This window comes from Buteo buteo, chromosome 6, assembly GCF_964188355.1.
Source record: "Buteo buteo chromosome 6, bButBut1.hap1.1, whole genome shotgun sequence".
In the NCBI taxonomy this organism is placed as follows: domain Eukaryota; kingdom Metazoa; phylum Chordata; class Aves; order Accipitriformes; family Accipitridae; genus Buteo; species Buteo buteo.
The window spans coordinates 35388411-35497858 of record NC_134176.1 but is presented as its reverse complement, the minus strand read 5'-3'; the positions used below and the strand labels follow the sequence as shown (position 1 = coordinate 35497858).

General features: G+C 38.1%; 2 protein-coding genes across 2 annotated transcripts; one reads left to right on the top strand and one right to left on the bottom strand.

Moving 5' to 3' along the window:
- The first annotated feature begins 44356 nt into the window (after positions 1-44356).
- RASGRP1 (RAS guanyl releasing protein 1) lies at positions 44357-89408 on the top strand. Its single transcript, XM_075030382.1, has 17 exons — positions 44357-44905; positions 47420-47589; positions 63889-63994; positions 66082-66144; positions 67990-68121; positions 69215-69368; positions 72590-72763; positions 73501-73617; positions 75959-76234; positions 78502-78582; positions 79200-79304; positions 80336-80445; positions 80866-81010; positions 81735-81771; positions 82382-82528; positions 84349-84722; positions 86175-89408. The coding sequence occupies exons 1-17, from the start codon at positions 44874-44876 to the stop codon at positions 86307-86309; spliced, it is 2358 nt and encodes a 785-aa protein (XP_074886483.1). The 5' UTR covers positions 44357-44873; the 3' UTR covers positions 86310-89408.
- A 962-nt stretch (positions 89409-90370) lies between these two features.
- On the bottom strand, positions 90371-108214 carry FAM98B (family with sequence similarity 98 member B). Its single transcript, XM_075030381.1, has 8 exons — positions 107900-108214; positions 107004-107152; positions 106051-106185; positions 105164-105342; positions 98253-98333; positions 97745-97861; positions 95171-95338; positions 90371-93665 (listed from the first exon to the last, which is right to left on the bottom strand). Exons 1-8 carry the CDS (start codon positions 107962-107964, stop codon positions 93303-93305), a joined length of 1257 nt encoding a protein of 418 aa, XP_074886482.1. The 5' UTR covers positions 107965-108214; the 3' UTR covers positions 90371-93302.
- Positions 108215-109448: the final 1234 nt, after the last annotated feature.

The following is a 109448-nucleotide window of genomic DNA, read 5'->3' as shown; positions in this document are numbered from 1 at the left end:
TTCTTTGAAAATAAATTTCAATTTGAAATAGTAAACCACCGCAGTTTTGTGAATAAACTGAATTTTTCAAGGAGGAATGAATATGCAATGTCAGCCTTACTTGATTGTAACGGTGGTGTATGTTGGGATAGAAGAAAGATTAAGGATCTTTGCATCTGCTTCAGTCAGTGGTGTTACTTTCTCCTGCATTAGCTTTGATCTGTGCAGATCCATCTAAGATGATTCAACATTTTCTGTGGACAAAACCACAATTTGCAATTTAAGTGGCAGTTAAACCATTAGCACCAGGTTTGTTTGTACTTTCTCAATTTGGGTTTGCTCACCTATTCCATGCTATCTTCTCATATACCTTTTCCAGGAGGGTCATTTGGGGGTTTGCAGTATGTTGTTATAGGAAGAACTGCCTTTTTTTTTTTTTTTTTTTTTTTTTTAGTTTCTACTCCAAAGGTAACTCTTCAAGTGTTAATAACAGTCAAATTAATGAAATGCAGTGTTAAATAAGCTTCCCAGCTTTTCCTTTATACATATCCTGGTACTAGTTCTAAAGTGAGTCTTACTTCACTGAGAGAAAGAGAATACCACAAAGCTTAGACACAGAATGATAATAACCACGTCATGGTGCTCTGAACACCTATGGACACAAAAACTAGAGAATAAAACAAAAAGAGAATAGCTAGAGTTTTTCCAAAAGTCATCAAAAGATAAACAGAAAAAAATCCTAGAAAGTTATGTGAAAGAAAGACCTAGCAGCAATAATAAATAGCAGATTAGACATAAATTTTCTTAAGTAGAACCCCAGGATTTTGATTATGGACATCAAAATCATGTCATTGAGCAAAAGTAATATTCCTCTAAATGTAGTTTTAGTGCAGCCTTACTGTAAGTATTATTATCTGTCCTGGCACTGAAATTACATGACAATACAAAATTTCAAAACCTAAAATATCACTGATGAGAAAAGCAAAAGTAAAGAAATGAAATAAATAGGTATCATAGAATTTAGTTTAAGCAATCTCTATCCAACTTAGTTTTCTGTAGTAACGGTGAATTACACAAGAGGGAGCTATGATCTGATAAATACATCAAAACTTTTCATGTCCGGTATTTTCCATTCAGTATTCACATAAGAAAAATCACGATGGTAGCATGTGCTGTATTTTTTTCCCCAAAAAGCGATGGAGGTAATCTTTTTACATTTTGCAGAAGATATTTAAAGCCACAGTGTTACCTAGTAATTTTGTCAAAAATATTTGTTAAATATTTTAATATCCTTTGGGTGACTATTTTAACATATTTCTGCTTTATTTACAGGTAGAGACTGGAGCAGAAAAATCACTTTGCAAATAAGAACTAGGCACCTAATTTTGGAACCAGTTGTAGCATCCCAACTGAAATCTATTACACTCTTTCAAAATCAAATTAGAAAAAATAAACAGTTATTTGGCTACTTCCCCCCCACCCCGAATTGTCTAAGAATTGACATGCCAAGCTTCTGGCATTTTAAATAATTCTAATTTTGAGAGGCTATGGGTAAAATCCTGTCCTGAATGAAGTAAATGGCATAACTGTCTTTTTATCATCAGGAGGGCCAGGCTTACACTCCTTTTTGCATCCAGCATGTAATACACAAATGTATTTGTACACACACACACAGAGACACTCTTTTGCACTATCCATATATATGTATATGTTTACATTTTGGGAGAAAAAAAAGCCACACGAGCACCTACATTTAGCATGGCGTTCTGTGAATTTTGGAAGCTACTCCAGAAATGAGAGCTTTAAAAAAGAAGTCAAATGTTTACTGATTGTCTCATTTCAGCAATGACTCACAGCACTCAGTGGTCAAACCAACCAGAAACTCAGCCAGAGGAAGCAGAAACAAGCTACTTCAACAAGCAAAGTAACATCATGAGGAGTATGGAAAACAGACCTTACTCTGAAGTACCCCTCCCTGAAAAAACTCAGAATTTGGTGGGAAAGAGTGTAAGTATCCCACATTCTGGCAATACAAGGGCTGGTTTTGCCTTACTTCTTCAACCAAACAAGCTGAGAGCACGAAGATCATAAAGGCAGATCATGAAAAAGAAAGATCACGAGGGCAGAAAGCCAGACCGTACCATCCAGGAGAAACTGTGAAAAGTAGCTGCACAAGGGACATTTATGCATTGATGTCCTCAGAGTCTGACTGACTACTAGTACAGTTTATTCTGAACATCCTTACTCATTCTTGTCTCTTCCTGGCTTTCTCTCTTAATGAGGAATTATATACTCCAGTTCCCAGTTGTCATCTCTCTGTGCTGTTCAGCCTGCGTTTACGTTATTTATGTCCCTTTTCCATCTCCCACTCCCTTTGCTGCTTTGTCTTGTCTTCAGTAAACAATTTTGCCCAGGACTGAAAGTGTTGTGGGGGATCAGTCTCATGCAGTCGTGTCCCTACTTGCAACCTTTCAGAATTATGTCAGAAGCAAAACAACCTGGATACTCTGAATACCTTCGACATTTAAGGGTAACTATATCCCCTACCTCTTAGACTAGCTTGATGAAAACTAATTGCAGATCAAGAAAGTAGTAAAGAAGAGGATTTAAAGTGTATTCAAAGTAAGAAAATATGGTTAGAAAGAGTGTCTTCCAAACTGACATGCAACATGAATTTCCTCTGAACCATGGTTTGAGGATAGAATAATTCCATTTAACCCATGTTTCATTTGGATTACAAATTTGGTCTCAACTTACCACCTTGTCACTTCAGGTTTCTGAAGGGCTATTGCAGAAAATTAGATATGACAATCTTAAAACCTTAATATCAATTGTATAAATTGTTAACTTTATATCTGAGGTCGCTCCATATACAGATTTTGTGGGGACAGATTATCAAAGCTAACTCATTCAAGTTTGAATATTCCATACTAAGAATCATCAGTATTTTGTCAGAAATATTCTAAAACTTGATTTCGTGAAAAGTAGTAATTGAATTTGTTTTTTACATTCACTAGTGCTGTAGTCAAATAAGTTTTTCTAATGAAATTTTGGGACAGCTCTTGGAGAACAGCAGTATACAGCATACCTTTCCTCCATTTACTCTGCAAGACCACATGTTTGAAGGAACAGAGGAATCACCATGTGAGGGAAAAGATACCTGCATCTCTAATTTACGTAGGTGAAACTTTGGAAAAGTCTGAAGATTTCATAGGCAGATTCTAGCATATATAATGCTAGTATCTTGAGTCAGTGACTAAACTTCCATGCTTATTGCACTGAGGAAGCATTTTACCTATTTTCCTTTGGGGCTGGAGAAAGTACTTCTAATACCTTCAGATGCTAATTAGAATAAATCAATCAACAGTGAGCAGGTTTCAAGTTCACCACATCATCTGAAACTCTGCTAGAAAATAAAGAATCAAAAAATGACTGAAAGTAACAACAAGATTTGTTGTTTGATTCTGTCTTGGAAACCAGCATGTGAAATTTAAAGAGTGCTTCTGATTCAAAGTGGCTTAGCTACTGATGATACCACACTGGTCAACTCAACTCAATGTAGACACTTTCTGTTGTAAGTGCTTGATGTTTTCAAGCATGGCTGAAGCTAAGAGTTTATACTTGACACTGTGCATGACATTTTGCACTTATAATACATTTCATTTTATCTTAAACAACACTAGTAGGAAGACTGTTCTCTCCTTTCTGGTTTTCTCTCACTTCCAGTACTTGTGCTTGAGTGGTTGAAAGGTCTGAAACCAGCAATTTACCTGGGATAGAATGATTTAATAACTAGATGTGCAATCTTCACCTGTGCTTTTCAACCCTAAAGCACAGAATTTAAAATAAAAGGTGTTAAGATACCTCTAACAAGGACAATGTTTTAAGCTGTTACTCAGTGCAGAATATTCTCCAGTAAAACCAAAACATTGATCTGTACATCAAGCTGCAAGATGTGCCTTTAAAATAAAAGCAGAGTTGAATAAGCCATCTAACAGACACAGACTTTCACATCTGCTGCTTAAACCACAGCTGACTTCATGAGTTACAATATAGATTGATACAGCCATAACATACTTAGAATAGGGATAAGATTTATATTTTATTGACAACATAGACAGTGGGACAACTTAAGCAACATGTAAGCAAGGCAGAGCAACTGATGGTCTGCTCAAGATGGAAATAATAAATGCAGACTAGTAACATTCACCTCAGTAGCTTGCAAATACTGCATTAGAAGTTAAAAGATATAATAAGCAATTGGTTTGCTTCCTACCTTAGTAGTAACATTAAAAAAAACAGAGGTACCCAGAAAGAAAAGAGTCAAAATGGAAAGGCAGAAGTTGCATTCTCCAGTTTAAGTAAGGTTTATTTAACAGAAATCGGAAAGGTAAAAGGAGGCTAAAGCTAACACAGAAGTTGATGATGCATATTTCCACCTTAATATACGTGTATGATAACTGGGAATCCGGGGGAGGACCCAAGTACCTACATACATCCAAAAGCCCAGGAAAGATTTCCCAGAATTCAAGCCACTGTCCTGGAAAGCATGCTTTTGTTTAACAATACTTGAAAAAAAACTTAGACGTTTCAGTAGTTCTATGAATAGTAGCCTATAGTAGATAGAAAAAAACATTCAGTGCTTTGTTGATGTCCTAGGCAGTATTAATAATTCAGGATAAGTAGTCGCAGGGTGGATAATCTTTTACCCCCATTCAATTTTCCTAGAGTGCTCCATTTCTCAGCAAAGGTACACATAGCAATCTTTTGTTTCTGTTCAGAATAGCAATTCTGTGTTTAGGTTTTTACGTTCAAGATACACAAAGCAAAACCAGTTTGAAATCCTGGCATGACAGATTTATTTAATAACAATTTAAAATAGATTCTAACATTTGTCTTGGATGTTTTTTTGTTTGTTTGTTTTGGGGTTTTTTTTGTTTGTTTGTTTGGATTGTTGGGTTTTTTTGCAGGGGGAGGGCTGGGTGGGGTGCGGGAAGTGGGGTAGCTTTTATATCCAGTATTTTTATTTTAGACTTGAAAAAGAGCCGAAGTGCTTCAAGGCTTATCTGTTTTCTTCCCACCTATACAAGCTCGTCTTACAAGAGCTATTATCTACAAACCTGGTCTAGGGATATAAGTAGGATAATGACAGTTACCTTGCCACTGATGTATAGAAATGTGTTTGTTTGTTTATATCTTGCAGAGATACAAGTTTATTTGGGAATCTGGGTCTTAGCTGCTGCTGCACCGCTTCCCACATCAGCAAAGATTGCAGACTTCCTCAGCAAGTTCTCAAGGCATCTATTGCAAGTCTGCTTGTTCTCTAAATGCAGGGGCAACAATAGCTTATTCAGTCTCAAGCAAGGTCTTAAGGGCAGAGCAAAATGGTAATTACTTCCCTTTCAAAGGGGGGAAAAAAAAAGCAAAAAGGGAAGAAGGATGCAGTACCATAGATTTAATGCTGCTATCAGACAAAAAACCCCCAAACCATAATAGTTTCCTCTAACCAAGTCTGAATCAAGGGTCTATAGTGGCACTCAGAAGAAAAAACATCTCTTCCTCTCACTTCTCACCCTCCATTTTCTTTTTAAATTCTACTTAATATGAGCTCTTTTTTTCAGCACATCCCTTTCATAAACTTCCTGGTAGGTAAAGGAGAACTTTATTTTTTTCATCAGCTGACTCCCCCTAATATCTTGTGAATCCTAGAACTTAAGGGTAATACTCAGGTAATAGGAATTTTAATTTCCTTTTCTCAACTCTAGGTAAGTAGAGATTGCATTTAGAGGATCATGGAATGTTTCTGGTAGGATATTTTAATTTTGAAATAATAAATAGTTAATTGATTGAAGGGTCAGAAATTTTATATTCAAGGCAAAATCGGGGTTTTTAAAAACTCTGTGTCAAGAATTCAGTTTATTTGGGTAAACACTATTTTAGAATACAATTGCATGAAACTGGCTTGAGCTGTAAGGGAAGCAGATGCTAGGCTCTATGAAGTTATTAATGGAGTTGAGTCACTGAACAATTTTGTCAGTATTTGCTATGTGGAGAAATGATTTCCCATCCGCTCTCAGCAAAGAGTGATGGGTTGTGTGTTTTTCTGCTTTTGCATAAGACTTTCAAGTGTCCTATGTCAGTTATATGTGCACCATAGCTCAAGAGACGTCTCTTCCGAGTTCCCAGTTCAGTTAGAAAGGTACAGATGCATCGCCTAGTTAGCTTGAAAAATGAAGCAAAGGCAGTATGGTTTTGTGGTGGATTGACGCTGGCTGGACACCAGGTGCCCACCAAAGCCGCTCTATCACTCCCCACCTTAGCTTAGGACAGGGGAGAGAAAATATAACGAAAAGGGTCATGGGTCGAGATAAGGACAGGGAGAGATCACTCAGCAATTACCGTCATGGGCAAAACAGACTTGACCTGGGGAAATTAGTTTAATTTATTTCCAATCAAATCAGAGTAGGGTAATAAGAAATAAAACAAAATCTTAAAACACATTGCCCTCAACCCTCCCTTCTTCCCGGGCTTAACTTTACTCCTGATTTTCTCTACCTCCTCCCCCCCAGCAGCACATGGGGACGGGGAATGGGGGTTGCGGTCAGTTCATCACACGTTGTCTCTGCTGCTCCTTCCTCCTCAGGGGCAGGACTCCTCACTCTTCCCCTGCTCCAGTGTGGGCCCCTTCCACCGGCTGCAGTCCTGCAGGCACAGACTGCTCCAGTGTGGGTCACCCATGGGGTCACAAGTCCTGCCAGAAAACCTGCTCCTGCTGCTGCTCCAGTGTGGGCTCCTCTCTCCACGGGGCCACGGGTCCTGCCAGGAGCCTGCTCCAGCGCGGGCTTCCCACAGGGTCACAGCCTCCTTTGGGTGCACCCACCTGCCCTGGTGTGGGGTCCTCCACGGGCTTCAGGTGGATATCTGCTCCACCGTGGACCTCCCTGGGCTGCAGGGGGACAGCCTGCCTCACCGTGGTCTTCCCCACGGGCTGCAGGGGAACCTCTGATCCGGCACCTGGACCATCTCCTCTCCCTCCTTCTTCACTGACCTGGGTGTCTGCAGGGTTGTTTCTCTCACATATTCTCACTCCTCTCAGCTGGCTGCCATTTCTGTGCCCCAGCAACTTTTTTTCCCTTCTTAAATATGTTATCACAGAGGTGCTACCACTGTTACTGATGGGCTCAGCCTTGGCCAGCGGTGGGTCCGTCTTAGAGCCGGCTGGCATTGGCTCTGTCAGACATGGGGGAAGCTTCTAGCAGCTTCTCACAGAAGCCACATCTGTAGCTCCCCCGGCTACCAAAACCTTGCCATGCAAACCCAATACCGTTTTTTTCTCTGAAGAGATATGCTTTTGAGCCACTGAAGTAATCGTGCTGAGAATGCATGACTGAGACAATGCATTCATTCTGAAGTCCTATGTTTCTAGAGTTTAACTGTTAATAAAACTTCCTGGGGAGGAAATAAAAGCTTCAGAGTCGTATAATTCTGGACATGGAAAGGAAATTAAGATTCCTCTTATATTACTCCACATCTACAGAATACTTGAGATTAGAAGTGCTTCAGAAACTACTTATAGGACTCAGCTCACCTTCTGAAATCCTCAGTCAGTTGAAAGTACAAAGGCATTGACTTGGGCAGACCCCAAGGCAAAAGTTAGATGGGACACTAAGCATCATGTCTTGTGCCACAGAACTTGTCACAAATATTCCAGAAGGACAAGATTTTAGTTTTTCATTGTTGCCTTAGCAAACTGTTATCATGTTGTGAAAGTAGTGACTCAAAGGTAAAATGCCTTATTTATTTATGGCCACACATCAGTTTTCATAGATTATCATAGAGTTTAAAGCCAGAAATGACTCTTAGATTGTCTGGTCTGAGCTCTTGTATACCATAATCCAGTAAGTTATGTACTAAAGGGAACAACTGATAGTTAGACAGTTTTCTAATGGGAGAATGATGTGTGTTTTACTCTCTTGGGCACAAAAAAGTGAAAATTGCATTCCTTGGCAAATGCTGTACCTGTTATGAAATTGTATAAAAGATGGGTATAAACCTCTCCTCCAGCTACACTGATAATAAAGCAAGAATCTGAAACTCCATTTTATAGTCTACCCAGTCCTACAGGCCTATTTTGAAGAAGCCTGCCAGATCATTACTGGAGGAAGGTTTAGACTAAACAACTAATTTCTAGATTTCAGACAACCTTTGATAGGAGGTAAAGTAGAAGGGAAAAAAAATGCCCCTTCTTCTGGTGGATCTAGGCAGGTTCATATTCTAGATGCCTTGAGAATATGAAAATCAAAGAGCAGGAAGTTTAGGTACTTCTAGTCCTGGGTGGAAGCTGAGTGGGGGTTTTAAAGTTGCTATTTTGGACTTGTGCCTGCAGTGGGATCTCAGGTGGAATGCAGCTGCCCAAGTCTTATATGAGGCACCCAAGGCTTTAGTCAGATCTGCCATAGCATGTCTGAAGTAGAAGCTGTTCTGAAATCTTTAGAAGTTTAACTCCAGACCTAAATCTTGATGTTTTCTCTCCTGACTTTTGATCTCTCCCTTTCAGTTGGTGTGGGAAGGAGAGACAGTAAAGCAAGCTGTGTATGGGAAATTAAACTGAGAACAAAAGCCTGTCCAAATTATGCAACAATGATCATTATGCTATAAAATTGCTCTTCAAATGTGGCTGTCATTGAAAGATATTAAGATTTCAACAGTTATTTTCTTGATGAAGACTTAATTTCTTGCATAAAAAGGTTTTTAAGCTTAAAGCGATGCCTACACAATTAGTGTCCTTTGGTTTTTGGAATGTTTGAAGGGTGCTAAAGGATTTAAATGTTATAGAAGTATTTTTTTGTCACTACAGATCAGTAGTCTCAAACTGCTTTCACAATAGCTTTATAATTTAAACAATTTACAAATGTAATGTGTCACTAGATACAATGATCACTAGATCATTTTGCAATGGAATGTATGTAGTTTTAGGAACTCAGTGCAGGCTTTGAAGGCTGTGGTGCTGTATCTAGGGCTAGAGTTGGGATTGGACAAAACAAGCAATAACTGAATTTCATCTGCCAGTTCAAAGGATAACTTCACTGGAATACAGCAGAGAACAGAATCCACAGATTCCCTCTTTTAACCCATTCTCTGTTTCTCTTACAGAATGGGGTTTTCCTGTGTGCAGTGAGGCAGAAGTAAGGTGTCTTAACATACCAACAGTGAGAGTGTTCAAAGAAATAAAATCTGTAGATAATATTCATGATGGCGTTGTTGTTTAGTTTCACAGAGTGCATAGTGATGTACATATCACTGGAGGGCTCTGCTGTGCCTATCTGTAATCAAAGTGCACTCTGTGGCCTAGGAACAACAACCTGATGTGTGGTTTTAAGCAAACTTATTTTGAAGAGCATGCACAGGCTTTCCTTCCTCAGTTTTCCCCCTAGTCATCCTATATGCATCAGTTACATAGTGGGTTGTAGGGTTGTTATGACACCCCAGTGCTTGGGATGGGAAATCTGGCCCCTGTTTCTAACTCTGTTTTTCTCCTGCTTTGTGGTCCAGGGCTCCTTTAAAACCTTCAACTGTAAAAGGCTCTCTGTCTACTGAATGTTTAAAGGACAGTAGAAAATGATTTTGTGGGTTTATTTATTTAATATATTCCCCCAATTCGTTTTTACATTCTTTCCATCTTTGGAGTTGCTTTAATCTATTTTCTTTATACAATTTTTTTTTTTTTTCCTCCAGTAGAAAAGATAATTGTATATGAACAAGAATATTCACTGTTATTTTTGTTACTTCTTTTTTTCCCTTTCCTTTTCTTTTTACACATTTATATTACAGATGTGCCTGCTGGACTTAGCTAGCATTTTAGCCTCCCTATGCTAGATACTATGTAAATCCAGTAAGAGACAGGACCTATTAGGAAAAGCTTGGACTCCAAATAAACAAGGCAGCATGTATTATTAGGTAGAATAGGCACAGATCAGTGATACAGCTTGTCTAGGAAGGTCAATGGCTAAGCTAAATATAGAATCCAGGTCTCTTGAAATGCAGTCCCACTAACCACCCACTGACACATGCAACCTCTTTTTTCTTAAAGCATCAGTAATTCTAACTGGGTAGAAACAGTGGCACTGTGTGACTTACTTAGACATGCATTTCTCCCATGCGGCCCGATCCTGTTACCTTTGTAATAATACGAAGACTTCTAATGGCTATTGAGTCCAGCTCATATTGAAGAGCAACTCGCTAAAGGGAGCATACCATCAAATAGGCTTACGCAAGCAGTTCAACCAACGCACCAAGTACATTTTCAAAAGTCGGGACTGGTTAGTAAATATGATGGAGAAAAAAACCAAACAGAGCTCGATTTAGACAACTTCTTTATCATACATTTTTGGATCTGAATAGTCTACTGACAAACTTTTAGAGAAAACGAGACACAAACATGCAGCATTATTGTAGGTGGCAGTAGTAAGGTCACATTTATTACTCCTATTTTCATTATAGTTACTTTTACAAATAGCACTGACATCTCACTGTCAAAAGGTTTACATGTGAATGTAGTTAGAAACAGTCTTGTTATCTACAAAGCCACAATCCTGAAACCTCTTACACATATAGATACCTTTCTATTATTTGTGGGTGGATCTTAATCCATTTCACAGACTCGGCACGTTGCGAGTGCAGAGAAGCTCAGTTCAGGTTTCCGTGTGTGACTACAGGAACTGGATCTCTGCAGTGTAGGTATGTCTGGTGCGGTCATATGTGACCCAGCCTCGGGGGACGGGGTTTGTCATTTGGGAGTGGCACCACACCACCACAACAAGCTCTGCAGCTTCCCTTGCTGATAAAAATGTATGTGACATGCCTCATTGCGTGAGCTAGCAGACTTTTGAAATTGTCTGCACTTCACAGCTAAGCATTGTTCAATGGTTAATCTTTTCTTTATTACATCTCATTGTATATTCTTCTAGCTTTATTACCTAAGTATTGTCTTATGTATGTTTTAACTGTGTTATCTCATTCCTCATCACATTAGATAAATGAAAACTGACCATATTTACTGTCAACGTCATCAGGATTCCTATTAAAATAAACTTGAAGTTTCATGTAGTAAACCTGTTTATTTTACAGGATTAGAATTAAGTGTCTGCTCATCTATTATTTTCAATTATTTTAGAAGAAAACATAAAAGATGACTGAAAGAGACTAAATACATGGAGAATGACGACTTAAGAGAAGGCAGCAACTCAGAAGACAAAAGAACAGAAAAGTTGTTTGAGACAGTTAATGAAAGAGGCAAATAAGAACCGACTGCTGTATACTTAAATTTCCTCTGTTCTTTATGATCTCTGGAGTTTTGCACTGTTTTTAGCATGATTTTCCAGCTTGCCATATTGGACTCTTTCCACAACTTTACTCTACTAGGCAAGCTAGTTCTAACTATGTATATATAGCTATTTTTTACATATATGTTATTTATATGTTATTTTAAAATTTATTTTATTTTTAGCTAGTTGTTTTTGCTCCTAAAAATACACATAAGATCAGCATTCATCTAGGAAATGCAGAAGTTCTTCTGGGTTTTTTTTTGTCTCATGACTACCAATAAGTTTAGATACTTACTGCATCTGAAAAAAATTACCTGCCTTTCACTTGAAGGCATTCACACTGGTGTCAAGATATGTCAAGATCTTTTGCTGTGCCACCTCCAGTGAAAGGCTGTCAAGGTGAAAATGCTACATGTCATCCTAGCTTCCCACGCTAAATCCAATTTTAATTTCCTCTTAAATTGCCACAATATCTTGCGAGTACTGTATTCTATCATTATAATCCATGTTTCCTTCAAAAATAAAAAAATAAAGGAATACAGCAAAATAAAGAAATACTGCACTTTTCAGATTGTGGCATTTGTAGCTGTTTTTGGCAGAAAGGAAAAGTGAAAATGAGACATTTCCAACAGAAACAGACTATGAATTGCACATGCTTTTGGAGGAAATTTTGCCAGGAATGGAAGACTGGCATCCACCAGTTCCAGTGTCACAACAGTAGGACTGCTCTTCCCCTTTTCAGATTAGATAGTTTTCCCCTTACCAGTCAGGTACTTCTTTAAATAACCTACATCCTGTAATCCTCAAACAAGCAAAACTTCCCGTGTTCATGTTTTGGAGGAAACAAAGTTATTAGCATATTATTGCATAAGCATATAATTTCTTCCATTTGGTTTAATCTTTCATAAATATACAAGCTCTCAAGACAGATAAATGTAGAATAAAAAAGAATTATTGGAATGTGAAGAAATTCTAATTTCAGTAATTTCTATATCCATTTATTTATAGCTTTATGAGACATTATCAGGTAGCTACAGAGATACTTAACTCTCTCCGTTGACTCTGCACAAAACTATCCGTTTAAAAACCTGCAAAGATCAAACAATTCCTACATTGGTTATGTTAGCTGCAGAAAAACCACCACCCCTGAAGCTGATTTCCTGCTTGAGAAACCATAAGCTAATTGCAGAACAAAAGGTATGTTTTGAGAGGTCCTCGCTTTCAGCAGTTACTGCGTTAAAGCATATCTGATGCAGAGCAGCTTGTAAATGTTTTGCTTTGTAAATGTTCTGTGAAGAAGATATTCTGCTTGATGCATGCTGTTAATACTGCTGGATGTGATGATATAGCATGAAGAAAAGCAAGCTGCATCCTTTAGCATCAAAATCTTCAGTTTCAACTGCTCCAAAGAGCATGTATTTGGGTAAAGAGTAGGCGCTGCTTTTTTTTCAGTCAACTGTCATCTTTACCAAGTCATTTTCCACCTGCTGCTTTTTTGAAAAATTACAATCCTTCCCACTCTCTTCAAGTCAGTTACCAAGATTCAAACCCATGGTGCCAAGATAATGTCTGTTACATGACTGACAATGAAAAGAACAACATGAAGAGAGCAACAGGTAACTTGTGGTACTTGGCAGATTGGTTTTGTGTTTTTGTAAAAAATTATACTCGTTGATACTTATTACTGATTTATTGTCTGGTGATGATGACTCCTAGTCTTCTACTCATTTTTCAAAGCCAAATGTTCACCGTATTTAATGTCCAATTTAAACTCAAGTTTTTCCATAAGTAAAATTATTATGATTAATTAATGAAAACAGCTTAGACTTTAACGCCTTAAAAAATACATTTTCAGAAAACAGCTTCATTATCTTAGGTATTCAGCTTCTAAAAGTATTTAGGCAATACTGTGGTTGGTACTGCTAGGCCTGTGTGACGCTGATGAGAGTTTCATTTCTGAAAGACGATAGGATGCCCTCAACCCCAGACCTTCTAACCGTCTACATTAACGTCTCTTCATCTAATCCCCAGGAAGTTTGCTTCGTGCCAGGGCCTGAAGTCAGTCGCGCGGCTCTGCCAAGCTGCCCCTGTCTCCTCCCCACTGCGTGTTTGAAACCCGTCTGTGTGTGAAGGGCTCGAGCATAGGAAGCCAAGTCGAAGTAACTCCACAGCTTGCAGGCCCTGGCTTCCCATCCGTCGGCACTTCACTCGCTGCACCTACGAAATACCGTCCCGTGATGGAGGGACGTGACTGCTTCACGGGGCAGGGGTGGCATTATCGGCATTACGTGACCAGCCAAGGGACAGGGTACAAAGACAAGGCGTGCACTGGAGAGAAGAAAAAGTGTTACAGGGCTTCGGGTGCTGGAAATGATCTCACCTATCGTTAGCACAGTCAGTGTTACCGTTTAGCTTCTACCACTAAGACCTGGGGCCCTAAGTTAAACGGATTTCATAAAGTTGGCTGGAATAATACTTAATAATTAAAAGAAGGGCTGTAGGGTTTAGGAGCTGTTTGAATTTAAATGCCATTTTGACTGATTTTCTCAAAATATCTAGGACCTGATGCACAGCAATCGTCAGCACTAAGAATAGCTGGTGTCGTCACCAATGGGCACCCCCAGAGACCTGGATTTGCCAATCAACTGCAGAGAAAACTGAAATATCCAGAGTGACTGGCACTTTTGAAAACAAAGTCCAGATGTAGATTTAAGGTTTTAAATGCTATGATTTCATCCATTAAAAGACTTTCAAAACTTGTGGGTGTGGATATGAAAACGCTTCTCATACATTATTATCAGCACTCTCGTTTTTCCTGGTTCTTATTGATTATGAGCCTAATTAACTTGTAAATCAACAGCAACTCCATTAAAATCCTTCTGGCTTTGTAATGTTCTAAGTGGTCTAAGACAAAATAAATTACTGTCTAAATGTCTAAATTTATATAAATATATATTTTATATATAAGTCTTTCAATATAAGCATTTCATATAATAAGCATTTCAATTTAAGCTAAACAGAACTCATAAAATCTTGATGAAATAACTGTAGACTTCAATATTGTACAACCATGATTTTATAGAAGTTATAACACAACTTTTGATACCTATGTAACTTTTGCTATGGGACTAATACGGTTGTTCACATGCACCAACATTGGACACTTGCTATCAGTAAAGTCAAGTAAGTTGATTTATATTAACCAGGTAGTAGCAGAACTTCAGTATAGTGCTTATTGGCCTAGAAAAATATAACTTTTAGACAAAGTTCTCTGTCAAGTGATGTAAAATCTGCACATTGTACAGAGATAAATTAGGATCTTCATTCAGTGCTATTGCAAATGTTTTCTCATCATGGAGGTTACACTATAACAAGTAAATACCTTATACACTTTTTGTATAGTAGCTTTCCTTCTAAAAGCTCAAAATATCACACAAATGACATGTGCCACTCTTGTGAAAATCCATCCTTCTACAAAACTAAGGGTTAACACCAAGATTCGTGTAAATACTTTGTTGGGTTTTTTTTAGACAGACTATAAAAAAGCCTGGCTTCCCTTCGTATCCTTTGAATTTTGCTACCATTGGCAATTATTTATACTTGCCTCGCATAATGAAAGGAATAAAGCAAGGGGACGCTAAAAGAATTGGCTTTTGTGGAAAAAAAGAACAAATCCAATTGTCTAGAAAGGCATTAGAGAAACCCTTCAGAGAGAAAGTAAGATATTATTTAGATTAAAGCTAATGATAGTCAAGACACAAGTAGATATATGTGGTATGAAGACATTTAGAATGTAAATTAGAAGAAAATTTCCAACCATCAGGAAACTAAGGTTCCAAAATAGCCATACAATAGGAGTAATGGGGTAAATAAGCTCACTGGCTCTAGGATGGCACCTTATTACTTTACAAAAGAGATTTCATGGTTGCCTGTGAAAGGGAACTAGACTGAGTGACTCAAGAAGTCATTTCTAATCCTATGTTTCCAAATTCCACTTCTTTCTTTGGGTGGGGGTGGGGCAGAGAAGGGTTTATGTAGGAAAGTGAATCATTAATGTCATGTCAGATTTTAAAAGGAGAAATAAGGTAGTGTGTTTATATTCTCAGCCATCTAAACATAAATATGGAGGAGAGCAGTAAGAGAATGTGCAAGACTAGGTTCAATTGCAAATAAATACAGTAGAGTAAAAATGACGCAGTGGCTTTTATTATTTCGTGCCTGTGAAGTGCATACCTATACTTTTCATATTGGTCTTGTAGAAAGAAATTTTAATAGTACTGTCCAATTTATATGCAGGTACATTAAGTTTCTATACAGGTGAGCAGGCTTCCAAAATCCTATGTGTTAATAGGGAAAGATGGGAATCTTCTGTAAGGCAGTTCAGACCACCTAAATGGGGCAGCAATTTGACTTCTGACACAGATGGTCTGAATAGCCCCATAGAAACGCCTTCCTTCTGTAGAGCACTAATTTAGTCTTCCAAATTGGGGGCCTAAAATTGAGAATGGAAATAGTTCTTCTTCATTTTCCTAAATAAAATCTGTACAGACATGAATAAGGAAAGACCCTGCCCTGAGGACCTTATGATGAGAAGGCAGAGCATTTCAAACATTTTGCTACTTTATAGGAAGCTAGCCATTTCCAGTATGGCTCCAATTACTCTTTATCAAATCAATTAAACCTGTACAATATTATAATAAACAATATATTTTTGTGCAAGTATCTTTGTATCAATATCATTACCTGCGTACTTGTGATGGAGTGAAGATGTAGTTTTATTTATTTTTGAGGTAGAGATGTAGTTTTATGTACTCTAACAATTAACAATTTTGTATTTAGTCAAATAATGCAAATAAAGCAACTAATGCATGTTACTGTTACAGGACCAGTTTATTAGTTTTCTTTCCTCCTTCTTTGATTAAAAAAGATTTTTAAGCCCCATTTCCTAATAAATAGCATCCTATTAAATAGCATCCTAAAAATAGCATCCTATTAAAAACAGCTTGCAATTTAAATAGCTGCTTGTCTTTATGTTTAGCTAACTACCACTGAAAGAGTAAGGTGAAAAAGGTTTTCTTTGTTTTGCTATGTATTACTTGCTGAAAAATCAGATATATCAAGTGCTATCAGATATACTTTAGTCAAGTAGGTCCTACCAATGTTCTTGTACTTTACACAACAGAGGAGAAACAAACATTAAAATTACATGAGGTAAACCAACAGAGATAGCAGTAAAAGACAGGTAAGTCATCTAATTTTATTTCTAATTTGTTTTTCAAATTATCTAGATACTAACTCAATTGATTTCATTAAATATAGGTAAGTGTTTATGCAGAACTTGCTTATGTGCCTCTTCAGTAGCATTTCATGCCAAAGTTTACTTGGCAGATACTGTAAAATAACAAGTAACTGAAAGGAAAACAAATTTCACTCATTATCAGGAATGTCATTCACATCTGTATCTAGCTGTGTTGTCTGACACATGGGTGTTGTGTCTCTGCACAGAAATTTATTTTTCTTCTTCTTTCTTGTTCCCTAATGGCAAACGAGCCCCTAGGTCCAGACCTCAGGAGGGAATGGAATTTCCACTCTGTAGCATTTCTCTGAAACCACTCTCAGGCTGTGAATCTCTCCTTCTCTGCTGGTAATGGAATCCCACGCACAGCCAGTCCATACTAATGATTTTAGTTGCCTCCAGCACCACTTGTGACTAAGTGCAAAACCCTCTCTTCTACCTCACTATCCCTCCACCCTGCTGAACCACAAGTCTAACAAGATAACCAAGCCTTTTTCTTCTAAGGGCTTCTTCACAGTGGAGCTAATTATACACAACAACATGAACATTTCCTTTGAGAGTTAGCAATAAAGACACCATGGCCATCTGTGTGTTCAGGAACTAAAACTGCTGTACAAGTATGTGTATCTAAGTTAGCTGTGAGTTCCTCCCAGTATTTTTACAATCTGAGAGCTGGAAGGGCAGAAGATGATAAACTTTTAAAAATCTGTATACATATTCTATCACTTTATAATGTTACATATTGCACAATGCCACCCAGTGTTGTCAGAGTATGACAGTCTACTCTAAGAAATGTGTTCATTTCAGGTCACATCTGAGAAATTTACAGTACTAGAGTTCTTGTCGTGCAAACTGTTAACCAAGAAAGCTTACCTGTTTTTTTAGTTAAAAGTTAATCATTCTGTGTCAACACAGAGCAACCCCAGTTCTAGGCAAGGGATCATTCTGCTGTGGGTGTGTCACTCCTCACATACAAGAGCTTGGGAAGTTTTTAGGCATTTCTTCACCCCTCATGCATTGCACCAAGGATAAAGGGTGGGTTGCTTCTATAGAACTTCAGTTTTGGCATTATTGTGCTTTCCTAACTCGTGTAACTATACTTGGACTTTTTAGTTAGCTAGGCTAGTAAAGATAACTTTTCCTGATTTTTTCCCAAGTGATCTTCCTTGTAATTTCCCAAAAAGTATCCCTTAGATGTTTAGGATGTCTGGTTTCATCTATTACTTTGTGTGTGAGAGAAGCACGCAGTGAATGATGGGCATTCTGATTGCCTTGACTATCTGACAGACTCCTACATCATTGGAAATGCTCTACAAATCCTTTACTTGGCATGTTCTTAAGGGATGCAAAGCTGCACATACACTTCCTGAGAAATCCATAGGACTGGTCTTGGATGTAGCAGCACATTATTTTTCTGGATATTTCAGCAGGGAACCTAAGAATGTAAGTGCAGGTTTCCTGCACAAATCTTCACTTTCAGAACTGGAGTTAAAAAGGGAAGATAACCTCAACACATTCTCCCCATTTCTCTTCAGTAATGTCTCATAAAATGAGCACCAGAATCACCCTGTTGACACCACATTATTGTGTGACCAAGCACGCGTGGATATGCTGCAGGTAAAGAAGCATATACATATATTAGATCCTAGGGTGACTAGCAAGGTCTTCGTACTATTTTATGTAACACACATTGAGATAGTTAATGCAGGCTATGACAACAAACACTGTAGCTAGTTTTGTTTTAAACAAAAAGGCTAAAGCAAATTATTTCACATATCATGAATCAGCCAAGTTCTGAAAACATACATTGGTGTAAGATATATTGCTCCTGGGAGATGTACCATAAACTTAGCATAAGGCAATATAACCAGAAATTTCTCTTGAAATGAAAAATTGTCATGATTCACACAGGTGGTTTCCCAGAAAAACCTGTTTTCAGAGGAAAAAACCCCACAAAACAACAAAAAGCACCAAGTTTCTCTGGCTCCTGTGTGGTGTTGAACTCATTCCTAACTGATAACCTTTTGATCTTGTGGACACTGGTATTGATACACCTTTCTCTCTGATTCCTAGCCTTTTCTTCCAAGCCAAACAGGATTTTGCCAGTTTTGCTCAATGTAGCATGGCCAACGCAGTTGTGGCTTCTGGTTCCCACATTGCTTGTCAAACTTTGTTCCTTACTTTTTATCAAGGTGAAGATGAGATGAAGACATGATCTTCCAAAAGGACATGATATTCACTCTATCCAATGACTTGGATGAGTCTTGTGAAGAACAAAGCAGTCTTGCACTTCAACAGTCACATGTCGCCTGGACCAAAACCATGAAAATTTTGAAAAAAAGAATGAGATTAATTTCTTTGTGCAGGCCAGGTACTGTGCAAAATGTCAATTCTAATCCATCCAATGAGGTGCATATGCTTTACAGTATAATATGCATTCAAGTTACCATTGTAAATAGCTTGTGTCTTTCAGTAAAATATGAGTTATTGGTCACCTGGCAAATACACTGAACAGCCTTAAAGCAGGAATTCAAAACAAAAACCAGAACTGAGAAAAATAAATTAGGAACTTACTTCTTTGCGTTTGTATTTCTACACTCTTTGACATTGTGTATTAATTTTCATCTACAGACTCAATTACTCTGAAATAGTGATCATGAAAAAAAAGATACAAAAATAAAATGTGGCAATATCTAGGAATAACTTCAAAAACCAGCCTCAATTCTAAAAACCTTTTTTTGCTAGCAGTTAATTGATAATGTGTCTACTAACATTTGAGCTATTAATGTCCTGATTTACAACCAGACTTACTCTGGATTACACACTTCCGGAGTGCAGTATTTGAATTTATTCCTCAACTACTAATGCAATCAATTGTAGCTATACATTAGCCTATTTTTAACACATCAAGCTTATAGTATAGGAGATTAAGAACTAGATCAAAACCCAACAAATTATGGTATGCTATGTATAAAACATCATATGCCTGATTAGATATTCTTTGTAACCGAATTTTCTAAAGAGCCTATAGAAATGAAGAGCCTAATGGGCCCTTTACTTCCGTTTGAAATGTGCCTTGCTGTTTTACCCTTTGCATCATGCTAAGATTATTTCAGTTAAGAGGAACTGGCATGCCAAATTTTCTCTTACTATATTGCAATACGGGATGACTGGATAAAGTTGTGCTCTTGCTTGCTTACTAGAGAAAGCATTTCTAAAATGAAGTATGTGCGTCTCAAAATGAGTCTAGATTTCAAATAACATTGCAATTCGAAAGAGTTCAGAATCTAGGTTCAGAATGATACTTTGCATTTTAGGCCATTTTAATGTTTTCAATACTTAAAAATTTGCTATGTAGTCAGTATGTTCTCAGAGAGGCCATTTTTAGCATAAAGTAGAGATACAAGAATATATATATTGAAAGATTTAACTAGGTTCAATGGAGAAGAATACTGTTTAGCAACAACTTTAAGAAAAAATTTATCAATTAATCTCAGTGTTAAATGGTCTGAGTTATTAAATGTAAAATTACCTCATTAAAGTGATATGACTAAAAGTGGTCATTTTTGTGTCAACCAATGTTTCCATTTAACTAAAATGTTCTCTTATTTACTAAGCCACATGGAGTTTCTGGGGTTTTTATTCAAATGCATTAAAATGGTAGATCTGCTGAACTCTTTTTATGTACGTATTTTTTTCAGTCTAGAACAACCAGACATTATCTATATGCAATATATGAACAATAAATATTATTTTCCATTAAAAATAATAAATTAATTCAGAGAATTAATAAATGCTTATCCTTTGGTAAACTTTTAAAAAAATAGCTTTTAACTACAGAGAAAACACCTCACAGGCAAGTTTTATACGTTTTGAATGTTCTACTGCTTTCAAAATATAGTCAGTCAGTTCCATTTAATAGCTGAATATTATTCTTCTCTATGTAGCAGTGCTTGATCATTTTGCCATATGCTACTGTCTCCTTTTCAAAAGCTTTCTCTAATGGTCTTTGATGTTTCCTTACAGAACTTTTTGTTCTTTTCCTTTCCTTCCATATAAGTTCCAACACATACTCAGGCTGTAAAGGGAACATCTATTTAAGATATCTTCAGAACCTAAGGATATGGATTCTTCTTTAATCAACAATTACAAAGCTCAGAAACACTGCTGATAACATCTTAAACTTTATGTACTTATCTATAGTAATCTCTGCAAATTGCTTCTTCTAAATCATGACTCCTTTGCACTGCTGCTGAAAGGTATATAGTGGAGATTGTCTCTTGAATATGTAATTAAATATTGAATGCAAGGCAAATTAGGCTCTCACTAAAAGGGCTTTTTTCTGTGACAAATATATACATTACATTTTTCTTGTGAGGGTGAAAGTAGATCAAAATAGGAGGATGTATCATCTAGTATGTTCTTGTCTTAGTTTTTGACACCCTGCAGGAAAGCAATATTCAGGCTTGTGCTTTATCTCATGCACTCAGCATGAGATGTGCCTAATTGGTTATGTTGTCCGCCAAAGAGCAAGACAGAGGTCCACATCCCTGGTCTTTCATCTGAATGCTTGTGTATATATTGGTGTGGAAATCAGAATACAGATGATTACTCTAGACAGTAGGCTAGAGTTTAAGGCTGATTTTTTAATTGGAATTTTAAATTATAAGTGTTACTTATATGCTTCGGTGGCTAAGTTTAAAGTAATCAGTGAATCATGCAGATTACAAGATACAGAATTGTTTAGGCATAGACTTAGGGTAGGAAGGCTGCAGTTTCCCATTAAGCACACATGGCATACCACCTCAGCAGAAAGGCCATGTAGTTCCTTCCTCCTCCTCTACTGTGATGTTGTTTCCATCTATTCTTTAAAGAGTATATAATTTATCTTTTTATGTAACAAGGGACACATCTGTGACTTCTTAAAAGACAGCAAATAAATTACTACTCTGAGAGGAGAGAGAGCATGGAAGAGAAAGAAAAGAAGTGAAACCAAAGCAATATTTCTAATAGGATAAATTTTGCATTAGGTGAACCAATGCCTGGGAACTTCAATGAGAACTGTGGTTTTGTCTTCTCTACTCAGTGATGCACGCAGCACTGAACTTTACTCCCTTCTCTCCCTCAACTAATCTGTTCAATGAGTTAAATATAACTCTCAATTGTAGAATTTCTTTAAAAAATGTCTAGTTTTATTTGTCAGGCGTTACGTGCCATACAAACAGGAAGGTAGAATCTATCTGTTAAAGAAATGAAATTTTCCATAACACTTTTCTTACTGGATGAGGGTTTACTTCACAGGGAGCCTTGTCTGCACTTTCAGATAGAATGAGAGGAAAAGAAGAAGTTAAGTTTTCATCCCATGGATTTACTGTTTGAAATATAGGTGGTGTTCCCTTACACAAAAGCTTGGATTGAGAAAGGGACTTTGGCTGTTACTCATTTAGAATTCATGTTTCAGTATCTATTTGCTTTTATTTATTTATAAGTTTTCCTCATTTTCAAACCAGAAACAAGTGCTTTCTAAAGCACAAACCTAGGCTATAAATGAGTGACAGACTTCTAGATATCACAATGTTGTAGCATATAGCATTTACATTCAAGTTAGGTTAGTTTAGTTAACTAACTTGTTTGAAATCTGTCACATGTGCCTTTTTTAGACTCAATATAAGACCACAATTGAGTTAGCAAGAAAGTTGGTGAGCAAAATTTGAATAGACAAAATACAAAAAGATTGCAGCATGGATTAATCTTTAAGCAGTCATTCCCAGTTTCTACAATTAAAGTAACTTGAAGGGCTATCCTTCAATTTACCACTCACTGCTCAATACTAGGTAGAACGAAAACATGGGCACTTGCCTTATGTGATCCCTATGAGAAGCATATGCAAAAAGGAAGATAATTGTTTTACTATAATTAACTCATCTGTTAAAATTTCCAGCTTTTACCTTCTCTTTGAAAGGAATGGTATCAAAAGCAGAATGACGGCAGGTGAGCTTGGCAGAATACTCTAACATGAAGTCCATGAACATACAAATTCTGGCTTAAATTCAAGTCTTCAATAAACATCTGAGAGAAAACACTTCTCCAATGCACCTGTGCAATCTGCAGTACCTTATAGTGTGAGAAAACTTCAGGTCTGACTGTTCAGGAATTCTGACTAAATAGAAACTACTTGCACAACTGAGAAAGAAAGTTAAAGAAGAAACTGGTATCTGGTGATGAGATTAACACTCTCTTTTTTTGTCAGATTTTACAAAATCACTACCTGACAGGCACAAAGATTTCCCAGAAGCACACTTTAAAAACACCTATCATATCACGGTTTTTAGAAGTGCTCATACAGGCTGTGTCAAAATCAAAGCAGAGCATGTAAAGATAGAGTAAAACCACAGCTTAAAAACAACATTCCTGCCTTTTTTTTAAAGCAGGGCACTAAGTGCAATGCTTACGAGGTTAGCATTTTGTAAGAGTTACAATACTTATAATTTTTCATAATAAGAACTTACTTTTTCTTGCTTCTAACTAGCAAACTGCAACTATTTGGGCTGAAATTCTTCATGCCACTGTTTGCCACTAGCTGGGTATTTCTGTAAATTTCAGCTACCACAATGGAACCATCTTTGAGAGTAAAATCAAGAGAAAATATCTTGTATTGTCTGTGTTAAATTACATTCTAGACTTCTGTAGATTGAGAAGATTAAATTATAGGATCAATGTATGCACAGTACCAGTGGATATAATCAATCTTTTCACGCTTTGTTAAATTCACCAAGATGATGGTATGGATTTGCCCGCCCTGATTAAAACTCGTTTCATCTGATAATTTTCTAATGACTACAGGCACTTTTACCAAACAGAAATTCACAGTTGAACCGTTTTGTCTACCCAAGCAACGGTCACACATCTAGAGTCCAACACAGACATACCCAGAAATCATTTTTCTACAATACTATAGCTTGAGGAGCTATTCAGGTTGATTGTTCCTGGACTCATGCGGCAGTGCATATCCCCCTTCTAGGTTAAGCCAGAGCAACAGTTTGTGAGTCATTCTGTGAACTGGAGGACTTAACTGATTTATGTTAGAAAGAAAGAAAACGTGCACAAATAAGGCAGATCAGTTGGCTGACTTGGTTCACAACACAGTCCCACAGTCAGCTGTACAGATACGAAGCAGGGGACGTAAACTGCAGCCCTGGAGTAATGAATGTCCAGGTATGGGAAAGACAACAACGCCTTAGACTGGCATTACAACTGAAGCTCTGTATAGTGGAATTGGAGCCTGTGGGGGCTATCCTCTAAACCGAAACTCAGGGGGATAATAACAGTGACTGGTAGAGCAGCTAACAAATGATACTAATTCAACCATGTTGTCTAGTTAAGTCCTTTGCATAAATTGCGTATCAGCACCATTTCAGTTTCAACCCTTAATAGTCACCTTGAGATAAAACATTGCTACTTGCTAGGGACAAATCAGATGAAAAGAAATATGGTCTTTTGCTACAGCTTAAACTAGTGTTATAGAACTTAATGGAGGATTTTATATTAAATTGTCTTTTCCATACAGTTCCTCAATCTAAGTATCACTCAAGACACAGAAGGGGAAAAAAAAAAAAAAAAAAAGGCACCTGTGGTCTGACTTGCAGCAGAGCTGAGTCTCCTCAGCAGAAGTTAGTGATAAGTATGGTTTGAATATAAATTTCTAAATACTTGGAAAAATAGATTATAAAGATCTTAGATGGGACACCCAACATTACTTGGTTTAACTGTTTGGGTTTTACTCTCAGTACTTTGCTATTCCATATATAAACAACATAAGCAGTTTTTCTTTCAATCTTTACTAAAATAAATTAAGTAATAATAACAGAAATTTTTAAATGGAAGCTAATTATTCTGTTTTCAGTACAGACTGCAGTAAACTGTAAATACTTTGTAGGGTTTAGGGTTATTCCATGCGGGGTCCGGATGATAGAACACCAATATGATGATTAAAGTCACCAGTTTATTGAGCCTAGCTGATCATTCTTATACAATTCTCTAAGTTGTTTAGAAGCTTTGATTGGCTGCTACATGCAAGCATTTGGTGTCCATGCATACAAGCATAAACTGTGATTGGTTACATCGATATTGTCCACGCGTATAAACATAAGATACAGTTAGTTATACTCACTCTGTACACGTGCATACACACAGGATATAATTGGCTATGTTAGCTAGAGCATGTGAAACTTGTCTCAGTCCAATTGGTCAAGATAAGCCCCTGAATTGAGGTTGGTTGTGCCAAGTTCCCTTTATCGTGGAATGTGCACCTGTGTTTTTCTAATTGGGATCTTTCTTCTTCTATCTTCTTGTTTATTCTGTTCAAGGCCTTCTAAAGGTGTCTGGAACGCTCTTGCGACCATGAGCTACTTTCAGGCCCAGTAAGTAAGTTCCCTATAATTGAACCCTACAATACTTCATGCAGCAGTATACCGCAGAAAATAGCAAACTGTTCATAGCACCATACAACTATCAGACCTAAATTATGCTATGGGTCACTAAATCTAATTTCCTACAATTGCAACCAACCTCATAATCTAATCCTTTTCCTAAATGTTCCAAATTGATTTTAAGGATTATTGAATTGCTTGCTCATAATAGGAGAAGCCATAACCCAGCCATCTCTGGATTTTACTGACAGTTTTGTCAGAAACTTCTAATGCTCAATCTGAATTTATTCATGGGAAGTTTCTATCTGTTCTTGTGCTAATGTTTTCCTTTAGAATGAAATTTCATATATTCAGCTAAATGAACAAAGATTTTATGACAGATTGGAATATAGCAGAGAAATAGAGCCCCTCCTTCCATAACATTTCTTTCACTCTGAATTCATCTTTCTTAAGCTTGGATGCCAAGAACTATTGTCGATGAGATAGCTCCTGCACATCAAATAACACAGCTGCTTTCCAACACTACTGTAACCAATGTCATCTAGTACACTTGCCTATTCCACAGCCGTACCACACTGGTGACTAATAAATCATTCTGTGATCAACCACTCACTGCAGTTGTCCCGACCACAGCTGTTTCCAGTCAGTGAGCTCACAAATGAACAGAAATTCTCCGTATTAGTCCCTAAGAGTACTTGTACTTCATACTATTTAATTTCATCCCTTGTATATTATTCCAGTCCTTACAGTCATCCAAGTCTTCCTGGATATTGCAGCTGCCTTCTGTGTTAGTGACAGACATATTTTTTGCTATTGGCAAACTCAATTACCACGCTCTTGTACCTTCATACTAAGCTAATTAGTGAATTTATTAAACAAGAACTGTTTAAACACTGACCCTTGAAGAGTCCAGTAATCATTCTCTCCTAACAGCACTTTCACTTTCAATGCTACTTGTTATCTTCCTTTTAGCTAGCTTCCTCCCTTGCAATATAGTGCTTTCAATAATCAGTGAGCATTGATTATCATGAACACTGAATGCACAGTCATTAGGCAGGAGTCCTACAGAAATAATATGTTCTTATTTAGGTAAAGACTGTCTGATGATGCATGTTTACCTAGAGACTAAAGTAAGGATTTAGATAAATCTAGGGAATTTTTTTAATAATAAAAAATGTCATTTTCTACTGTACTAACACTATTTGCAAACACTAGTTGAATCTGATACATAATACTGAGAGGTATGTAATATTAAACTCTAGTTTTTTGCTATTATTAAGGGGAAACTTTTCATTTCATAAATGATGAAATATTTTTGATGTTTCATTTTGAAAAATCGTGCCTTGTTTCGTTACTGAGCTAAATTAAAAACAATTCAAAAGACCCAAATGTTATATGGAATAAATGAATAGAATTCTTAATGACTCACAATGAAGTCTTTTTCGTGAATCCAGACTAAGAAAAACATATTATAAAAAAAAAAAAAAAAAGTCTTTTGGACTGACATAAAATTAACATACTTCCTGATTGGTTTTTTTTTGCAACCAAACCGAAAAAAAATTATTTGTTTCACCCACTTCTATTTTTATAGGCAGCAGGAATTCTGGTCTCCTCATATGCCAACCCCATCACTTTGCAGGTTTAGTGTTCATTTAACATAGGTTTTTCAGGACACAATTTATAATTAAATAGCAGTGTGGCAGAGATGGCTCTGGTCTTAAAGCTCAGATTGTGTCACACTATCCACAAGCATAAATTCTGGCGGTAGTTGGACTAATGGAGGAGTGATAGTGCCTGCAAATTTTCCCAGTCTCTCCAAGAAAGCATTTCATGCAGGGACAGAGTGCCATGTGCATGAACAAGCCTGTAATTCTAACATGAAGACACAGAAGCATATGTCAAGCGCCATATGCACATTTGAGGTAATGTTTTTATACTGGTCCTCAGAAAAAAACTAGGAGAAGCTTGAAGCAAAGATAAAAACTGATTATAGGCAAGCAACAATGACAGAGTGGGCCTGTGGGGAAAAAAATAAGTCAAGGAAAACCACCCAGGAAACTATTGTATCACACGCATATGGCAGAAATAAAAAGTTGTTTACTGAAATGGAAAAAAAAATTGTCATACGTATCAGTTAGGGATTGTGTACAATACAACCCAATATTTATTTGAAGGCATAAAATGTCATCCTTTTTTGCATAATTAACTACTGGCAGAAACATTTATTGAATAAAAAACCCTACAGATTTGTTCATTATATACTTAAAAAACCCAACTATTTCTAACAGGTACTTTATATGTCAGAGTGATCACATGTACCCTAGCAACCAGGATGTTATTGAAATTCTACATAGAAGCGCATGAGTCATTTTAAGCGATGTAGTAAGTCTAATAATGAATGTTTAATGAATGGCAGAATCAGTAAGCTATGAGCTAGATTTTATAAATGTGCAAAGCTTGGTAAATTAATTTTGTTCATAAATGTGCTGATAAGAAAGGGTAAATATCTGTGCTATATTTTTTTTCAAAACAATGTTAAGTAATATTTTCTATCTTGTCAAGTTATTTCCCTTATCATCTGAAGCTTTTTACACAGCAACTTCACTTATGTCAGCTGTAAGGATTTGATCTAAAAGCATACCTCATATCTCTTTTATCCTGCCCCAAACTTGAGAAAGAGTCTTCTCTACTCCATGTATAGCTGTGTGAGTACAACTGTCATATATCTAAGTTACAGAAAACATCCATGTAGTGTATTTTATATGCCTTCCCTGGCACCAGTTTCCTGATGCTTCAGCTCTGATCTTTGATATAGAGGTATTACCCATTTTTTTGAAACAGTGTTTTGTAGTTACTGCACACAATTTGCACAATGTGCTACTTCAAAGATCATCACAAGGCATTTGGAAAAAAAAAAAGTAAATAGAATTAAGACCCCAAGTAAAATTTCTTTCCACCTAGGGGATCTGAAAAGGTCCTATTTCATGACAGTACTGTTGCATTGATTACAAGGTTGAACTCCAGCTACTTGGGATTCTTTCCTAAGCAGCAGTCTAAGTACAAAATAGTCTATTATAAAGTCTACAACAACACATGATGGAAATATTTGCTTAAGTAAAAAGTAAAAACGCACTTTTTTTTCAAGTCTTGCTTGAAGTACTTAGTGTATTATATAAATGCAAGGTTCAAGGTTGAAAGGAAAGAGCACTGATGCATTCTAGAAAGACAGTTCTCACATTCCTAGCACAGATAATAGATTTGCTTCTCCTTACTATTCCAACATCTATTCATCAGCTTAACTGTACTCATTGCTACTGTGTTTCATGCTAATTTGCATAGAGCATCAGTTAATGCTAGCTTAAAGGGTTGGTTTTTTTAGTACTTGGCTGTTAATTGATGCTGTGTATACTAGTCATATCTTGTTAAAGTTTTTTTTCTTAAAATTCTTTTTATGAATCAGGAACAAATTCTGATAAGTTATCAATCAGGTAGGAAAATTAATCAGAAGTTTCTGAAATTCTGATTGGAAATTCCCAGAATAGTGCATAAGAGAGAAATAGGCCTTTTTAAACACACTGTACATAAGAAGCAGGAGACCTAAAAGTAACTGGCAGAATGAGGTGGCTTTGTCAATACAAAACTTGTTACTGATTTAACATAAACTGAGAATGGTGGACACCTAATCCAAATTAAGCTTAAGTTTCACTGACTGCTCCTCATAATTTGCACAAGCTTTGTGGGATCACTGTTATATTACTCCAAAGCACAGCACACATTTGTCAGGCAAAATGAGACTACGTCCATTATGGTTAAGCCAAGGATGGCTTTTTAACAGTTCAGAACCCTTACTGTAGACATTAAACTTGAGGCACAAATCCATTATTTTAATTTGTGCTGAAAGAAAGCAGAGGAAAATAGCATCTCAGAGAGGCAGTGTGAATGAAAACCTGTCACTTTTTCTGATGTAACTGAATCTAGGGTGTGGTGTGTGCTTACTGTCTTATCGTAGAACCCATCCCTTGGTCTGTTTACAGTAAGGTACTGAGCAAGCCAGGCTTTTATAGCTCTTTAGAACTCACTTAAAAAATTCTACTGCAGTTATCAGCACTTGCATCACCAGCAACATCAAAACTAGACAGGATTTCTCAATGTAGTTTTCATTCTCAAATTAGAAAAAGGAGAAATAGTAAGACTGTAATTCGCTCTTAGGATCCTTGCGTTTTGTAAATAGCCAAAGAAATGAGTGCTTAAGAGATGAATCCTTCAGAAGAGTGTTTAAGAGTAGAAGAAACTAGTAGTTTGGATTAATTCTTCATAAGGAGTAATTTATTTGATTTTTTTTTTCTGCTTTTAAATGATCCAAAAAAAGATGTACCAGTTTAAAATTGTCCACAGAGTCAATAAACAAATCCCCTCTAATCTGCAGGAAGATTTCAAAAAGTTAGCTGTGAACAGCTCTATTTTCTGGTGTGTTGGTGACTGAAGTCCTCAGATGTTGTTTCTGTTCTTGTTAATTGTACAATAATCAACTAGAGGAATGCTGCACTATGTATTTGAATTGATTTTCAGAGTCTTTCATGGGCATCAGCATGCTAAGCACTGTGAAGACATGGATCAAGTGCTTGCTCCTGCCTAACCAAACTGTGTCTAAACAGGCAAAAGGGGAAATGGGAAATGAGAATTCGACCAAAATTATACAACTGCCTAATAGCAAACAAAGGAATCAAGATTTCCTGCATTTAAGCCTGATAAGCAGTGGGTCAGGCTGCTTTTTACCTTTAGAAATTACAGGGGAAATTAAATACTCAATTTTTTCACTTGCTAGAATGTGGATAGCATATTGGATTAGGAGACACAATTTTGAGTTCTCTGGTTTTGCCTCTTGTTTTCAGTCTGGTTTCCTAAGGAAACGAAACTTGTGCAATCACGGTGGGTGTGTATGGGTGCCTGCACATGTGTTCAAGTAGTAACTTTTGAACCTGTTGGCAAACTGTAGCAAAATTGGACACCAAATATTGGTCTCAAAAATAATGTTATTCAAAGGTATTGGTCTCAAAGGTAATGTTAAATATAAGTGTTGTGAAAATAGGGGAGCAACTGCAGATGCCAGACTGTAGCCTAAGAGCAAGAAAATTTATGTGATAGAAATCATACTACTTTAGTTTTGATGTTAACAGAAACACTCACTGACCTCTTCAGTCAGGTTTTCCTCTGTATTAAGAAATTTATTAATTAAAAACCCAACAACAAAATGGAATCTCATGAAACAATGCAACATTTAGAACTGGAGCTTAAAGGAAGAAAGCCAAATACAGTATTATTCATAATAAAATAATGAACTAGAATAACTGCTCATGCATGGATAGCAAGGATCTCTCCTTTCAGTCTGTGTGTATGATGTCTTTATGAACATTCACAAGACCTCTCAGATTTCCTCTGCGCTTCAGAGGATAAAACTGGTGGTAGCATAAAGCCCCGCTGCTGTATTTAAAGGAAGAAGGAGGAAACAGAGTTGAAAACTGGGGTGAAGCTATGATTCATGATTGAGAATATTTATGTTAGTGATCTCCGATGTTATAATTAGGCAAGGTCTACTCAAAAACATCTATGTAGACAAGGCCTCATTGAGGCTCAGGGAAGGCAATGATTCAACTTCTAACATTAGAATATGCAGTTTGAGCATCTGTCTCATGTTGGAACTTATTTGCTCCTTTACAAGCACTGCCCCTCTTCCTAGCTGGTGAGATACCCTGCCAAGAGTGTGCGGATGAAGCTGGAGAGGGCACATATGTTTCATTTGAGTACTGCTGAGCAGGCCAGAAATTTTCTTTCCCTTTTTAAAACAAGGGTTCAAGTATATTTCTGTTTTCCACCCTCACTAATGTGAGCAGCCTTCAACCAAACCAAAGCACACAATTTCCATTGTGTCACACACATTCACTCAGCATAAGCATAAAATGAGAGAAGCTGAAACTGTAAGACCTTTTTACATGGGATGGGCTAGGGAATGTTTTTATTCTGGTTGCTATAGTAATGAATACAGATAAAGTTGGTTGTGCAATCACTGCAATTACACATTTAAAGAGGGTGGTACTTTCAATCAGTAGCAATACAACTGCAACATGAGAAAGTGATGTAATCAAGGAAAGATGGAAGCATAAGTCAACAGCATGCTTATGACGTGTTTATTGGATTTGAGAGAGAAAGACTGGCTCTTGGTTAAGATGTTATCATCAGATTTTTTACATCTAAATTCAGTATTTTGCTCTTCCACAGCTTGCTTTTGTGACCTTGACCATGTCATGCAGTTCAGATCCAGTGAAACACAGTGTTGACTGAAAGTTATGAGCAGTAACAAGCCATTTTAGATGCTTGACCATGGAGCAGAATCCAGAACCTTAAGTTACTCAGATTGACTACAGGCTGCATTCTGAGGTGGGAACAGCTGAACATAGTTAATAGTAATTACTTCTGAGAGATCATATCTTAAATTACAACATCTGAGGTACATAAATCCTCTTTACTGAAAGGAGGCATTTCTTTTACTTGAGGTTCTAGAATCTCTCCTCAAGATAGATTCCCTTCAAAGGACAAGGAAGTCAATGCTCTGTTTTTGCAATGTATTTAAATTCAATGGCTTGGATGCTGGGAACCCTTGTAGAGATGATCTCACTCATAGAGAGTGCTCTAGCACTCATGATATCATTCTATGAGATGCCTAGGTTCAATTCCTTCTGCTGTCTGTGGAAATTCAAATCTTACCTTCCACGTCTCAGTGGAAAAATGTCTTAAATGCCAGGCTATAGGATATTTAAAAGGGAAGGGTGCTCTCGCTCTCTCCTATTCAATAATTAAAGAACCTTGTGTGCACAGAGAATGCACACAACAAATGTTAACACAACCAACTACCAGAACACCTTCTTGGGAAGGGGAGAAATTAGGTTCCATTTCTGTTATATTTAATATTAAGTAATCCTTGGTAGCTCTTCAAGCAACATAGCCAGAGGAGCAAAGAACCTATGGATTTTGATTTCTGGACAGGCTAGTAAGCCTGTCCAGAAACAGCACTTCAGGTGACACCAGAATGAGGAAGCAGTTATGTCAGGGTATTAAGAATTTTAACTTGGATCTAAAGAATTTGAAATACAGAATACTCCATGGACTGAGATGTCAATCTTGCTGAACAGATGCCATTAGTAAAATGACAATGTTGGTAGTTCCCTAGCTGCCCCAGGTTCTGTGTAATTAACTACATTAAAACTGTGAGAAAATCAGAAATCACCACCATATGGCCATGGAAGATAAAAATACAACTGACAAAGATTTAACAATGTTAAACATCTTCAAAATAAAAGATTCTTTTAAGCAATTTTTCAAAGTAGCAAAAAAATTAAAAGAATTAAGCTTGCAAAAAGCATAGTATTTAGTCAGTCAAAAGATAGCACAAGGACTTTGTATAGTGGGAAGTTTTTGTTGTTTTTCAAAACATATTCCATAAACAAACTGCAAAGCGCTTTGAATAATTGTCTTGTTAGATAATTTGCCTTGTGAGAGCCAAAGAGACAGATGAGACACAAAGAAATAAAAAAGGAAAAGGAGGTATTTGCACAACAGATAAATTTAAAAAAACCCCAACATATTCTAGTCTATACATAAATGGCAGACAAATGAAAGACAGAAGGTACATGATTGAGATAAGCTTGTTAAATAGCTGGGGTGACAACCTGAATTTCCTCTTATCTCTGATGTTTCCAAAAACACTGAGATTAGAATTCAAGGAACAGGAAAATGAGGTAAATGATGAAAGTAGTGCTGAGGGATACAAACAATGCTTGAAAAGGTAGCTGCATATTAACTTGAACTGTATATAAGTGAATACAGGCAGTTAAAATAAAACATGAAAACAAAAGAAAAAATCAATTAAATAACTCTTTCAGTCCTGTGTGGTATACCTAAGCATGTTCTGCAATCTACACAGCTCCAAGGGAACAACTTCTTATGGAAGCATGTCAAACACTAAAATTATATCTGTTTATCTGAGCATCATCACCACAACTATTAGCATAGCACAGTCTTGGAAATGTGTATGAAAATGAAATGGTCTAGCACATCTACATACTTGCCCAACTTCCTTAGGACAAGAGGAAATGGCCTCAAGTTGAGGCAAGGGACATTTAGGTTAGATATTAGGAAAAATTTTTTTACTGAGAGGGTTGTCAAACATTGGAATGGGCTGCCCAGTGAAGTGGTTGAGTCACCATCCCTGGAGATATTCAAAAAGAGAGTGGACAGGGTACTTCAGGACATGGTTTAGTGGGCATGGTTAATGGTTGGACTCAATGATCTTGAAGGTCTTTTCCAACTTAAATGATTCTATGATTCTATGATTCTATGATTCTAATGGTGATGAACAAATTTGTAAAGTCAGTGTGGCACATGAATGCTTCCCACTGGTGGATCAAACTGAATCCTCAGTAACTAGTGCATAAATACACTGTGTGTTAGAGAAATCATAAAAGCTATGTAAAAGAGGTATAAGGTTCTGAATCTCAATCAGCAATTACTCCTACAGGGTCTTACTACCTATTTTTTGCCACCTATTCTGCAAAAAAGCTGAGGGATCTGCAGATCTATTTTTTTTAAGAGTTGGAACTATTTTTTCATTGCCACAACCACAGACTGAGACAAAAGCACTTAAACAACCTTCCTGTCTGAATACAAATAGTTCGCACCTTGTAGAATAGTAATTTGGATATTGGTAGAATCTTACATGTCCATTTAAGCATGATTTTCCCTCCTTATTGTCATTTCTCTCTACTATGGAAACACACATTAAACTTTTTTGTCCACATTATTAAATAATATTCTGTAACTGATGCTGAGAATAATACTGTTTGGCATGTTCTTAAAAGCTATGTAAACCAATCGGCATTAAGAATACTAGTTCAGTTACTCTGACTCATTAGTCACACATATTATTGACAATGTTTTTCCCTCCTCCTCTTTGTCTTCTGACCTTTTGAAGATAGATACCACTAAGTTTAAACTCAAATTTTAAAATGTGCTTGTATTTGACAAAGAAATAGCACACAACATTTTATTTTTTTTAACCTGTGAGTCATCCTGAACAAACATTAACAACTCTTCCTCTCAAAATTCCAAGGAAGTGATAAAATAGGACAGGTAGATAGGAAGAGAGAAAACACACCCAAACAATCACTTTTCAGACAGAAATAGAAAGTCTAACTTTTACTACTGTATTGTTTTCAGGTTGCCATAAGACTTCACTGTTCATGTTTATACCAAGGACTTTAGAAGCTTTCAAAAGTGTTAAAGAAAGGTACTGTTAACTCTTTTTTACAGATGATCAAAGGGGCAAAATAGAAAGCTGCAAACTAACAATTTTGAAAAAAACTTCTAGTTCAGGCTACAAAAAGGTTTGGAAACTTTACCTAAGCCTCTTGTAGCCTGACCACCAGAACTCTTAGCACTGAAGGTGCTCAGCATGTCTTGACAATTGTGCATTGTTTTCTAAGTTAAATGTTCACAGAGCCACCTATAATTAGAGACCAAGTTCCTGAACCTAACAACGTACTTGGGCTAGGGCTTTACAAGAACCCCTTAATATTGCCCCTCAAGGATCTCCTAACAAATAAGGATTTCTTTTAAACCAGATTAATTTTCAGCATATGAATTTTCAGCCTGTCCCTGTTTGGCATTTTAAAATAAGAGTGGGTTTAAACGTGTTTGCTGAATTGGTGCCTTCAAATGATATGATTACTGATACAGGACCGAACACTGGGTTTGGCATATATTTGCAATTACATTCTGTTCAGTACTGCTATAGCTACTCTCCTGATTAAAACTGAAGCCAGCAGTAGATAATGCTTCTAATCCAGAAAAGTGACAGTAATGCTTGACAACATTGCTATTCTGAGTAGTCCTTTAAAACAGGAAACAATACGCATTGCTTTAAAGCTGGGAAGGTAAGGGGGTATAAAACTGGGAGATGGAAAAGATCTTAGGAGTTCAGGAAAATTTGCATCATTTTAGGTCTAAGTAATTGACATTTCCCCATATTCATTTTATACCTAGCCACAATGGACCACAAATGAAGGTGGTCCATTATCTCTCTGCTTACTCAAAATTTTCTTTATTGCATTCATCTGCCTGATCCTGTTCCCACCATCATTTATTGCAAAGTGTCTATTAAATCAAGCAAACTGAGGAACGGGTTTTACATTCCCTTCATGTAAGTAGAAGCCTGATGGTATCAACATACGAGTGTTAAATATTCTTCTATAAAGCGTCCGAGCGCAGTTTTGCTGCTATTTTGGTCACCCACCTCTTCAAGGTGTTTTCTCCATTCATTCTTAATAACCCTAAGAACTATGGAGACTGACCAGTGGATTGACCTATCCTGATGATATTCTTCAGGGACAAAGTAGAAATTCAACAAAGTACTGTTGTATGTAACAATTTTTGTAAACAGCTTTGAAAAAACCCAGGATTTTTTCTAACTAGCTCCAAATACTTTGTGAAATACCAGTTCTGTTCAACTGAAAAGGCGTCAAATAAATTCTTCAGTCAATCACCCTTCCTTCTGCCGTACATGTGGAGCAAACAGGCTCCAGATCAAGTCATATGTATACAGACTAACTGAGAACAAGAGAGCATGTGAAAGACAAATGGAGTCCTAGAAAGATTAATCTTCCGCTTCATGCACACATATGGCTGGTAAACTTACCATTTTCAGCCCCCTATTTTTTTCCTTTTATATAATGGTCAAGGTACTGTTAATTCTTGTATCAATAACAACCGAAGACAGAAAGCCATTGGCAGCCACTGCTATTACCTGCAGCTATACTGCCTTTGTTCTTAGCTCTGTTCTGCTTCCTTCTAATCCCCTAGCACCAAGGGCTCTGGTGAGCTGCTGGAATGGATTTGAGGGAAGATGCTCTTCCTCCCCTCTTCTCTCACTTCCTCTCTTCTCCAGCTGACTCACATACTGAGCATACTGAGAGAAACAGAGAGTCAAGCAAAACCTGGTGAGAAGGGAAAAGTGCATTTCCCTTAAAGTGATGCAAGAGGAAAGAGTTCCTCAGCAGAGGAGGAGTATGGGCCTTGTCTATGTGGTGTATGATGTCCACTTACATTTTCAGGACTCAGTCCCGTGTTCAGTTCAAATCAGCACAACCTTGCACTTCAGGGTGAAATCCCCTTGGAAAAGGTTCCTGCCTGGCAGATGAGATCAGAAAGGGCAGAGAAATGCCACTTCCTACACACGCACATCCTGTGAAACCCCTGTGATTACTTCTCATTTCTCCTTACCTCAACTGTGTCACTCCCGCTTCTTCACACAAAACCCACCACTGACTTTGTCACTGCAAATAACAAGGGCAAAATCATTAATGCTAGCCTTGAACACTGCAGCAGCAAAATTAAATTTTGCCCACTCAGTTTGGAAATTTTGAAGTAGCTCTGTCAGAAACAAACTATGTGGAAATCATGTCTACATTTCTTTCCAACTCAAAGGAGCACTGTAATTTTAGGTCCTATTTGCTAAACAGAAAAATTTTAAGTAAATACTACATAAAACAACAACCCCCCCACACTTCTGTGAGCCCAACTTTCATCCTGTGATACTTTCAAAGGGACTGTTATATCCACAACATTTTATCTGTGAAACCACTTAAAAAAGGTTAAAACAATACACTTAATATATTTCTAGTGAGTGTGTCTTGCCTCTTGCTGCTGACCAAGAGATATCCTGTAAAGGAAGTAGCTAATCACTGTCTCCTTGGAAAATGTTTACAAAGGGACGTTTGGGATGATGTTATCTACATCCTGTTTGAGTAGCTGTTTTGTTCTTTTTAAATCAGATGGTGAACCGAAAAGTAGCATTCTTAGCAGTATTGTTATGCTTTTCCTTTCTGTATCTTGAGTCTCACTGTTTCTGGACAGTAGTTATTTCAAGGGTACCAGCTGTTTTTCACCTTATCTCTCCATACTTTATAAATGTGCATTTTAAGAAAGAATGTGTTGCAGCATGGTTGGGGTTTTGGGGGGAGTGGGAGAAGGAAGGAGATTCAGTTTTGTGCAATTCTTATCAAAATCAATTGGTAAATTATACGTGCACATAAGCATCCTGACGACCTGAATCGAAACTAGTAAGGTACGTTAAATCTGAAAGACAATAAAGGAAAGAAAACTATTTTGCTATGGACTACTGGAGAGAAACAGAAGTTATGATGACAATGCTCTTGGACTTGGTTATAGTAAATAAAAGCTCTTATCTTTTCCTGATGTCAGAATTAAATGTGATTTTGGTTTTAATGATACAGAACACAGACTTCGGTTAGCAATACTATTACCTTTCACTGCATATTGCAGTATCATAATAGTCCCACTCTGTGCTAGTTCTGAAACAGCTGGGCATTAATGCAAGGTAGGCAGATGATCCTTATAGGTGAATGATCAGTGTTTACTGTATTTCAGCATTTTCCTAAATAGGAAAACATCAAAATCTTTAATCAGTAGAAAGGCTGAGGTATTACTTGTAGGACTGAGCCTCAAAGCCACACAAAACAGTGTGCTTCTACTCAGAAGAATGCCACCAGCTACTAACATTTTCTGACTTACCAGACTTGATGTTTTTATATGTTATCAAGATACATGTCCATTACTTTTCTTACTGGAACAATTAATTTTAGTCCACTGTTATTTAAAGTCTTCCAGATTAAAAACAAACAAACAAAATCTAACAGTTACACATAGCTGACAGTGCAAGACTGTTGCCAATCAGCAGCTTGCAAATTATCTGTACAAACAACTAATGATAAACTTAGGCATAGTTCTTAAAGTAAATTTTAGATTCTGATGACTTTCAAGTTATTTAGGGAATCCAAGGTAAAAATAGAAGGAGAAATTAAGAATAGAAAATAGAAGGAGAAGTAAGTTATTAAAAATTATGAAATACCTAAATTTTCCTGGACTGGTTCACTTCACCTTGTAAGATTTGTCTGAAAAGAAGAAAAAGGGAAGAGGAATTTGGCCATTTTGGGGGGATTTGTCCCTGCTTAAAATCCCAGTCAGGGTACTGATGAAACTCAGGTACTGGTGCACTGTATGCACTGCCTGATGCATATATCTATCTATCAGTGTCAAATTTGCTGGACTGAATGCAAACCCTCTAATTTGGGTTGTAAAATCATGCACTCACGTATACTGTGCATCACTGGAATATATAAGCACTTTCACAAGCATAAATGCAATTATTTTCAGAGTATTGCTAAGCAATTGGATCAGTTCTCACCAACATAGCTATAAGTCAAGAGAAGACTTTATCAATCATCTTTGTGAAGTACAGCGAGGTTGTTTTTCCCATTTGAAAAGGGGGAGCAGAGGCACAAGGGAAAGGCCACAGAAGTTGTGGCACTCGAAAAGAGACAATGAGGACCTTTTGTCCAAAAACCTAATTATCATTACTTAGTACTTTGCATGATCAAAGTACATGTTTTTTTTTAATTTCCACTAGTGAATGCTCAGATTTCTGCAGTTTCTGCAGGTAAAAGAATGCCCAGTCAGCATCTAAAACCTGAGGAATACAGTCAATAGATATGTAGAAAGCTCTTTTCAGCATCATTACTTGAAGGGCAAGGGACTCTAGGAGAGTCTGTAGAAGATGCACAAGCAGTTTTCAATTATCTTAGCCATCAGACCACAATTTTACTTCTACAATCCCTTCCCCTAGTGACTACAAGCTTTGGTTATCTTCTGTAACCAAAGTGGATGAAAATGACAACTCCCATCAGTATGCCTCCTTATTTGCCCCTACTACATATCCATACTATGATCTGAATGGAAGCAGAGGTGCTATAAAAAGAAATTGTATCTTGTTTTATAAAGGCAATATTGACATCCATACACGCAATAAGACATGAATCTCCTAATTTTGGAGTACACAATTTTTCAAGGGCATCTCTACATGGTAACACTGTGATAACTGCAATGGCCTAAAGACATAGTCAAGACAAGATCTATAGGTAGAGAAAATGCCTTTTATTAGACCAACTAGTATAATACAGGAAAAAGTAGACAGATTTCCAGATGTTGCTATTTTTTAAGTTTAGTAAAGCTTTCAACATCATTTCCTAAAGTATTCTTGTATTCAGTTTGGGACATTGAAGTCTGGGTGGGTGGACAACTAGATATCCACCTAGTAAAAAGCTGTTTGAATGGTTAGGCTCAGAGGGCATGGGTTGTATTCTAACTGGAGGCTGGCAGTGAGTAGCACAGGGGTCTATCCTGGGACCTGTTCATTTTAACAGTTATCAAGAGTCTGGGGGAGGCAATGCAGTGCACTCTCCTCAAGTTTGCAGGCAGCATCAAATCGGGATGACAATTCAGTACACTTGAGGGCACAGCTGCCATCCAGAGAGATCTAGAAAGGCTGGAGGAATGGACTGACAGCAACTTCTACGAAATGCAGCAAGGACAAATGAGTAGTTCTGCACCTGGGAAGGAAGAGACCCTTGCACCAACATAGGCTGGGGACTGACCAGCTGGGGAGCAGCACTGCTGAAAAGGAGGTGGAGGTCTTGCCAGGCAGCAAGCAGCACACAAGCCTGCTATGTGCCCTGACAGCAGGGAAGGCCAACAGCATCCTGGGCTGTATTCACAGGCATGGAGCCAGCAGATCGAGGGAAGTGGTTACACCACCTCTACTCAGCACTCTAGATGGAGTCCAGTTCTGGGCTCCCCAGTACAAGAAGGACATTGACAAACTGGAGTGAGTTCACCAGAGGGCCACTGAGATTTTTGGAGGCGGAGCACTTGCCCTGTGAGGAGATGCTAAGAGAACTGGGCCTTTTCAGCCTGGAGAAGAGATGGCCTCAGGGGTCATGTAATAGCAGACTGACTGTACTTCTGAGAAGGTTATTGAGAAGGAGCCAGGCTCTTCACAGCAGGGCATGGCAGGAGTATGAGAGACAACAAATAAACTGGAACAAGAGAAGATATTGTGGATATAAAGAAAAATCTTTTTTTTTTTTTTTTTTCAATCATGAGAGCAATCAAACATTGCAACAGGTTGCTCAGAGAAGCTGTGCAGTCTTCAGACCTGGATCCAACTGGATAAAGCCCTGAGCAACTAGTTCTAGTCCTACAGCTGGCTGTGCTTTGAGCAGGAGGCTGGACCTGAGGTCCCTTCCAAACTCAGTCATTTTGTGATTCCGTGATTCTCTGCAGAAACTCTCTTCAAGTCTACTCAAAATCTTGCCTTTTTCTAACTGTGCCAGTTGGTCTGATAAGAGATACTGCCTTTACCTACAAACTATGTCTTGCCTGTAATTTTCAAGAATAAAAACCACGATGTTCCATCAAGTGGCAGCATGTTTACGCCTACATGGATCATTATTAGGACTGGACTCATTCAATCCATCCCACAGACCTTTGGCATTTGAACTGACAAAATGACTCACAGTAGCTATAATGATCAACCTGAGTGTTCGCTGAGAGTGGTGGGGAATCCATGGCTGGCAAATAACCTAAGAAATGCTCTGACAAAATCCAAAACCAGTGAGGCCCGGGTATTCCATGCTCTACTCTAGGTTTTGACAATTTTCCTAAGCTTTTCTTTTTCGTCTTTCATGAATTCTAGTCTTGTCTCTTTTCTACCTTGTTCAGCTCAAGGCTGACTGCTGGACATTGAAAGGTTTAACAGAAGCAGCCTTTACAGAAGAAATGTCAGTATAGGGGTAAATTGGATAGGTAGATCTGTTAGTAGCATAGCCACTAACTTTGTAAGATGTCTTGCACATAATATACAGAAACCTATGGCCCTTAAACGTGAGGAGGCAACAGCTACTGGGTGCTCTCAATTCCTTCTATTCTTGCAGAAAAGCTGAAACCTCAGAGGTACCTTATTGACAACCCAAAGCACTCAAATAAGATTAGTCCAGTCTTCTTCAACCTGACTTAAAGATCATGTTTAAAAAGAGAATTCACTTTCTTCTTAATTTACTATTCATGCTCTCAATCCTACAGTCTTACACTTTCAGGTCCCATTCTGCAGTCATGAGTATGAGTTTTATTGCCTCCCACTTACAAATTAAAGCTGTATTTGTCCAAAATGTCATGCTAGAACATGCCCCATTGAAGGAAGATACTTGTGATAAAGTCACAAAAACTAACACTGTTATAGGTCACATTGCTTCAGAGAGTGGAACTTGCCATCCCTGGCCACTATGGCAAAGGTGCGTCAAGAGAAAAAATGGCAAGAGAATTACCATGATCTGATAACCTCAGTGTGGTTATCAGACCAAAACCTTCACTAACACTACAACTTTCTAAAAGTAGAAACGTTTTATAAATTAGTGAAAGCACCCAAAGCCTAGATCATCCTGATCAAAAGTTATGACCCAAGCTCGGAACAAGACATTAGAAAAGTTCTACTAGCTGTAACAGAAATCGACACTCACACCAACAGTAACTGTTCTAACAGCTACAAACTTTAATTGTAACAGGGAAGTACATTTAGATGATGCCTTAAATAGGGCTGCTATTCCTATCAGCTGATCATACAGGATAGCCACAATTTGGTGTATCACAGCTCAGATGAAAGAAGTTTTTTCATGTGCAATTGCTAGCAGGCCCTCACTGATGACAACCTGTTAAACCCAATGATTCTGATTACTACCTAGGTTGCATAACATATATTGACTTTTCTTACAGTCACTCTTCATAGCTTTCCATTTGCCGTCCTTCCTTCCAAATATGTTAACAAGCTTTTCTCCTTTTCTGGAATTGCTTCCTACGTTGGATCGTCTGGCCTGCCTTTCTAATGTTGTCTCCTGTGTCCGCCACCTAGCAGATGTTCTGGCAGTGCCAAGGAACCTTCTCATTCATGATCCCACAAGGACACCAAAAAGCTTTTGGAATCAGGCTGTGATTTTACAATGATCTATGTAAACTAGATCTAAGTGAAAGCTACTGGAAGAATGTGTGGTCTTGCTCTCTTGCCATTGTTCGCTTGTGGCAGCAGTTGAGCTAATGAGTGGGTGGTGAAATGAATTAAATAATTGATACTGTATGGCAGAACATGTATCATTTTTAGCTGGGTTGGGTTTTTTGCTTTAATTTTTATGTGCAACTCACTGCGTGGTTATACAAGCTCCACTAGTTGGCCCATCGGGAAGAGCAAGAATATGGACCCAGGAAAGATGGCAAATTAAAAGAGCTTAAAGTAGATAGGAAAGAACAGCTTAAGAAAATTATTTTCACTTCGCTTCAAGGACAAGCTAGTTTTGTGGACTTGCACTAACTTGGAGGGAGAAAGGCATATCCTGAAGTGCAACAGAACTTCAAAGATCCAGCTTGCTCTGAGGCGGTAAGCTGTTCCCTTCACTTGGTTCCAATGGTAAAATCCAATTTATAAGTTACTATTGTTGCAAGATCTTCCAGGAATCTGAGCACAACAGTATAAAAACGTCTGGCTGGTTGTGTTCCCTTGGGAGCAATATGGCCCAACCTAGCCATCATCATCTTGCAACTCTGTTAGCATGGCTCCTTTGGATCCTAAGTTATATTTTAAAGTAATCATCTACTGATTGAAGCTCTGAGAACAGAAGTATCTTGCCTTTCCACAGAGCAGATCTCTGATCCTCTGAGGACACAAAACAGGCATGAGTCTACTTTACAGACCATTTCTTCTGAAGAATGTCACATTCAAGGATCAGCATGTCAGACTGTTGGTGAGCATGTAGGTTACAACTGAATTTTTGTATGAGATTGTGTACTGTAAGATTTACATATGGATTACCTTCTGACCAAAAAGCTAGAGAGTATTCTTTCTGTTAAACCTCCATTTATTTGTGTGTGTACGCGTGCACATGAACTTCTCAAAGAAAATATGTTAAAGCAAAGGTAGCTGGGATGTAGCTCTCTGAAGCAGAATTCAGGCAGGAGATTGACTTAACAACATAATTGCTACAGATAATATCACAGACCACATGACCTGTGGTCTTGGGTATATATTAATATATTTGTGTTTCTTAAACCACAGTGACCTTCAAGCTCTATGCTAGGAATCAGCTTAAAACTTACTCAGAAGACTGTCACCTACTGAATCACTGATGTGATTTCCAGGAGTACGTAGGGTTTTTCCTTTTACCTGGAGGTCTTCAGCAAAGCAAAAGTCAGGTTTGCACAGCTCCTGTTGTGATAATGGTAGTTACCACTGTCTCTGAGAAAACGCCAGTGAGCTGCGTCCTTGGCAAAATTGATCATTTTGGAGATCTAGAGAGAGATGTGCCCTGGTTGTTGGCAGAGAATTACTCTGAATCCCTGAACCTTACCAGTTAGTCTTAAACAGTTTACAAAAACTGTCCGGATCTCAGTGTGAGGCACAATGGCATTATGATGCCTAAGTAATTTTTAAGAACGTAAACTGCGCTCTCAAAATAAGCTGTGGAGAATGCAGCAGCCGAAGCGCCCTGTGACCCAGAACTTTCGTGCAGCTCCACCGAGTGTATTTCTCAACCAAAGACCATTCGGTCAAACTGTAAGTCACGGGCTATGGGGCGAATTTGCCCTTTCAGATTTTCTGCCTGGTCCTTTCTCCTCAGAAGCGAAGGAGCCGTCAATGTTGAGTTGGAAGAGCTCTCAGAAACTCCTAATTACGATACGAGGACCGTGAAAACTACTGGGTCCTCTCTCCTTGCTCCGTGACCAGGCTGGAGGGACAGCGTCAGGTGCCAAATAAGCACTGAGCCTTTAAAACGATAATCGCCGGTGTGGGCATCTCAATTGTGTGCCCCCACCCCAGCATTGCGCAGATGCTTACGTCCAGCTGCGTGTGTGCTCCTGCCGACGCGGAGCCGAGCGACCTGGGCACCTTTCCCCTCAGCCGGCCCCTGGCCAGGCCCCCGCTGCGCGCCACCCGGGGGGCCCGTGCGGGGCGGGGGCCTTCGGATCCCTTCGCCAAGGCGAGCGCTGGCCCCGCCCCGCCTCTCGCCGCGGCCGGCGGCAGGTAGCGGCGCGGAGGGGCCCTCGCCCGACACCCCACCCCTCCGCCGGCCGTTGGCGAGCCGGCCAATCAGCGCGCGCGGGCTCAGGGGGCGCGTGGGGCCACCCCACCCGCAGTCACGTAACACCGGGGTGGCGCGACATGGCACGGAGCTGGGGGGGGGGGGGTATAGGGCCCCGCGGGCGGTGCTGTTGCAGGCGAGGTGCCGCCGCGCTTGGAGCGGCTGGGGTTTGGCCAAGAGCTTGTCCCCCGCGGCCCGGCCCGCCCCGCCCCACCCCGCCCCGGCACAGCCTTCCCAGGTGCCCCGGCAGCGGCTGCCCTCGGCCAGCGGGGGCCGCGGGCGGGCGCGCTGCGTTGGCGTGCCGGCGGCTGAGGCACGCGTGAGCCCCGGCGGCTCAGCCCGCCGTGGGGAGGGGGCTTGCCCAGAGGGGAGGGCCTGCCCTGCCGTGGCGAAGTGGTGCCGTGGAAAAAGTTGCGGCCGCTTTAGAGCCAGGTGGTGTGAGCAGGAGAGCGTGTTTGGGTACCTGGTAAATCCGGCGGCTTCAGAGAAGAGCAGCCCAGTAGCTGAGTACTTCCTTCTGCCGATAAGATCTTCGCCTGCGCTCGTCACGGGTGGCGGCCGCCGCCGCCGCCGCTGCCCCGCTTGAATTGGTTTCAGACTCCTCCCGAGGCGACACAGGGAGCGGGAGAGCGGCGAGGCGGGAGGAGGCGATGCGCGGGGCCGCGCTGCTCCCCCCGGCCTCCTCCGCCCCGCGCAGCCCCGCTCCCTGCGCTGCTGGCAGAGCCGGCCGGGCGGCGGAGCCGCGGCTGGCGCCGACATGGGAACCTTAGGGAAAAGGAGAGAAAACCAGTGAGTCCGCCGTCGCTGTTTCGGTCTCCCGCTCCCCGCGGCGGCGGGACGGTGCCCCGCCGCGGCGCAGGCTGCGGTCCTCCCGCGGGCGGCGGCGGCGGCGGCGGGCCTCGGGGTCGCACCGCCGCGGCGCCTGAGGGCGTGAGGTGCCCGTCCGGGGCGGTGGGGACGGGTGCGACGTGCTGCTGCGCTGCCCCCCGCGGCGGGGCTGGCGGGGGCTTCCGTGGGGCGCGGGGGCGGCAGTCCGGGCTCCGCGGAGGGGGGGACGGGGGGGCGGCCGAGGCCCTCCCGGGTGGGAAAGAGAGGGGGGAAAGCGGCGCGGGAGGGGGGGGTGTCTGGGAGGACTTTGTTTCACCCTTTCGAGTGCGAGTGTGCGCCGGCGGGTCGGTCAGCGCGGGCTGGGGAGAGCCTCACGTTCCGGTCCCAGCGTGACAGCTGAGCGGGAGGGGCGGCTCGGCCCTCGCCCGGGCTCCGGTTACCTGCGGCGGCGCCGCCGGCGGGCCGTCTGCCGGGGGGACGCCGAGCGAGGGGCCGGGGCCGCGGAGCAAGGCTGTCCCCTCCGCGGCGGGGGCGGCCACCTGCCCCGGGTGTCAGTCCGCGAGCTGGGTTTCAGTCGTTGGTGGTTTCTGCCCCACCGCCGAAGAGCGTTCAGTGGAAACGCGGGGTGCTCGTCGCCCCGCGTCGCCCCCCAGCACGGCTTTAATCTATTTTTCATGTCAAGTGACTGCTGCTGTAAGGGGATCCGTTCGGATGAATGGCTGGTTTCAGCCGTGTCACCGGCCGAGTTTTGCCTGTCCAGCGTTGACAGGTCGGCCACAGTGTTATTGTAAACTTTTTTGGGGTTGTGGACACTTCAGTTTTTCTGCTCTCTGTTGCCAAGACCTAAAGTATCTTCTGCCGTAACTCCTACTTCATTGCTACTGCATTTCTAGGATCCTCTGCCCTGTGTTGGAGAGGCACTGGAGCAAACTCAGGAGAGGGGTTTAAGCTTGTAAAAAGAAAACCCGGAATCAGGCCTTTGCTCTTTTCGTACAAGAACAGGAAGTCAGATCACAAAGCTAAGAGGGAAATTTAGAGAAAGGGGAAGGGAAGAGAACATTCTTTGCGTAGCCCCTGTCAGCTACGGGGGAGCCGGGTGATGGTCACTGCCTCTGCGGGGTCAGGCCTGTGTTTTCCTGACTTTGAAACGATGGAGGCCTGGGGTCAGTGTTGGGTTATAAGTGACATCATGTACAGTTTTGTGGCTTTCCCAGCATTCAAATGAGACAGAAATTTAAGATGAGGCTTGAAATTCACTGGGATGAGGTAGGGTCCAGTCTGTCTTCATAAGGCATGCATATTTCCAACTTCATCCAGGAGTGCCTATACGGAGATGTTTATGTCTTTTACCTTGCCTGTCTGTATGTAATATGCACACTGGATAAATTTCTATGCCTTTTCTTCCCAGGACTGTCAGTTTATTAATAACGTCTTGCATAGCGTTCCAAGAAAAGTTGTACGAAAACTTAAGATAGCATCTTAAAGATGCTGGAATCACTTGTTTAGAAAGACGGTGGAGTGTAAACTGCCCCTGAAATAGACCCAAGTTTTACTGAAACAGCAGTGGTTGTTGCCCTTTTGTGAACAGTGTGGTTATGCTCTCAAGTCAAATTTTGAAGTGGTTCCTGTTATTTGCAGGCAAAAATGTTTCAGCACTTTTCATCAATATAATAATGTGCCTATTTACTATTTCACATAGAATTATGACCTTATATGCAAACAATGAACAGCCTTTAATATTATCTGTAGACATACACATTCTTGAAATCTAAGATATTATATCATCAAAATACAAGCCTAAAACCAGATATGTGCTTTATTTTGGTCTCTTTTACCTTTATTATTAAAGACATTAATTTAGTCACATATGCGATTTTAAAACAACTTAGTAGGAAAAAGTAGTATAGAACAGATGCAAATTAATCTGGGTTTTTTGTTTGTTCTTTTTTTTTTTTTAATTGTGAAATACGCCACTGTGAAGTTGCACTGATATTTTGTTTACTTAATAGTGATTTTCCAAATGAAATTAATAAAGCTAGTCTGGCATTTTTGAATGCGTGTAATATTTGATTATAGTTATTTTTTTCTCCTTTACTTTTGGTGGGCACACAAATATGTGGTGGTAGATTACTGCATAACAGTGTTCCTGTTACATAGTTTGAGGGGGTTTATGCTTGTGCTGAAATCGTAATGTAAACATAACTCCCCAACAAAGAAACAAGACTTCTGGTAATCTTGACAGATCATTGAAGGAGCTCTATAACCATAGGCTCTACAATCCACATTTAACGGTGGGGGGGGGGGGGATTTACTGAGCAGTCTCTTTGGTGTACGTATTAAGTGGGAGGGTTATGTCTTTCAGCACCATAGCTACAGGGACTTAATTGTCCTTTAAATCTCTCCTCCTTTCCCATGTAGTGTAAAATTTACCACTCGATCTTCTTGTATTTACTTCACTATTGTGCTTTCTTTTAGGCAACCTGCCCAAGCATGCAGCACTGCCCCTGAATCAGCACTTGAGCTGAAGCAGATCAGTCATTGTCCCAGCGTCTCAAATCTTACCCAGGTCACAATGGTGCCGTTGGGGCACTTAGCCAAAGGGGCCACTTTGGAAGATCTTCTTGAAATCTGCATTCAGTCTTTTGGTGAGTGTCTGTACGTTTTTAGAATTGTATTAATTCATTTGTGTCCTGGCTATGTTTAGGTCACTTACTAGTGAATTGCATTGATTTATTAGTGGAGTAGAAAGATGTAACTGAGAATTTTCTATACCTAGGTGACTGCATATTTTTATAGGTTTCTGGATCTGTTTATGCATATGTGTGTAATATATGCTAAGAGGTTAGTGTGACTACTGCTTTTTCTTGAGAGAATAAGACAAACACCAGTCATCTATACTTCTATGTGTGGTTTTTTGTTGTTCCTTCAAGTACCAATTTGGTAAACTTCAGCAAGTAATCACTATATTTTGCATATTGCAGTAATATTCTCATCGTGTCTGTAAACAACATGTTTATATCAAACATTTTGAAATGACCAGGGCTATTTTTACACTAGGTGAAATAACATTGCGCTGCTTTCTGCATTATTAGTACAGATTTAAACTTGATTCTTTACAAAATAGAAAGAATCCAAACAAAAATCACAACTGTATACCTTTTTGAGGCTATCAGTTATCCATTTATCTTTTTTACAGTAAGAATTGTAATATATGGACAAGCCTGAATCTTGCCTGAGCCCTACGTCCCTAGTTTCCTTTCCCAACTTTTTCATTAGTACATAAGTTTATTTTTTATATTATTAAAATATGTTAGTACTGAAGGCACTCAAAATGATTCTGAATAATTTGCTTGATAAGTAGTGCATCTGTTCGTTAATGCTGTGTCTTTCAGTGCTGTGAGCTATTCCCAAAGCATATGTGGGAAAGTCTCAGTTGCAGAGTAGTCCTTAAAACAATAAATGTACTTGAACACCCACTAAGCTCTAAAATAATTAATCTATATAGTTAAATAGTAACACATAGTGCTGATTGAGTGATAAAGCACAAATACTGTATAAACAATCACTAATCTTTCATATTCATTGGAATTTTTTTTTTAAACTTTAAAGCCAGCATGTGTAGAAAAATACATGTCTGAGAAGTCAATGAAACATGTAATTGTCAGTAACGTTTTTCTTTTTGGCTTCTTTTCTCTTCCATTTAATTATTGTGAAGAACATATCCACTGAGCTGCTATAAAGCCCTAATTCCTAAATGTTGATTCATATTTTTATAAGTTTTGGCTCGCTGGGGGTGAGATAAGACATCTAAAGCATGTGTAAGACCTTCATACAGTTTTAATACTTTGACAACTTGACCAATAATACTGTGTCCACATTTCTATGAAAAAATGATACTATAAATGTAACGTTATAAAAATCTAGTAAAATGATTACGGCGATTGATTTCAAGTAGTGTAGGTAAAACCCTGAATGGGAGATTATTGTTGGCTTAATTATTTTAATACTTTTTTTTAATACTCTATGTATATCAACTTAGACATGCTTATGTGTTCTTAGATTCCAGTGCATCTGTATATTATAAGGACTAAGGTGACAAAAAAAATCAAGTGTACCTGTCCAGTTCAGCTATATATGCATGCGGATCTTTCTAAAGTGTTTCATACTTCAGTTAGAAAATTTACCATTGCCCACTAAATAGGGTTTTCTTGAACCTTGACAAATGGTATGTAGGTCTAGCAAAGCGAATTGTAGTGCATCTGCAAACACAATCTTAAACTCACTAAGGACTGCTAGAATTATAATGTGTGCTGCAGAAGTTTAGACTCTTCATTGGGCAATTCATAGTAGTGTCTGTATTTGTACATCTTCTATGACTTTATGCAGGTTCTTAAGCTATGTTGGAATTTCCCTGTAGGGTATTTAAATAAATTGTAAAGTATAACTGTTACAACTATAAATAACTTACATAACTAAGTTCCTTAAAGAAGGTTTTTGTAGCTACCAACAAAAACACTATGCAAAATTCATTCACATCATTGTGCTGATAGAGGAAGAGATGGAATAAACTTTAATCTGGGAGTTTGAGGAGGGGTGGTGATAGCAAGAAAAATGGTGGGGAAAAAAGCATTTTTGCTGAATGATTGCGAGTAAACTGAGTGATTGAGTAAGTCTCTTCCCGTGCATAGTATTAAAGTAAAGTTGTCACCCTGTACTCTAATAGTTCTATTCAGACTGAGGTTATATCTTCAGTCTCAGATATGCTGACCTATAATATTTTGTATGTTATTCTAGAAATTCATTATTGTGATCTCAGCAAGTTTTATTTCAATGTTAAAAATACAGAAACCCCCAAGTTATAAGCACAGATTTGCTCTGTATATTTTAAGTTTACTTTCTGGAAAAAGGCCTTGATTCATTTGCTGTCTAGGGTTAAGGAGAACAATATGCAATAGGTAGAGATGATGATTTGTCACATTTCAGAATATATACTGCATCATGTTAATATTATGTGTACAATTACAAATACAATTCTGACATAAAGTATGCAGCTAAATTTATGTTCCTGGACTCAATTATACAAGTTTGGAAAAAGCAAATAATGTGTAAGAGAGGCTGCTGTCAACAATGGTGTGTAAGGGGAATCTGGCAGCTTTTTCCGATATGCAGAGAATGTCACAAAAAGGTATAATCAAGAAGGTATTAAGAATTAATACACACAGCTGTGAAGAACACAAGTATGAGTATTTATCTTACAGTATGGATGAGGGGAAAAAGTGAGAAAGGGGGATATGCTAAGTTGAAGTTAAGAGTGAGAAAGCTAAGCTTGCCATGGTGTTGTAAATGAATTCCAGGATGTTTTGTAGAAAGACAAGTTTTGTCCAGAGAGCCAAGTTTAATCCAAAACCTATGCAGAGGAGGCAAGGAACAAAGATTGGATCTTGGAGTTAGTGATACTGTCTGTGGGTCTACAACAGTGCTGGGTAGAAGATGACACTAGCATGTGGACAAATTTTTTTTTTTAAATTTTTTTTTTTTTAAGAAAAGACCAAAAGTTTATTCAGTGTAATTACCTTAAACATCTACTTTGGGATGATTAGTGTGTGTTCTTTCACCTCTCAAATTTGGTCATCTTTAGCTTGAACTGATGAATGATAGGCATGTGCTTTAGTGACAGAAATAGTGAGGGTCATATGAGGGAGTGTGAAGTCATGTAGATGTGGTTCATGATAACTACATCTGAGAGATCAGCTTTACACCAGTGTTTATTCAATTGCATGATGAGAAGGAGATGCTGAAAGTAGAGGTTTCTTCAAATCCCATGAAAGGTTGCATCAGGATGTGTAAGATGAATTATTCTGCAAATCCATTGCCAAAAGAAAAGGCAACAGAAAAGCCAGGATGTAAGCAAGAGTTCAGGAAAAATAGCATGATGGGACGTTGAAGGCAGGAAGTGTCTTAGAAAGCAGTATTGGTCCTGAGATTAGGAGAAGATTTGTAGAGACTTGAAACCGCTCTTATCAGTTTAAGGAGAAGAGATTTGTTTATATAGGACAGTGATTCAAAACACATTCTACATGACTTGGAAGATCTCTCAACATTGTAAGTAGCTACAGGATGCTGTTACTGCTATGATCTGGATTGACAAGAAGAGCTGTAGAGCTCAAGTAAATGCATCACATGTGATTGCCTTAGAAAAGAAGAGGAAGTGTAGCATGTAAGTGGAGCTGACAATAACTTTTAAAGATGAAAAGTGATTGTGTGGAAAGAAAGAGCAGTCATAACAGGGAAATGAAGGGAAAGAGAAATCAAAGAAGGGAAGAGAGTGCTTAGAGGGGAAGAGCAGGAGGTAGGGCAAAATCATTGAAAAGACTAGAAAATACAGAGGATTCAGTGAAATCTCTCCATCAGAGAGGTGAATTCTGAAAAGAAAGGTCATAAAGAGAAAATTAAAGGTAGATGTTCAATTGGCAACAAGATGGCTGAAGCTGTGAGTTCAGGGAAGCAAAGAAGTAATAAATAGATCTTGGCGTGGAATATGACAGCTTCAGGAGGGAGATAATTTATTCTGGAGAAAATCTTCATTAGTGACTGTGATTCTGGAGTGGAACTGTAAGTAGAACAGTGACTTTTAACCCCCTGCATCCATGTTTTTCCATTATGTAGTATATAAAATACCTGGAAAAGAATGTACTTTGACTGGCAGACAGTTCTCTGAAAGTCAATATGGCTTTGTCTCCTACTTTGCTGCTAGCTGTAAAGACACTTACCAGCTTTGTTGTTGAAACCGACAGAGTAGGGTCTGCTTTGCTGGTCCACAGCCATATTAACTGTTTAATGCTGACAGTTCAGTAGAACACAGGAAGCATATACCTAGTAGCACAGCCCTACGTTTTGCTAGTTCTTACAGCATTCTTTGTGAGACTGCATAAATGCATGTTAACATATATTTAGTCCAGAAAGTGTTACAGATCAGAGAGGAAAAATATAACAGCAGTGTTCACTTCACTGGATATCTTGTTAACTGTATACCTGCTAACTACAGAAATGAAGTAATAGTTGTTCCTAACACTTTTCACCCTAGACTGTCATGCTACTGTGAGCTTGATGTTCTGACTATGTGTTAGCAAGTCAGTTTCTATTCTAGCAGATACTTTTTTTCTGTTTGTATCTTCACTACATGTTTGTGCATGGTAAGAGGTCCCTGTTTCATTCCTTTGACTATAAGCGTTTCTCTTTATCTTATAAATGTACTTTTTTTTTTTAATCTTGAGTAAGGTTTAAGTGTGCTTATTTTTTTAAACAAATACAACTTTCAAGTGTTGGATGAACTATTTTAACATGCATTCAAGCTTGTAGACCACGTAGGGTCAGAGGGCCTTTTCCTTGCCCACACAAAACATTTGTTTAAATTGTTTTTACAAGTGTTTAAAAACTCTGTTGCAATCGGGACAAAATGTATCTTCAGCATAGTGTCAATTTGTTATGTCCCTGGAGTGTTACTTAGAACTACCTAACAAAAAATTCCAAGAGTGCACTTGAAAGTCGTAATTCATACAAACACTTGTGTCCTCCTAAAAACATCTGAGGGTCATTTAAGAGCTGAGAAACCCCTAAGATCTCAAAATTTTAATATTATGAAGGTATTTCTGTCCTTAACCTTTAAGTGCGAGATCTTACTCATTCGCCTCTTGCATTTGAGTAGTGGAAGGATGTATATTGTAGCACACAGAAGACCTATGCTTATTCTACAATTCAGGCACTTCAGTTACTGCTAGACAAGATGAATGTGCTCAATGGAAAAAAGAAATAATGAAACATCATCTTTAAATGCATGTCGCCATGTAGTGTCCCTGTGTCTGGTTTCTTAAGAGAGATGTAAGTAAAGCGCTTTAGGAAAGCAACCAAAATATTTCCCAGAGCGTGTAGCATAATTCTGTTTGGAAGATGAGCCACAATAAACCGTTTGCAGTGGAGTTAGTTGTTTATACCGCTACATCAATCTTCAATATGAAAAAAAAAATAAAAATTAAAATAAGATTTAAACCCATGGCTAGTACTTTTCAAAGCAGTTAAAAATCATAACCTCAAAGATTAGCAATGTTATTAATAGAATTTAGGTGAACCTAGTGCAATTTGCAACTTCTAATGGTCATAATACTCTTGGACAGCTAGGTGTAAGAGGAGGTTGTGATGCAAATTGTTCTGCAGTGTCTGATCAGTGCTAAGCTAGCCTGTTGCCTCAATGTGTGATAGAGATGTTTGTAAACAAACCTTAGAAACTCTGGAAACCAATTCCAGACTGATCTGGATGAAAGATGCCACAGAATTGTTTTGACAGAAATCAGAAATCTGGCAAAGGTGCTGGTGCTGGTTGCCTCCTAGGTGCTAGCTACCTAAAACTGTACAAGTTAATCATAGTTAACATTTTCTAGAATAAAAAAAATAACTAATTAGCAGAGCTGTCTAGTTCTATGAACTGATAGTTTTTATAGCTCAATTTTGTATCAATATCATGCAAAAATATATCGAGTCTTAGGAATTCTTTGAAAGCCAGGTAAGTATTGCATCCATTTTACAAACAATGAAACAGGCAAGTTAACTCATTAGGAGAACTGTAGCCATCTTCTCTAAAATACAGAAAATTTTAAAGTTCTATCCAGTTTTTCTGCTTTCAGTTATCTAGAAAAACCCATTCTACTCTTAACATAAGTACTTTCTTCCAGTCTAGTTAAAACGTACAATAACTAGTAAAACAATCACAGTTCAAGTATGAAGTTTATCCTTTTACCAAATTTACCATATACCAAATTCTAACATAGAATTCTGACTCAAAAGCAGTTACATATTTCAAGGCATATGCACACCCACAGAAGGCAATTTTGGTCATTTACTTTTTTTCTGTTAGGTTTGCCTGAATAGGCATTTGTTTTTATCTTGTGCTCCACAAACTTGCAGGGTTCCACCCCTTGCCCCTGAAGCCTAGGCTGAATGTTGAGGTCTCCAGACTCCCCAAAAGTACTTAAAGTTTGTTCATGGTATTGTTCCGTATTAAAATGTTGTTGATCATTGTGTGTTAAGTAATCTGGGTGCGATTTGGTCATATACAGTGCAGAAACTTTAGTATTGCTTGGCAAGAGAAACTATGTTAATGATCAATTAATGACATTGTGGGAACAGAAGAGTCATTACTGCTCTGTAGAATGCATGACATTGTGGGAACAGAAGAGTAGTTACTGCTCTGGAGAACACTAAGTGCTGTTTAGCTAACTATTAAAGTTAATTGTGATTGTACCAAAATGAAAATAGATTTCATTTTTAACCTGATGTCTGTGGAAAAAGTTTTCCCAAAGACAAGCAACTTAGAGATCTTCATATTTTAAAGTTCCATTTAGCTAATTTGACTTCAGTCTTTTCAATATAATTTTCCAAAGTCAAGAAATAAGTAATAAAAGAAAATGAAGAAAACTTAGACTTCTTGCTTTATGAAGCAGTCTCCCATTTAATTATATTTACCACAGTGATGTGATATAAAATTCTATCTTCATACCTCTAAATATAACTTCAGAAAAAAATATAACTTTTATTTAGCAATGCAAAAAAAGCTTAGGTAGCAATAGAAAATGATTAATTCTCCTGAGAATGTTGTATGAATTTAATTCTTATTCCTCAATCTATGTATGAAGTTGAAGCAAGAAATAAGTCACTTGTTCTTTAGGCTTCCCCATGCATTTTACTTCCTATGTTATTTGGTTTGGTTTGTGTGTGCTTTAGTGTAAAGTCTTTTAGTATTTTGCTGTGTATCGCCAAGTGTGAAGACATGTTTTTACATTGCTTTTTTAAGTCTGAAAAATAAGGGGCTTCCCTTAGACTGTTACATAGTTCAGTAGATCTTTCTGTTATGCAGGACAGGCTGGAGATTAAAAGCTAAGGTAACTTTCTAAACATGATATCACTTTTTTTCCCCCCATTACTGAGGTAAGACAGTGCAAGTGCAACCGCTGGCAAAAGGCAAAGATAAGAGAGTACCTGTTGGGAGCTATTAAGATTACACTTGCATTGGTGATGACTTCAGGAATCCCCAAACACTGCAGTTTTAATACTCAAATGTATATGGAGCTCACGTTCAGAAAAATTCAGTGCCTTGTGCCGCCTGTATTGTGTCAAAAGATCATTTAGAGATATGCAGTAATATCTTTCTTTGGAAATACGGAACTCCTCCGGCAGAGAACAGCATGAGATGTCAAGAGCTTCTTTTCTATTTTAACCTTTACATTTTTTTTGGGAAAAATATTCACTCTCAAAATACTCACTTTGGGTATGGGTGAGATTTGTCTTCTCTCTTCCTCCAGGAAACCAGTTATGTTTAATGTTGACCTCCAGTGTGTAGTGTTACTCTTTTAAAAGTGTACATTTAAGAAAAAAGAAAAAAAAAGTACTTAGGTTGAATAACATAGAAAACAATCAAATACCTTTATTAGTAATATTAACAAATGCCCTGCAACAGTACTTGGGAGGCATAAGACTCTTGCTCTGAACTAGACCAGCTAATACATTGGGGCCAATAAAGCTTACACTTGAACACATGTGGGAATGTTTCTCTGAAAATTTGGCATACTGCAGCTAGCTTGAATTGGCAATTGAGAAGCTGCTTCTGAATGCAGGTAATTTGATAGCAGTACCTGGTGATTAGGTATGTTTTTTAAGTTTGGAATGAAGCTGCGTGGGGGTTTGGGGTTTTTTTGTTTGTTTGTTTTTTAAACTTTGGTTCTTTTCATCTATGGTGAACAAGAGATGTTTCAGTCTAAGGGTGAACTGTTGTGGTTTAACCCCAGCCATCAGCCAAGCACAACACAGCTGCTTGCTTACACACCCCACCACCCACCCTGCCCAGGCCCTGCAGTGGGATGGGAGAGAGAATTGGAAGGGTAAAAGTGAGAAAACTCATGGGTTGAAATAAAGAGAGTTTAATAAGTTTAAAACAAACAAAACCAACAACCAAAAAAACCGAACAAAACCAAGAAAAACATGTGATGTGAAAAAAACTAATTGCTCATCACCAGCCAACTGATGCCCAGCCAGTCCCTGAGCAATGGCAGCTGTGGCAAACTTCAACTCAGTTTTTGTTGCTGAGCATGACATGATATGGTGTGCAGTATCTGTTTTGTCAGTCGGGGTCAGCTGTCCTAGCTGTGTCCCCTCCCAGCTTCTTGCCCACCCCCAGCCTACTTGCTGGTGGGGCAGTTGTGAAAAGGCATGCCCCATCTGCTGGGTTAGAAGCTACTTTGCCAGAGTCTGTAAACACTAATACTAGAGATATATCTGGAAGTTAGAGAAAAGACTAGAAAGCTGAGGTATGTAAGGGAGGGAAACAGGAAACAGTAAGTCAGAAATACTGGAGCAGGAGTAGAGTTGGAGCATGCATCAGTAATGAAAATCAAGGCCAGGAACTGGGATCTAAGTGATCTGCAACATCTTCGAGTCCCTAAGAGGAAAGCAGCTTGATGTCTGCTAGTCCGTTACAATTTGAACCTTTGGATGGGGCTGAGTTCATACTTCCTTGGATCTGATAACTGGCTGCCCCAGGATCAATCATGCAGTTAGAGAGAAGCTTGTTATAAAACACTGCAGTTGTGGGATGAGTAAGTGTGAAGCATGCAGCTGGGTTCAGTGGTCAAATAGTGATACCAGCCTCAGAAGTTTCTGATTCTGTTCCGGGAGTCTCATCTTATCTATCCATGCTTATGACACACCAGCTGTGTGGCCAGGCATTACACTTCAATTATTTAAGAGTTGCCTGCAGCTCAAAAGCTGCATGTGGCTCCAGTATCATGATTTAAAGCTTTGAAAAAGTCTTGAACACTCAAATGATGTTTTGTAGGCTTTGGAGAAAAAGACTATTTGATTAAAAAGTTCTTATCTAAATTTGCTAAAATCAATATTTTAAACATGCTGTAGAACAATGTATGGGGGGGTGTGTGTGTGTGTGAACTTTCTATCTTGTTCTGTGTACTTGATCTAAATTTCCAAGGCTAATGGAATGCTTTCCACCCACATTTCATTTGGTTTCTCTCGAAGTACATTTTAATTTTTCAAAATCATCCCATTTTGCCTTGACAAGAGCTTTTATCTTCTTGTTTTGATTTCAAAGAATTACCCACCCAGAGTTCTTTCTGCAAGATGTAGCTTCCCAAAAGCTGTTTCTGAGAGAGGGTAATGGCTTTCCCTTGAGATTTTTCTCCCCTAATGTTCCCTACCCTCACATAGTACAGTCTTATTATCCTTTTTGGATGCATATTAGACTCACTTGTGTCTTGAATATATCTGCATTGTTAATGAGTATTTGGAGGAACAGCAGTGGGTTCTCCCCCCCCCCCGCCCCGTTCTGTAGGGAATTTGAAGAGGGAAGTAGACTTGGAGAAGTGTCAAGTTTATAGGGTTTCTTCCAACATCTGTGTTTACTTGGCTTGTTTAGGGTTCTGTTGGTGCAGGATTGATCACAAAGTAGTATGATTCTTTCCCCTCTGGAAAATACTGATTTGTTCTCATTTTAATTTTGGAGTTTTCCTCCTAAGACCAATTACTTGTGTAAATAAATTTATGTATTACTCAATAGTTACAAGCATGTATGCACAATAAGCCAATTTAAAAAAAAAAAAAAAAAAAGCTTTAGCGCAATTCCCTGAGTATTTTGGTACTATCTGCTAAACAATATAGCATTCTAGTTGCATGAGGGGGAACACCACCATCCTGTATAGAATTAAATGTAAGCTGGAGAGCTTAAGACTCCACCTGCTTTCTGCTTCAGCTAAAATTAAAACAATAATTCTTTTACCTAATTAGTGTGTCATCTTTGTAAGGACATTGTAATTAAGTTATTTCTGAAAGATATTACGCACTTAAAATACTGATCTGAAGTAAAGAAAAATTCACTAAGGACAAGTACAAAGTTCTACACTTAGGGTAATCAGTTGTAAAAACAGTAAGGTAAAATCCTTGATATATAGCATTTCTTCAGAAAAGGATCTGAATGGGAAGATGGATTTTAAAACTGAAGATAGTTTAATGATATTGTACCACTGCAGAAACTCTAAGGACAGAAGTGCATGCGTAGAGGGATATGTGTGCTTATTTTTATTTTTTTATATATATACACACATTATATATGTACATTTACATATATAAAAATGTGTATATATATATATAAAAAGGTATTATGTACCTATATAAAATTGACAAATTTGGTGTTTCCTAGCTCAGAAAAGAGACAAGGGGAGCAATCCTTAAATAGAGAAAATATATTGATAAAAGATAGAGTGTTTTTTCTGTCTGCTGCAGGTCAGGTATAATGTGCTTAAGCTTGCCCAAGTTGCCTGCAGTCTTTGATTAGACAGTAAGGAGAACTCTAATGACGGACATGCTCAAGTGCTGGAATAAGTCACCTACAGAGGCTGTGAAATCCTCATCACTGTAGAATTTTAACAACAAATTAAACTGGTTCTGAAGCATACTGGCTTTGAGAAAGCTGATTCTGCATTGGAGCAGGGGAATAGAGAGTACATTAGCTCCTAGCCCTGATTTCTGCCATCAGCTGAGCTTTCAGCTGTCATTAAAAATAAAGACTATTTCCAATTCAAAAATTAAACACCCTAGTTTAAGTTGAAAGTGCTTGCTGACCCTCAATGGTGTCATAACTGATGAGCAGGGTGATGGCTTCTTATGAATCTGATTCTAACCAAATGTGATCAATTTAATGAAGAGAGTTAAATGACAGGGTACCAAATTCCAACACAGCAATAATAAATCTGTAGTAAGAAGACTACTATGTGTTGCATAAGTTTTAAGCTGAAGGGGAACAGAGTGTTTCCTGTTTGTGAAGGGAAGTTCCAGGAGGTATCCATGAAATACTCATGAACTATTTAATTCAAATTTGGTTGCTTCTAGCCAGTCTAAGGTTGTCTCGTAGTACTGCACCTCTCGTGGGGCAGAGACATTGACTTATGGCTGTTTCAGTTCAGTCACTAAACCCTAGCATGTACTCCCACGTGTACCTTCAGATTTCATACATGTCTGTGTGTTTCATCGAAGTCTTTGAGACCTTGAGAACATCAGTTCCCTCAGTTTTCAAATCACATGCTGCTTTAGTAATCTTTGCAGACATTTATAACACCATCCCCACACCATCATCTTTAAGCCACCAGAAAAAAAAACACTTTGCAGAAATCTTGAAGAATTTGATGTAGCATATCAGTATAGCAACCCATGACTTTCAGCTTTGCACTGAATAAGACTGCCTGGCAATTGCTTGATGCTTTCTTGCATTGCATTGCTTCTGGTGCTACTTTTTGATAACCACTGGAAGACTTAAGGGAGTTTACAAGAAGTTATTCATGTTCTAAAGAAATTATTCATGTTCTTAGTAGCTTAGTCACTGATCACGTGATGTCAGTGCTCTGTGATTAATTTCTGATTCATTTCAAATTGTACATTAGGTGATAGAGTTGGAACCTGCTTATGAAATAAAGACAATGCTTATGAAATAAAGGCCTCTTCGACCTAGAAAAGCTAACTTTTCTTTCTTGCAAAATTCAGTTCAGTTAAGACATCCTTGGCATTCTTCCTGTTGCCTTATCATTGCACTTATGAGTGGGTAGGTCTCACTACAATGATCTTCTCTATTGAACATACTCTTTCTGTTAAGTGTGTTTACCACAGGCTTCATGGCCATCAGGACCTGGTGAAAAGCGGGCAGCGTGCTCTTAAAGCCTTGCTTATTGGCCTTTGAGTACTTCAATTCTTTCAACTATTCTAGGAACAAGTGATACTTCAGTTGTTTCTAAGTCATAGATTACAGGGAGCCACCAATTGCATCGTGCAATAGAGTGGCTGATGGGCCTAGATTATGATGTTCTTACCCTTGTGTGTTCTGAGTCTTGCATATGCAATGGAACTTTTGTAATTGTAGTTTTTAGCAGCTTTGTGTTACTACGTAGATAATAAAATATTTAGCCCTAAATGTCTTTGTGTTTTGACTCATGTAGTTAAGTACTGAAAAAGTATATTCAACTCCCACTTCCTTGTTTGTTTCAAAGAATATTTATTAAAACATCTTAGTACAATAAAGGCATTTAGAGGAGGAAAAGCGTGTAACCATTGGGTTATTTGTATTTTGGTGCAGTGAAACAAAGCTAAGGCTTATGCAGTATTTTGCAGCTTGCTTTAAGGTAAATCGACTAACTGAAACACACCCATTCCACTTTATTTAGTATTCACTTAGTGGTTTTTGCTCAGCAGGGTGTGTGGTTAGAAACAGGTATACAAACGGAAATGAAAATGAGTCTCAAAGTTTTAAAACAAACTGCTGGAGGTTCAAGAGAATGCTGCAGAGGCATTCAGAGACACTTGCAACACAGTCAGGAAAGCCCTCTTATTGGCTCCACTGTTTGCACAGAGATAGTTTACCACCGCTTTTGTTACTTCCTTACACACAGCTACAGGTTAGCTCTCTGAAAAGAAGTGACCTAGTGGTCAGAGATGTGAAAGACCCAGTGACAGTTCTGAAACTGAAACTGAGCTGGAGTCTCTGCTCACCTAAGGCCCATTTTTAGCCGTTTAACTCCATGGATTTTTTTGAATTATGAATTTGTGAAATACAGATGGAAGAGGAATCAGATTCAATATTTTTCTGTTTAGTAACACCTGCTGTATCATGGTGTATGCACTTGAAAAGTCCTTCCTTTTAAAACTGGTCAGGAAGATGACATTAAATATTTGATACTGCTTGTGTTTGTAAAACTGCTACAGTTCCATGCAGGCTTGCTGTTAAGTGCTGAACTGTACTGGGAACCTTAAGGTTTTTTTTCCTGCAGAGTGTTTATTTTTGTTTTTAAACCATCACCAATACAATGGTTTTCTTTGTGGAGATAAGCCTTTTAGTTGGGTGAGAGAATGGACAGCACAAAATTTAGTACTGCTTTAATGCGTGCAGAATAATTGCATGTCGTCATAATGAAGTCTATCTCTGTTGTGAGATACTTAGGTCTGGATGTCGTGAAGCACAAATGCACTTTCATTATGCAAGAAAATACCGTAAATGTGTTGACCTAATCACTAGTAGTAGTCAGAACATACTGTTTTTCTCTGAATTGTAAAATGGAAAAGGTAAAATGGAAAAGAGTCCTTCTAGAGGACAGAAATTCAGTCTGGAACCTGGTACCAACTGTTACCTGTGTTATGTCATGGCAGAGGATTTTGGAATATGTACAAAGGAGAAACTGCTAGGAGAGAGAGTTATTTGCTGTCTTTGTTAGCTGGAGATGATCTATATTGAGCGCTTCTGAAAACCTGGTCATTTAATTACAGCTGTATATACTTAATAGTACATGTGCACATGACGATTTGGCTTCAAAGTTAAGGATATATTGAACTGCTTTTCTGATTAAACAAGAGCTGTTGGATGGAGGCTCTGGCAGAACACCAAGTTTTTTAAAATGGGTGAAAATTGTTACAGGCCTCTGTGTGCAAGGCCTAAAATAATTTTAGTCTTCCTGAAGACACTGGAAGAGTACAAAATGCCAAATATTAAAGGCCTGAATAAGTACTGATTTCTGATGTTCCAGCCTTCCTCTGCAAATTTCCTACTTCTCTGGATGAATACTTTGCTGTTCTGCCCTCAGTGCACCTGCTGTAATACCTAGGTAGTTTATATCCCAGAAAGATTCTCTAGGTAATGAATGAAATTATGTGAGAACATGAGCAAGGAATGCATAAACTTCGGTTCATGCTATAAAACTGAGAACTTGTAGTATAAGTCAAAAGGCAGCTCAAGAACTTTTAGTTACTTGGGGTCTCATTTATGGGGCTATAGGACAGGCAGACTTTCCCCTCGCCCATATTGCTGTAAGTAGAATTGCTCCTTACAATTTAAGTGTAACTACAGAAGATAGATTCAGAAAGCGGTGTCTCGTGTTCAGTGTTGAAGATCACCTGATGCATGATGTCCTCATTCTGGGCTTGATAGTGCTGAGTGGGTTGATGCATGTTCACATAGGCTCTGCCAGAATTTACTGATCAGGATTTTTCTGCCTGTCTTGCCTGAGAGGCTGGCTGTAGGTATTTCAAGACTCTTTATTGTATTAAGTTTCCTCCAAACTGACTAAGCTTTTGCTAGAAGAATGAAGTTAACCCACACCAGGTATATGATACCCAGCATATCCTCTGCTTTCAGGGCTTCAAACAGTCAGCTAAAACAATAACTTCACATGTAAACTACAGATCTAGGCCATTCTGAGTCACCTTCCTACTAAACTGTATCTACTCTGCGTGAAATAGTCAGCCTGTCTGCCAGCTTAAACTAAATTTAATGGAAAGATGGGAATCTCAAAGAATTGCTTGTGTAGAAGAGAGACATCCAGATCAGTACCCATGTTGGTGTAGGGGCAGCTGTGTGAGCCCAGCATTGGTTTGATTTGATTTGCTGTCTGGCCAGTCAGCCTGGATTCAAGGTTTTGTGTAGCTAATAGCTTTAAGCATGAGTGAGGAGTTATGGCATTGTTGTGAGGAAGAGAAGGAAAAGACTTTCAGGGGAGAGTATAGTGATAAAGGGCATGAATAGGACTATTGTGGAGTGAAGAACAGAAGAGACAGATCTAGAGGAAATCAGACTTTATTAGTTCTAGCAAAGATCCAATGTATTGTTCGAAAGGAAAGGCCTGGGCTCTGGGGTTCTCTCTTCACATTTGATACCTTCCTGTAGAAAGGCATGGAAACTCTTGCTGAATGACTAACATGGATTATATTGTTTTGCAAGTGGGCTAAGTTCAATGTTCCTTTTTGGTGTTGTGCAATTTAAAAAAAATTTTTTTTCCCCTCTAGTAATAGATGCCAGTTCATATGCTGCAAATCTGCTGTTTCACCTACCTGTTCCATTTTGCCTTATTGTGCGTTGCTTCTGCATATTGTTTCTGTTATTGCTATTTTAAGTGATAAGTACATTTATCCTCATAGAGGACAGTGTATTTAAAATTATTCAAAAAGGTAAATTTTCTTCTGTGTTTGAAATGGTGTCTAATTCCAGTTCAAGCTACTTAGGTTCTCTCATGGCAGGCTGTAGAAAAAAAAATCATCTGTTAATGTTTACAAACACTTTCAGTACTGTGTTTGTTATACAAATGGAAACTATTTTAAACATTCTGTTACATTTTATGTCCTTGATCTTTTCTGAATATGGAAAAAACCCCCACAAGACCCAGAAGATAGATGTAGTCTTAAAAACCTTCTTCAAGTGAAATCCTTGTAGCGCATAGTTCAAGGAAATGTGTTGGGACATTTAGGTCCAGCAACAGGAGTATGCATAGGTTAACCTCTGGGCTTCTGCATACGTTATATCTTGTTCCATGTGCATCTAGGTATAGATCCTAACCTGTGCACGTACTTTAGTGTTATGTATGTCGGTTGTACAAAAAGGCTCACAAACACTTAAGAATATTGCTATTCTGTTTGATAAGTTCAGTCATGCCACTGACTGACTGGTGTAGATCAGTAACTGAAGTCTTTTGCTCTGCAGTTCATTAGTTTGTTTCAAAGGTTATACTCATCTGCCTAAAACTAACCATTTAAGTGCATTGCTGGGCTGAGATCCTTATGTATAATTATCTGGATATTTTGAGTGCTTTTGAGACATAACTGCCTTTTTTTTTTTTTTTTTTTTTTTAAGGATCTTCCAAATCCTGGTAGTGAATTATAGTTGTTGATACATAGTTCTCATCAGAAAAATGATACACTTCCGAAGTTACTAAGTTACTGCTATCTTTCAAATAGCGTAGGTGAACAGGCCTGATTAGAATTAGTGTTCTGAAAAAGCCTTTTGCAAGTTGTTTACCAAGGTATACCAAGATTTCAATATGAATACTCCTTTTTTTTTTTTTTTTTTTTTTTATTTCCAGATTTAGAAGGAAATGCATATCAAAACAACCAGCTGCTAAAGATAATTCTGGCCATGCATCAGTTTATCATCTCCTCTGCAGACATGCTCCAGAAACTCATTGATCTATATCCTTTGTAATATTCACCTGCTGTTAAGGTAATATTAGATAACTTGACAACTTTGAAATGGGTAAGTAGAGGATATTTAATCTATGGGTGTATTACTGTTCTACTCATTAAACAATATACTTGTTCTTTACATGTTTTGGTTGTATAGTGTGTTTTTGTTTGGTTTAGGGTTGGGTTTTTTTGTTTGTTTGGTTTAGCTTATCATCCACAGAGAAAAAGATGAAACTCCAATTCAGATTTGAAGTAGCATAAATCACTGTCCATTGGCCACGGAGGGACTACCTAGCAGGTTCTAGATTAACATAGGCACCTCAGTTAGGTACTGTGAACCTGGGCCTAAGTTTCAGATCTCTTTCTCTGTGTCCTCCATACAGATAGAAGAGCAAAGAACAGAAGTGTAATTTTTGAAAATACTCTGATTGTATAATCTGGAGATGAAAATTTTCAACAAATGCTATTTCTCACTCACACACTCAAAATAAATCATAAGCTTTTCCTTCCCATTTGTTCCCATTTTGAGATGACTGCCTGGACTCATTCATGTGTGTTTCTGGCTCATTAGGTTTTTCACAACAAAGCTACTAGATCATATTGGCAATACTAGCCTTTCTTAGGAATTGTGGAATATATTACCTGACTTCTTAGCTTTCCAAAATGTTTACTCCTAATTAGATGAGCACAGCACAGGAAGCAGACCTGGCATGCTAAGAATCTCTAGCCAATTTTGGTACAATTTAATTTAGGTAATTCTTTCTTCCCCCAGATTCTGTATCTTTCTGGCTTTTAAAAGCAGCGTCATTTACCACAGAGTGTTAGCATAGTGTTGGATTCTGACTGTCCTGCTGCTTCTCTAACCACAAGTGTTAGATCAAGTGTGCTAAGCTACAACTGTGGTGTAGTGTTGCATTTAACTTAGGCTCATGCGCTCTTTGAAAATGGAAGGAAGTAATTGCATGTTTCTGAGAAGTAACGTTTTCTACAGTCAGAGAAGTGATTCAAACTTTTATCAGACTTGCATATTTTGCAAGCTTGGTTTTTGACTCTGTGTATAGCTCCCTGTAAAGACATTGAAAGGTAAAGATGGTTTTGAATTGATCAGATAGTCTGGGTTCTTGTATTTTGAAAAACCTTGCAAATGTCCTGGTTTCACCATTTTCCATCCCCTAAATTATGTGAGTGATTTTAGGTAGTTATGGATGATTTGTAAGTGATCTAATTTCAGACATTCAGTTCAGGGCCCTTCAGAATATTTGGGAACTTATTCAGACCTCACTAGTTCTACAGTCAGCCTAATTTAAGCCCTTCATATGGGTGCTTAAATTGTGGATGGTATGTTCCCTCAGTAGCAGTGGCAGTAGATTTAGCATGCAGTTCCTCCAGTGGGAGGATCCACAAAGTATTTTCATTGAATTATGTTTTTTAGTACTGAAAATATGTGTGTAATCTACAGCAGAAGAATCAAGATATGCATAATACATTTTCCAAATAGATTTTCCATGTCTTCAAAATCTATTGGCTACAATATCACAAATTGTTTTATAGAGCTAATAGACTAAAAATCTGGGTGTTTCTTTCCAGTTATTTATACAGCAAATCAAATGAAAACTGTTGCACAGGTTAGGAAGGTGAGGTTAGCAAGGAGAGGCATTTCACATTTTTCTCTACCATTGTATACAACTGGTTATGTTTAAAGGAAAATAGCATCATTTTGGGAAAAGCTCCAGTGAATCGTAATTAACTGAAAAGGATTTCTTCATAAGAGCAGTAATTGATAAATTTGGTATTACTGTTTCAAATTTTAGTGAGATGTGCAAGGGCATGAGTTTTATTAGAAATTGTGAGGCATGTTGCAAAGAAACACCTGTAGAAAGCTGAATCATTTTGTTACTTAACACTATTCAGTAGGGCAGCTACATCAGTATAACTCATAGTAGTCATATTTGCAATAAACTTTTTCTAACCCTAATCTGATATTATATGCCATCAGTAGAATGATTCCTACTGCTTACAGATAGGGAAGTATCAAGCATGTTACATTTCATGTCATATGTGAATGGATGTGGTTTTCCTTAACAGTTTTCTACCTATCTTAATGCTTTAGAAAATAAATCTTCTATGCTGTGTGTAAAGATATGCTATTTTGTGAGGTAAGAATATTCTTGCTTGGTAGCTATTAGTCTGCAGCTATCCATGTGCCATACCTAAGAATACTTTTGCATATTTTAAGCTGACATTAAAAAGAGAAACAGCTATACTGCTTCAGCTTTTCAAGGTTTAGTTTAGCAGCATTACACAAAAAGGCCCAACCAGCTTTGTGCAGATCCGTTGAAGTCAGTGCATGAATTGTTGTGTCACAGTTTTGAACTGAGTCTGTATGAATCTGTATCTTAAACATCAGTGAAAATTGACAGTGCTCAGGAATTGGTAGCATTGTGTCTAATATTACATAGGTCTATTAAAAAAAAGTGGGATATTGCAGCTATATTGCTTATATTAAGCAAAACTTCATTGCATTCTGTAGGTAATTCTCCTTAGTAATTCTACTTAGTCACTTGCAATGATTCCAGATCACTTTTTTTTTTAATTAAGTATAGTAAAGTTTGATATCTCAGTTTACAGAAAACAGAACAGAGGAAAAAAAGATGAAACTTTTTTTACACAAAATGGGAAATAAGTAGTAACAGGAAGGTAAAATTTGTTTTAAGTAGTGATGATTTTATTATCTCAAAGCAGATTACTGGTTAGGTCAGAATGCTTTGGTATTGTATGAGATCTGGGAGCATTTTTGCTTCTAGGCAAATTCATACATATGTGCATCTGTAAGAATGTGCATTTCCATTTTTCCAACAAGCACAGATTTTTACATGCATGCGTCTAGTGGGTCTGGCTGGGATGGAGTTAACTGTCTTCATAGCAGCCCCTATGATGCTGTGCTTTGCATCTGTAAGTAAAACACACCAACGTTTTGGCTATCGCTGAACAGTGATTGCACAGCATGCAATTTCTGTTTCTCGCTCTGCCCCCGCAGACTGTAGGCTGGGGGTGAACTTGAGGTTGTGAGGGGACACAGGCAGGACAGCTGACCTGAATTGGCCAAAGGGGTGTTCCTATGCCATACGGCATCATGCTCAGCAATAAAAACTTGGGGGGTAGTCATTCCAAAGTAGCTGTTGCTCAGATATTGGCTGGGCATCTTGTGGGAGATAGTGAGTGATTGCCTTTGCATCACTTGTTTGTTTGGTTAGTTTTTTTTCTTTCAGTTATTAAACTGTCTTTATCTTGACCCACACATTATTCTCACTTTTGCCCTTCCTATTCTCTCTGTGATTCTGCTGGGGGGGGTGGGGAAGGAGTGAGCAAGCAGCTGGGTGGATACCTAGTTGCTGGCCAGGGTCAACCCACCACAGTGGGTGACAAATCACCTATAGGAATTGAAATATAAAATATATGACTGAAACAATTTGAATGCCCAACATAGAAAAGTGTAGTTCTTGGAAAATATTTTGTGCGCGTGAGACTGAGTCATCTGTAAACGATTAAATATATTTAATTAGTAAATTTTTCTTCAGTTAACAGATAAAATTCCGACTACCACAGTGCATTTTTTTATGTCCAGACTAAATAATTTCAGGTTTTAAAGGAGTATATAAAATTATCTAGAAGTTCATGAAGAAAAAAATCAGCATGCATATTATCTAGATTTAATGTGAAACCAGAAATTTTAATATTGAATTTTTTTGCAAACATTTATGTAGTATAGTTCTATACAGCATTAAGACAGGTAGTTTCTGATTTGTTTTTGATCTTGAAATTCTGATTTTTTTATAAAATCACAGTGGCCTAGCTAAAGCATCTAAAAGCAAAATTTATCCCCTGAAGTTGGTCAAGAAGAAATATAACTCATAAACAGGAGCAACTATCTAAATTTCAGCCTTGCTGATGTTAGACCAAAACCTTTATTTTTGTGTTTCTGTATTTTCAATGTGCAATAGGTATTGGATTACAGAGTTCTGGGTTATGTTCAAAATGGACTCTAAACTATCCACAACTATGGAAGAATTTCAAGAACTGGTTAAAGCTAATGGTGAGGAGTTACACTGTCATCTAATTGACACAACCCAAATGTGAGTGCCAAAGTCTCATTATGCTTGGAAAACAAACTTTTGCTCTGAATTTCCTTTATTCAAATATAATGTCTCTCCAGTATAGCAGGATAGTGGTCCTATAGTGGGTTAATTTTAGTAAGTCATATGTTACCTATCCTTAGAAGAGTTTATACATCATTATAGATTAAATATGTAGAGGAACAGAATGCCTTTCAAGTATGACTTAGGTTGAATTTAACTGCTGTGTAGACTTTGTGCTGATTCTTTATGCTAGATAAATTTTACTCTATCCAGGGAACTTAGAAAATTTGTAGAGGCCTAATGATTTTGAAAGATCACTTGAAGTCAGTGAGAAAGAAAATTTTTTGATTGGGTAACAGATGAGGTAAAAAAAGTGTTTGTTTTTAACACCAAAGGTAAGTGAGAAGATACAGTTTATTACATTGCCAAACTCTTGATACTATTTTGTGTGATTTTAGTTATAAAATTACTTTTCCTGTCCAGAATAAATCCTACAGTTATATATCACATAGTTCCTTCTTGGGAAGAGAATCTTCCTTGTTATATGAGAGCAAGATAGTTCTGCAGAATTGCATAACAGTGTCAATTCATACTTTGGTTGGAAATGCACAGGCGAAAGCAGAGCAGAATTTGGCATACATTTTATATCTGGTTATGAGAGAGGATATTTAGTTTTTCAAATCCAATTAAATTTCATTACTCCGTGGGCGAATAGCATAGGCAGACAGTTCATACTCAGAGGCTGGTCAAGGAAATGTGTAAGAATTATTAAATGGAGGAGCACTGGATGTGTTCAATGAAGACAAAGTTATGGACAGCAATTCTGGAAGTGCAATATATAATCTCATGCTGTTTAGTAATATAGTTGTATTGTACCTATGTGCTACATCAATATAATAAAGACTAACAATAATGTTTTGTCCTATAATCTCTAATGCATGAAAGGAGCTTGCTGTTTAGAAATTCAAATAATTCACTTTTTTTTGCAGTAAGGCATGAAAACAATGTTACTTTTGTATTAGGGAGAGAGGAAAAGTTTGCTCTTCAGAAAGTAACTCAGGATAATTCTGTTTTAAAATTTGTCTAAAAGAAATTCTAGGGATTGGTCTCGAAAGCTGACACAGCGTGTGAAGGCCAACACCAGTAAGAAACGGAAAGTCTCGCTTCTTTTTGATCACCTTGAACCAGAGGAGCTGTCAGACCACCTTACCTATCTTGAATTTAAGTCTTTTAGAAGAATATCAGTAAGTGATTATTTATTTATTTATTTATTCAGTCATTTATTTTAAAGATGGGAAGGATGTAGAAAAGATGGGAGAGGGGTAGTATTACAACATTAACCCTGCAATGCAAGCTGTTGGACAAGCTGAGTCTGTCCAGACTCTTTTAGTTTTACTAGTTTTGAAGGTGGTCGGTGGTACTTATTCTGAGTACATACCCTTTTGCTGCAGTCATTTCAGAGAGGGAGAGTGAAGCTTTTAAGCAACTGTGGAACAGAGCTGGGGCATGATCAGTTGGAAGGGAAAGGAGTAAACCATTTGATCTTCTTCCAAATAATCTCTTTTTGTTAGAACAAGTGGTGTCATTGGGCACATGAACAAGCAGCCTCCTTTGACCCAAATCAGTAATCAGGCTAAAATGGGATGAAGGAAACTTGGAATTTTCTCCTAGAATGCTAACCTCCTGTGGTTGTAGGAAACAGTGCAGCATTCTTGTGCAGTGACTAATGGACTGTCTGTATAGAAGATGTCCACTGGACTCTGCTTGCCATTTTTGATTATGCATAACAAAATAAAGACTAGGGATAAGAAAGCACTTGAGAAAATGCCATGTTTTTAATGTGAGAGGGGCTTAAAATATTTTATTAGACAAGCTTTCAAGTACACAAACAATTCTTAAGGATTCGTCTCATATTTTCTTTCATTCGATTTGTTTTCTCAGCTATGTTGGTAACAGTTAAGTTGCTAACTTCCCTATGCACCTTGGCTTCACTTGCATCCTTATATGCTACAACATTACTTCTATTCAAACCTGATACAGTTCACACATGGAAAAGAAAAGTGAACATTAGAGACCAGAATCTAAGATGGTTGCAAAGTCAGTGTGATGGTAACAGTGAAAGCAAAGTGGTTTTTTTTAGGGGTTTTTGTTTGTTTGGCTTATTTGGTGGGGGTTTTTTTGAAACACTACAATCTGAAGATGAAGTCTTGCAAGGAAAGGGGCTCTCAATAGATTGTGGAAGATTTCACAGTTGTGTGTTAGTGTACTTTATTTTGAGCTGACAGTATATGACTCTTCATGTTTTGTGTTAAATTCAAAAAGCCATAGAACCAGAGTCATGCACAGATTGCTGCCTGTAGGCAGTAATAATATGCAAAGCTTATATAATTCTTAACATTTTCAAGCTCTGTGCAGACATAAAGTAATTAATGATTAATAAGCATAACAAGTATGATAGCAGTCAGTGTCAGATGTGTCATAGAGTTCCAACAGTTACATACTTGTATACATTTTATATGCAGGGTCCCTGCATATGTTTTGGTATAAACTGAGTTTACCAAGACCTCAGATCAGAAAATAATGTGTAATTAATAAATAGCTATATTAATTAACTCTTTGCAGAATGTATTCACTATATACTAAGCCACAGAATCCTTTTGTTATTCTAACATGGCAGCATATACTGGGAGAAAGGCTGCAAATGACCTGCTGTGTTATCAGTCACTGGAATAACCTATTCATAGGTTCAGTCATTTGAAAGTCAGAAAGGAATACTTGATCCCCTGAACGTATAGAGCACACAGCAAAATCTTCCATGGGACACCATGTGTCTTGCAGCAAAGAAAAATGCAGGGAGTAGTGTTCACAGAGTAATGACTGCAGGTATGCTGGTGTTTGGAAACCATTTTAATTTATAGTTATAAAGTACAGGGAGGCCACATTCTGTTGTAAGAATCTGGATTCTGCTTTCCTATTGAGGCTCATAAGTTAGTCATTGCAATACCAGACTCTTGCATTATTTAGGTACCTGGACTTCTTTACCATATCTGCCACTAACAGTCTTGTTACAGCTGACCTCGTTAATATATTCTTGCACCAAAGTTATTTTGAAACTTTAAGTAGTATGTTAGATAAAAATTTATTCAGCGTTTAAAAAAATTCCTTTTGTGAAGGAGAGAGCTGCTGAGAACAAAATATAAACTAATCAAACTGATTCATAATTGTACTGAAACTGCTATGAAGTCCATAATTATGTAGTCAGATATTGAAAAATTATCTATCTGTATAGAGTAGTTGCTTAAAAATCAAGATCCAGCCAAATCTGGCTGGGGTTCAAAATTCAAACAATAAGTATAAGTAAGTACTATGTAATCTCAGAGACAGCTGCTCTTATTACTGTTAATGTTTCTTCCATTTTTAATTTAATAAGAGGACAAATCCAGAGATGTCTGCTGTCATATCTGCTTTTTAAAGTTTTAATAGTTCTTATTAAATGGATGGAAAAAAGTTAAAAAGCAGAGAGAAAGTGAGAGGGGGAGAGCAAGAAAAAAAAGCAGCTTGACAATTTGCGACCTTTTCTTAAGGATCAATGCCATTCAGCATCTTCCTGTTGCCTTAAGAAAGGAATATGTGTCTATTACAGCTATGAATGTTTTTGGTAAGATGTTAGTATTAGTGGTCATAGTAAAGAATGGATGTATAAATCCTCTGTCACATTTTATGATGGTTCAAATTCTTGTGTATTCTTGTTAATGGATAAATCAAGGGAACGGATAAACATTGTATCAACAAAAACAAATGATTGCTTCTCTTTGATCTTAATCAGAAGAATGGCTTAAAAAAATCTATTTGTCACATACAGGTGTCTACTGAACAATTTTAGACCACTTTGGTTAAATAAGAGAATCTCACAAGCTGTATTAAAAATATTAAGGAATCTGTAGCCCTCTTTCAATGGTCTTATCTCAGTTTTATATGAATCTCATTGAACTTGCTTTTGTATTAGCTTATTCAGACATGTGCCCTAGCTACATAAAGTGAACACTTAACTTCCTTAAACTATCACTGAGTTACTAGATTACACTTTAAATTCAGTTTCACCTTCCCTGAAGAAGCCTAGATGCAATGAATCTATGGAGCCACTGAGGCTAGGAGGAAGGCCCCAGTTCTACTTATTCTAGGGTTTATAAGAGCCAAGGCTCCTGAGATATACATGATGCAAATGATGTGATACAAATTAGGGTGAAAAGATGCTTTCAGCTAATTTAATTAGTTGAAGCCTTCTGCTTTGAACTGAACAAAGCTTTGACAAAGGAGAGATTTCAGTCTTATGGATATTTCAGGTGTAAAATATATCTTGTATATTTCATTTGAAAAGCAGACCTGTATCTGCACACAGATCATGAGGTATATGAAACTGTAGATGAGTTTTCGTTTACACCTTTTTTGGTTTTTTTTTTTTAAGTTCTCAGATTATCAGAACTACATTGTGAATAGTTGTGTGAAGGAGAATCCAACAATGGAAAGATCAATTGCTCTTTGCAATGGTATCTCTCAGTGGGTGCAGCTAATGGTTCTCAGCAGACCAACACCACAGCTTCGGGCTGAAGTGTTCATCAAGTTCATTCATGTTGCACAGGTCAGTTAAATTTTGACATGTGTGGTTTAAGAGCCCTTTAGTTGCTCTTCCCACACTACTACTGCAGGGTCAGCTGGGGATGTTGGCACTGGTCTCCTGGTTCATACATACAGCATGCGTACTTGTGTATGCTGTGGTTTCGTACCAAGTATTCAGATATTACAGTGTCATGGCACCATGGCTTTCTCATATCCATTCTGAAGAAATTATTTTCATTGAAAAACTAGACTTGCTTTTGAATCAGCTGGTGAGATTCCAAGCTGTGACTGCATACCTTTCCAAAGCATGAACTGCTATCATGCCTTTGGCCATGATTAGAAGCATTTCTACCAGATATGCCTTACTGGATAGAAGCAGAGCTGCTATGGTCCTATTGATATTCTTTGCATACTAATTCAACTGTAGTCATAACCAAGATAATAGGCAGTGTTTCCTAGTTGTGGTAGAGTGTGGGATGTGGTAGAGTGTGGGAAGAGGGAGAAGTACTGAGGAAGTACTTTGAAGACTTACTATATCGGCATAATTAATACCTGATTTAATAACAGTAGAATAAGTACATGTTACACCCAGAAAAATAACAACTCATTACCAAAATGAATGAAATCAAATGGATAGTGGCACAAAACTTGTAAGACTTTAGAGGAAGACAATAGAGGCAATGTAGAATTGGGATGTGCATATTGAACAACTTGAACCTTTAAATAATAAATACTGATTTTTTTTGTATGTCAACACAGAAGCTCCACCAGCTGCAGAATTTCAATACATTAATGGCAGTGATAGGAGGTCTTTGTCACAGTTCCATTTCCAGACTCAAGGAAACAAGCTCATGTGTTCCTCATGATGTAATTAAGGTTGGTATAGCTCCTCTAAGTTTTACAAATAAGTTAACCTTTAACTTTTTTGTCATCGCACACACAAAAAACAACCTTACTTCATTGGATAAGGTGGAGAGAAAGACAGAAAAAAGAAAAAGGAAGACTTCCTTTGGTTTTGGAGGGTTTTTCTTTGTCTTTTCATCTCTACGATACCAGTTACTCCTACACTTCCAACCCCACCTTTCTTCAAGATTTGTACAGCTTCTCTAAAGTTTCTCTTAATACTCAGATGTGACAGGCTGCATTTCCATTTATATGCAGTAGTTCAGAGTAGCATTCAAAGACAAAAGCAGAGAATTGGATCCTAGAACATTTGAGAACAAAACTATTGTCATCCATAGCAACATTAACCATCCTGAGTCTATGGAATGCTAGCACAGAGCTCTACACTTTGAGTTTAAAACATTGGTTTTGTTCATCTGATGTTTCCCTATGACAGATTTTTATCTAGTTCAGACTTGAACAAACAGCTCTAATACACACATTATAATGCAGTGGAATGTTAGGAATCAGTTGTAATTTCCATTTAAATTCTTGTGAAATACAGATGGATATATTTTTTGCTGAGATTCTGGCTACTAAAACTGTGAAGGAAAGCATATTTTCTAGCAATGAAATGGCTTCTTAAGAGACTTCTTAAGAGACTAATATGCTTTATTATTTTATCTTGTTTGGGGTCTGAAAGATTTCATACAGGTATCTAATGAACCTGATTTTATCGCAGTACAATCAGCTTGAATGAACAGTGCATACCTGTAGTGTAGACCAGAAATATGACTTCCCACTGATAATGGTTGCTGCTCTCAGGATTGTTGTGGTTTAACCCCAGCCAGCAACTAAGCACCACACAGCCACTCGCTCCTTCCCTCCCAACCCAGTGGGACTGGGGAGAGAATCAGGGAAAAAAGTAAAACTTGTGGGTTGAGATAAGGACAGTTTAATAGGACAGAAAGGAAAAAAAATAATGATTATAAAAAAATGACAATAATAATAATAATAACTTTTTTTGAATATTCCAATTCTTTTATGCAGAATCCAGTTGCTCACCACTCGCTGACGAATGCCGTTAGTTCCTGAGCAGTGTTCCACCCCCTAGACAACTCCCCCCAGTTTATATACTGGGCATGATGTCACATAGAATGGAATATTCCTTTGGCCAGTTTGAGTCAGCTGTCCTGGCTGTGTTCCCTCCCAACTTCTTGTGCCCTTCCAGCCTTCTTGCTGGCTGGGCATGAGAAGCTGGAAAATCCTTAACTTAGTATAAGCACTACTTAGCAACAACTGAAAACATCAGCCTGTTATCAACATTACTCTCATACTGAACCCAAAACATAACACTATACCAGCTACTAGAAAGAAAATTAACTCTATCCCAGCCAAAACCAGGGCAAGGATCTATAAAACCAGTTAGCAAGCTTATTTTAGAAGCACGCTGTTTTACAAATTTTGTCATTATGAGGAGTGGACTGCATACGTGTCCATCATTTGAATAACTTTTTGCATCAAGAAATTGTATTACAAGTGCTAAGAGAAAGCAGGTAAATAAAAGCTGGTAATTAATGACTTGGGAGCACACTTTAAAGTTTAACTGTAACAAACAGTATGTAAAGGTTAAAAATCAAGGGGTTAGACAGGAACTTCTGCAAGAAAACATTGGTCTGTTGATTTTATAGTGTTGAGTCAGCTTTGTACCTGTATAGTTTTAAACAAGGGAAATATTTATACTGCTAGAGTTAAGATTAATTTGGCCTTTACAAGTCCAATATATTGTTTCTTCTTCATTTCCATGGAAAAAAAGTTTTCTTAAAAGCACAGATGTGCCACCTTGAACTGTAATAGGAGTTCTGGTCACGCTGTGATGGGACCATAGCACAACACAGGGTTTCTCAGCCAGGTCTTTCCAATTCCAGCAATTCCAGATGGTGAGCTGGAGGCCAGAGAAGTGCTTTCCACATTTGAAGGTGAAGATGGTTGCTTTTATGAAGGTCAGAGAGCTTGTGCTGTGCTTATGCATTAACTGCATACGCATGCCCTTGATTTGAGAGGATCCTATTTCTTTTCATTGACTAAATAAGGAATGTAGGAAGACCAGCATTATAGATTAGGCTGTAGATAAACTATCTGTAATTACGTATTACAGATGGTTAAATTAGGTGAGGTGAATATCTAGATTTCATTTGAAGCCTAAAGTTTTAAAATCCATTTCAAGAGTCATTGTGAGTAAACCCTTAACAATAACATGGGAAATTCTTGTGCTGTATGACCAGAACAAAACCAGTAACCGAATTTGATTTTTTTGTTTTCTTTTTATTTTTAGGTGTTTAATGAAATGACAGAACTGCTTTCATCTTACAGAAATTATGATAGTTACCGACGTGCCTATAATGAGTGCAGTAACTTTAAGATCCCAATCCTTGGGGTCCACCTGAAAGACTTGATATCACTTTATGAGGGCATGCCAGACTACTTGGAGGACAAAAAAATTAACATATACAAACTATACTCTCTGTATAACCATATAAATGAGCTGATACAACTCCAGGAGATGCCACTTCCCCTGGAGGCTAATATGGACCTTGTTCATTTGCTTACAGTAAGTCTGTTAGATGAGATAAATACCTCCATTTTAAAAATAATTTCATATATCTGTCAAACAACTAAGTAGAGAATTCCATTACCTATAAATACTTAATATCGTAAGATTCTTTTTTTTTTTTTTCCCTTAAGGAAATGTACAATAATAGAAGAAGAGAAAAAGTTAGTGATACTGATTTATCTGGCAGCAAGGGTGAGGTGCCAGTTCAGCAGTATGCTTCCAATTATTTCTGTAAGGGAAGGAAATGTTTCTTTCTGCTTCGCTATAGTAGTATGCATTCTCTCTATACTTTCACTAAGGAAGCGCTCTGAATCTTCCGCTGATTAAGCCTAAATAGGGAGAAAGGTAGAAAGCTTCCTCAGATGCACCTTGGAGGCAGAAGATTGCATACAGAGCTTTCTTGTGTTGAACACACAAACTTTCACTTCTAAAAGTTCAGTCCCTCAGGATGTGTAAGGTTAACATAACATATTTCTAGCCAAGTTTCTTCTGGTACTAAAAAACTGTCTGACATAAATGTTAGTCAAATATAGTTGTGTTACTCTTCCAGTCATATCTAGTCAGTGCCACATTACTAACAATTGATACTACCTAGGACCTATGTCACAACAATAGTTTTAGCTTCTCCTAGTAAGTTAAAATACTACCTTTTATTAAAATAGTAAATCTACCTTTCTTGTTTCTCAGTTTTGTTTGGCCTTAACAAGTACCTCAGCTTGGAAAAACTAGATAGGCTGCTTCCGCTTTCTGGTTACAAGTCCTGTTTTAGCAAAAAGCTAATAGATGAAAATGGTTATGTGCTTGAGGTTATTTGTTCTCTCTGGGAGCACTTGTGTGTGAAATTAGGCACGCATGCCCAGGGCCTGAAATAGAGCTACATAAATTGGTGAACTTCTTCCTGCTAAATGTTTTAAATGTTTTGTCTCAAATTATTGTAAGTCTCCCTTTTTTTCTTTCCCCCTAAATGTTTTATAAAAATGGTTATTACAGATATGTAGAACTTTGGCCACAATTTCATGCAGCTGTATATGACAGGACATAAATTAAAAGAACTACTTCATTTCAAAGCAGGAGCTTCTGATGTACTAACATTCCAGGGCACATAATTTTTGTGTTTCTCTGATTTTTCCAACAGTCTTTCTCCTTCTGTTGCCTTTAGTCATATGCTTTCCCATTAGCAGGCAAATCAGTTTGAAGAGGTATTAATAATTACATACATAAGTTAATAATTCATAGAGGTATCGTAACATTTGGACTTTTGGGTTTTGAGTGCAGAAACTACTTTAGATTTCCCCAATAATCTAAAATTGTTCACTATTATGACTACAACAGTAATTCTTGCAGTTGTTCACAAGAAAGTTATTGCATATCTGCAGTTTCAGTAAGATTATTAATTGGATAAAACAGCGTATTTTGGTTTCTTAATTTATATCCATATGAACGCCGCAATCTTGGCTCTCTAACAAGTTTATATTTTCTTTGGACTTGCTATGGATTGAGGCTTGTAACACATTTATGTCTAGCTTTTCTATTCAGTCACGTCTAGTGTGAATATTATTGTGTGAATATTATCATGTAAATATTCAAAAGTGTCATGTTACCTGCCTTCAATCTTAGCTTGAAATTTGTTTCCAGTCCATAAAATATTTGCTATACTATTTTCCAGGACACATGCAAAATCAAAGGTATAAATTTGATAATTTTTTCAAATTCCTTTATTTACCCAGGTGTAATGTTTCTTGCTTTACATAACTGCTGTTGACAGCAAAAGGTTCTCACTAAATATATGCAAGTCCATTTTTTATCCTCATCATATACTTTTTAGTTCAATGTGGTCACAGCTGGATTGGATAAATATGACATGTTTAAATAAGAGTTTTCTGAGAATTTGAGTTGGTGGACAGTTTCACTGGAATGGTGCTTTTGTGCTTTGTTGCATGATAGATCACTTGAATATTATGGGAGTAACAGTTTTGCAAGTTACTTATTAACTGACTGCTAATTATGCCTATAGTGACTTACTGTGCTAATGACTGTAGCTGTGTAATGTTACAGATTTCCAGATAATGGCAATAATAGTCTGGAATTTAGAAATGTACCCCTTTCAAATCACTGTGAACACCTGTGCAGCTCAAATGCATTTTTTCTAGGTGCAACCTAAATTAAAAGTTAATCCACCAAAAAATACTAGTGCATGCCACAAGCAAGTTTATCAAGTAGCAGTGACTCTTTTGGGCTTAAACTAATGTTGTGTTTGTTTTCAGCTGTCCCTTGATCTTTACTACACAGAAGATGAAATTTATGAGCTTTCATATGCACGAGAGCCACGAAGTCACCGAGCTGCTGTAAGGGCCTTTACAGATTCTTAACAAAAAGATTTTTTTGATGAGTAATGCAACTTTTGTCCCTTGAATTAATTTTATTTTATTTTATGCTAAATTGAAAACATTTTAGCTTTACAGACTGAGCAAAATCTGTTAAAGCATAAATTGTTTGGTTGATGATGAAGCCTAAGCTAGAATATATGGGTGAGTTTATACCATATCAGGTTTTATAATAGGAACACAAACACAAATGAAGTTACTTGTGTAGAGACATGACATCAGGCTCAATCTTGGAAACTGATACTGATTCTTTAAAATGAAGAATTCTGATGTGATTCAAATGATGAAACCCATGAGTATTATATTGTAGTTTTGTTCCTGTTTTATAAATACAGAAAAGACAGTGAATTTACAGGGCTGTCAGTGAACTGTGACAATTTAAGGAATGACCACTGTTTTGGACAGTTCAGGGAAGAGCTTCCTCTGAAGTACCATGTAATTATCAAAAGTATCCTGTTGGGTCCAGCAGGCCATTTTTGCAGTCCTGTATCACATAGTCCACTGTCACAAACGAAAGAAGTGAAATAACGAAAATCTTTCCATGTGGTACTAATGAATTTCCATTCAATTTATTCTAGCCTTTGACACCTTCCAGACCACCAGTAGTTGCAGACTGGGCCTCAGGAGTAGCCCCAAAACCCGATCCAAAAACCATCAGCAAACATGTTCAGAGGATGGTAGATGTAAGTACGGTTGGCCCATTTACCTTACATACCAGTTGTAGCCTTAATCTCTAGGTATGAGAAGATACAAAGAAGGGAAGAATTAGTAGACACATTCAGAGCTGTGCCAAGTTTGTAAGCAGTTCCATCCTCACAAATAGATATTTCTGTGTAGCTGTAAATAGCAGCAGCAGCCTGTGAGGCATGCAAGGAAATTCCTTAAATGCCTAAGGAGCCACTGGGGAGTGTGAATGCTGGTTTGTATACTTCCAGAGTCATTCTTCCAAGGAGCCAGGGAGTCCATTTCTATCAGGGACTCCAACATCATGTTTTGTGGAGTCTGAAAGTGGGCCCCTCAATGGCTTCGTTACTAGCAGCCATTGCTTTTTCTCTCTCTTTTGGGTCACCTGCTTTACTGGAAACCACCAAGTAAGCTCAGGTGATTGATTCCAAAACTGATGGGGGGAGAGAGAGGTTAAGAGTTTGTCTTTGCATCCCTGCTTCATCTCTTTTCCTTCTAAACACTTATGATATTGCTAGGTATCCTTTGATACACACCGTTTTGGAATATATTTCTAAATTTGGCTTAGGTATGATCCTTGCCTTAGGGCCAGAGACAAACAGTAATGTTCCACAAGTGGAAAGAGGTGTCTACATGACAATTCTGTCATATAACTCCTTTTCACATAATACTGACCTGATGAAATAAGCTAGGCAGCTACACTGATTCAGCTACAGAGATCATCACTGAGAGGGCTAATTGAGAGCATTAGTACAAGTTGTATATGTAGGCCTGGACATAATGATATTAAAGCGAAACTGAAAAATAGCTGTCATTGTGTAGTGAAGCATTTAGTCCAGCCTATGTTGACTTATCTACATTTTGCTACAAATCAAGAAATTGTAATGCTGCTTTAGTAGTTAGACTGTTGCACTGTTTAATAGATACTGGGAGAAAGTGGGAGAGGAAATCCGTAAATATTGTGGAGACTTTCTAAAATGGTAATTCAGCTCATACTCATTATAAACTATTCTACTATTATCTTGCACAGTCTGTCTTCAAAAATTATGACCATGATCAGGATGGATACATTTCCCAGGAAGAATTTGAAAAGATAGCTGCCAGTTTTCCATTCTCATTTTGTGTAATGGCTAAGGACTGGTGAGTACCTAGTTCTGCTTATCAACTTTATATAGCATCTGTTTTGGGAGGGGTTTGGGGGTTTTTGTGTTTAAATTTTATTTCTGTCATTAGTATGGTAAAATTATCCTCTTCACCCACAAATAGAAGTGAAAACATAACTGACAAAAGCATCTTCTGAATGTATTGTGAATGACATCTTCATGAGCTTACAGCAGTGGTAGCCAGGCTGATGTAGAAGAAGAACAGATATTAGAAAAAGAAACATTTTTTTGGAACAATATTCAGTATATACTTTGGGAGCAGTTGACAAGATTACTGAGATCACTGTAGTTTTTGGCCCATGAAACTATAGACATTTTAAATTGTGAAGAGATGTTTAATTCTCCTTATGCTTTTAAGAAAAATGTATGTCTCACAACTTTTCTTGTTTATTTCCAGGGAAGGTCTGATTAGCAGGGATGAAATAACAGCTTACTTTATGAGGGCTAGCTCAATCTATTCCAAATTAGGACTTGGCTTTTCTCACAACTTCCAAGAGACCACTTACTTAAGGCCTACTTTCTGCGACAACTGTGCTGGATTTGTAAGCTTACTTTTTAGTATATTATGTTAATGTTGTTTGGAATAATGCCTTTTTTTTTTAACCTCATAATCACCATATGTCATATACAGAAATGGATGTATATAAAACACCAGTGAAGCTATATAGGACAGCAAGCTTCTGCCTGCGTAGCTATTTAAGGTACCCTTTACACCCTTCTTGGCAGTACTATTACCTGTTTAAACATGGTTCCTACCTTGTGGTGTTTGGTTGTGTCACCAAACACCTCAGGCAAGACTTCCAAATCCAGAGCCTTCCACTCCATGGGGCTGTTAGAACGCATGTCCTGGTACAGACGTGACATGGCCCTGCCTATGGCACAGAAAGATCTAGTAAAACTGACTGTCCTACCAATCCCCAGTTTAGCTGGGATCAAACAAGGGTGCTGAGATAGAATTCTCCCATCTACTTCAGCTCCACAACTTCTCTGGGGCTGTCAGATCTGCTGATATATTCATTAGAGACTAGCTGAATGTATTTTGTTTGTGACTGAGGAACACACATAAAATATTCTGTTTACCTTATGCTAAAGAGGTAAATAGTTCATATCTTGACCTCACCATTAAAAGGGTAGAAACCCAAGATATTCTGCAGATGTTCAGATCTTAAAAGTGAGTGGAGCTTTTAGTGGATTTTTATATCTGGAGGTATCAAATGTGCAGAGAAATATTTTAATACATAGTCTTTCTGTTTGTTTGAATTTCAGCTATGGGGAGTCATTAAACAAGGATACAGATGCAAAGGTAAGGTACTTTATACTTTTAATTTTAATCTATAATTGATGGTGAATGACAAAAAAACCTGATCATCCTGAGATCAATTGCTGTGTCTATGGACCTATTTAATCTGACCTCTCAGGGAGGAGAAGACTGATTCAAGAATAGTATGACAGACAGATGGTCCAGAACAAATGCAAAGATGAAGGAACTAAAAACCAATAGCTCTAACCCTTTGCAAAACATAACTGAATTCAAGAGGGTTTGGGAACAAACTGCTTCTATTCCAAAGGGGGCAAACGCCAACACTGTGAAAACCATGCAGCACATTCACAACATGTATTTTGCAGAGTTTTCTTCCTCATACAGGTATTTGCTTTCTCTGCAACTCTTACAGTCAGAACACTGTTGCAACTGAATGTTGCTGTTTTGTATTTTCACAGTGAAAAGGAGTTTGAGATGTATATAGCAAAGGGATGTCGTTGGTCTGTTTACCAGATGTATGTTGTAACAGGTAATGCATGTAGAGAACACCAAAGAAGCTTTCTTGCTTCTTGGGGAGGCAACATAGTGTGAGAGCTGATCTTAGATGCTACAACAGAGCCACTGAATCATGTAAACTTTGTTTTGTTTACAGATTGTGGAATGAACTGTCACAAGCAATGCAAAGACCTGGTTGTGATAGAGTGCAAGCGAAGACCCAAAACTTCATTTGCAGACAACAGCCCAACATCGGCTCTTGCTTCAAGCCTCTGCCCAGTAGGAGTCAAAGAGCAATTCCATGGTGAGAAAAGATCATATTAAAAAGATTAAAAGATGTAGATAATCTTTCCTTTGCTCCTTTTTCCTTTAAAGCTGAGTTGTAGAGTATCGTTTTAGGTTTAGTTAGTTAACTGCAGTGGTTTATCAACATACAAACTAGAAACAGGTGTAAGTGAGCATGTACCAAGTAACACCATTCCAGTTCTAGTCTGAATAAGTAAGGACTCCCTTTCTGGGAGATCTCTTGTCACACTACACAACGTATGGTGCACAAATTCTATGAAAACTGAGTAAATCTTCTGCCAGACTCTCATGAGAACTAGATGATATGAACTGAACAGCTGACAGGTTCCCTTAACTCTCTCACTTTGTGACAAGCAGGTCTTGGTACACTCCAGTTTTTACCATTGTCACATTAAGCGACTACTGTACTGCTACAGTTCTGACTCAGATTTCAATCTGGAGTTTATAAATTCAGTTTACTTACGTATCTGTGTGCTAGGAAAACCAAGAGCTAATTGTGTTTATTTTTTCCACTTCAGTAGCTGAATCTACAACTCCTCTTTGTCCATCCATCTTTCATTTAATCAGAAATGAAAAATTACACTTCTCTGTTCTTTTCCCCTTATATCAAACAAGCTGTATAAATTTTTCATATTGTGTATTACCATGTGGGCCTCCAAAGGAGGAAGTGTTGTCCTTGAATAAGACCTCAGGCTACTTTTGTTTTGCTTTTCTTTTGATGTTCCAAATCTCTCCATACTCACTTTCTTTGAATTTCTCTCCTGCTCTTTGCCTGTATCTAACATTCCTCAAATCTATTTCTTGCCACTTTGATATCAATCTTTTTTGTTATATTTAAGATTCATACTGCTGCAATCCATCTTAGGCTTCCTATTAGCATTTAGATAGAGCACAATGCAGCCAGTTTCCCTTGATAACTGACCATGTGCATCTCTATGATTGCACCTGCAATGGCTGAAGCACTGCATAATAACCACCTTGTAGGATGTCATGCTTATAAAGAGATTGAACCGTAGTGTGTTGCCCCATCATCACCTAGTGTGCCAGAACATGGTACCTCTCCCCACTACATCATGCTGAAGAATGAGAATTCAGGTCTAGGTTGAAGGTGTAAGCCTCATCTGTTCATCCATATTCTCATTTAATTCCCCAGAGCCTGCAGCAGCTATTGGACTGACTTTGTTCTTTCTCTCCAAGTGTTTGAACATTCAGTCTCATTTTGTTTTCTTCCCAACAACAGAAATTACTTTATCTGAAAAAGGTCTTTTAAAATCCTTTAATCACATCTCTTGCCCACTGCTTCCAACATTGTGGTTCCCCCCACTCCACTTTTTACTTTTAACTGCAAAAGCAAAAGTATTTTAGGATGACCTATAGAAAAACAGTGTAAAACTAAAACCATCATTATTTCACCTTTATAAAATGCGCGAGATGAGTTGTATCTTACAGCTGCAAGTTGTGATAATGCTGAACTAACACCCAGGTTTAATCTTCCAGCCCAATCACTAAGATCAATGGTCTACATAAAACCTCTTAGCCATCTAGAAGTTTTTCTTTAGCTGACCTTGGTGGCACACCTGTTTTCCTCTTACTGATCCATATTTATGTTACTGAGACGAGGCAAAGAGTTGTTCCAAGAGACACAACATTGAGAAACCTCCAGTGACACCTATTTTGGAGAGCAATGAATGTAAAATCAATAAAGAATAAATGTTGGATTATTTATTAAAATCATGTTTAATTACTGTGCCTCCTGTTTCTCCTTTCCTGGGATAAGATCTTGACTGAATTTACTATATATATATATATATTCTACAGGACAAGAAGAAGGACCGTTCACATTTCCTAATGGAGAAGTAGTGGAACACAATGAAGACAGCAAGGACCGAACCATTATGCTCATGGGTTCCTCAGCTCAGAAAATCTCAGTGAGACTGAAACCAGCTGTGGTTCATAAAGGTACACAGACTGATCATGTACTGCTGGCTGGTGATGTATCTCGTAGGCAGACAGAGAAGAAAGAACATAGGATGCCAGAAAATCCTTATCTCCAGGCAGCTCCACCATCCCCACGTCCAAGCCCCATTCTAGGCCGCAAAAAGGCATATGTTAAATGGGAAAACAAGGACTCCAGCCAGAAAATGAAGGAGGAGCATCACAGCTGTAAACCCTCATACCAGGAACTTGAGCAGGTACAGACATGATGAAATAAATTCTATTTTACACAACAGTACCATAAAGTGGTTGGAGGGTGTAGGGTAGCAGCTGGGTGGGAAGGTGTCACCTTACTCCAGGGTAATTAATTACCAGAACAATCTATGAGTGGCATCATAAATTCTTAGCCACTTTTACTCCAGCAATGCTTCACTTCAAGCATAAATTTTATTACTAGCATAGGGCTTAGGAAATAAATTTTGAAGCCCTTGTTATGATTACACTGATCCCTGTCAGTCTTAAAAGTGACAGGCATGAATGTGAACATAATCCAATCACTTAGAACAGGATGGAACTCCATAAAACGAGTAACAGTCCCAAATTTCTTCCTGCTTTTGGTGGCCTCTGCTTCCCTAAGAGACAGAATATATGGGGTGGGGAGGCTGGGGAGCTCTGCTTTTGTTCAACTGACAGTAAATCCCTTCTTTTTTTTTGATAACTTTAAGTTACCAAGAAATTTTGCTGTGTGAACAGACAGGATGCCTCTTGCTAGATTTCACCTGCATCAGCCCAGTTGTGGCTCACCTTGCTCTACAAGTGTTCTGACAAAGTAGCTATTCATAAGGCTGTGTCACCTCAGATTTGGCCCAAATTCAGGTTTGTAGAAACAACACCTTTACAGACCGATTAAAGAGACTATCACAATATCAACAATGCAGCTGACAGATGGATCTAGATATGATTATGAGAAACAAAGGCGGACTTATTTTCATACTTTACTCATTACTATTGCTATTCTGAGATGGACCAACATGGAAGCAGTCCAACAACAGGACCACAGCCTGATCTTAGAATGATCAGTGTAACTTTCAAAGTATCCTTCGTTGTTGATAAAATGAGCTCATCTTTTATGAAAGATGATTGGTTTATTAAGACAGAGATTAAGACAATGAGCAAGAGTTTTCCAGTACAGACCAATTCTCTTCAGTCAACAGTATATTCAGTATAGACAAGGATATGAAGTGTGGATGTACTTGTAAGAACTGGTTCTTTAAAATGTCCCATTCATGTGAGTCCCACAATTTACGCTTCTCCTTGCTCCCTGAACAGATCCTGACATCAATTACTGAACAGCAGCTGATGTTATAAATTAACGTCTTAGATTATTGTACATCAATTTCTGCATTAGTAGAGCAGTAAAGTGTGAGCTGTGTTCTTGTTTCCCCTAGATTACTGCTGCTATGAGAGGAGCAGTGGAGGGTACATAAATGCAGGTTGTGGACATGACAACAGATACCAGCTGCTGCAAAGTTTTAAAAGTATACACAAAGGATAGACCAGTGACTATTGAAACGTTCAAATGTTACTGGTTCTGTTTCACTGATAAGAGCTACTTATGTTTATGTCAGTCAACCTAAACATACAACCTGAGAGTCCTGAAACAAATTCAAAATGAAATACCAATCTCTATTTTTTGTTTGTTTGTTTAGGAAAGAAATATTCTAAAGGCAGACAATGAAGGTTTAAAGATCCAACTGGAACAGGCACATAAAACAATTGAATCTCTCACAATCCAGAGAAGAAACCATGTAGTCGACAACCCACAACACAGAGACTGCTCCTAGCAGACAAGAGAGGAAATCTCCTATGGAAGAATGTAAGACTGAAGGAGGGGTTGTGATAAAGCTGCTTTTACCACGTGAACTGGAAAGAGAGTCTGAAGGATGTTATACAGAAATACTCTCTTTACTCAATCCATTTCCATATTAAACATACACTCCCAAATGTACAAATCCATTCCTTTGACTTAAGGTAATTTAGCATTATGTGTGCAATGAAAATAGTATTTTCTGGGTTTGCTTTTAAAAGGAGTGACCTTGTTGCTGGAGTTTCTGTTCATGATGAAGACCATGTGGATTCCCCAGTGACTTGGCTGCCAGCAGCATACCTTACTCTACAAGTGTTCTGACAAAGTAGCTATTCATAAGACTCTGTCACCTCAGATTGGGCCCAAATTCAGGTTTGTAGGAACAAATGTTTGATAAAGCAGAGTATTTAATTAAAACTGTAGAAATATTCCATTACGAGAAACAATTCCTTCTCATTGTGGCTGAAACCAATTAAAATCATGAAATAAACTCTCATCTTTATTTCCAAAGTTTAACAAGAATATTAAAATAAGTAGTTAAGCTAATGATATTTGATTCTTAGACATTAAGATAAACTGACAATTTTTTTAAACCTCTTTCAGAGCTTTAGAAGTCCTGCTGCTCAAATGCTTACCTCTGTTAAGGTAAAATAGATGAGACTATAAAGAGTTTATATTGAATACTGCTTCCATTGTGTTCCGTGCCACAGCTTGGAACACTTAGCCCTACTTATTTGGCTTAAGGGATAACTTGTTGTTCACATATGGTAGATATGGGACAAGGCTGATTATTTTTCTGTCATGTCAAAGTGGATGCCATTGTTGAGTAGAACCTTGAGGGCCATATTATGAGGGAAACTGTACAGTAATTCCAGTGCAACAGTTATTGTATTCCAGAGCTCCTAACAGCTTCTGGTTCTAACCAAGGTTTCTCCATTTTCTCTCTCCTAGATTTCACATGCACTTTAGGTAAAGAGTCAAGATAAGTGTGGTCTTATGTGTGTAAATTTTGTACAATAAAAGGTGCTAGGAAGGTAACTTTAGTTTTCTTAAAGCTATGAAGTGTACATATTGTTAAGAGACAACAAAACAGTCTTTCAAGTTACTGATAAATCTACTTGTCAGAACAGCCGATTTTAAAATTGCATTTGCATTCCAAGAGAATCTGTACACTTACAGTTGTATAAAACTAGCTTGCATTTATCAAACAGGCATTTGTCATCACACATTTAAACATGAGAAACTTATGACTTCAATGTATTTACCTGCAAAGTCCACTTAATGCTCCTCAAAACTTGTAAGTTACAAGTCCGTTATAGATTGAAACGTAGTCAACCTATTATAATAGCATGTGTGCTTTGTGTTCAAAGTGGTATAAACATATGTTCCATCCATAATTTATGGTCATTATCAAGTATATGAATGCTTTATTTATAAAATAAGTCCATTTGAAACTACTTGCCAGTTTAGTGATTCTAAAATCTTGTTTTGAACTTGATTGTGCTTGCTTCTCCATGTATAAGTAAAAACAAATGGAGGAAAATAGTAGTAGTAGTGGTAGTAGTAGATTTAGTTACCTTACTGTAAATAACTGAAATGCATAGAACAAAAACCAGCAGCTGTGAAGATTGTGCAGCTTTTTTTTCCTCATACACTAAACCTGAATTATTAACATGGAATTGCACTTTGATCAATGAAGCAATCAGAATGGCTTTCAGGTCATGTCTGCAAACTTGCTTTGCCCATTTTCTGTAAGCTTCTTGATTATGTCCTCTGTTCAGGGAACCACAGCAAGGCATATTTCTAATAGGCATTTAGCAAATAAAAGTCTGTTTCTGCAACAACTAAAATAAAAGTTGAATATATTTTGACATACTTTGAAAATACCCCAAAAGAGCACCTAAGACTCAAAAATCTTGTTGTGTAGCTAAGATAACTGCTCGCTTGTGGTCTAAGCTCTGGATTCTAATAGAATTTGTGTGTATGCATACACTTTATCTATGCTGGGGGGTGGAGATCATGAACAAACCCTTATTTGAAAAGAAAATTCCCTAATATCAGCAGTTGGCCCAAAGGCTACTGTGTTACTAGGTTGAATACTTGATACTCAAAATTGAGTTACGATCGTAGATTTGTACAATCTTAAATGCTAACTTAATGTTTCTCTCTGTTGTCTTCTTGTTCCTGTAAACAATCTGAATGACTTAAAAGGGATCTGTTTGCAGGAATATCTTACAGAACAAGTATGTGGCACTTCATGTATGCTGAAAACTTCCTGCTTCAAAGTAGTCAGCTGATACCTGGAGAATTTCAGAGCTCTCAAACTACCTTCAGGTTCTATTTGCCCAAAGCCCCTTACACTCTTCTCTCTCCCCCCACCCCCTGCACCATGGTGGTAGTCCCTTCTTATTTTTTTCAGGACTTCCTTTTTGCTGCATGAAAGACTAATAGCAGAAACTGACTACAGGGATACTGCTAAAACTGACAAAGCTACTGAACAAAAATCACTCACATCTGTATTAATCTTCAAGCTGCTTTATGCTAGGAAAAAAGATACAATTAAAGTACTAAGTGCTGTTCAAAAGTCATGTTAGCAAACACTGATACTGAAATTTATCTTGTCATGGCGAATTTAAATGAAAAGCACTCACCTTTGTTCCTTCTCTAGGCTCAGCTATGTTTCATGTACATACAGGAAGGAATAAAAAACAAGTGCCCCCCCCCCCCCCATTTATTTTTTAAGTGTGAATTCTGATCATTTAAAGATAAAAGTAAATAGATTGAGTAATATCACAATTAACAAGGCAGGGCTAATTCAGATTAAACACAACAGCCTTTAAAGTAGCTTATATGTTTTTGGAAATACATTTTTGTTACAGTAGCAATCTGTTATTTTGTTGTAACTGATCTCTATGGCAACTTGAAAAATTTTTGGTTTAATGCTGTTTGAGAAGATTGAAAAAGTATACAGATTGTAAAGATTTTATATAAATTGTAAGATTTCTGTTTAATATTTATAATAGAAAAGATATTAAAACTGCATTTCATGACTCTGATTTTCTATCTCAAAGAAATCTAAACAACCTATATTCATCTTCCTTAACTCTGACATGCAGGATGCTTCTGCAGGATTAACCTAATACCAGAGTCCCTAGTCTAGTTTGACCTTCTGTGAGCCCTGGAACATTGCCTGAGAAAATTTAGGAAGCTAGGTATTTGCAGATTATTCTTTCAGTATTTTAGTGATTGACACAGTCCAAGTACAGACATGGTTTTGCTACTCATATTCCAAGTATTAGAAAGAAAAATTCTTCATTAGCACAGTCTCTCACTTTTGTTAAGAAGGCTAATTCTGAAAAGATTTCACAGCATGATAACCAAGTTTAAACAAGGCTTCTGTAGTGTCTGCTAATGCTGGCTATTACACAGGCAGCACTGTAGCACCCTAAAGACTTGCTATTCTTTACCTTGTAGTAAACCTCAAAATACCTTATCTCAAATATGTTTTTATATGGGGTAATGAACATTCATTCAGTTATCTTCAGTCATCTGAGGGAGGTGAGGGAAGAAGACAAGGAATGCAGACTACTGAAAACACAATTCCTATTTATATGGGCAAATCTGCTCTACAGTCTTGCATATATGAAACAAACTGTGGTTTACTTCATAATTATAGAAATTAAAAAACAAAAACTTCAGAAGTAATTGGAGGACGTTTCCTTACTTCACGTAAAGACAAAAGTAATGATCATATAGACCTATGTAATTTTTTTTTTTTTTTTAACCAAGCTAAAATTTAACTGAGATTCCTTAGTAATCCCAGACAATGTAATAGGGATACATTTGTGACATGCCCTGTCTGTTGAAATTTTCCTGTATTGTTATCTACAGCCTTCTCCATTTTGGTCAAAATATATCTGTTGTTACTTTTTATGATAATGAAAACCAAGTTCCATCACTATTGTAAGTCACCAGCAGGCATTCTTCCTTAGGAACATATGACAGTGGATCCAAATCACACTACACAAGTGATACAAATAACTTCAAATACAGTACTTTATTCCTCAGTGTTTACAGCTCTTAACAAAAGTGTCTCTCAAATCCTGAAAAAAACCCCCAACCTATTTTTCAATTCTTGATCAAACAAAACAATATTCAGGTAGATATTCACTAAGTGTGAATAAACACAAACATATACATGAAAAATCTTTTACTTACAACAGAATTTTTGAAAATACTTTTTTTCAAGACAAACATAGAAAATTTGAGAAGAGGTTTAAATCAATTATTTTTACGGTATTATTGCATCTTTTGATAAAGTAAAAGCATACATTCTGACAACAGAGGGCAGAAAAGGATACCTCTATGAAATGTGGTGGTGCTTACTTTAGTTTTCAACTACTGGCTTCACATTTTGGAATTATTTAAGAAAAAATGAAATGGCCAGATCAAACAACACAATCTCCAACCTATTTAAATTTCCATCTTTTACATAGTTTACATAAATATAAGTGAAATATGATATTGTAATAGTTTAAGTGTTAGAATTACATGTGGGCACATTTCTAAATGAAGTAAACCATCAAGTGAACCAGCCCTGTCCTGCTTGCTATGAACAGGGTAAACTGACAAGTGTAAAAGTACCAAGGCACATCCACATACACAGTTACAACAGTTCAACTAAACCAGTGCAACTTCACATCTTAAGACTGATGAAATCGTTATGCATAGATAAGCCATTTGATTTTCCTAGCATATTTCCTCAGCGAAGCTAAATGCCTGACTGCTGTTTGGAAACCACTTGTAGCAAAAAATAACACTGAGATGAGCAAACAGAATTTTATATTTAGGCTTTGGTTGTTAAAAACTATTCTTTCCATTCCTTTACTGACCCAACACTTCACCTCCAAGGCCAGCACTCTCACTTGGTACGTCACCAATTTGTGAGCTATTCCAGAGCATTAGGCAAAAACCAAGCTCAAAAGCAAGGAAACCAGTACTATGCTCCTGTGTGACCCGTGAGGGTCTCTCCATAATGACTGCAGAGGCTGACGACTGCTTAGGCCAGAAAGGGGTATAGAAAAAAAGGGCACAGGAACTATATTGCTAGCAGTTGGGTGAAGTTCAGCCATTATTTCAAGAGTTCACATTGAAGCTAACGTGTTCAAGCAAGGAAAACTCCTGCCCTTTTGTGCTAGGCACCTGCTGGGACACTAAGGTATGGGTAAGGCTGTATCTATCACATCACAAGTAGCATTCTCAAGCAGACTGTGATCAGAGAGGAAGTAACAGGAGAGAAACTTCTAAAGTTTATCATCTGGATTAAAATTTCATATGAAAAGGTTGGTGGTGGCTAATTAATAAAATCTGACACAGGCTTTTGAAAGAGATAGTAATTTGATTTTGAACAGAGCTTTACATTCATGCATAAAGCTGCCTATGAAACAGGACACGATGCACGTGTTCCTGAAGGCAAAATAACATCTTTAAAACAATGCCAAATGGGGACACCAATAGGAAATCTGTGCAGAACGAACTCGTAACTGTGGAACATAAAATCAAAATCAAATCCTAGAGTTCAATCTGCAGTTAAGCCTACAGCTCCACACTCCCAAGTGCTTCAAGGTTTCTGTGCTATGCAACCAACAGACACGCCCAGGTTTATCAGATGCCTTCCCAAATCTTCTGTAGTAGCCTGACCCTGATAAAATACTGTTGTGAGTATATACTTGGGAATCACCTCCCTGTTCCACCTCTGTACTATGGCCTCACAGCAGGGGAGGCGATCTAAAAGACACTGGACAACAGAAACTGTCTTCAACCAACAGCTCTAAATTTAATGCTTGTCTACATGTATTTACAGCCATAATTGTAGGAAAGCTAACTCCTTCTAGGCTACCACTGCCTGTGAAGGAGAAGGCACCCATGCAATATCAAGACAGAGTTTCTTTTAGGTTATCAGACCAATTGGTTGGCAGAGTAAGAGAGAGAGAAGTCACTGAGGAAGGGCAACTGCTGTATGAAATGTCTTGTTAGCTGAGCAGTTGGCTATTCCCAAACATAGAGCAAGCGGGGAAGAAATGGTATGTTCTTTCTCAAGAAGCTCAGCTTATTTGACCTTTATGTCTCAAGGCTGATTCAGAAGGAATACATAAATGAACTCTTACTAGACATGATGGCTGCAGAAGTTTTTTGCCCAATCTGATCTTAAAATGTATTTATGGAACACCAATAAAATGGAAAACAGGTAAAATGAAAATAGACACTATCAAAACTTACCATGATTCTGAGCTTACAGTACATGCTGTGACCTTCACATAGTCTCTGATATATTTATGAACACACAAAACAACCTGCTTTTATTAGTTTCTGTAGAGTATTAATTCAGAGTGTTACTTTTATGTGACGTTCTGAAAGAATAAGAAACCTAATTGAACAATTTTGACCAAAACCTTAAGGATTTTAACATCTGACATTAAAAATCGTTTACACATCCCACATGAAAACTACATGAAGAGAAAAAGGCTGAAAGCAGCATTCTAGAGTCTCTTAAAAGTGTTTCCATCTGGTTCTTAGGCCTATTTTGGTTTTTCTACACAACATTTTGGAGCAGAGGAGTGGACATGCAACATGCAATAATTAGACAGGCCTGAACATTAAATAATATATTTTTTGTTTGTTTAGAAAGGGGTTTATTCAGTTTTCTGAGGCTTATTTTAAATAAAATGACATATTAAAAAACACCATATGAGCAGTACGAAAAAAAAGAACTTTAGTCATCACATTTTAGTATAAAAGTTCTGGTCAGTTAACTAAAAGAATTCAATGACAACATCAGTTGGTCTAATGCAATGATTCATATGGTCATACTTAATTCTAACCTAAACCCAAGTTAACATATCTAAATTCCTGACACCAGTAAACACCACCACTATATTTTGCCAGTTACTCTGTTAATATTTACAGTATTTTAGTATCTTCGGTATCCCCCCCCTCCTCTTCCACCATATGGATCACCATAGCCTCCCCTGCCACCATAACCTCCCCTGCCACCATAATCTCCCCTGCCACCATAATCTCCCCTGCCACCTTGGAAGCCACCTCCACCTCTTCCACCACCTCTGAAACCCCCACCTCCAAAACCACCACCTCCTCCTCCTCCTCCTCCTCTACCCCCTCCACCCCCCCAGTTGCCTCTTCCACCCCCACCCCCACCTCCCCAGCCACCCCTTCCACCACCTTCTTGTCTTTTTTGCCAAGGAGGCATTTCGGGAGGAGGTGGTTCAATCTCTGTTGGTCTGCCTCCACGGTCAGGTACTCTCCCCATGAGAACCTATACAGAAAAATAGGTCATTTTTAGTTTAAGAAAAATAGTAATAACTTGAAGGGACACAGGGTTCTTCTCCTATGGACAAAGACATGCTGCCTGCTCTTTAGAGGAAGTAAGGTCCCCTCGGTGTGGAGCTTGACAGAAGAATCCCTATTTCCTGTCCTTGTAACTTGCCACAACACAACAGAACGCTGAAAGTGATCCCATTTTCCACCTGTAAAATTGAAATAACTGCAACTAGCTAGCTCATGTTACTTTTGTGAAATCTTTATGAAGAAAACCACACGCATGTGAAGTATCAGTATTACGATAAGCAGTATACATGATTCATATATAATACATATGAAAATATAAATATATATTCATATAGAAAAGACTCCTTAAGATGCAGCTCTTCTACTTAAATTTCAAAGTTAAAGTTCAAACCTAATCAGCTGGCAGAAAACATAAACTGGCAAACTGACATGCAACTCTAAAAGGAATGCCACTTTGTCTTAGATTAGAAACTACTAACACTCAGTAGAGAGCTGGAACAGACAAAATACATAACATGCTGCAGTAACACTTTCAACAACAACAAAAAAAAAGGGATCTTGACTTTGGTGGATATTACTCAGTGTACAAAAACGGGAGACTGTACTGGACAAAGTTACACAAAACATCAAGTTGAAGAACAAAGAGGTATCCAAATAGGCCTTTTTGTCGTTGTTTTCGTATTTCCTAAACTCTCTGTGTGATGAATGTTAACATACTCTGGTCAGTCTCAAGCGCTCCAATTAAAGTCCTCTCAAGGAAAAAAAGAAAAACCAAACAACTTTCTCTGAGATCCTACAATAATTAAGAAATTTCATAATCTTTGGGATCAAAACACATTAAAGGGTATCTAAATGATGCACAAAACTTTTTAAAAATCTGTAAATAAAGGATTAATAAAGCCAGGCTTAAGTCACCATTTGAATGGTGAAACTAGCTTCACTACTTGCAAGCTTCAGCTTTTATCATACATAAGAAAGCAGTACAATATTGATTACTGTAGCCAAACCAAGTAATTTTACTTTGCAGCAAAATGACACTTCCACAGAAACTTTTGTGATTTTAATATACTGATAAACTAAAGATGCTAGTTTACAAACTGAACAATGTAATCCTGGCAAGAGGTAGCCCAGGAACTGACACCAGAAAGACTGACATGTATCCTTAACTTGACGTGTGCAGTTCCACTGAACTCGAGGTCATTTACACACACGTGCGTGTGCACGCATGCACACACATACACCCCCCACCACTGTTCCTTCTCATCTAGACTGCTGTTTCATCCTGTTGCATGACTGTATAATGAAGCTGCTGCAATGTTTACTGGAATGCTGCAAACCTTCCTTTCTTGAAGCACCAGGTATTTTGCAAAAAGAAATGAAAGTATTAAGAAAAGAGTGTAATTCTGGAATTACTTTTGATAGGTCTGTAAACTCCCCTGTCCTTTTATCACATCCCAGAAAGAAAAAGTATACCTTGTTGATTGCACAGACTGTATTTTCCCGTGTTGATCCACTACTTGTTCTTATGATCTTTGATAAATCTTCCCGAGCAGCAAGAAGGTGAGCTAATGTAATAGTTGACTTTGGAGATAACGCATAGCGCTTCGGCTGATAGATTCGTGCTATGTCATCTGTTTTTACCTAAATGATAAAATCAAACACAACTTAATTGCTGGGCATAAAACACACACACACACACACACTTACTGTAAACCATGTATTGGTCTCAGTTTCAGCTTGAGCACAGGGTGTAATGTCTGAACCTCTGGGTTATCTTACAAAATATAGTGCCAGTTGTTACCAATTCTCTTCAAATTGATGGAGCTATTAAACATAATCAGCAGCATTTTTTGTACAATTGATGCTGAAACTTAGCACCGTTAGAAAAGAAACTCTCCTATCCATTGGCATCAAACAGATTCTTTGATGTTTTCCAACATATCTAAAACCTAAGAGTCCATACTGCTCTCTCAAGAATTTTACACAGCCATATTCAATAGATCACTTCTAAATGTGGTGAAAACAGAACAGCTTGAAAGTAAGGTCAATTTGTGGAAAAAAAATTAAACTGTATCAATGCAGCAAAACACTTGTGCAAGCCATGAAAAAGTGAGACTGAGAAGGGGAGAAAATAAGATTTTTTCCAAACACACTTCGATGTTTCATTTGTTTAACAAAAAAGAAAAATAAATACACTTTCTGGGAACATCCAGAATGATCTTCAGAGTGAAAAAAAAAATTTGATCTTGGATGGACCAGACATCAGGTGCTGTTCCTTTACATGATTGTTTTGCTAGGCAATTACTACACCATTTATGGATCCATTTCAGTCTGCAAACTTACCCCTCTTGGGGACTGAACAAGTTAAAAAAAGAACAACCAACAAAAACAAACCACAAAAAATATCACACCACCAAAAGCAGAAAAAGGTATCAATACCTATTTAATGGTGGGAAAAAAAGGCAAGCTAACAAATGAATAAAATAGGACAACAATTTGCCTCTTGGCTTAAAAAAAAATTTAAAATCTAAATTATATCAATGCCAAAACATTTTCAATCCCCAAAACCTTCTTAGAGAATATATTATATATATTATATATAGAGAGAATATATTATAAACAAATATTACTACAAGAGAAATAAGGAAAAAAGATTAAAAATCATATGTAATTTTGAATTAACATGTAACCTTGTTATTTCTGTAACTACATACTATTTCACATCAACAGTCTTCATAAGTACCATCTTACTACTTCATCATCATTAAAAATCTCTTTATTCTATTGTGAAAGTGCATTCATTGTTTTTCATGTTGTTTGAATGGAATAATACCAAGTGACTTAAAATTTTAGTCTGTTTCAGTTAGTCATCAGTGAACATCAACTACATTTTAGAAGCATACTTTAAATTTGAAAATATGTAGCTTTATTGGTACAGCTATCAGGAAGTTATACACATAGGGACATCTTCTGGCTTCTGTGAGCTAAATGCCTTCTCCTTTTCCTTTCTTGCAGCATAAAAGCATTCACAACCACTGCAGAAATTAAATAGTGAGCCATTCCAAAGCAGCACAGCAGCATCCAGACTCACGTCTTCCAGTGATACTTGAGCTTCACAAAACTGATTCTGTCTGCATGTGTCAAGGACAAATTGTGACACCAGAAAGACTTGTAACAATCCATACTTTCAGCAAGCTTTCAAAGTTTTAAGACTTATCCATCTTAAGCTTTCTACACAAACCTTTGGAAGCAAATCTTGTAGTTCATGAGCAAAACCATCTGCCTCCAGCTAGTACACATGTATATTCATCAAATTACAAACTTTTTGTATCTTATCTCGCTACTCTCTTGGATAGAAACAATATATATTTCTAGCTCAGAAATATCAGACTGGTTATGACTATTTTTTAACATACAGCTAGGAAATAGTACAAATGAAACGATCACATTTAAAATGATACCAGCAGAGAAAATCCAGGAGTGGTTTTGAATTTTTAGTCACTTGAAGGATTACAAGTAATTGTGTGCTTTTCTCATACAAGCTGCTAATCAAATAACCTGTTCAACTGTCCATCTGTTTATTCAGTAACTTTGAATCCAAGATAGGTAGCAGTCACTGTAATCTCACTGACTTTATGGGCAGTCACTCTTTGCACCCAACCTACGTTAAGGCCCAGTGTTTGTCTTCCTCTGGCATCTGCATGAGAAATGCTGAGGTCCCCTCCTAGTTTACTTGATCAGGGGGGTGTGGGTATAGGAAAGAAAAAGGGGAGATGTGAACTTATTAAATTGAGAAACCCCAACAGAGAATGCTAGAATTTATAATTGTAAAAGCTATAAACAGTCACAAAGGATGGACTGTGCCATCTAATCCTTCCACCTCCTCAATATCTAGGACTTGGATGTTACAACACGGGATGAGAAATTGGTTGGAAAAAAGACAACAGTAATGGAAGTGTATTTACACGGTATGTATATTCGGTACAAAGACCTGGAGAATTGTAGCAGACTCCCACCTACAGGAAGCAAAAAATACAGCAAGCTTACCTTTGCTCTATCAGACCAGCCAAAAGACTGTACTGTCACATCTAGCCTCTTCATTAACATACGTCGACGACATTCGTACTCGCTGCGAAGAGCATCATTAATTTTTTCCAATCTTTCCTGGAGTGTTACAATAAAAAAGCCAAACATTCAAATCTATAAAGTTATAGAAGTCAATTTAAAGTTAACCCCATTCAGCAACTAAGATGTCTATCCGCAGGTGCCCACTATAAACTACATACAATTAGGGGTGCATCTGTGTAGTGCTACAGTAGTATGTATATTGAAAATATTTTGAAAGTTAGTAAATGGATGAATCAACACAAAGTCTGTTTTACAATATAATTCTAGAAGTATCTGGTTAGCATTATTAATATTTAGCAATAGAATTTTAGTGTTAATATTTAACAATAGAGTAGTGACTGTAAGATGGACAAAGTTAGATGAAGCCGTATGCATTAATTTGACCATCCTGTTAAATACAGAAAAGAAATGGAGAGGGTTTTTTTACCACTTGGTCAGAATTCAGAGGTTTTGTTAGCAGTGATTTCCCCACATGGTTATTTTGAACTTTTGAGAGAATGTCCTTTATCTGAAACAAAACACAGACTTCTCAGAACACAAGTGATATTTACATTTATTTCAGCAAAATTTGCTGCCATCACTATTTGTTACTCGTAAGATCAAATATAGCACATTTGTTTTGGCAGACTCATAAAAATAGATATGCATCTTCTGGCTTATCATCTGTTACAAAAAGAAGATTTCCTGAATACTTGCACTACATGATTGACCTCTATACAAAAATATTTTATGGCACACCACTTCTCCTCCCAGTTATAATAGAACAATATCTATATGGCAAATTTATCAAGTGCTTATAGGCAGTAGGACTAGTTAAACTACTCATTGTACTTATTATTAAGTGTTGTAACTACAACTAAGGAAATGTAACAACTGGAAGCTAGGAGTTCTGTTACCAAATGCTAGACTTGTCTACAAAAATCTGGTGATGGGTGCTAGTGAGAAAGGCAGGAGATGCAATAGGTATGCGGTCATTCTGTCTCACTAATTTTCTTCTAATCTTATGATTGGTTCCATTTAACATTACGTTTAAGACTCCAAACTCATGTGAGTCTGCATTCACTCCAAATCAGCCTTGCTCATACTTCTTCCATTAGTTTTTGCCCTCAATAATCGGGAATGAAGTATGCTCTTTCTGCCTTCCAAACTCCACTGCATTCTCCTCTCTCATTACAAGAAACCTCTACCTCCTCTCCTTGAAGGAAATTCCTTTGGCACAGCTCTTCTAAAACTATTATCATGAATGTGCACAACACTCGTACATAACTATCCAGCCAACTGATTTTTCAGCTGAAGTAGACTGCATGCATATTATTGTTCCTGCCAAGTTTTGCATACAGTCTGATGGGGAGAAGAACTACACCTTAATTTGCTTTTGTAAATAATTATGGGGAACCAAGTCAAACAAGACTAAAACTAGAGTTCATTTTCTTTTACATATCACAAGGAAGGACTGATGTAGTGCATGATCTACAGTAAAACCTGTAGCTGAGGACAGCCATTAGATACATTTGCAAGGATTGTAAGACTTCATGTAGGCACACAGGGATTTACATTACATTTATCATAAAGGTATGGTTCAAAGCTCACTCTTCCAGTATTATGTTAGTTCATCTTGTCAGAGTTCTGAGCTCTACATATTATAGAAATATCATCTCCAGTGATCACTATGAAAAAAACTCTAGGAGACAGAAATCAAATTCTAGAGCAGCTAGTTAATTGATTAAAGAAAGCTACTTGAAAAGGATACTTGATAAATCAACTCTCACATTTCAGGGTTTTCGTAATTATCTCCTTTTCCTTTTTTTTGCATATACCAAGGAAAGAATCTGATCTCAAATGTTGCCCGAAAACCCAAGGTGCGTATTTTGTTCTTTTTACATCACCTTTGGGCAGCGCTGTGGCAAGTCAAAAACATAATACCCCCACAAAAAGTTTGAAGTAAAAAATACTGTGCAGTGAGCAAATTATGGGAAAACAGTGTTTTGACGCCAGCAGAAACGACAGCCTAGTAGTATCTGAAAAGTGGCCATCTAGTTACTGTAATATACCCTGCTATTATACTCCATCCATATCAAAAAAGAGGTTACAATAAGGGGTGAAGTTCAGTTTCATGTACCCTACTGATCCCTACACTCCTCTTCTCTGCTACTTCTTGCTCCTTTGCAACCTTTATTTTCTTTGCAAAAAGCCCTCCAGGGTTGTCTGATGTGTCTGTCTTCTAAATGTAGCTAACTTGTTTTGGTTTTAGTGAGGCATGTACATGATGCCTCTTATAATCTACTTCAAAATTCAAATGTACCTAAGCACAAACTATGCTTGAATTTAAATAAATGTCTGAAGAATCAAAAACTAAAGTTAATAATCAACAACATAATAACATCAGCATGACAGCAAGAGATGAAGAAATCAGTAATTAGTATAGAAGAAGGAATAAACAGCAGATTAATTAAAAATTCTATTAGGCAAGAGGTGTCTATCCATATACCATTAAGGTCGGAAATATAACCTCAAAGGTTCTAATGAGCTGAAAGGAAGAGAGTCTATCAAAATGAGACTGGCTGCTGGAAAAAAAACAACACAACAAAATCAAAACAAATCCTCAATGTGATTTACAGCTATAGAGTGAAAGAAAATCTGGAAACCAGTGGTGCTGAACACTATCTAGAGATTAGAATTATTGCAAGTTTGCAGCTGCAAGGGCAGCCAAGAGGTAAATACAACACTGGGCTCCACATAAAAAAGCCATACATTCTGCCATCACAAGTTGATGACAATTAAAAGACCTAACCCAGCACTGCATGCTCCTGATATCCATAAACTGAAAAATGAAAGGAAGTTTAGAGAGAACAGTTAAGGAAGAGAATCTGTGAAAATCAGAACTAGAAGAAACAAGAGCAGCTAAATGAAACAATCCTTTATTGACTGGGAAACTGCCCTCAGATTTCTGCAACCTTTTCTTTCCAAGTTAAAGAGAATATCTATGTAATTTTATCCAGTGACAGGTTTATTAACCAAGTCACATTTAAGGAGGAATCTTTTCACTGATGAACTGGTCTATGTTCATGTTTGTGACACACTGTAAAGTCATACCCAGATTACTGAATCTCTCCGTTACTCCCTCACTCCCATCAGCAGGACTCTGAGGGTATATCCTACAACTATAATGGTGAAATTAGCTTAGCTGCCTTACAGTTGCAGAATACATCATCCAACCTTGACTGATGACAGGGCTATGAGCACAAGAGCTTTAACATACACCTGTCTGCCAGTAGACAAGAATACAACTGATGTGAGAATCTATGCTATAACCCACATTCCTAAACATGACAGTTGGCCTAGATTAAGAAGGATAAGCAGGAATTTAAAAAACCCACCACCGCCACCAAAACCCAGAAAGAAGTCTGTATGTGTAAGTGGGAACAATACCAAAAGCAGTGCCCAGATAAAACAGCAGTGAAAACATACTCATAGAAACGTAAAACAAATTGTAACAGCCAAATCATCCTAGAGTTCTCACACACTCAGCTGCAAAAACCAAACCAATTACTTGAAAGCTAAATGGAGATGAATATACTCGACTATTCGACATACTGTGTAATAAATGACCTTGGTAACACTAAATATTTATGGGATTGCTTGGGAAGTTCACACACTCTAAAAATAGTTTAAAAACAAAGCAGTTATTGGATTCGTTTGAGACAAAAATATTGACTTCAAAATCTGTTGTACAAAAATATACAGTTATTCTACTGTTACCAAATAAAGCATATTTTTATGTATTGAACATGACATTTCTCATCTGTTTTCTAAGTCTATACTCCTTAAAAAATAATTTAGCTCACATTTCACTACCATGTTCCATGTATTTATTAATTATCTTTACCCTCTGTCAAAATAGAGCAATGATTTTTATGTTTAACACCATTTGCACAGATAAACATCATATATGCCTGCACCTCCAGGGTTTCTAAAATTTTGAAAAAAAACTGACCTGGAGAGAGGTGTTATTTTATTAATTTAAGTTAAACTATCACACTTTAAGGAAAGAACATTGTCTTAATTAGTCATAAGGTATACTGCACAATTGCAGAAAGATCACCTAAAACCTTAAGCACAAAATATTTTTAACCCATCCTCTGTCTCTCTTCCGTTTACCTGCAGATCATTTTAATTTCAATATTTATCTAACTTTAAAGACATTTTTGTTTGACCTTTACGTCTGGTGAACAGGACAACTGTTTTCATCTTGTTCCCCGCAACTACATTGATACTTTATGTACAGGCACCATCATGTCTGTAAAACTGTTAAACATTACCAGTTAAAAGCAACACATTAACTTGAATATGAATAAATTCTAGGAAGTATTCCCAAATATTTTTAAAGATTTTCTTCTCATATTTCACTTAAATGTTATTTTAGTTTAGTTTTGATTTAATTTCTTTGGTAACCCTTTATAGTTTCTTTTCATTCTCGACTATTAGTGGACTATTTTTCACATATTAGAAAACAAATAGTGTGGGCAAAAAAAATTTAGAAGTCTTTCAAATAATATCATATTAAGAAGTCTTTCAAATAAACAGTATTAGAATGTCACTTTGTAATTAGGCTTGAAATGTACACTATCTTGACTGGAAAAAAGCCAGATATGAGGATGAGTTACAAGGCACAACACTGGCATAAACTTTTCTGAATCTTTCATCAATGTTAATTTAGAATTTATGGGGGTTTTGGTACTGAATTTCAGAATGCCTCCCAGAGTTACCCTTTGTAACTTTACAAGGGAACAGCATCTTAAAAAAACAAAAAATTACTGTTAGTTTTTCAGTGCTATACAGTAAAATAAAATATATTTAGTGGTAGGAGGCTGTAATACTGTCAATTCATCTCTCAAATTTTCTATGTATGTTGATAACCACTATTCCAATTTATTACAGGAAATGCAAATTTAAAAGGTACTTTCTACGATTGCGTATTCAAAGTTTGAGCTACTATAAAACTCATAGTTTGAATGAAGAAAGCAATCCTGATTTTATACTAGTCTTTTAAATAAACTGAAAAACTATTAAAAACAATCAATGTTCTAACACTCCATACCAAAATACAATGTGTGATCTGTCCCTTTGGCAGATTGCTGCTGCACAGCCAAACTATTCTCAGAACTATTCCCACAGCTACTGACAATGCTGAAGATGCTAGACAGAGACAAAGAGTAGACATGTTGAAATGCTGTAGATACATTTGCAAATTCAATAAAAATACTAGATTGGTATGTAAGTTTCTATTACAAATTATATAGTGTAATACTAAAAATCAACAGTGCAATTTTACACAGAACCTAAGTAAATCAGAAACAACAAAGTATCTGGAAAAAGAAATTGATCATTTCAAGTGAGTTTTTGTGAGAATCTAAAAAAAAGTTACAAATGGCACTCTGAAAAAAATGTTTACAAAGCCCATGAATTCCAGTTGGTGGTATCACCGTTTCAACGCAGTTACATCTACAGATGTAGGTATCTAACTTTGTTCTGTATCAAAATAACTCTGAACCTGTCCTATGTTAAAGTAAGGGATGAAGGACAAGGAAACATATAGTAGAAATTCTACAAAATCTCCTGGCAGGTAGGAAAAAAAAATCCTTTGTTTGTAAGGGATGAAACATGCAGAGAACAAATTACACTATTAATTTGGAGTCACAGAAGATGAATGAACTAGTTCATCTGTACTGAAGTGAGTATAAGTGGTGTAACCATTGTGGAATTCACAGACCTGAAAACCATCACAAAATAGCCCAGGCAGTATTATTAAAAAAAAAACAAAAAACAAAAAAACCAAACAAGATTAAAAAAGGCAACACGCCTTGAAGATTCTGCTCATTTTAGTACTTAGAAAGCCTGTGATTCTATCTGAAAGGAAACCTTGGACTTTCCAAAAGGTGGCAGGTACCAGGAGTCTAGTAATTCAGAGAAAACTTTCTAGACTCTATGTGCGTGTGAAGGAACTGGCCCACCAGCTCTGGTCTTGCTGTCCTGCAATTGCCAAACTACAGTCCTACCCCTTTAACATGGGATGAAACTAAATCTGTAACCAAGTAGTGAAGCAAGGAAGTCTGCAAGGAAGGCCACTGCCCATGGCTGCAGCCTACAAACCCACATGGGTGTAAATACAGCTAACACACACGGAGGGCGATCAACAGTACTCGGCAAGTTTCAATCAATCAGTTATTAGCTGGAACTCTGACATTTAATCCTCAGAAAACAGTGCTAGAATTGTTTCTTCATCCTTCCAAAAATATTTAATGGAAAGACTGGATATAAAGATTTTGTTAGAACTAAATAGATCAAGCACAGTTAGTAGTGCAGGAATAGGCATTTTCACCATCACCTGGATGCTGCTTTTTATAAATTAATTTATTAAAGGTTTCATCTTGTCACACTAAAGATGTACAGATGTAAGAAAAATCATGCAAGTAACAGGTCCTCTCCCCAAAACCTCAAAATGTTCAACTGCCCACTGGCCAATGAGAATAAGAGAAGGAAGAAGGAAAAAAGAAGCATAATCATGTATAAACTCAGACTCAGCAACAGAGAGAGATTCATTCCATGTATCTCCCATAATTCTTAAAGGGGATCAGTCACCCACTCTCTCCCCAAATACTAGGGAGAAATAAAGAGCACAACTTTTAGCTGCCTGACAGAGAAAATAAATTCCACTCCAAGAGCCTATTTATATTCTGCAGTGAGAAAGTCAGATTAAGGATCACATCAGTGAAACAAGCTAGAAAGTGGTGGGACACAACTGAAAGAACTATCCTATTGAATAAGGTTTAAGTTGACTTATTCACTGGCTATTGGTAATTCAGGCATTTTCATCCTCTTCTGCAACTAAGGAAATGGCACTAACAAATGAATACTTGCAATTAAGTCATAAATCAAAAAGCAAAAAATTAAGTTTTGGATATTAAATTTAAATAGATGTCAGAAATGACAAGTACATAAATGCACAATCAGTTGTTATTACCCAAAGTCTTCTGCTTGCTGCAGCACATTTGAATGGGTAACAGGAAAACCATGTTACTTCAACTCGTACCTTAAATTTGCGCGGCAAAGTATGCCTCATCAGATACATTGCATTCTCAGGGAAATGCTGAAATACTTCACCTCATAACAAAAACAGTTTAACTTAAACACTAAGCTGGCTTTCAGAATAAAAATTCCTTCGCACTTGTCAGATAGGGCTTTTATGGATTAGACTGTTGGGCCCTTAACTCTAAGATAAACACTTACAGAGATAATGCCTGCAGTTTAACAATAGAGAGAACACATGAAAGCCCATACCTTTTGTTCCACATTGGTTAACAAGGGAGGAATATCAGAAGACGAGGAGTTTGGCAGGCCGAGTGCATCGCAAATAGCTTGCACTTCCTGATAAATTTCATTGTGCTTTTCCAAATGAGAGCCTTTAATTTGCTTGCTGTGCAGTATCTTTAAAGCCTGAAGTTCTGTACTTAGAAATACTAGAGAGAAAAGTGTCATAATGGCAGATTTAGAGACACTTGAATATTTCTGCATCCACATTCTCATATGCAAATACAATATATACATCTATAACAAGACCATGATAAAAGGCAGACTCTTTCTCAGTTCCCTCCTGGACAGGTCAGTATCAGTTTCCCATTCTTTATCTGAACTAACTCTCACCTGACTTCCTATCGTCAGTCTACACATCATATTTAACTGCTTAACCCACTTCTACCACCAGACCCCTACTTCCTTGGCTAGTTTCGTATTATCACACTGGTTCCTGCTGCTACTCCTTTGTCCAAGTCCAGCTTAAACCTAGACTTTGCTTCTCTCAATCCTGCTTTCAGCACTTTCAAATCACGTAGCATTTTCTTTTAAGCTTCCCAGAAACCTCTCAGAAACATGGGAAGCAAGGTCTCGGTTTCAGCTGAGCTGGAACTGGATCAAGAGAGGGATCAGGAGGCTTCAGTAGGTTGAATCATACTTCACAAAGTAATTTTAGTTTCTACTAAAATAGTTTTTTCATAGTTTTCTATTTCCCACTTCTGCAAAAGTGATCTGATGCATGCTTAGCTAGGTTGTAATGGTTGTACACATATACTTCAATACACATAAATAAATATTTAATGTAAATTGTACATAACGATACAGCATGCACATAAAATACTGTATTATAAATGGGAAAAATGGTTATAACTTACAGAGGAGTTTAAGACAATCTTCTTTCTCTCTTAATCTGTCCTTGATGTCTCCAGATATAAGTGAAGAATACGGACAAGCCATTTCTCTCAGAAAGCCACTAATCTCAAGCTGTAAACTCTCTATATCTTTATCACCTATGGGAATAAATAAATACAAAGCTAATGGCATTTAACGGAAACATCAAACTGTAATCTAATTTTCTTAACTTATACATTTAAATTGCAGGTTTCAATACCCCAAAGATTTACCACCTACTACCCTAGTAACACTTTCTTTGTTCTCAAAGTCCTACATACAAGCAGACAAGCCTTGTAATAGCTACAGCAATATTGTACTCATGTGTTGAACAAGAAAGTGATGCTACAGCAGCAGCCTTTGAAGACATGAATGCAAATGAAGATCACAAGAAAGTGAACAGCTTATGTCAGAAAACAGTGTATCAATGTAACTAATTTTCTGATGAACAAGTTATAGGAGTCATAAGCCCATTATTTTCAATGGTTGTTTTTAGTTTCACTACTTTTTTGTGAAAACATAAGCGATATAAAGTCTCATCCAAGTTCCAGCACCCAACAGAAAGATCCAGTTAGCGCTAACAAGCAACTTCTGTATCTACAGACAGTGCTGAATGGAACACTGCATTGGACCAACCACCTGAAAATACCAGGCACTGTAATTTAAGCCATCAAAATATGATTACATATAACAACCACTTATACGATGTATGAATGTACTTTTCATATTTATGCAGATCTAAAAAAACCCCAAAGCACCTTTTTTTTCCCCTTTGAAAGATTCAAGAGTTGCATACATGCAAATATCAGCCTCGGTTTGGCTACCTTTCAGCTACCTTCTGAACTTCAACACTGTAATTTCACTACTAGGTGAACAACATGGGCCTAAATCTACTGAACAAATACTAAATTGCTTTAATAAATTAACATTCGTATACCATCTGTTGAAGTGATGCTTTCTTCCATATTACAAAGTGACTTTATTTGGGAACATAACCAAACGCAAAGCTCAAAAAATTCTGGTGAAGACAATCCATTTTCTGCTGCTTTGTTCAGGGCTTCCTCCTCCAACAGGGGACCCGTGTAACTGCATAGAGAGATAAACATTAGTGATAAGAAGCAAGTTTAACATAAAATGTACACATTTTTAAATCATCTCACTATAAGCCGGATGGAAAGAAATTAATCTTTGCAAGTTACTTTTGCCGAGGAATAAGTCACACGTTTTTTAAACACACCAAAAAAAGAGCGGTAACTTATAAACAAAATGGTTTGTCAGAAAACGGGAGGCAAGCATGTTCACGTATCCCACGTGTATGTGAAAACAGAGTTTCATGTCTTCATGCACGCTAAACAGACAAGAATAGAAGTATCAGCCCAAGTGGTTAGTCAAGCAACAACCCACTGCCCTGCAGCACGGGCAATAAGATAACTGAAAATTAAACTAATTGCACACCGCGTCCGCTCAGCTGCATCCGAAGCCCTCCGCGGGAGGCCGGCAGGGCTGAAGGAACCGGGCGGGGGGCCCGGCCGGCGGCAGAGCCTGACCCGCCCGCGGAGCTGCTGCCCCGCCACCCGGGCGAGGCAGGAGGCCCAGGCCCAGCCCCGGCCGCCGCCGGGCCTCCCCCGCCACCCGCCGGAACGCGGGGCCGGTCCCTCCGCCGCCCCCCGCCTCGGCCGCCGCCGCCGCGCTCCCGCTCCGCTCCCCTCCGCCTCCGGCCCGGCCTCCCGCCGGCGGCCAAGGGGCCCCGCTCCGCGCACGGCCGGGCGGCGCGGCGGCGGCGGGCTCCCCTCTGCCCCTCGCCCCGCGAAGAGGGAGCCGCTGCCCGATTACCCCAAGGCCTCCAGCGCGTCCAAGATGTCGCACTCCATCTTCGCGCCGGGCGCCAGCTCCCTCATGCCGGCACCGCGGCTCGCCGCCGCCGCCCGCCGCGCCGCGCTGTGCCCTCCTCAAACCGGCCCTCCGCAACCTGCGCCCGCCGCTGCGTTCCGCTGCCGCCGCAGGCCCCGGGGCCCGGCGGGAGGCCCCGGCGGGAGGCCCCGGGCTGCCCCCGCCCCGTCTGCCGGCGGCTGCCTCCGCCGCTCGGAGGGGCTGCGGGGCCGCCCCCCTGGCACCGCGCCGCACGTAGCTGGAGATGCCGGCCCTTGCTTTCCGCCCTTGCCGAGGAGCGTCCGAGCTCTCTCACCCCTCCCGGCGGGGCTTGTCTCCTGGCCCCACGGCTGTCCCCGCTGCCCTGCTCGCGATTCGGCCCCACACCGCTGCCCGCCGCAGTCGGCTCGGCCATCGCCGACCCCCCTCCCTCAGGTACCAGCCACCTGCAGAAGCACAGGGCCGGGAGAGACCGCGGCCGCCCTCTCGGCCTCCGGACGTGGCTCCTGCCTGGGGAGCCAGCTCCGCCACCCACAGACCCGTACAGCCGGCCCCACGCCTCGTCTGGGACGTGGTTAAAAAAAGCAGGTTTTTAGGCCTGGACCTCTGCAGCGTTGCTGGGATCGCTCTGTGATTTCGAACTGTGAAATTCTGACCACGACTGCAGCGCGCCCGTCGCCCTGGTTTTCCACTCTGGGGGTGCAGGCCTAGCGGGGACCAGCTCCCGGAGCCCGCCTGAACTTAAAATCCAGGCTGTTTGTGATATTTTTAATGAATTGCGGAGGGAGGCTGCGATAGGTGGGTTGCGTTGTACTGGTACCGGCTGCGAGCGTGACCAAGCCTGAGCTCCTGCCTGAGGAATGCGGGGTTTCCAGCTGGATGTGGCCGCTGTGAGGAAGGCCTTGGAAGCGGCATACAGCTCTGTAGCCTGTGAGGGATTGTGGACTGCATGTAATAGAGTGGGGTGACCCGCTGTGTCTCCCTGAGCGCATCACTTTTCAGCCCTATGACCTGCAGGGATGTCCAGTTTCAGTACTATTAGACCTATTCATCGGGAAACTGGAAGGCACGTCTCCCAAAACCTGTGACTTTGATCTTTGATTTTCTTTTGTCTGCTTTTTTGAGATGTCTGGGTTCTCATTTCCAAGCTTTTCTTAGCAAAAGCAATGTTGAGAGAGAGACATAAACTACCACCAGCTTTTTTTGTCTTTTTGGTCCCAAACTATCCGTCTTTTAATGCTCACTCACAGCCACTTCTGGTGAAGCTTTCCTCAAATTCCCGCTAAAACAGTATTGCTACATTACCTCCTCAGAGTTTTTCATTTCATCTAGCTCAGCCATAGACTCTTATCCTTCCTATTAACTAGAAGGAAAAGTCTGCTTTTTTTTTTTTTTTTTACCAGTGTTGTCTCATATGGACCTTCAGAAAATCCAGTGCCTGAATCTGTGATGAAGACCTGTAAAGGTGTGCAATCAGATTGAAGTAATTACAACACAGATATTCTTAATAAGT

Bases quoted from the DNA above. Each gene is read 5' to 3' on its own strand.
- RASGRP1 (XM_075030382.1), top strand. From the start codon at position 44,874: ATGGGAACCTTAGGGAAAAGGAGAGAAAACCA. The intron at 69,369-72,589 runs GTAAGTGATTAT...TTTTTTTTTAAG, and splicing joins AGTCTTTTAGAAGAATATCA to TTCTCAGATTATCAGAACTA. The intron at 78,583-79,199 runs GTAAGGGCCTTT...AATTTATTCTAG, and splicing joins CACGAAGTCACCGAGCTGCT to CCTTTGACACCTTCCAGACC.
- FAM98B (XM_075030381.1), bottom strand. From the start codon at position 107,964: ATGAGGGAGCTGGCGCCCGGCGCGAAGATGGAGTGCGACATCTTGGAC. The intron at 97,862-98,252 runs GTAAAAAAACCC...GTAACACTCCAG, and splicing joins CTCTGAATTCTGACCAAGTG to GAAAGATTGGAAAAAATTAA. The intron at 95,339-97,744 runs GTAAGCTTGCTG...TTTATCATTTAG, and splicing joins GCTGGTCTGATAGAGCAAAG to GTAAAAACAGATGACATAGC.